This window comes from Raphanus sativus, chromosome 1, assembly GCF_000801105.2.
Source record: "Raphanus sativus cultivar WK10039 chromosome 1, ASM80110v3, whole genome shotgun sequence".
NCBI lineage: Eukaryota > Viridiplantae > Streptophyta > Magnoliopsida > Brassicales > Brassicaceae > Raphanus > Raphanus sativus.
The window spans coordinates 13,221,439-13,363,982 of record NC_079511.1 but is presented as its reverse complement, the minus strand read 5'-3'; the positions used below and the strand labels follow the sequence as shown (position 1 = coordinate 13,363,982).

At 34.6% G+C, this 142,544-nt stretch overlaps 16 protein-coding genes, 3 non-coding genes and 1 pseudogene across 23 annotated transcripts; 8 read left to right on the top strand and 12 right to left on the bottom strand.

Moving 5' to 3' along the window:
* Positions 1–4,187: 4,187 nt before the first annotated feature.
* Positions 4,188–6,991, bottom strand: LOC108861341 (uncharacterized). The gene is made up of 6 exons (XM_018635219.2): positions 6,822–6,991; positions 6,246–6,432; positions 5,333–5,863; positions 4,768–5,185; positions 4,608–4,689; positions 4,188–4,524 (listed from the first exon to the last, which is right to left on the bottom strand). The coding sequence occupies exons 1-6, from the start codon at positions 6,849–6,851 to the stop codon at positions 4,315–4,317; spliced, it is 1,458 nt and encodes a 485-aa protein (XP_018490721.2). The 5' UTR covers positions 6,852–6,991; the 3' UTR covers positions 4,188–4,314.
* Positions 6,992–21,636: 14,645 nt separating this feature from the next.
* Positions 21,637–24,068, bottom strand: LOC108858476 (putative hydrolase C777.06c). The gene is made up of 10 exons (XM_056989689.1): positions 23,667–24,068; positions 23,381–23,519; positions 23,046–23,173; positions 22,801–22,948; positions 22,608–22,713; positions 22,459–22,517; positions 22,326–22,361; positions 22,142–22,251; positions 22,007–22,067; positions 21,637–21,914 (listed from the first exon to the last, which is right to left on the bottom strand). The coding sequence occupies exons 1-9, from the start codon at positions 23,843–23,845 to the stop codon at positions 22,052–22,054; spliced, it is 921 nt and encodes a 306-aa protein (XP_056845669.1). The 5' UTR covers positions 23,846–24,068; the 3' UTR covers positions 21,637–21,914; positions 22,007–22,051.
* Positions 24,069–24,493: 425 nt separating this feature from the next.
* On the bottom strand, positions 24,494–24,578 carry LOC130497895 (small nucleolar RNA snoR114). Its single transcript, XR_008936931.1, has one exon. It is a non-coding gene; the product is annotated as a small nucleolar RNA snoR114 (small nucleolar RNA).
* Positions 24,579–24,582: 4 nt separating this feature from the next.
* Positions 24,583–24,653, bottom strand: TRNAG-GCC (transfer RNA glycine (anticodon GCC)). Its single transcript has one exon. It is a non-coding gene; the product is annotated as a tRNA-Gly (tRNA).
* Positions 24,654–24,799: 146 nt separating this feature from the next.
* On the top strand, positions 24,800–27,826 carry LOC108826033 (pentatricopeptide repeat-containing protein At1g09900). Its single transcript, XM_018599441.2, has one exon. It carries the CDS (start codon positions 24,875–24,877, stop codon positions 27,266–27,268), a length of 2,394 nt encoding a protein of 797 aa, XP_018454943.2. The 5' UTR covers positions 24,800–24,874; the 3' UTR covers positions 27,269–27,826.
* A 16,613-nt stretch (positions 27,827–44,439) lies between these two features.
* LOC108851990 (J domain-containing protein required for chloroplast accumulation response 1) lies at positions 44,440–46,340 on the top strand. Its single transcript, XM_018625476.2, has 5 exons — positions 44,440–44,985; positions 45,090–45,621; positions 45,696–45,785; positions 45,868–46,047; positions 46,121–46,340. The coding sequence occupies exons 1-5, from the start codon at positions 44,516–44,518 to the stop codon at positions 46,163–46,165; spliced, it is 1,317 nt and encodes a 438-aa protein (XP_018480978.2). The 5' UTR covers positions 44,440–44,515; the 3' UTR covers positions 46,166–46,340.
* A 1,834-nt stretch (positions 46,341–48,174) lies between these two features.
* LOC108846986 (CBL-interacting serine/threonine-protein kinase 23) lies at positions 48,175–51,415 on the bottom strand. 2 transcript variants are annotated; one of them, XM_018620478.2, is made up of 15 exons: positions 50,783–51,415; positions 50,645–50,707; positions 50,478–50,549; positions 50,284–50,391; positions 50,106–50,186; positions 49,923–49,976; positions 49,699–49,824; positions 49,506–49,595; positions 49,266–49,385; positions 49,048–49,173; positions 48,850–48,966; positions 48,708–48,764; positions 48,543–48,617; positions 48,349–48,427; positions 48,175–48,273 (listed from the first exon to the last, which is right to left on the bottom strand). In XM_018620478.2, exons 1-15 carry the CDS (start codon positions 51,101–51,103, stop codon positions 48,236–48,238), a joined length of 1,527 nt encoding a protein of 508 aa, XP_018475980.2. In that variant the 5' UTR covers positions 51,104–51,415; the 3' UTR covers positions 48,175–48,235. The 2 variants fall into 2 exon arrangements, with proteins under 2 accessions (XP_018475980.2, XP_018476705.2); XM_018621203.2 differs by having other exon boundaries at positions 48,175–48,267.
* A 9,585-nt stretch (positions 51,416–61,000) lies between these two features.
* On the top strand, positions 61,001–63,070 carry LOC108845897 (uncharacterized). The gene is made up of 3 exons (XM_018619101.2): positions 61,001–61,882; positions 62,015–62,236; positions 62,411–63,070. The coding sequence occupies exons 1-3, from the start codon at positions 61,001–61,003 to the stop codon at positions 63,068–63,070; spliced, it is 1,764 nt and encodes a 587-aa protein (XP_018474603.2).
* Positions 63,071–70,696: 7,626 nt separating this feature from the next.
* On the top strand, positions 70,697–71,502 carry LOC130500814 (zinc finger A20 and AN1 domain-containing stress-associated protein 4-like; annotated as a pseudogene).
* Positions 71,503–78,947: 7,445 nt separating this feature from the next.
* LOC130497932 (small nucleolar RNA R71) lies at positions 78,948–79,055 on the bottom strand. The gene has a single exon (XR_008936977.1). It is a non-coding gene; the product is annotated as a small nucleolar RNA R71 (small nucleolar RNA).
* Positions 79,056–88,340: 9,285 nt separating this feature from the next.
* On the bottom strand, positions 88,341–88,968 carry LOC108856146 (uncharacterized). Its single transcript, XM_018629888.2, has one exon. It carries the CDS (start codon positions 88,904–88,906, stop codon positions 88,610–88,612), a length of 297 nt encoding a protein of 98 aa, XP_018485390.1. The 5' UTR covers positions 88,907–88,968; the 3' UTR covers positions 88,341–88,609.
* A 10,280-nt stretch (positions 88,969–99,248) lies between these two features.
* On the top strand, positions 99,249–99,731 carry LOC108856556 (uncharacterized). Its single transcript, XM_018630391.2, has one exon. It carries the CDS (start codon positions 99,347–99,349, stop codon positions 99,581–99,583), a length of 237 nt encoding a protein of 78 aa, XP_018485893.1. The 5' UTR covers positions 99,249–99,346; the 3' UTR covers positions 99,584–99,731.
* A 1,876-nt stretch (positions 99,732–101,607) lies between these two features.
* On the top strand, positions 101,608–105,559 carry LOC108860247 (uncharacterized). Its single transcript, XM_018634175.2, has 13 exons — positions 101,608–101,985; positions 102,079–102,195; positions 102,272–102,336; positions 102,424–102,529; positions 102,626–102,697; positions 102,785–102,844; positions 102,946–103,078; positions 103,164–103,348; positions 103,525–103,709; positions 103,863–103,990; positions 104,092–104,354; positions 104,497–104,740; positions 104,835–105,559. Exons 1-13 carry the CDS (start codon positions 101,737–101,739, stop codon positions 105,425–105,427), a joined length of 2,400 nt encoding a protein of 799 aa, XP_018489677.1. The 5' UTR covers positions 101,608–101,736; the 3' UTR covers positions 105,428–105,559.
* Positions 105,560–106,628: 1,069 nt separating this feature from the next.
* LOC108857996 (elongation factor 1-delta 1) lies at positions 106,629–108,164 on the bottom strand. Of its 2 annotated transcripts, none has more exons than XM_018631995.2 (6): positions 108,029–108,164; positions 107,747–107,854; positions 107,527–107,643; positions 107,330–107,423; positions 107,113–107,236; positions 106,629–107,027 (listed from the first exon to the last, which is right to left on the bottom strand). In XM_018631995.2, the coding sequence occupies exons 2-6, from the start codon at positions 107,827–107,829 to the stop codon at positions 106,750–106,752; spliced, it is 696 nt and encodes a 231-aa protein (XP_018487497.1). In that variant the 5' UTR covers positions 107,830–107,854; positions 108,029–108,164; the 3' UTR covers positions 106,629–106,749. The 2 variants fall into 2 exon arrangements, with proteins under 2 accessions (XP_018487497.1, XP_056841787.1); XM_056985807.1 differs by having other exon boundaries at positions 107,956–108,062.
* A 772-nt stretch (positions 108,165–108,936) lies between these two features.
* LOC108862916 (elongation factor 1-delta 1) lies at positions 108,937–110,603 on the bottom strand. Its single transcript, XM_018637220.2, has 7 exons — positions 110,461–110,603; positions 110,134–110,243; positions 109,928–110,044; positions 109,759–109,852; positions 109,558–109,678; positions 109,180–109,455; positions 108,937–109,085 (listed from the first exon to the last, which is right to left on the bottom strand). Coding segments are annotated over exons 2-7 (693 nt in total). The 5' UTR covers positions 110,217–110,243; positions 110,461–110,603; the 3' UTR covers positions 108,937–109,083.
* Positions 110,604–119,265: 8,662 nt separating this feature from the next.
* Positions 119,266–122,889, top strand: LOC108840117 (transcription factor TCP24). 3 transcript variants are annotated; one of them, XM_018612944.2, is made up of 4 exons: positions 119,266–119,302; positions 119,494–119,667; positions 120,175–121,426; positions 122,701–122,889. In XM_018612944.2, the coding sequence occupies exon 3, from the start codon at positions 120,398–120,400 to the stop codon at positions 121,394–121,396; it is 999 nt and encodes a 332-aa protein (XP_018468446.1). In that variant the 5' UTR covers positions 119,266–119,302; positions 119,494–119,667; positions 120,175–120,397; the 3' UTR covers positions 121,397–121,426; positions 122,701–122,889. The 3 variants fall into 3 exon arrangements, with proteins under 3 accessions (XP_018468446.1, XP_018468453.1, XP_056841781.1); XM_018612951.2 differs by lacking the exons at positions 119,266–119,302; positions 122,701–122,889 and adding an exon at positions 121,681–121,948 and having other exon boundaries at positions 119,314–119,667; XM_056985801.1 differs by lacking the exon at positions 119,266–119,302 and having other exon boundaries at positions 119,315–119,667.
* Positions 122,890–123,082: 193 nt separating this feature from the next.
* On the bottom strand, positions 123,083–125,081 carry LOC108814145 (F-box protein At1g30200). The gene is made up of 2 exons (XM_018586651.2): positions 123,753–125,081; positions 123,083–123,446 (listed from the first exon to the last, which is right to left on the bottom strand). Exon 1 carries the CDS (start codon positions 124,906–124,908, stop codon positions 123,781–123,783), a length of 1,128 nt encoding a protein of 375 aa, XP_018442153.2. The 5' UTR covers positions 124,909–125,081; the 3' UTR covers positions 123,083–123,446; positions 123,753–123,780.
* Positions 125,082–129,117: 4,036 nt separating this feature from the next.
* On the bottom strand, positions 129,118–130,308 carry LOC130496985 (uncharacterized). The gene is made up of 3 exons (XM_056989758.1): positions 129,901–130,308; positions 129,780–129,786; positions 129,118–129,698 (listed from the first exon to the last, which is right to left on the bottom strand). The coding sequence occupies exons 1-3, from the start codon at positions 130,306–130,308 to the stop codon at positions 129,118–129,120; spliced, it is 996 nt and encodes a 331-aa protein (XP_056845738.1).
* Positions 130,309–130,346: 38 nt separating this feature from the next.
* Positions 130,347–135,175, bottom strand: LOC130496983 (uncharacterized). Its single transcript, XM_056989755.1, has 11 exons — positions 135,132–135,175; positions 134,956–135,042; positions 134,715–134,773; positions 134,546–134,623; positions 134,336–134,413; positions 134,063–134,242; positions 133,533–133,974; positions 132,498–133,429; positions 131,822–132,371; positions 130,929–131,584; positions 130,347–130,852 (listed from the first exon to the last, which is right to left on the bottom strand). Exons 1-11 carry the CDS (start codon positions 135,173–135,175, stop codon positions 130,347–130,349), a joined length of 3,612 nt encoding a protein of 1,203 aa, XP_056845735.1.
* Positions 135,176–138,542: 3,367 nt separating this feature from the next.
* Positions 138,543–139,145, top strand: LOC130496981 (F-box protein At2g35280-like). Its single transcript, XM_056989750.1, has one exon. It carries the CDS (start codon positions 138,543–138,545, stop codon positions 139,143–139,145), a length of 603 nt encoding a protein of 200 aa, XP_056845730.1.
* Positions 139,146–142,544: the final 3,399 nt, after the last annotated feature.

Here is a 142,544-nt window from a genome sequence, read left to right as displayed (position 1 = left end):
GTGTCTAGTCTCCGCCACTTTGAACTTGAAAGAAGGCCAAGCTTTAGGTCTGTTGATGGCGTTAACCAACATCCTCCATTCAAGAACAAAGTAGACTTTGAGGCACTTGTGGGAGATCATGCTTTCGATCGCCCAAACCAAACTAAGGAAGTACGCCTCTTCCTTGGACGTTACACCCGAAAAGGATCTGCGCCCATGGAGCAAGGTCGTGCCTCCTGCATCAGTGAATACCCAAGCAACCCCCACTTCCATCTTCTTCTTAGACCATCTTGTGCCAATATTGCATTTGACATGCTCAGTCGATGGAGCTCTCCAAATAACCGGAAGCAGAGGAGTCGTCCGCGAAGTATTATCCAGGTCTTGGTGCTCCATCTCTTGAGCAAGAAACCACAAATTGGCTTCATCAAATGCTTTAGAACATGTCTGTTCCCCATCATAAGTAAACCTTTCAAACAATAAAGAGTTTCTGTTTTTCCATAAATACCACAGAATCCAGGGGAAACACTTCGTCGTCCATCGCATCTCCATATCTGTTCGCCATCTTTCAAATAAGTAGCTCATATTGACGAAAATAGATGATTCATCAAAACCTCCATACGGGTGTGGAAAACCTGACTGTGCCCACACTTGTCGAGCCAACGTACATGTAAATAATACATGATTGATAGACTCTCCATCCATACCACAGGTTTGACACACCATATCACATTTCATACCTCTAGTACGCAGAGCATCAAGCACAGGTAAAGCTCCTGAGAGGGCTTTCCAGAGAAACACCTTTAATTTTGACGGAGCTTGGAGGCGCCAAACCTGAGCTTTCAGTGGGTTCAGCGATGGTCTTGCGGTATGAAAGGTTAACAGCTCCTTTTTGTTGACAGAAAAAGCAAGCTCATAACCTGTTTTAACTGTATACACCCCACTGCGAGTATGCTGCCAAACCCATGAATCACGGGCCGAGACAGTTGGTTGATTCCTCATTAGAATTTGAACATCACTGGGAGCAAAAAGGTCTTGCAGCTTTTGTGTATCCCACATTCTCTTAGTGAAGTCAATCAAGTCAGAGACCTTCAAATTCACATCAAAATATCGCTGACGTCTGAGTGGTGGTCTACATGTGCCTTCCTCATCTTCCAGCCAGGGTTCAGACCAGACGCTAATGCATCTACCATCACCTACCGAATATTTCAGCCCTTTGAGAAGGAGTTCTCTGCCAAATAATATTCTTTTCCAAGCGTAAGAGGCCCTGGTGCCCAATTGAACATCCAGGAATCTCTCCTCGCCAAAATATTTTCCTTTCAGCACTCGAGACATCAGGCAATCTTCACAATGTATCAGCCTCCAAGCCTGTTTAGCGAGAAGAGCTTGGTTAAAGCACTCCAGTTCTTTAAAGCCCATACCTCCATCTTCTTTAGATAAGCACAGCTTCTCCCAGCATAGCCAATGAATTTTTCGTTTATACTCTACACCGTCCCACCAGAATCGAGCCATCTCAGTACTCAGAGCAGAGATAACGGTTTTAGGGAGCCTATAGACCGACATTGGTAGGACTGGGAGGGCTGCTGCAACAGCTTTGAGGAGCACTTCTTTACCTCCTTGCGAGAGGTTTTTTGCATGCCAGCCAGAGATTTTCCGATTAATTCGCTCCTTGAGGTAGGAGAAGATCTTTACCTTAGAACCCTTCATAATCTCAGGGAGTCCTAGGTATCTTTCCATTCCTCCTTCTGTCTCAATCCCCAGGAGCCGTTTCACCCTATTTTTCTCGGCTTCTGGAACTCTTTTACCAAAGAAGATGGAAGATTTTGACGGATTAAGCCGCTGCCCGGTCACTGCTTCATATCTTCGAAGATTACTAAGCAAACTTTGTGCATTAGCTTGACAAGCAAACAAGCAGTCATCCGCGAAAAGAAGTTGATTCACCAAGGGGCCATTGTCTCCAAACTTAATGCCAGAGATTGTTGCATCACTCTCCGCCTTTGACATCAAATGAGTTAGCCCCTCAGAGCATAGTACAAACAGAGCCGGTGACAAAGGATCACCTTGGCGCAATCCACGTTGAGGTATGATGGCACCATGTGGCTGATCATTAATTAAGACCGAGTACGTCACAGAAGAGACACACTTCATAACCCAGTTAACCCACTTCAAGTCGAAACCAAGAGCACACATCAATGATCTTAGGTATCCCCATTCCACCCGGTCATACGCCTTGGACATATCTGTCTTGACCACCATCTTATCAGAGTTATCATCATGGAGGTCACCCAATGAATGAAACATCTCGTGGGCAATAGTGATGTTGTCTGTCATAAGCCTCTCCGATACAAATGCCGCTTGAGTAGGGGAGATGATCAATTGCAGCACTGGGACCAGTCGCTTTGCCATGATCTTGGCTATGATTTTGTAGGTGACAGAGTAAAGACTAATTGGACGAAGATCAGAGATAGATTCCGGATCTGGGATCTACTAATATGTGTGTATCTAATCTATTAAAATAAAAATACAAATATAAAATATCCATTGAGTCTAATAATTATTTATAATGGCATGTCACTGAAGTTATTAATTAATTTATCCTTTATAATATTTTGTCTTCTATGTTTAATTTATGCATTTCCAAAATCTAACTTTAACTAAAAATATGGCAATAATAATTAATAAACCTAACATATAGTATTTATTATTATTTTTTCCTATTTTACATGTGTATGGTTAGAAATAATTAATAAACCTAGCTTTAAATAGTTAATGAACAATATTATTTTAAACTTATGTAATTATATTTTTATATTTATTAGTAATAACTAAAAAATAAAAGTCACACAAAAGAATCATTTATATATAAATATATTATGTTACATATATTTTCATATAAATAATACCCCAATGTTATGATAAATGTTGAAAATATAAAATACATAGCACCATATATTTTAAATAATATATACAACTATTTTATTATACATTATCATAAAATTTTGATCCATAAAAATTTTAAAATACATTTGTGCACATATACATGTCATATTCTAAAAACTATGGATGATACAATTGATGGTTTACAAGACAAAATAAAATTACTCAATATAAAATAAAAACTATTGTGATTAGAAATGTCATACTAAACAATTACTTAATCGGATAAATTTTAAAAATATATATTATCACTTATACAAATAAATACTTATTACAAGTTTAGATCACATTCTTACCTATTTTAGCTGATTAAAATTTTCAAAAAAATCTATATTTTTTTGAAAATCTTGCTAACCAAGTTTAAATCCATATATTTAGTATCTTTATAATCTTTAGTATAACACTAGTATTTAGAAAATTAACCAATAATAAATTAAAATTAAATATTATACTCATAAATAAATTAAGTTGACATGTACAATCAGCCAAAGTGGTTATTTTATACACCTTCTTTGTTTTTAAAACTATGGATACAACTATACAAATATAATATTCTTTGGAATAAGTTGTCTATAATATTTTTATTTTCTTAAAAATGTTATAACTAATGTATTTATTTTTAATACCATAATAACTTATATTTATCTATTTTCTTACTTTTAATTCGAAAATTTTATTTTTAGATATTTTATAAATAAATCTAATTATACAAATTTTGGATTTTCTTATATGATGTCCAATAAATATCAGTTATATAATTTACTTTATAACGCAAAAAAATTATTCGATGTAGTTAAACACATTGTCATTTTTCAAAATGTTATATTAGTACAAACATTACAACTCATGTATAATCTTTAGTACAAAGAAAATGACACCTGTTTGGTCAAAATCTAGTTGGATAGTTTATAATTGTAACCACTATGCTAATTCATAGTTGGTGATGTGATATATTGTTTACTATAAACACATCTACAACTATTTTCAAACGGATCATCTTATCTGCAACACAGAACAGAATTATGATGAATGATCTAATGTAAGTATGTCGGACATTTCCCGAGCCCCAATAGATCATGATGACATGACACGATGTAATAACATTGATCATTGGGTTAACAAGACCATAAGTACTCATGGACTTTCAAAAGGCCCATGAGTTAAATCCCAAATATATCAATGTATAGAAAGGCCACTAGCCCAATGCTATTCGGCCTACATAGTTTTGTGTATCAGATCTGGTTTAATTTGTTTGTAGCTGAAGGCAATAGCAATCCCTAACGTAAGACACAATCTTTCCATTATCTTTTGAAACCTATGAAACACAAATGCATTATATATCACACAAAGGGATTCTGAGAATCCAATCCTGGTTTACTCAAATAGAGACAAAAAGCATGCTCACGAGAGCCAACTACAACATATCTTGTAACCTGAAGCCGGTATTTGACCCGTTTCCCTGATATATTCAACTTCAGCTGCTGCCTTCTCGGCGTCACGGGCCTTTCTAGCTTCTGCAGCAGCACGTTTCTCTTCTGACCTTTGCTTAGCCATTGCTATTTTCTTCACTATCTTTGCTTCAGCTTCAGCTTTCATCTGCTCCACTTTAGCCTACCAACATAAAAATGCTTTTAGCAGTGACTCTAGTGTGAGTGATCAAGAGAATAAGATTTATCTGAAAACGTCTCACATACCTCAATACGTCGCATCTCTGCTTCAAGTTTGGCTTTCTCCTGACTCTCCCACGCTTGGATTCTGATCTCCTCACGCTTATACCTAAAAATTGAGTTTCAAGAAGAAGTGAACAACACGTTTTAGGTGACGTTTCTTCACCGATAAGAGTGCTAAACAAACCTTGCGTTATGTTTTGATTTCTCTGCTTCTTCCCAAGCAGCCGCTCGTTTATCAAACTCAATCCTCTGTGTCTCCTCTGCATCTACATTGTTATTGTTGTCCTCCTCTTCCTCTTTACTCGCCCAGGCGGCGATGTTGGTCTTCCCAAGCTGAACACCGAGAGCTACAATCTCTCTTCTCGTCTTCGCTTTCATTTCCTCTTCGGATAAGTCTCTTCTTGTGTTCTTAGACGGGTCTCCTGACACAGAAGACTCTTCTTGTTTGCATCCTCTAGGAGTATTAGGCAGAGAAGAAGTAGGGCTGCGAAGAGGAGTCGTTGCATCAACTGGTGTGACAGATCTTGATGGTTCTTGACTCGGTACTGGCGTCATTTCAGTCCCCATATCTCTCATACATACAGACCGAATCACAGGACCAGCTTCACACGTTTAAAACACTTGTCAAAATCAGTCACACCACCAACAATCTAACAAAAACGTGACTAGTTTCGACCACTTCTGTGGGGGCCACGATACCCCGCATAATTCAAAAAAAAAATAGCAAAAACTAGCTAAAATCTTATTACCTGTTGTATCCACATGATCATTGCTTTGTGTAGATTGATCGATCAACAAGTTTCCACCATACCCTTTAGTTTGAATTGGATGTGGTGCTTGCGAGGATTGGCACGGATCCATCCTAGTTTTACTATGCTCGTAGCCTGTATTATCAGGCACAACTCTCACGGGCATTCGGTTCCCTTGACAGTTCTTCCTCATCACCATGTTCTGTCTGCTCAATATCCACTTCTCAGCATCACTCCATTTGGACGGCACTTGTCTCGAAGGGTATGATGCTCTCGAGGCATGGCTCTGATTTGAACGCTCAACACGAACACCACCGTGGAACTCGAAGCTTGAAGAGCTAGCGTTACTGTCATAATCAAGATTCTCATCTTCTTGTGGTCTTAGAGAGATAGTCAAGTCACACTTTTTAAGTTGCTGAGTTCGTGGTTGATCGGTTTCTCTCGTATCACCTTGATTGCTGTTTTCGGTTAAGTCCAGAGCTGGTGCATTTGGTGGTTTAGCTACTCCTATATCAGTAGTTGAGGCCGTCACTAGAGTCAGAACACAACAAGAACAGAGCAATGACACAAACTTTAGTCAAGTGTTCTTCATGACCAAAACAGGCAAGAAGCAGAGTATCTACATAAACTCTAGCCAAGTAAAGACTTAAAATTGTAAGAGAGAGCATAAAGATGAAATAAGAACAGAGCAAAAAGACAAGCTTTAGCCAGGAAAAGAGCAAAAACAGAGCAAAAAGACAAGCTTTAGCCAGGAACAGAGCAAAAACAGAGCAAAAAGACAAGCTTTAGCCAGGAACAGAGGAAAAAGACAAGCTTTAGCCAGGAACAGAGTAAAAACAGAGACTTTGGGGTTTCTAAGACTTAGAAAAGGATTAAATTATCAAACTGAGATATGGAAGATGAGAGAACAAACCATGATCATCGTCGTCTGAGTCAGACTTAGAAGCTAGCAAGCTGTTCTTGGAGAATTCTGTGTCATCTGAAACCTGAAGACGAACAGGAGATGTTCTTGATGAGTTATTGCTGGATCCTTCTTTCTTCTTGTTATTGTGTGGACCCATTAGCTTCATTCTCAGCTTCGTTGGTGAGATCATGCTCTTCTGCAAGATGTATAAAAACTAAGTTTTATTGAAAATTGTCTTGATTTCTTGAATTTGAATTCGAATAATTTAAAGGAGAAACAAATTAACTTTACTATTCTGATAAAATCAAAAACTATTTCACTTAATATAGAAGAAAACGGATGAAAGTTTCTGAAATTTAGCAGTATTGGAAAACAAAAACACACAGAGATTTCAAAAGAAAAAGCTCATTGTAAGATAATGGATGCTTAACTCCTAATGTATTTTCAGTGGAAGAAAAAAAACATAAAGAAAGAGTGTAATATTGACAACAGCAAAACAGAGAAGTACAAAAAAAAGAAGATTGAAAACCAGAGAAGTGTTGTACTTGAGAAAGAGAGAAAGGTATGAGTTAATTATTAATTTACCTGCACCTTCTCTATCCTCTCGTACTCCATTGCCAATGCCAAGTCCAAATCTTCTCTCTATCTCTCTATCTCTTTTATATTGTTATACTACTATGTATGAAGCTGAAGACAAGACAAGCCTTCTTCTCACTCTAGTCCATCTCTCCTCTCAAGTATTGATCATCAGAAGAAGAAGAAGAGAGACAAATGAGTCTTTTACTAGCTTATATTTATTATTTTTAATGATTTTTGATTTTCTTGTATTTAATATTGGGAATTGTTTTGTTGTATTTTTGTTAGAAAAAAACAAAGGAAGTGAGCAAAGGCGACTGTGCACGCTGGTCCACATTTTTCATTTCCTCATCATACACCGTTCTGATCTTGACACGTCACCTAACTCGTCTTTGTATCTTTAATTACAGAATTTTTTTTGAGTACTTTTGTTCTCTTCTCTTCCACGAATACTTTTTTTTTGTTTCTATCAAATTAAATCTCGAAAATGACTTCAAATATATTTTCTTATATTTGATATCTTTTTTTTTTGCTTTAGAAATGTGCATATAGAGATATAAAGTAGTGGATATATGACAAAACTAGTATATAACAAAGTTTCTTCTGTGAGTAAGAAAGATAAGTAAATGGTTTCGATTTTTAGGTGCAATTTTCTCATTGTAATGATATATCTTTTTTTTTGTTTCAAAAAAAATGATATATCTTTTTTTAATTTGGTTTTGAGATGCAGATATGGGCATATAGCAAAAGGAGAAAACTTTGAGATACTACATGACAAAAAGAAAAAAATTACTGATATGTGAAAAGCCTAGGAGTAGATTAGTGAAAGTGGATTATTATTTACATCTGTCCATCTCGTCACTAGCCAATAGCCATAATGAACGTAATCATTTCTTTTTCACTGTGAACTTTGTTATTTTGGGGTCACTGACTCACTAGCTGTGAACTTAATAATTAAAAATACAGAACCCCTAAAATTTGAAGAAAGAACAAATTATTTGTATATATCTGGGTAAGTAGCCGGAAAAAGCTTAGCATTCCATCTAAAATGTGGTTAATGAACAAATTACAGAACTTTGTATTGACTATTGAGCACTCCAACGCTGGAAACTCAAAATTAACATGTTTAATGAACAAAATCTATTGTATATATATTTAATATATATATATATATAGATTTAATTGCTTTTTAATCCAAAAAATGAACAAAAGATTATTTTATAGATTCTAAAATTGGAACCAGTGTTTTATTTTTCTTTTTTATTAATATATTATTGAGTACTTTAAACTTTTGGAATGAAGATCCTTATATATTCTATGTGTACTATTATTGTGATAACTAGTTTAGGAGTAATGACAGTAGATGATATATCTTTTATTGAGTTAGTAATTATGATAGTGACAAAAAGTATCACAGCGAGCTATTATGATCTCTCTGTTTTTTGTTTTATATTTTGTTTTTGGTTTAAAAGGAAACCGAATAAGTGTTGTGTGTAGATTCGCAGTGCAATGTAAATGATACAAGATCAGTACTGAAACGTAAACAAATCGAACTGACACTTACTCCACTTTAGGGCATTACGTTTCTCTGTCACTTTGACCGTTGACCACCTCCCTTCTTATTCTTTTTCATGAACTTATGTATTTAATAGTACTATTGCTGATATATATATATATATATATATTTTCATCATGGAAGTTTTGATCTAATGGATAATATTCCAATTATTATGTAACCAGAACCGATATATTCCGTTGACCACCTCTGTCTCACTACATTTAACTTTAGGTTAAATATTCATTGGTATATGAAACTTTACCATGAAATAAAAACAATTAAATGTTATTTTATACTCCTACCAAGGAATGGAAGAGGATATTTTGCCCTACCGAACAAGACCATCTCTAATGTATTTGGTTATATATTTTTTAAATATAGAATCTGTCTAACCAAGATTTGTGGTTTGGTGGTTATTTATTTAAAGGTAAAAGTTTAATACAGTGAAGCTTCTAGGGTTTGAGTTCCAGCCATTAGAAAATTAAAATTTAGATATGTGGCAACACATGATTAGTCTAAATTATACTTTTATGAGGTCTAGATATCCTGTATAGTTCAAAAAAGGTAAAATTAATAATGAATTGAAAATGCTCTAATATAGTTTTTGTGGTAAAATACTAATATAGCTTTATCGGCTCGTAAAATTCAAAACATACGAATGATATAAACAATGGCGAGCGTGTACGTATTGTGAGGCTCAAGCTCAGCTAGATTCCTATAGACTAATCTTGTTTTCCTCATAAAGAGTTCTATTTTAAAATAGTATTTCCTTGATGTCGTGCTTTTTACACCGATATACATACGAGAGTGATTACTTTATTTTCTAAATGTTTTTTTTATTTCAATATGTTTTTTCAGAAAATATGGTTGAAATTCGTTTATGGCGAAATGGTTTCAAACCATTTTTTGGTAAGTTTATGAGCAAAGACATTCATCGGAATAATCGAATATTTGAAAAACACTGTAAAATAGTGTATTTATATGTCAAAAAAATCGTTCGAATAAAAAATGTTGATCTAAAATTATTAAATTGGAAAGTTTATAAAATTAACTATTTAACTATATTTAAAAATTAGTAAATATTTCACATAAAAATATGAAGTGAGAGTCTTCTTATTTATATGAAAAATTAATAAAAGGGTTATAAATGTAATGAATATGCTGTGGTATGATAGTGAAAAGATATACCTAATTAAATATATATATATTAAATCAAACCAAGTTTGATCTGAGATTCAGGTTTGGAATTGGGATTGAATTTAATATTTGGTCTAGTTTATTGACCAAATTAAAATCAGTGATCGAAAGAATCATTTATATCTTTTCATTAATAGCAAAGTAACATTTTTCTGACTTTCACATTTACGGGTCCAAATTAATCATGTTATCTTTCTTGTTATTGTTTTGGAAGAAGCTTATATAATTTAAGTCTCCATATTGTAAAGAAGATATGCAAAAAAAGATTCATACGAACATGAACTTCGAAACAACAAAAGATTTTCCCATTATGAATAAGATTTTTTTTGATATTGTAGGTGAGAGTACAACACAAAAATTAGATTCGACAAGTTATGTTCTTTGGTAATAGAAGACAGAAATATATGTTGTTGTATCATGGGATTTTGGAACGCCATGCAACCGTCATACTATAGAGAATTTACAGAATTAAGGAAGAGGAATACTTGGGTTCACCCCTATAGTGAACCTTTAGTTTCATCCAACCAATAAGATTTTGTTATTTCATATTCAGTATCTTTTAAAAAAAGAAACAAAATATTGTCAAGTTTTATTATGTTTTTAAAATAAAAATAAATAGAAAATAATAGTAGTCGTAATTTTTTTCTATATTTAAAATACCGTCATCAAAACACTAAACCCTAAACTCTAAACCCTAAATCATAAACCTTAAATCCATGGTAAACCCTTGGATAAATCTTAAATCTTTGAATTTTTTTCTAAAAATATTTTTAACTCAATCAGCAAAACACTAAACCCTAAACCCTAAATACTAAACCATAAACCCTTGGGTAAATCATAAACCCTTGGATAAATTCTAAACCGTAGGATTTCGAATTTATCCAAGCATTTTGGATTTACCAAGGGTTTAGGGTTTACCAAGGGGTTTAGGGTTTACCCAGGGGTTTAGGGTTTGTGGATTTAGGGTTTAGTATTTGACTGACGGTATTAAAAATATATTTTTCTAAAACGTATTTTGTTTGCAATTAATATTAATTTTATTAATTTTTATTTTTTAGTTTAAAAATATTAATATAATTTGACAATATTTTGTTTCCTTTTTTAAAAGATACTGAATATGAAATAACGAAATCCTATTGGTTGGGTGAACTTAAAGGTTCACTCTAGGGGTGAACCCAAGAATTTCTCATTAAGGAAAGAGTATCTCGCCTCTACAAATTTGTTATTTCCATATTATTGTATTGTATTCATATTATTTATCAATTTATTTATGTAAATGCTTTACAGTTATTTAGTTCTCCCTATTGTAAAATTTTCATTCCTACAATCTTAATCATGTAAACCGCATATATTTCTATCTTTCATCACCGAAGAATATAACATGTCGAATTTATTTCTGTAATGCACTCTCACCTGAGACATAAAAAAATACTAAAAATATTTAAATGGGAGCATATTTGATATTGTTCATTGTATGAATTTCATGAGATGAAGGGGAGGTGGCTTTCAAAATTTGTATTCTTGATATTGCAGATGTCTTTAGATGTCCACTTTAGGTTTTCAAATGCTTTTGTTTTCATATTTGCTTTCTTTTGTGTTAGTTTTATTTATTTTAGTCAAGTGATCATACAAACCAAAATTTAAAACTAATAAAATTTATTTACTAAGAGTGATATCAAAATACAAAAAAATTGTAAATAATAGTTTTATATAATTTAATTTTTATAAAAATATAAATAAAATGCAGAAGATGATGATTTAGAATATAACTAACAAGATTTTAGAAAACTATAAAAAATTATGTTCAATCTATTCATTTCATGATAATTATCATTTAATTGCTTCAAATAAAGGACTTCGTGTACCAAAAATTAGGAAAATAAATTGATATTAACTAACATTATATATGAAACAAATAAAATATTGTATAATAATAATCTCAAACAAGGCATATAAATAATAGTGTTTTAGAGTTATGTAATATATTATATCAACATTAAATATCAGTTATAATAATTTTTAACTAAGTTTTGATATATATAAAGTAGATTTCACATGGGTTTATATTTTTAACCGAGATGATTATTCTCTTTATGTTATGCTTCTATGTAAAACACTATCTCATATTATATTGTATAGAAAGTATTAGAGCATTTAAATAAACCAGAAATACATAGCAAAGTTATGGTAAAAGTTATGAATATTTTTTGTAAATGCATTTTATGAAAAAATATAGTTTATTTAAATAAATTTAAAAATGAAATGTATACAAACTGTAAAAGATTATATGTGTTAATGTTGTCGAATAAGGCATATGAGCAACAATAATATAAAGTTTAGTATATTATATTAAAAATGTAATTACTATAATTAATAGTTTTGTCTTATAAATCTAATATAGATATTTATGAAAATGTGAAAATATTAGCATATAAATATATAAATATGTAAAAATGAAAATCCACCCATGTGCACGAATCAAACTTTAGTGAATAAACTAAAATTTGATTATTTTGTTTTGTCGGTCTAAAGTATATTATTAACTACGGGATTAAGATGTGTAACACGATTACTCATGTCATGTGAGTGTGCCATAGTAGATCTAGTGTCCTATAATCAACTATTTAGTGTTTTTTTTCAATTCTTTTTCTTTCCACAATGTAAATTTTGTTTTCAAATGTGATGTTAATATGAAATTCAAATTTAAAATATAACAAGACAGAAAGTCCGAAACAAGTATTCTCCAACCGATTCTACTTAATTACCACAGTTCGTTTATTTTTTTCACCTTCATTTCTTATTGTTGTTTACTGTTTTCAACATCATCATATCAAATGTTTTCTTTGGTTGTTATAAATAAAAATGTACAGTCGATGATTTGGATGGTTGCTATTCTTGTTTCTCATGTGTTAAATATAAAGTAGAAACGTACACGTAAATGCAAACACAACATGTATTTTTATCGAATCATAACTTCTTTTTTTGGGTCAAATAATCGTAACTTTATAACATATTAACATGATTTTGTGATTGATTCATGACATGGTTCTTGCCTCTGGCTGTTAGTAAACGTGAGCTATATTGTCGAATTGTCGTTGATCCATGTATGAATTTCATAGAAATGATATTGGTTGGACTCTTGTTGAAAGATATTTGACCGCATTTAACTTTATTTTCTATAGTGAAATGAACATCTGGATCTGCTTTTGCCATACATATAATTAACATTGATGTGATTGTGATGTACATACTGGTCGCTGATTTGTTTCATTTTCTCAATTGAATAATACAGGTAGCCATTTTTTGGTCTACGAAAAGATCTGTACTAACCAAAAGAATGTTCAACAAATATATATACAAACGGCCATGCAATATTCATAAATGGGCTTGTTGAAATGGTGCATCAATTTGAATTTAGTGGTCGGTGTATGAAATAAGTCAAAAAAGCTACCTTTGTACATTTCATGGCACATACTTTTTGACAATTTTCATTTCACATTGCTATTACCAACTTAATCAATAAATGTGAATTTAGTTTAATTTTTTTATATCATTTGCAAATGTTCAAAACCACGAGTTTGACTTAAATTTAGAAATGGAGACACAAAACATATCTCCCAGTGGGTCCATATAGTAACTACCCAAAAGATTTTGCCAAGCTTAATTAAAATAGATATACTATTGTCTTGCATTGAGTTATTTTTGGAACCTAAAACGGAGAGAGAGAAGCAGAAAAAAGCTCCGACCTTTCTCTACAAAAGAAAAAAGCTCCGCCGCGATCTCCGTCACCGGCTGACGGGGTGGGCTACCGTAGCCACCGTCGGCCAGGTCTTCCGTTCGCCTTCTCTAGTTTTTTTTTAGCTTAGTAGTAATATCGGCTCGGGTTTTTCCGACTTTTGACTCCGGCGACTCGATTATCCTATGGTGGTCGTCCGGCTCTGCTTCTGGCGTCATCGCTTCTTCTCTGGTGCTGACGGCCGGCTCTCGATGGTTCCCTAGTATCCTCACAGACCCGCTTTCAGGTTGAGCTCTCTAATCTCTTCGATGAGTTTCTCCGGTGAAAGAGGTAGTGTTGATGAAGATGGATGCGGATTCGCCGCATGCCAAAGTTGTGGTCCGGTGAAGCGCCGTTTTGATAACGGTGGTCTTTAGCCGGATTGATTGCTGGGAGGATCCTATATCTTCAATATTTGTCATTGAAGGTGGGTTCTCGCCGGCGTGTTGACGGAGATGGGGTTCTCCAATTGGATCCAGTGGATGACGGGAACAGGTGACCGGAAGTCTTCACCGGCGTTTTCTCGGGTTTGAGGTGAAGTCGCAGACGCGTGTCTTGTTTGGCGGTGATGACGGACACGTGGGAGACTGAGCTTCGATCTCGGACACGTGTTGGAGGTGGCGCCGATTCGGTTTAGTTGGGCTTATCGGCCCATTTGTTTTTTTTTTCTTTGCCTGTTCGGCTTTGTGTATTTGGGCCTATGAACTTAGTCTATACCGGTTTGGGCTTGCTCAGTTTTGGACTTGCCTTTGTTTATTAAAATTTTCCAGATGGCAAAAAAAAAAGTTATTTTTGGAACCTAGATTAGCTTTCTTTAGTGGATATCTGTAAGAAACCTTTAGATGGACACATAACTTTATAAGGACGAAGAAGATATTTCAGTATGCTGTGATATGCATTTTATTTGCTTTCTCTGGGTCTCAAATGAAAATAAATTGAAAAATCAAACGGTTTTGTTTCAAACACTTTCTCTATATCTAACAGTCTGGAATCTTGTGTACTTTTTCTAAGAAGTGGAATAATAATAATTATTTCTTGAGTTTCTCATATAGTTCTTGATTGATAATGTAATAACAAAAATTTATAAACTAAATCTTTATTAAGAGCTTTTCTCCATATACTGTCATTTTTGTTTCCTCTGGTATTGATTCTAATACTTTTTCTTGGGTTCCCTCTTTGTGGCAAATTTCTAAATTCACCAACTAATAGTATTGTATTATTCTATATTTGATATCTTAAAAAAACAAAATTATAATAATTTGTCAAGTTATATTATGTTTTTTAGAAAAAAATAAAAATAAATAATAATCAGTAGTAGTTGGAAAAAAAATGTAAAATATTTTTAATACCATCAGAAAAATATTAAATTATAAACCCTGAATCCTAAACAATAAATCTTACCCTTGGATAAATTATAAACTCTATAGTTTAAGATTTATCTAAGGATTTAGTGTTGATGATTAAGGGTTTAACATTTTTTTTAAAAATTAGTGTTTAGTGTTTTTAAGATTTAGTGTTCAGTGTTTATAATCAATACAAAAAACTGTTGTTTAGCATCATTTATTTTGTATTTTTGCATTAGTTATAAATGATGTAAAATAATTTTGCATCACTTATATAAATGACTCTGAAAGTGGTGATGCAAATAATTCATATCAATTTTGTTAGTAACTGATGTAAAAATATTTAATATTTACATCAACAATTATAAGTGATGTTAATATATATCAATTACAATAATTGATATTAACATTTACATCATTAACAAAAAACGATATTAGTGTTAGTATCAGTCAAATAACTGACTTTAATAATTAATTTATACCACTTTTTATAACTGAATTAAAATCAGTATCAATTTTTTAAATTGATTTTAATAATTTTATCATTTACAGTTATTAACTAAATTATTATTACGTTGATTTTTGTTTTGTTAATATCTACACAAAATTAATTTTAAATTTATATCCGTAAATAAATAAATTAAAATAGTTATTTTTCTTTCCATTGATGTTACAGTTAAAAGATAAGAAATTTACAAAAACAAGAAAAAGAAAGAAAACAATAAAAAAATAGATAAACGTAATTAGCCGTAAGAGTTCTTCGATCAAGCCTCTTCTTCTTCTTCTTCCCATTCTCTATATCTTCTGCTCTTGGTGGTAGTGTTTTAAACAAATAATTGCTTCTACAAATAAAACCAGCATCATCATCATCATCACTCATATAAGAAAATACCGATTCATAGACCAAATCAATCTAATGAAAAATTTGCATCAGATTGTTACTATTGACTAACCTTAACCAATGGTGTGCACTAAGGTAAAATACAATAGCCTTCACGAATATTCCAAGAATATCATTTGAGATCTGCAGATTCACTCTTGCTTAAACTGTGTTAAAAATATTTGTCAAAGAATTGTGTGTGTGGAAGAGAAAGACTATGAAAAAAGATGTAAAGATTGTTGCTTTTATTCAGTTGATTTCTTATTAGAAAATGAACGTGAACTAGTGGATGAGATAAAATAGAAGATTTTACTATATTTTTGGTAACAAACATATATATTTTACAAAAAGAAAACATTATAACTTTAATGTTTTACAATCTTCTTTACAAAACAAATTAATGCAGTAAAATATAAAATAACTACTAACATTAATTAATTTAGTTTACAAAAAAAAACATTAATTAATTAGGTCGAAAATTTAGAATATTAGTTGTAAAAAATTAGGATAAAAATTCCTCTTAATTAATTATATATTTTAGTAAGTATAAAAATATTTATAAAATATAGATTTTCAGATTCTTTTTGTAGTGAGTATAAATGTCGTTATAATTTTAATATTCAAAATATCAATTTATCTACCTTACTTTTTAAATCAATTCAACATTATTTATCAAAGCACTAAAAATTGTGTATAAGAGTAAATATACAAAACATATTGATATTTAACTTGGAAAAAGAATATTTGTCAAAAAAAAATCTACCAACACTAATGAATTACAGTACGTACACATATTAGTATCTAGTGAAAGGTTAGTATCATTTATATCATTGATGTTAAATTTGCAACATTTATTAAAATGACTAGGTGATAATCCGCGCCCTGCGCGGGGTGAAATTATTTTAAAAGATGATATGATTTTATGGAAAGAAAGAATGAATTTTATAAAGTAAAATAAAAATCACACGAATATTTTTATTTATTTGTTAACTTGTGGTTTCGTTTAATTGTTTTTTCGATCATATAACATAAAATTGAATGAAAAAGTATAAACAAAAACTAATAAAAGAAATTATGATATGAAGATAATATAAGTCCAAACTTGTGTTCATTGAAAATTCTAAATATAAGTAAAAACGAAACACAGGAAATACAAAAATAAAACCATGAATTAAAAATATAAAAAATTATCAGGCTGATCAGTAAGTTCTAAAAAAGTCAGCAAGTTCTAAAAAAGTCGGTAAAAAAACAAAAAAAAAAACAAAAATAGTTAGTACATTTTACCAAAACAAAAATGAGGAGTACAAACTTAGGAATAATTAAACAGAACTTCGTTCTTAGGTTTTTCGAACAACAGCTCTATGTAACTCGGTGATCTCCATAATTTTTTTTTTAATTTTGCTTGGTATAGCAGTTTTGTTTGAGGCTGTTAGTGATGCTGTATAAATGAGTTTGGTTTGATATATATATAGTCATCAAACATAGGGAGATTAGGCGCAAAGATTTGAGTTTGAAACGATTGTTGTGTCGCCAATTCAATAATTTTAAATTTTCCAAAATTTACGCTTATAATATTTGGCAAAATTTTGGAAAGTATTATATTATTGTTCCAGAAATTAGGAAACAAAATTCACTACGGTATTTGACCATAGATCAAGTATATTGAATAACATATCAACAATAACTACTTCTGTGTCATCATTTATATTTATTCCTTACGTAAAAAATCTTGGAGTTTCCGTTTTGAAAGATCTACACAATCAGTCAAATATATATTGGAGCTCGTAATTCACATTTTTATATTATACTGTTGTTGCCAAATTCACGTTTTTATATTACGTAAAAAGTCAAACCATATACCAATTGAAATTGATTTATATTATAACTTGGTATATATTTTCAGTTGATATATGATTTGGCTTTGGTTTGATATTATAATATCATATTTATAATAAGTAATAACAATAAATCTAACTTTTTACCAAAAAACAATAAATCTAACACACATAATTTTATATATGGAAAAACAAAGTCAACACGTAAATGATGAATTTGGAAATGGTTTAATATAAACTACGTGGAAATGTTATATATGGGAAAACAAAGTCAACACGTAAATGATTGATTGAAAAATTAATCATCTTTAATGATTGTAACAATGATTCATGTGTTATAACAAAATTTGGACTGATTTGACAATGGCAAAAAGATGTAATTATTCTAGTATTGAAAAGGTTTTCTCAAGATAAGAATGAGAGTGAATGTGAAAATGCCACATAGGAAATGACATTGTGTAAATAACACATCAAGTTAAGGTTGTTTCCTTTTAGTGCTTCTAAAACAATACATAAGGGATAAGCAAATACTAATAAAAAATTATGATGTAAAAGAGAACAAAAACGTAGATATATAAGTCTAAATTTATTTTCATTTAAAATAATAGATATAAGATAAAACGAAACATATGAAATAAAGTAATAAATCCAAGCATAAAAAATATAAGAAAACATAATACTAAAGCACTACTTTATTTCATATGTTTAGTATGTTTCGTTTTATCTTATATTTATAACTAAACCAGTCTTGATAGCACCTCCCTCATGGACGTCTTTAATTCTGTTGCCGATTCGAAACCGTTTAGGACAACTTTCTAATGGCACTATTCAAGACTGGTTTATATCAAGGAGGATTTAAGAGCTAAGAGAATGTGGTGAGGTGATAGGTGGTGAGCACTGCTTGTTATATAGTAGAAGAATCTGATTAGGATTTAGGAATAATGAATAATCGAATTAATTACTTTCAAATCAGAAAATTAAATAAAGGACATAAATTGCGCCTCCATTCTGATCGAAAGTTTCCATAAATTATATTTTACTAATGTCATTCGATTGATCACTTTGAAAACAAATCAATCAGTCATAATTTAATTGATATATTTGCCATATTTAAGGTAATCCAAACCCGAAAAACCAAACCGAATCCGATCCGAAAAAGTAGCACTGAACCCGAACCAAAATTGATTAAATATCCGAACGGGTTCAAAATTTTGGTATTTAAAGAACCGAAACCGAATCCGATCCGAACCGAAATATTTTGGGTATCCGAAATAAATTTATATACTTAAATATATACATTATTTTTATATATAATGTATATTAAAATATTAAAAATATATAAGATACCTTTAAGTTTTCCAAAATACTCGAAAAATATATGCAAATAGTCAAAAGTAAATGTTTAAAATAGCTAAAGTATACTGAAAACACCAAAATAGTTAAATATCTATTGATTCTTTATCCAAATATTCAAAGAAAACCAATTTATATGTTAAATTAAGGTATTTTGACATATATGTTATGAAAATTTATATGTAATATATTATCTTTCTTATAGATTTTGAAAATTTAAAGTACATAATGAATTTTGAAAATTTAAAAACATTTTAAATGGGTTATCCGAACCCGAACCGAACCCGCAAAGATCCGAACCGAATCTGAACCGAAATTTAGAAATATCCGAATGGGGAACCCCAAAAACCCGAAACCCGAATGGACTGAACCGAAACCCGAATGGGTACCCGAACGCCCAGTCCTACTTAAATGTTTGATCATATCATAAAAATTAATTTCTAAACTAATGTATCAAATTTTCATTATTCTTATGTGTATGACATAGAGGTCCGTTGCAGATACAAACTTGTTTTGTAATATGAATGTTCGTTATAAGAAAATAATGTATATGTCATAATATGACCATTTATATGTATATATTTGTTTTGTAATATGATTCTCTTACTAAATAAACATTATATGTACGAAATAGAATGCATAATGGAAAAGTATACATACATTAGATGATTAAATTGCCAAGCTTTGATACACCATCATTTTCCATTTAGTATATCGTTTGAGTTTTTTTTTTGTTTTCCCAAGTATATCGTTTGAGTTTATAATGATCATGTTAACATAGTTTATAATTTAACTATGTTTTATATATTAGCCGATAGATCAATCGTGGACCATTTAGACACTCTTCGACTTTCGATTGGCATGAGCAGATTATCGTTTGATTATAATTCTATATGTCTTATTATCGTTTTCACTTATAACGGAGAAGAAGGTACGATGTACGAGATATACATGAGCTCATATTGTTTTTTTAGGATATCTATGAATAAATGATGCAAGACATATGGTATATATCAGTGTGATATGGTGAATGTCACTTTTTGTAATTCTTCTAGTTAATAAAGAGTTCTTTAATATATGATGTGAGAGGATTTGTGGAGCTGACACGTAGGAAATTGCACACCTGTAAATAATACATGAAGTAAAGGTTAGTTCTTTACAATGCTCCTAAAATAATATATAGAAGATGTGGATTACTAATCACGCATCAATATCATTCCGCAAAAAAGCAACAAAATAATACGCCTTCCTATAATTGAAATGAAGGAATCAAATTTTAACATAATTAAAAAAGTAAAATACATTGATCCTGAATTTATGTGTATTGCCGTAATTGATAAAGTTTCAATAAATTATGATCAACAAAAATACTCTGAAAATGGAAGATTGGTCCGATTTAATCGTAGAGTAATCAATTAAGGTTTTAATTACGATATATTTAGAATCATTTGAATAATCAATAATGGCATTTTTTAAGATATGATTATGGTTGTATCATAAAAATAAAAAAAAAATATAAAAATTACGATAAACATAAAATATACAAACAAATATATAAATATATGTTTTCACGAAACGATGGATAAAATATAAATAAAGTATAAAATATGACAACTACCACTATTATAAGTATGAACATTATATTAACAATAAATATATAAATATATATGTTCTTGGAACAAAAATATATATATGTTCTTTTGTTGGAACAAAAAAAAAAAAAATTTTAGTATGAGCAACGAACCAGAATATGCTTTTATGTTAGTATAACCATAATCTTATAAAATATATATTTTATGTTAGTATAATCATAATTTCTTAAAAGGGTCAAGACCAAATAACAAACGTTACAATATTATATATATACATCACGTAAAGCACATCATGTATAATATTGGATATTAATAACATTTATTCCCTACTCAATATAACATATGTCCATTAGAATGGCATGAGAAGTAAATACTCTAGGCAAAAATGGGCTTTTGAAAAAATGGTGTGAGGTTAAATGTGGAGATGCCACATAGGAAATTGCACACATGTAATAAACACATAAACAAAAGATTAATTTGATTAGTGGTCTCCTCAAATAATAGTAAGGGGATGTTACTTCTGTATCATTTCTGTAAGTGATGTTAATACAAATTAAAAAATGCATCAATCATTTAGTGGATGTAAACTTATTTTTTAAATCATTTTTCAAAAAACGATGTTAACTAATATAGATTTGCATCAAGTTCATTGAATCGATGCCAAAAAAAGTTAATAACCGCATCGTTTGTTATGACTGATGTTAAAACAAAAATTTTGTATCATTTGCTAATAAGTAATTCCAAATAATATCATTTATTTTTCTGATTCTATTTAAGTGATGTATTCTGATCTTTTTTTGTAGTGAATTTAGGGTTTATGATTTATCTAAAAGATCATGATTCACCGAATGGTTTATGATTTAGTGTTTAAAATATAGGGTTTAATGTTGCTATTTTTTTTTGGCAAATACTACTATTTTTAAAAAAAACATAATATAATTTGAACAATTCTTATAGTTTTGTTTTTTTTCTAAAAGATACCAAATATGAAATAATACAATGGTATTGGTTGGTGAACCTATAAACTTTTTATAAAGGATGAACCTAAGAAAAACTCTCGAAGAAACCTTAGGGTAAAAATAGCTATGAGTGAACATGTATTTTGTTGTTTTGTTTATAGCTCAGGATGAGAATGATCCGTGACTAGAAATGATTTTCCTCTTTCCATCACTATAAATATAAAAGAATTTAACTATAGGAAACCAAGCCTTATTATATTAGTGGAGAATGATTTTCTATTATAAATTTGACTGATGTAGTAATCAGTGTTCACCAAAATTAGTAGTTTTAAGATGACCTGCTTTTTCTTTCTTTTGTTATTATTTTAACAATTATATCAGGGAAAAATGCAAAAAGGTAATACAGCAAGGGTTAAATCCTAAACTATAACTTAGCAAAGATACAAAGATCCAAACTTCAGATGAAAAGGTTAAAACAACAAAAAAAAAAGATCTTTTAATCATCTTGAAGAAAACCGTTTCTCATTTTCGTCTTCTCTCTTTGGATCTTAAGGTAAGAAGACCCATACAACTACACAAGCTTCCTCATCTTCTGGTTTAGATACTCAGCCTAACGAGATTTAATGAACCAGAGGTGCAAATTCAACATATGGAAATAATCTTAGTTTTCTAAACAAGAAGGCCAAGTAATGTTTTTGTTACCTCTCCATAGGTCAATAGGGACTCTCAAGCCATCATGCGCAAGTTTTACTGAGATCCCTTCCTTAACAAAACCAAACATTTCAACAAATAAATAAGAATACACCTCTCTTTCCGTCTTCTGATATAATTTTCTACCTTTTATACCATTCATCAAGAAACTCATTGTCCTTGTGGTGATCAAACTCGTGAGTCATTCCGATTAAAAGAGCCCTTTTTGGACTCAGTCTTTTGATTGTCTCCAGAGTCTACAGAAAGCAAAAGTAAGCACACATCAACCATAAAAAGAAAAAAAAAAAACACATCTTCAAATTAAGCTAACCTGCGGGAAACATAAGTGGGTGTTGTGGGATCCTGTCTGTAGTCACGAATAAAATAAAGAATGTGAAGATCATCAGCATATAGCGGACAGAAAAGAATTCCAACTTCCATTGAATAAAGATGATCTGTGTTACCTTATATAGTGTATCCAAGATAAGAAGATCCAATTGTCCACCCCCAGATTTTGATATAACTGTATAATCCACCAAAGACAAACAGAGTCTGGGTTATTTTCTTTTGAGAATATCAATAACACACTAAGCACTTTGTTACACAGACTTACCATACTCAGTGCTTGGGGGAAAGCGTGATACATCAGATATATACGCTACTCTAGATTTTTCTCCAAAAAGGAAACCAAGACAGACATAGTCTTCTCCATGCATCACCTACGGCATAAACAAGATCTAAGTCTCCGGATAAATCAAGCAGGGAGACGTAAATCACTATTTCTACAGAGGGTTTGAGAAACTCACGGGAAGTGGCGTGAATGATAAGTCTGAAGCTACAAATGGCTTATCACAATCTTCTTCGATTATTCTCCAGTCCAGCTGTGTTACCCGCCTAACTTCTTGGCCTTCTTTAAGTTTCTTCTGAACCAGATACGGGAACTTCACAGCAAGGCTGTTTTTTTTTTAAAAAAAAAGAAGCATGTAACTACGGCTTCAAAGTCTAGAAAGATGAAAAAGAAAATAACAAAGATCATGAGGGATGTTATTACCTGTCCATAGCATATTGGCTTACAAAAATTGGAGTAGGATCTATATCGTTGGTAGGACTAAATGGTTGCACAGAACGTATATCATCCAAACCAAGTACTGCATCAGCATGTTCATGTGTCAAAATTATCTGCAAATCATGCAAAAAAAAAAAAAGGTCCTTACATGCACTTTAGAATTGCAACTCAAAGATTTAAAAATTTGCCTCATGTTAGCTTGCTTCCTTTTTTTTTTTTTTTTTTTTTTTTTTTTTAGCTTTCTTCATACATTATCTCAGGCATGCTAATACATCTTTCAGAAAAAAAAGGAGAAACACAATTATTCATACACGACTTACAGAATCAACTTGAGGAATGTTGTGAAGAGTGAACCAACGAAGTACTTGTTCTCTGAATGTCTTTCCAACGTCGATTTGAATGTATTTATGCTTGCCATCGCTTTGGCAATAATAATCAATTAGAAGTGAAGTGTTTCCCCTGCCCAAAAAAAACAAGATAATAACTCTTGCAATGAAAAAGACAATCCCAGCAATTGAAGCAAAATTCTGAGCTGGATTCACGGACATGCAAGAAGCAAAATAAAACCTAAGATTAGCTGCTCCACACTCGAATGTATGTATGTACCTGTAATTAGGGTTTCTCTCTGGAGGGATCGAAAAAGACTGGGAGCAGACGTAGCAGGGAGAATCTGATTTCTGGATCAAACACATTGCGTTAGGGACCGCGCTCGAACACCCCGTTCCCAGGAATATCAGAGCCGATCCGTCTCCACCGTTCGCAGTCGGAATCGAACCGTTCATCATCGGAGTATGTTTCCTGTGAGAGAATATGGAATGTTCCAGCGAAGGAAAGGACACGATATATTAAAGAGGTATACAGAAGAAGAAGAAGGGTGTCGTCGACTACGCGCAAAGGGGGTGAGAGGACATCAAATATATTTACTACAGTTCTAACGGTTACGTTTGTCACGTGTCGCAGTCTTGACGGCTCTGAATGTAACTCCCGCTGGTTGTGGCAATTGGGAGGATCGCTGATTCTTTTTTTTTTATAGCACTCTACTTTAATGTGAGTTTACAAAGCATGATACAATTCGTGAGTAATAAACATGAGGATCGCTGATTCTTCTTTTTCGTTCAACAACAAGGATGTTATATTTGTTTTCAAATATAACTTTAACGAACTTCTTGTTAGATACCTTTTCCATATGGCAATTTAATTATTTTTGACCAAAAAGAGAGCTCAGGATTATGGCAATTTCATCTCAAGATGCTAATACTTTTTTCATACAGATCTTAACAAAAAGTTTCTCATTTAAAAAGTTTTTTTTCTAAATAAAAATTTATTGTATGATTTGCAAACACATTCGGATTTTAAGGCTTTTTATTTCTGTTGTCTACCTAATAAATTGATACTTTTCGGAAAAAATTATAACTTATTTTTGACCGAAAAGAGAGCTCAGAGTATGGCGATTTCATCTGAAGATCAGATGTTTGCGATGGACCCAACAATCGCTGAACCAAGTTTTCTTCACAGCTCAGAATGCACCAGCCGGAAATCGAACCCGGGTCTGTACCGTGGCAGGGTACTATTCTACCACTAGACCACTGGTGCTACGTTGTTCAATTTGAACACATATCGTAATTAAACATTCTGTTTTTATTTTCCAAACTCCTCTCCGTGATCTCTCTCTCACCCCATTGAAGTTTCAAGTTCCAACTTTTCAAAATCGCATTTCTTTCCGTTACTTTGCTCTGTGAAGAACACTACGGATTTGAGTGAAAGCTATATTCGTGAAGAACACAACCCGTTTCCTTTTCTTTTTGTTCTAATTGATGTTGAATTCAAGGCTTACTCGCCTTCTTCGTCGACCCTTAATCCGATTCTCACCTTCTCCAATCTCTAACGCATCTATCTCCACTTCTCCTTCCTCGGGATTCTCTCATCGCGAAGATGACCACCTTCCAGAAGAATTCACGCAATTGGGTTCCGGAAAGTCACCTCCTTTCAACGTCAGTGACACCGAATCCGGAGAAATTCGAAACCCTAGCTTCGACGAGATAGATGAATTAACAGAAGAAGAAGACGACAATGAAGAAAGTCTCGACGACGACGACGATGATGATTTATCCGTTCTGGAATCTTTCGGGAATATCCCCCAATCGAGACGAGACGTCAACAGTAGATTCGACGCCGCCGAGGAAGAAGAAGACGAATCTCGCCATCCTTTGGTCAGAGAGACAAACCGACTGATCGGTCTCAGATCATCCTGGAACCCCAAGCACGAAGGCGAGATGAGGAATCTCCTGAGGAGCCTCAAACCTTCCCAAGTCTGCGCAGTTCTACGCTCGCAAGACGACGAGCGCGTCGCTCTCAAGTTCTTCTACTGGGCGGATCGTCAGTGGCGGTACCGCCACCACCCCGTCGTGTATTACTCCCTGCTCGAGGTTCTCAGCAGGACCAAGCTATGTCAGGGCGCGAGGAGAGTTCTTGTCCTGATGAAACGCAGAGGTGTGCGTCGAACACCTAAAGCGTTTTCGCTTGTGATGGTGTCGTATAGCAGAGCGGGTCGGGTGAGAGAGGCATTGAAGGTGTTGACTCTTATGCAGAGAGCTGGTGTTGAGCCTGACTTGTTGGTTTGCAACACTGCTGTTGATGTTTTTGTTAGGGGGGATAGGTTGGAGAAGGCTTTACGGTTTGTGGAACGTATGCAGGTTATTGGGATAGCGCCGGATGTGGTGAGTTATAACTGTTTGATCAGAGGGTATTGTGACTTGCGTCGAGTCGAGGAAGCTGTTGAGATGCTTGAGGGAATGCCTTGTGTGCCGGATAAAGTTAGTTACTATACCGTAATGGGTTTTTTTTGCAAAGAGAAGCGGATTGTTGAAGTGAGAGAGTTGATGGAGAAGATGGGGAAAGAGCATGGTTTGGTGGTGGATCAAGTCACTTACAATAATCTTATTCACATGCTCACAAAGCATGGTCATGCGGATGAGGCTCTTTTGTTTCTAAAAGAGGCTGAGGGAAAAGGGTTTCGGATTGATAAAGTGTGTTATAGTGCTATAGTTCATGGATTGTGCAAAGAAGGAAGGATGTCTGAGGCAAAAGATCTCATTAATGAAATGCTGTCAAAGGGACACTGCCCTCCTGATGTAGTAACTTATACCACAGTTGTTGATGGCTTCTGTCGTTTGGGTGAGGTGGACAAAGCCGAGAAGCTGCTTCAGGTTATGCACACACATGGATACAAACCAAATACTGTGTCGTACACGGCTCTGTTAAATGGGATGTGCAGAGCGGGGAAATCGTCTGAGGCGAGAGAAATGATGAACATGAGTGAAGAGCAGTGGTGGAGTCCGAATGCTATTACGTATAGTGTACTTATGCATGGGTTTCGTAGGGAAGGGAAATTGAATGAGGCATGTGATGTTGTTAGAGAGATGGTGCTAAAAGGTTTTTTCCCAGGCCCAGTTGAGATTAACTTACTGCTCCAGAGTCTTTGCCGGGATGGGAGAACACACGAGGCCAGAAAATTCATGGAGGAGTGTCTGAACAAAGGGTGTGCTATTAATGTCGTGAATTTCACTACGGTGATTCATGGTTTTTGTCAGAACGATGAGGTAGACGCTGCTCTCTCACTGCTTGATGACATGTACCTGATCAACAAACACGCAGATGTCTTCACGTATACCACTTTAGTCGATGCATTGGGGAAAAAAGGTAGAATAGATGAAGCAACGGAACTTATGAAGAAGATGCTTCATAAAGGCATAGATCCTACCCCTGTCACATACAGGACTGTCATCCATCGATACTGCCTTTTGGGAAAGGTTGATGATCTCGTGGCTATACTGGAGAAGATGCTGCAGCGGCAGAAATGCAGGACAGTCTATAATCAAGTCATTGAGAAGCTTTGTGGTTTGGGAAAGCTCGAGGAGGCAGACAAATTTTTGGGTAAAGTTCTGAGGACAGCTTCGACATCTGATGCTAAGACATGTTATGTACTTATGGAAGGGTATCTTAAGAAAGGTGTACCTCTATCAGCATATAAAGTGGCTTGTCGGATGTTTAACCGTGATCTGATACCTGATGTTAAGATGTGTGAGAAGCTTAGCAAGAGACTTGTTCTGGAAGGAAAAGTTGAGGAGGCAGATCAGCTAATGTTACGTTTGGTTGAGCGTGGTCGTATTTCACCCCTGCCCTCCTCAAAACAGTCTATGGTATCATAAACATCTTTTTGGATTTACTTTCATTATCATAAGTTCATAACAAACCACAAACTTCTTGGTAGAGTGTTTGAGAGGTATCAAAGGAAGAGAGATTGATGGAATAGTAATTAGAACACTATAATGTGAGATACGCACAAGTAAATGCAAAGAAACATCTGTGGCCTAAATCATACTGCTCTCTGATTTGGATTTTACTTAAATGCAAAGAAACATCTGTGGCCTAAATCATACTGCTCTCTATTTATTGATCACTTTGATGATTCTGAGTAGTGAGTTCATTACAGACTGTAACACCAAGAGTTTCTGTACATTTACGATGCTCACTTTCTCTGAAGGCTATAACATCAATTATTGAGAAGAAAAAGTAAAATCTTTTGCAAAAGACAGGACTCAGTGGTTAGAAATATAATAGATGAAAAGTTGAGGCTTATTCTTGATGGTGTATATCTTTTGCACATCGCTGTATCATTAATGATATGCATTATTTTTTTTTTGTATTTGGATACAGTGAAGTTGTTAAGAAAAGGATATAGTAAAGTTGTTTGGTTGCTTGTTTCACTAGAGCTCTGTTATTGTATATTTGTATTATTCTTTTTTGTTTAGTTTGCTTTGGTGTGAAACCTGGTGATGTTGAAGGTACTTATCAGACATCATTTTCGTGATAATGCCCGTCTCTAGGCTGATTCTGATAGTAAGCCGAAGTAGAGACTGTTGCTGAAAAAGCAAAGTTGAAGAGATGGCACCTTTTTGAATGAGTGTTTTTGTTTTAGATTGTTATGAACAAAAGGTCATGTCTGCTCTGCTTGTCCAATTAACGTCTTAAGCTATTCCCATTTCGTTGTGTTGCTGTTTGTTTTTTTCCATGTGAAGGCAGAGAGAACCTTTACGCAAACTCTTTTAACTCTGCATTCTCTGTTACCAAACATAATCCCATACACATTCATGCCCAAAAGGAAAGTTTTTACTTTCAAGAATCTCTGGTGAAAAATGTGTTTGGAAAATAGTGTTTTTGGTGATGTGATTTGCTGTTTTGTTGGTAGTGCTTAAATGGGTATGTCCCGGACCTCCCGCTTTATGACAACGATCATAACTGTTGTTGTCTTTACGTGGAAGACTTCTTTAGTAGATTCTACCTTGGTTGTAAACAATTCTTTACACAGCATTTGGAGGGAACGATATTCTCGTCGTCATGGTGACCAACCACAGCACGAGAACAATCTAATCAAGTTTCCGCATCAGATTATTAACAGTGCAAGGACTTGGCCGGAGGTACCTTGAAGAGGCTCTAGTTGGATGGTTTGGGACGCGGGACCAAACATGAAGCTTAACAGATTCTATAGATTATTAGGTTCTTTCATTTGATTATAGAAATCAAAACCAGAAGCATCTGATGTAACAATTTTTTTTTTGTTTAAATAAATTTTACATTCATTTGAAAAAGAGAAAAGAGACTACTTGTGGTGCCGACTCAGCAAGAACTATTTTTTTTTAACCTTATCATAGTATATCATTTCAAACAAGGAAATAGAACAAGATACATTGTTCAAATACGTAAAGAAAGATTCAAAATCTTCCAAGACATAACTCCACATCCGGAGAGACAAAGCTCTAACATTCGGAAACTAAACATATAGATTTTGAGAACAACATAACTAACATGGAAATGAATCTCAAAACCGTTAGAGATCTTTGATAATGATTAATTTTTCAACCCTAATATCAAAGTAGTATAAAATATGTCAATTCAATCCTGTTTTTTAAGCAGTGAGAATGAATTTCAAGTGATTAATCTAAATGCAATCAGTGTAGTAATATAAGAAACAAACAAATAAGAACAAAACAAGGTAAATAACTAAAACTTTCAATAAATTACAGAAATATGATTCATGGGTCATATTTAATCTATGATAGCAATTTATCAGTGAAAACGTTTCTTTTAGTCTAAATCACAACTAGATCTTGACCCGCGCTTTGGAAGCGCGGAATATTTTATGATGAAAAATTTCACTAATAACTTAATAAATATTTTGGTAATTTTTAAAAGTGTGTATTTAAAATATTTTTGCATTTAAATCAGCGTTTTTAAATTCAACCCGATTGTGATTATACCGGTTAATTCGGAGATCTGACAATTCAATTTAGGTTTTTAAAATATTCATATTAAAAAAATTACTAAAACCCGAGATTAACCGATTGAACTGTTGGATGACCGATATGTAATCTAATTTGATTTAAATTGTAATAATTTCATAATTTGTAATCTTATACTCCAAATTTTAAAGTTTATTATTTTACAATTTATGAAATTATGACGTTTCTACAAAATTTTAAAAAGAAAATGATAGATATAACATAACTAAGATTAATTATTGTATTGTTTGGAAACATTGATAGTAGTATAAAAAATATATTGTTTGGAAGCATTGATAGTAGTATAAAGAAATAAATATATTGTTTGGAAACGTAGATAGTAGTATAAAGAAAGAAACATTAATGATTTAATGTAAGTTTAACTATAAAGTATATAAAGTATAAAGGTGTATTTAATTTAAAAACTTACAAAATAAATGTTAGGTCCAATAGAATGTTTCTGTTTTAATAAGATAGATGATAGATAAGTTCTTTCCTTTTTTTTTATCAACCGATAAACATAAATTTGCATTGATCAAATACATTTAAATCAAGTTTAACAACTATCTACCAATCCTAACATTAACTGATCAAGCTAGAGAAAAATAGACCAGTTTTTGCTAGAAACTGAGTCATTGAAAAATAAACCATCCAACCATCCAACTATAGAAACATTCTGTCTTTTCTGTTCTTTTTCTTTTTATTGCTAGAAAGTCAAAAACTTAGTCATTGAAAAATAAACCATCCAACCATCCAAAACTATAGCAACATTCTGTCTTTTCTGTTCTTTTTCTTTTTATTGGTAGAAAGTCAAAAATTTTGACAAACAATATGGCCTAACTAATTAGTTGTGGATCCGTTAGAGATAGAACTTTTCGTTCTCTTTACATTACTATTCAATGTACATTGTTTGTTCTGTGGTTAATTAGCTTACAGTTACAACTTTACAGCAAAAAATAGTTTGAGAAACTAGACGGCTTTGATTGAACCATGATCCAGTAAGTTCTTTGTCATTTTATGGATTGAGAAATACCCTCAAAGAGTTAAGCTTTGGCAAATGGGTTAAGTGTAAAGGACTTTATGGCTTAAGAATAGGAAGTTAAAATCTTTAGCCTTAGAAGCCAAAAATCTTTAGTTTATTCATAAACAACCTTGTGGTATCCTTCTTTACTTCCCTAGATCATGCAGCCACATTATTTGAGTCACCCGCTGCTAATCCATGCCATTAGATATTGATGGATTATGTTCCTTTAGCACTCTTCTTAAACATGAACATTTTTATAATATTTCCTTCTTTTCTTCCATACGTTGCAAAAGCTGTGTTTTATATTTCATCTTATGGTTCTTCAGTGGCATTACTGAAGTCACTCTGTAATAAAAACACCAAAAACCATTTAGGTCGTTATATCCTTTAGCAACTAAAATATCTTCCTTATTATTTTTGTTTCTCACCATCTCTGCAAATGCAGATACTGCAGGTGTTTTTTGTGAGATTTAGGTTAAGTTTAAATGTATACTGTTTTTGTCGGCTTATATGGTTACAATCACTTACCTCGTTGGCTTATTACTTTGTCATGGGATGTACTACGCGTCTTCAAGAGAAAATACTTTGGTTATGGCCATACATTCTTTGTGCTTGACCTAGACTGTGCCTTGAGGATTTTGTGTTTGGTATTATTCAAACGCACTTATGCTTTTGTTTGCTGATTTTTTTTTATATTTATATTTATACAATCGCTTATCTCGAGGCTTATTACTTTGCGTTAGTAGTTGAACATATTACGCTGTAATTTGTAAAGGTAAGGCACATTGGTTATGGCCATCAATTCTTTGTGCTTGTCGTAGAATTTTTCATTTTAACTTGACGAGTATCTGGATCGAATCCCAACTAATCTTCTAAGTGCAATAATGTCGACGGTCAGTCTGGCCTTGGGTTTCCTAAAATAGGTCTAAGACATGGCTGAATCTTCGTATGGTCAAGCAAAATGACAACTTAGTTACTAACATGACTGAATCTTCGTATGGTCAAGCAAAAAAAAACATGACTGAAACCCAAGATTGATGGGTTTACGCCTTGCCTGAAATTTTCCTCTTACCACCAAACTATCACCACTCGCTTGGTTTTGACCAAGAGTTTTGTCTTTAAAGATGTTCTGTTTGGTATGATCCATTGCCATTTGTATATAGCTTTTTCGGTAGGCTTCAAGCAATGGATCATACCACACATGCTTTCGTGATGAATTCAAAATTTTCATAAGCTACCTTAGCTAAGGTTATCTATTATATGAGGTGTAATATAAAAATTCAAACTCAGGTTCAAATTAATCATGTGTTAAGTAAGATAGTTCGCAAACTAATATAATAAAAAATAAAATAATAATAATATACAGTTTTAAAATATAGAGTAATTAAAAAGATAATTGATACTATATTTAACTTATAAAAATCAAACTAAAACAAAAGATTATAAATCATTTAAATATATTTATATATATAAACTTTAATTCTGAAAAGACCAAACTCATAAATTAGTTTATGTTCATTAAAATTTGTCCATATAAATTATAATGTAACTTAAACTTGGACATAAAACTCATTTATTAAATGGACCTCAAAAAGTGTCGATAAGAAATGAGTTAAGTTGAGCAGCAAGCTCGTGAGCTAACATCTCATTTTAACACTTCTAATTTTGAAAAAAAAAACAAAACTCATGAATTTGTTTATGTTCATTAAATTGTGCTCATATAAAATGTAACTAAACTTAAGCTCGGACATGAAACTCATTTAATTTATTAAATGAGCCTGAAAAGTGTCTATGTTCATAAGAAATTGAGGTGAGTTGAGCAAGCGTGTGAGCTAATATCCCACTTTGACACCTGTAGTTCTGAGGATTTGTTTCATTATATGCTATAACGTTTTGTTGGTCTTGGTTTAATTCGTTGCAATTGAGAAGGTCCGACTGTACTATGAAAAGAAAAAGGAAATATCCTGGGAAAGGTAGGATTTAATGGCTAGGAACAGAACAGATATCTTATACATCGCTACATCATTAAAGGTATCCATTATTTTCTGTATTTTCTGTACACGGAAGTCTTTTTTTTTCTGTATACAGAAGTTGATAGGTTGCTTGTTGCATTAGATCTCCGTTGTTGTATTTTGCTGATTTGGTTTGATGTATTGACGCATAATTAAGCCCATCACTAATTCAAATTTTTTTGTGTGAACCTGGTGATGTTAAATGTAATATCTCGTGATAATGGCTTCATCTTTGGCTGATTCTGATAGTAAGCCAAAGTTGAAAACTGTTGCTGAGAAAGTAAAAGTAAAGTGGACATCTTCCTCAACTACTATTTGTGTCCCAAGTTTTTTATATTCTTCAAACAAAAGATCATGTCCAATTAAACGGTTTTCAGCTGTTGCCTTTTATTGGAACTTAGTAACTTACTATTGCTGTTTGTTTTTCCATGTAAAGGCTAAGAGAGAACTTATGATGCTCATTTCTCTTACGTTGCATACTCTGTTAATTACCATATAGTTCCATACACAATCATACTATAAAAGTGTTACTTTCAAGAATATCTTGTGAACAAATTTTCTCAATTTTTTTTTGGAAAAAAATATGTTGGTGATGTGATTTGTTGTTTTGTTTGTAATGCTTAAATGGTATCGACCCGGTTTATGAAAGCGATTAGATTTGTTCTTGTCTTTTAGTGGGGAATTTGTATACAGGGTTCTACCTTGGATTTATGATATTTGCGTCAACATTTAGCAGTAAATGCTACTGGAGCTTCAAGGGGTAAGAGGTTACTTGTGGACAAACACCGACAGAGAGAGAACTGTTCAATCTATCTACATTACTGTACAATATACAGTGTTTTCTGTGGTCAGTTGAGACTATACAGATAAGAATGGTTTGTTGAAACTCGACGACGACTCTGATTGAACCATCATTTTAGTAAGTTATTTTGCATCTATATATTGATAGTATACCCTTAAAAGAATTAGCTATGGTAAATAGGCTAAGTGGGAAGAATTAACCTTTATATAGTCTTTTTTTTTTAACATTTAACCTTTAAACAATAAAATCATGCACTTAAAAAACTTTAGTCTTGGATTGGAAGCCTTAGTCAAACAAAAGTTAAAAAGATCCCTCTTCTTACTTTACTCATAAACAACATTGGTGAATTCTTTACTGCTCTATGAATTGTGCAGCCACATTGTTGGAGTCACCCACTACGACAATCAATGCCATTGAACTTATGTGTTGTGTCTCCTTAAGCACTCTTCTGTCAAAACACAAACACACAATTTCTTTCGTTTCTTCGATTCTTTGCAAATTAATGCTATGTTTTGCATGATATAAGATTTGCATTTCAGACTATCGTTTCATTGGAGAAGGACTGTGTTCGTCAACGAGGCTCGTCATGTGAATGAATCGGCCTAATTAAGAAGAGAGGCTGTCAAAGAAAGCGAAATCGGCTTTGAAAAAAGAAGAAAGAAGTCGGTTATTTATAATATAAATAGAGAGAGGAACTTAGGTAGAAAAATGATATTTACAAACACATATAAGTCGCCACAAGAACTAGGATTTGCATAGCTTTACCAAATTTATTGTCTTTAAGCGATTATTGCATTATTCTTTTTGTAATCAGTGGTTAATTTTTCAATATAACGTCTTTTAATTATTTTGATAAAAAAACGTCTTTTAATTATTAATTCAGTATTAAATTTGTGTTTTCATCTTGGACACGCCAAATTCAGATTCAAATGTGTTATCAATCTGCAACCCAAAATATTTTCATTCTTTGTTTTTGCTCACCCATCTCTCCAAATGTTATGTTTTTGTGTGATCTAGGTTTGTCTGCTTATGTTTTTTTATTTTTTGAACACCAAATCTGCTTATGGTTACAATCACTTACTTCATTGGCTTATTACTTTGTCTTGGGATATACGAATTATGCGTCTTCGTGAGAAAGCACATTGGTTACATCCGTTCTTTGTGCTTGACCTAGACCGTGGATTTGAGGGTTTTGTGTTTGGTATTAATACAGTGGCCCACTTAATGCTTTTGTTTGCTGAATCACCTCCATGTTCTGTTACTTTTGTGTCTACCATTTTGTACTAAGATAATTGTCTATGTACGGTCATATTTTTGTGTAATACTCCGTATTAAATAAAATAAACATATGAGGTTATATAAACTCTGGTTTGGGTTCTGTTTGGTTCATAGAAATTTAGAATGCACACTCCTAGAGTCCTAGTCAATAGTAAATACATAATTTCTTTATATACAAACAGTTACTAATCTTTTTTATTAGAGCCAGTAGTGACCGGCCTTCAAATTTGCAGACAGCTTGCAACTAATTATGTCGAATTAGCTTAAAATTAATGAATTTCCTTGATTTTTTTGTTATCAATGAACATTCTGTAGTTTATCTATTTTGTTTGTTTTTAATTTTTAGAAATGATCTAAAGCTCGAATCTTAAGGGGAGCATATCTTATAACAATGATTGTTTTGTATATGATTTTATTGTATTGTATTCAAATATTGTTTAACTAAGATAAAGTTGTCCCCTTTCATGACCACATGATCTGCATTTTACCTGTAATGTTCCTATACCGATTATACCATGGTCTGAATCTGATGGATCTTCTGAACTAAATCAAGGCTTGTTCCAACTTTTAATAATTTATTGGTTATTTAGGAATTAGGACTATAAATTGATGTACATACTTTTGTATAAACTCTATAATAAACAGTGGCGGAGCTGAGTTGATTTTGTAATAGGGGCAAGAACGATTTAATCTCCACAAGTAGTGGAACATAACAACAAAACATTACCAATTTACTAGATATTAACTAAACATTCAGCCAAATAATCTAAAACCTACAAATAAACCGGGGGCACATGACCTCTGATAATTGATGATTTCCCTCAACAAAAAGAAAACGAAAATTAGCAATCGTGTTCCAACAGTTTCATTTCCCAGTCCCAAAATAGAAAATAGTCCACATAGACTATTTTTTCTTTCTTATTAGTTATTGAAGTCAATAGTAATAATAGAAACTAGTGTCTCCATTGAAGTCTGTAGATTGAGATTGAGCTTAAGCTATGTTTAAACAATCTCCAATGTTCTCTTATTTTGAGAGAAAACATAAAAGTTAAGAGATATTACAGTATAACTCAATTTTATCACAGATTTTTTTTTTTTTTTAAATAGATTGAACCATTGGAGATGGTCTTAATAGAATAACCTAATAACTGAAACACCAAAAAAATTGCTTAAATATGAAATAAACTAAACCTTGACACCTTATATAAAACGATGATTAAATGATCTGTACGGTCGGGGACATCAGTTAAAGAAAAAGAAACTAACAATCGTTCTTAATTATCAATTAGTAATAATCATAACTATGTGTTGGAAAGTAAGAAGGGTATGGGTTTTTGGTAGGGAAGAAAGTTCATTGACATCAAATTATAGCATGCAGTCCCCTCCAAAGGGTATATGTCATTCACGCACCCACTTCTCTTCAGTATCATGTTAATAATACATAAAGTTTTGTAAATAATCCTTTCCATAGCATATTAGGAATAAGAAGTATGTGTTATCAATTAACTAAACGGCTTACTACCTTCACTTGTCAAGAATAAATATGTGATTTAGTCATCATAGTTTAAATTACTAACCATATTTTCACTATAAAAGATTTATAGACAAACCATATTGCTAATATGATATTGGTCATTAGTTAGACATGTCACATTGTCTAAGATTGTTGTATAAGAATTGGATTTTTGTCACAGTTGGTTTTCAAATTTTTTAGTTATACACAAATATATTCTAGCTATTATTAATTCTTTATTATAATATACAGATTCAGGAATGCAGTTTACAAAAAAGAAATATATATATAGATTCAAGACGTAGAACAATCTTCTCTTCCAGTTGTACATCTGTATGCATATTGTTACATTATACATGTATATTAATCTATAAACACTGAACGTAAGTGAATCAAGAATATTTCAGTCTTTGTGAGAAGTTTGGCAATACAACAAACGAAACACATGATACTGGATTCATAAATATCATAGTAAGATATTTTATGAGGTAGGGTACAAATTAATATTTTATAATGTAAAATATTGAAAACACTTTAAGCTTAACATAAGAGATTTGTTTTTGGTTTTACACCCCACTAGGACCACTATCCCCCAAAAATAACTGACGATCTAAAATTATGAATTAAACATTTTGAAGAATAAAATAAAGAGAAAAACAATTATACAGCTAACACAAAAGGGCAACCATTAAATCATGTCTTTCAGAGTAGGGACTCCCAAGTGGCAACTATGTTAACTGATGACCAAAAATCCAAAATTAAAATCATTTTACGTTCATGATTTACAGATTTTCTCCTACTTAGAACAACCCCCATTGCATGATATAATCTAGCAATGATTCTAATCAATAACAAATAGAATTAAAAAAAAGTGGTTTGAACAAAAAAAAAAGTGGAAAGATGATTAAAGAAAATGTTTGAGAGAAGAAGATAAGAACTTTTTTTTTTTGAAAAAGAGAAGAAGACAAGAACTTTCATTTAAGATACTCAAAAAAATTAAGATACTCTTACAAATGCGTCAATTTGTGACGAAATTAACTAGTAACGAAATTAAAATTTAACTAGTAACGAAATTATACTAAATTATTAATATTTTGTTCATGAGATATTTTGGTGGGTTTCTCTTGGATGAACATGCTCTTATTATCTAGCATATTACTTGTACATGCAAAAAGAAAACAACAAAGTTTCAAAAAAAAAATGAAAACAACAACGTATAAGTGTATTTGTATACTTTTTTGGCTAAAATTTGAAGTGTATTTATATACTTATAACTTATAGCAAAAGAAATCATCTCAGATTCATTTCAGTAAAACCTTCTTGGAATATTCCAAACTAAAACTATTTTCCCTTTACCACCAGATGCAGTAAACTAAGGGATTAGAACATAAGTTGGTCTTGTAAACTATCTCAGTGTTGATAAAGGTTGGTCCCGATCAATCATATGGGATTAGGGTGTCCAAACCCATCCTTATAAAACAAATTATCTAATTATATATGTGTACATATTAACCTTTTTCCCTTGCTCAAAATCATCCAACGATATGAAAGTATTTTTTGTCATGTGTACTAATTAATTAGCCTAAAAACTGGATTTTTTCAAATTAAAATTTACAAGATTCATAATTTATTCAATACATTTATTAATTTTTTTTTCCTTATTCTTTCTATCGAAAAAAAACCAAAATCGTAATAGCTTAATCTCTAACTTCCGGCAAGCGTGACGGCCAGCAGCGGAGGCGCCTTTCTTCCTCTGCTTATATTCTTCATTCTCCTGCTCTGTTTCCGACATATGGATGTATTTGGGATAGGGTTTCGAACCGGTGAGTGTTCTGTGCGGTTGAATGTCTTTATTGGCGACGGTGCTGCTACCTCTAGCTTCATGGTGAGGTTATCGAAGCGGCTTCATGGTGAGGTTATCGAAGCGGAGACTCGTGGAGAAGTTGGCTTTTGGGTTGGGAGACTATCAATTTTCATTCTTCGATTGTCTCTGGTTTTTTCTCCGTCGATATTGAGTAACTTCGGAATGGTTCTTTGGTTTGGAGGTGTATCTTGTTGAAGTAAGCTTGAGTAAAGCTTGAGTGAGAAGTTATCCTAATCTATTTAATTTGAGGAGATAAATGTTGTAAAAGATTTAGGAGTTATCTAAATCTTCGAGTACTAATAAGATTAGGATAACTTAGACATATAAATAGAGATATCATGAGATGATATATGTGTGCGAGTTATATGAGTTTGTGATTGAGGTTTTGAGTGATTTTCCTCAATTGAGTTTAATAAGAGAGTTTCTTGTTTGCGAGTTTACAAAGCTGAGTTCGAGCTTGTGTGTTTTATTATCGTGTTCTTGAGACCAGATTAAAACAATATTTGGTATCAGAGCTTGCGATGGGAGACCTAGTTGTTGCATCAATGAAACCGAAGGAAGGTGGATCTTCTATCAAGTGTCCCATGCTGAGTTCAACTAATTATACAGTGTGGGCCATGAGAATGAAGATTTTACTAAAGGTACATGAGGTCTGGGATTGTATTGAAACAGAGGTGGCTGATGGGAAGAAAAACAATATGGCGATGGCACTACTGTTTCAGGCTATACCAGAGGCGCTTATACTTCAAGTCGGTGAGTTGGATACGGCAAAGAAAGTTTGGGATGCGGTTAAGACAAGACATGTAGGAGCAGAACGTGTGAGAGAAGCTAGGTTACAAACCTTGATGTCTGATTTTGACCGACTCTCAATGAAAGAAACAGAGAAGATTGATGATTTCGTTGGGAAACTTTCAGAGATATCTTCTAAGGCTGCTGCACTCGGAGAAGTAATAGAGGAACCAAAACTTGTTAAGAAGTTTCTCAAAAGTGTTCCACGGAAGAAATACATTACTATCGTGGCTGCACTTGAGCAAGTTTTGGATCTCAAAACAACGAGCTTTGAGGATATTATAGGTCGGCTGAAGGCATATGAGGAGCGAATTTGTGATGATGAAGAGCCGCAAGAAGATCAAAGCAAGTTGTTGTTCACCAATAATGAGTCACAGCCTTACCGAAACTACAACAACAGCAATTATAACAACAACTACAGAGGCAGAGGTCGTGGAGGACGCTATATGAATAGAGGCCGTGGACGTGGTAGAAACGGTGAAGCAAGAGATGCCTCAAGGATAACCTGTTTTCGCTGTGATAAAGTCGGACACTTTGCGCAAGATTGTCCAGACAGATTGCTTAAATTACAGGAGACACAAGAAGATGAAAACAAGAGTACACAGGGGGCAGATGAGCTTATGATGCACGAGATTGTGTACTTGAACGAAGGAAAGATAGTGCCAAGCGATTACGATGGAGATAAAGAAGAAGATAGCACTTGGTACCTTGACAATGGAGCCTCAAATCATATGAGTGGTGATAAGAGATTTTTCTCGATGATTGATGACTCTATTACAGGAAAGGTTCGCTTCGGCGATGACTCCAGGATTGATATCAGAGGAAAAGGAACTATAGAGTTCACTGATAGGAATGGAGAAACGAGAAGAATAACAGAGGTGTACTATATACCAAGGAGTAACATCATCAGTCTAGGGCAAGCCACAGAGTCTGGATGCGATGTGAGGATGAAGGGAGAACATCTGGTTATGCACGATCGTGATGGCAAGCTAATTGCAAGAGCAGTCAGATCTAAAAACAGATTATACAAGGTACGAATGGGCTTGAAAGAGACAATGTGCTACTTATCTACGAAGGTAAGCGACTCTAGTCGCTGGCATGGAAGGCTTGGACATATAAATTACGAGACAATGAAGTCTATGATAGCACGAGAGCAGGTTATTGGAGTTCCACACTTTGAAGTCGAGAAAAAAATCTGCGGTTCTTGCTTACTTGGGAAACAAGCAAGGCTTACATTCCCACAAGCAACCTCTTATAGAGCATCAAGAGTGTTGGAACTTGTTCATGGAGACTTGTGTGGGCCTATAACGCCCAAGACGAGCGGAGGAAATAGATATATTCTGGTGCTAATAGATGATCATTCGCGATACATGTGGACGGCTTTGCTAAAAGAGAAAAGCGAGGCGTTTAGTAAGTTCAAGAACTTCAAGAAGTTGGTAGAGCAGGAGACAAAAATGCACATTCAGACTTTCAGGTCAGACAGGGGAGGAGAATTCACCTCACATGAATTCAACACCTTCTGTAACGAGGCAGGAATCAAAAGACATCTTACTGCTCCGTATAGCCCACAACAAAATGGTGTTGTTGAGAGGCGAAACAGAACACTGTTAGAGATGACCAGAAGCATTATGAAACATATGTCGGTTCCAAACTACTTATGGGGAGAGGCGATCAGGCATTCTACTTATCTCATTAACCGGTGTGCAACAAGAGTGGTGAAAGATCGTACACCATACGAAGTCTATCAAGGGAGAAAGCCAAACATTAGCCATCTCAGGATCTTTGGGTGTATCGGATATGCGAAGATTGATGGTAAACTGCTAAGAAAGCTTGACGACAGATCACGTGTATTGGTCCATCTCGGAACAGAACCAGGATCGAAGGCTTACAGGATGTTTGACCCACAAACACAGAAGGTGGTGGTGAGCAGAGACGTCATCTTTGACGAATCCAAAGGTTGGAACTGGGGCTCAAGACAGGATGATCAAAACAGAGCAGGAGACTTTAAGGTTGTTATTGGAGTTTTTGGCAATCATGGGTTAGGAGAAGCAGAGTCTGAAACAGTTGTTCCGAAACAAGAAGTGTGTGATGAGAACGTGCTGGAAGGTGATCATGAGACAGAAAGCGAAGGTGATTCAAACAACTCAAGTGATGATGAATCACCAATGGCTGAACCAACTCTACGACGATCTGAAAGAGTTTCTACTAAGCCGAAATATCTAGATGACTATGTACTGCTCTCAGAAGAAGAAGGAGAACTGCTACTTATGTTTTTAAACGACGAACCGCGTACGTTTGAGGAAGCCAGACGATACAAGGAATGGCTACAAGCATGTGAGGACGAGATTGAGTCTATTACACGACTTGATTCGTGGAGTCTTGTTGATCTTCCTCCCGGTGCAAAACCTATTGGTTTGAAATGGGTTTTTAAGATCAAAAGGAACTCTGACGGCAGCATTAACAAATATAAATCTCGTCTCGTCGCTAAGGGATACGTTCAACGCTATGGAGTAGATTATGAGGAAGTCTTCGCGCCAGTGGCTCGAATAGAGACAATACGACTGCTTATCAACCTTGCAGCAACCAATGGCTGGGAGATACATCATCTGGACGTCAAGACTGCTTTCCTCCACGGTGAGTTAAAAGAAACCGTGTACGTTACTCAGCCAGAAGGTTTCGAAGTTAAAGGAAGCGAGCATAAGGTCTACAAGTTAAAGAAGGCCTTATATGGCTTAAAGCAAGCTCCTAGGGCGTGGAATGATAAGCTTAACAAGATCTTGCTTGGGTTTGGCTTCATGAGATGCTTGAAGGAGCCCTCTGTTTACAGGAGAGAAACGAGTGATGGACTTCTAGTCATTGCAGTCTATGTAGACGACCTCTTTGTGACAGGAGCAAGTATGAAGAGTATAACCGAGTTCAAACACGAGATGGCTTCGACGTTTGAAATGAGTGATCTAGGAAGACTGAGTTACTATCTAGGGATCGAAGTGCTGCAACATGATGACGGTATAACCTTGTGTCAAAAGAGGTATGCTCTGAAGATACTAGAAGAAGCTGGCTTGAAGGACTGCAATCCTGTGCATATACCGATGGACTCTGGTCTTAAGCTTGAGAAGTCTGAGAAGGAGAAGGATATTGATGCAACAGGATACAGGAAGATCATCGGCTGCTTAAGGTATTTGTTGCATACGAGACCTGATCTCTCCTATTGTGTGGGTGTGTTGTCAAGATATATGCAGAACCCGAAAGAGTCACATGGGAATGCAATGAAGCAGTGTTTGAGGTATCTTAAGGGAACCACGTCGTATGGGCTGACATTTGAGAAGAACGCAGAGAAAGCAACAAGACTGATAGGCTATAGTGACAGTAGCCACAACGTTGATCCAGACGATGGAAGAAGCACGACTGGTCACATATTTTACTTTGGAAACTCACCAATTACTTGGTGTTCTCAGAAGCAGGATACAGTGGCCCTCTCATCGTGTGAAGCTGAGTTCATGGCAGGTACTGAGGCAGCGAGACAAGCTATATGGCTTCAAGACCTGTTGTACGAGATAGTTGGAGCTGCAACGGCCAAGACAGTCATAAGGATCGACAATCGCTCTGCAATTGCTCTCACGAAGAATCCGGTGTTTCACGGTCGCAGTAAGCACATACACACCAGATTTCACTTCATAAGAGAATGTGTCGAGAAGGGTTTATTGGAAGTCGAGCACGTGCCTGGAACTGAGCAGAAAGCAGACATTTTAACAAAGGCGCTTCCTCGGATCAAGTACAAGGAGATGCGTGAATTGATTGGTGTCCATGATGTGGATAAGAAAGACTTCAAGCTTAGGAGGGACATTGTTGAAGTAAGCTTGAGTAAAGCTTGAGTGAGAAGTTATCCTAATCTATTTAATTTGAGGAGATAAATGTTGTAAAAGATTTAGGAGTTATCTAAATCTTCGAGTACTAATAAGATTAGGATAACTTAGACATATAAATAGAGATATCATGAGATGATATATGTGTGCGAGTTATATGAGTTTGTGATTGAGGTTTTGAGTGATTTTCCTCAATTGAGTTTAATAAGAGAGTTTCTTGTTTGCGAGTTTACAAAGCTGAGTTCGAGCTTGTGTGTTTTATTATCGTGTTCTTGAGACCAGATTAAAACAATATATCTCAGCTGTTACTGAGCCGGAAAATTATTCTTTTGGGGTGTTGGTTCTTCAGTCCGTTCCAGTGTCAAAGCAGACCTATCCTTTCTTTCTGATGGTTATGTGAGCTCCGGTGGTCATATTTAGGCTCCATAGGCGTTTCGTGAGCTTCAGTGTGCAATAGTGTTGGCGCTTGGTCTGTTCAGTTAAGTTTCGTATGAGTGTGGCCTGTTGTTATATCCGCTTATTCAACGGATTTCGGTGGTCGTATATGGCTGTCGTAGACTGCTTGCCTCACTACTTCACCTTGAACTTCTCAATATGGCAGTATTTCAGTTTCAACCGAGTGTTAAGGCGTCGACTTTAGCTTGGTTTCGAGTCACTCTGCTCTACTTGTAAAAACTCTCCACTGTTTGACATGGGTTTGGGGTTCTTTCATACTCAGTCATTGACTTCCTTGGATGTCTCAAATGTGGAGGCAGTCATGGCAAACATTTTTTTTCTTCGTATCTCAGTGTCGTAAAGCTTTTGATCTTTTGTAGTAGTGTGTTGACTCTCTGTGTAGGTTTAGAGATATATTGATATGGTTGTGTCGGCAAATTTAACTCGCTTTCTGTATTGCCCGGGGCGGATAGTCTCGCGTTGTTCTTTTTGGTAAGGGTTACTATACTTTTACTTTATTTATATTGATCATCTAGTGCTTCATCGACATACAGGGTTATAGATTACGATGAATTCATCAGAAGATAGAAACTCGCAAAATCCGAGAATTCGAAGTAATGAGGAATACTCCCTCTGTTTCTTATTGTAAATAGTTTTCGGAAAACTTTCTTGTTTCAAATTGTAAGTAGTTTACATATTTATGTAACTTTTATATTTATTAGATACAGTGTAGTCAATCAAATAATGCATGTTTTTTATAATTGGTTGAACTTATTAATAAAATATTATTTTTTAAAAAAACAACAACTTCTTAATATTAATTTTTTTATTCTAAACTAATTATATTGTGAAACGGAGAGATTATTAAGTTTCGAACCACTCCTTAACTTTTCAAATCGTTTGTTTTGCATAGTACTGTATAACTATGCATTAAATCACTCTCCTTTACATATTTACAGACACCATTTAAATCATAATGTATGCATAGTTATGAATTATGATTGAGAACAGTGTTATTGTTGTTGATGTCACAAAAAAAAACAGTGTTATTGTCGAACTAATGAGAAAACGGTATTAAACTCTTGAACAAAAGGAGAAACAGTGATTATCTAACATACCTATATAAAATAGAATTAGTCATATAAAATACCTTTTTGGTAAAATAGTCATATAAAATGGTAAAATAGTCATATAAAATACTTTGTTTGGGATCAACCATAAAATATTAAATATATTATCCTTATATATTCACGGATTTCCCTAAATTTTATCAAATTTAAATTTAGCTCGTATATATCATAATAAAGTAGAATAAGAGTTGAAAACAGATAAATTCACTTTTTCAAAAAAAAAAAACACAGATAAATTTCACACATGAAAATAAATAAATAAATAAATAAATAAATAAATAAAATCTTTTTTTTCGTTGAGTATACTATATATATGTACGTTAGTGTACATTCACAACACATTCCTTTACTTTTCTTTTAAGAATTTTAAGTAACCGGAGAAGAAGAAAAAAGATCTCAGCGGCGAAATGGACGAGTCATTGCGTATGAAGATGGGTTTGAACGTTGATCCATTCTTCTCCATTGCTCGGAGATCCATGGACGCTCGAAAGCCTCGGATCAACGCTGAAGACTTCGCAGACGTTTTCGGTGGACCGCCGCGCAGCGTCCTCACTAGGAAACTCTCCTGCGACTTTTCCCGCTCCCACTCTTTCTACGACGAGATTTTCCGACCAGCTGGTATGTTTTCCGGTGGCACCCTTCCCTCATCTAAATCTCACGGCAGAAACTTACCGGCGTTTAGGATCCCGTCCGGTGGAGATGGATTTTACGGCGGCGTGTTCGATGGGAAGGCAAAGGAGGGATCTAAGAAGCAGAGACCGGTACCGAAACCGAGGTCGACGCTCACTTTGGAGGAGGTCAGTCCTCATTATCCGCCACCGGCGGCGAGGACTTCCGGCGAAGATTCCGGAATATCTTCTTTTACTTCTAGACTCAGGTGAGTTGAGATTTACTATTATACCCTCAATATTATTTAAAGCAGAAGCCAATTTCTAAGGTTAATTTCGTAATTGACATGCTCTGTTTTTTTTTTCTTTGTAGACCGTTGAACGTCCCGTCGAGAAGTAATAAGCGGGAAGAAATGAAGAAACAGAGTTTCCCGGTGTTTCCGACATCATCTTCCGACAACGATAACACACCGGAAAAATCCGATTTTTACTACCAAAAACCACACTTCGGCGGGTCTCGGAGATCCTCGCCGGAAACCATGAGCTTGGATCCGAATTCCTTCAGGAAGATGGATGATTTCGGACCGAGCTCTCCGGCATCTTCCCCTGTTTCTTCTTTAGATGAAGCAGAGGAAAAACAGAGAACCACCAGAGACTGTAAAGTAGAACAAGAAGAAGAAGAAGATGAAGATGAGATGAGCTCTTACGTGATTGAAATCAACTCAGACCGGTTTGATCGTTACAGAGGCGGAGGAAGTGTAGGAAGAGGGAACTCGGATTCGAACGACATGGATGAAGCAATAGCATGGGCTAGAGAGAGGTCTCAACGTCCAGAAACAAAGCAAACACGAGAAGACTTTATTGATTCAACAAGGAGCGAAGAAGAAGCCAAATCAGAAGAAGAGGTTTGTGTAATTTAAAATTTATCATTTCATAATGAAAAAAAAAGAATCTGATGTGACAGTCAAATGAATTGCAGATGGAGATGGAGATGAAAGATGAAGAGATAAGAATCTGGTTAACTGGAAAAGAAACCAACATTAGACTCCTCCTCTCAACTTTACACCATGTAAGTTTAGAATTGGTTTTACTTTGTCTCAGACCAGGTAAACCGGATACTGATTCTGACCAAAACGCGATTTTTTATTCAGGTTCTATGGTCAAATAGCAACTGGCAAGCGATACCTTTGGCAAATCTTCGAGATAGGTCACAAGTAAAGAAAGCTTACCAAAAAGCTCGGCTTTGTTTACATCCAGATAAACTTCAACAGAGAGGAGGAACTTCACCCCTTCAGAAGTCTGTCGCCAGCAGAGTATTCTCTATTCTTCAGGTACTTAAACCGAAATTGATTCAACCTGTAAGCTTTGGTTCATGTTCTGGTTCTGACATTTTGGAAATTGTAGGAAGCATGGGCTGTGTACTTAACAAATGAAGGACTCTCAAGCTAAACCGGAAGTCGCATTTTCTGGTTTGTAGTAAACCAGAAGTGTTCAAAACCGTTTATAATGTCAAAGGAAGAATAAGAAGATGAAAAAGATAGGAGAATTTGTTTCTTTTAATGATTGTGAAAGTTGTGAACATTCCCATGTGGTGCATTTGTGTCTACCATCGTCAATGTTCTTAGAGTTGTTCTTATATACAACAAAATGTTCGGAAACTATATTAAAGAACAAATTAATGCGCGAAAACGAATAGAACCTGGATAAGAAAAAAAAGAACAAATGATGTTATTTTTGTTTTTTAATATTCTTTCAATTTTATTTTAATTGTCGTTTAGATTTATGCACACATATTAAAAAAATATTTAATTTTATATATTTTTAAAATAAAAAATATCACTATCTATTGAAAAAAGATCATTATTTATTGAAAATATACAAAATTAAATATTTTCTTAATTTGTGTGCATAAATCTAGATAATGTTAATGTTATTAATAAATTTTGGGCAAAAGACAATCATGAAAGTATTTTGCCACAACCAATTGAAAAATAAACTAGATAATGAAAGTCAATCATGAAAGTTATCTTATGTCGAATTTATACAAAACTTTTGTTTTCAATATTCACAATATTCTTCTTGTTTTTCATTTGTTCGTTAGGATTTGATATAGGATACACACGCTAAAAACCATTAGTTATGTTACCATCTAATCTTAGAGGCGCATCCCAGCCTATTGCCAGATTGTCTAGTGTCTAGTGACTACAGTAGAGAGCTATACTAACTAGTTTTTTTTATAAGTCTTCTTCATAAGTGTTTTGGTATAAATCTTAATCGTTCAATATAGTTGATCTTGAAATCTATGTAAAACTTTAGTTTCCTTAAGATTATATGCATGTTTGAATGTGTCTAGGTAGCGTGGATACATTAATCGGTATTACTTATTCAATAACTTATAGTCTCTCCGTTTCATTTTAATTGTCGTTCTAGTTTATACACATATTAAAAAATATGTGATTTTGTATATTTTCAAAACAAAAACACAATTACTTATATATCTAACAATGTTTTAATCAATAAAAAATAAACTAAAGAATTTTATTAATAGATTTTACATTAAAATTATAACACACTTATTTTGAAACAAATTTTTTTTTGTACAACGACAACTAGACTAAAATATAGGGAGTATAGTAGTTTGCATATCCTCAGACTGAATAACAAAGACTTTTTTTCCCTTATTCTTCTTCTTGCTTTCATGTTTTTTTTTTTTGATAAAGCTTTCATGTTTTTATTTCCTAGTTTGCATTGTATTACTTTCTAATATTGTTTCTTTTGGTATCTGCTTGGTAGATGGTGGTTTTTGTGTATTTTGCGTCGTATATTCTTACCGCGAAGAATAACATTTTTGTGAAAGGTATTAATCTGTCGCAAGATCGTATTTGATTTTTTTTTTTAACAGCAAGATCGTATTTGATATATGCGGTGAAGTAAAAAAGTTAGGGAATGTCTATAACACTCCGAGTCTCATTGAAGCAAAATCATAGTTATGTGAAAAGTTCGAGGTTATATTTCGTTTCAGATAATTTATATGGTAGTCGGATAAATTTGGATTAGGTAATATGTTAACTATAATCTTAATCGAACAACATTCTAAACTTGGATTAGGTAATTTGGGGACCAGTCCAACACGCTAGCAATAAAATGCATTTATTCCGAAACTGATAAAAGTATATTAGTTAGGTTCTATTGTTTATAATATGTAAATATTGTATACTTAGTGGGCCTTGTGGGTCATCAAGATGTGATCTACTTGTACAGTGATTGGCTCGTAGGCAGTTTCAGACAAAAGTATATGCTATTAACAACATTCCATGGAATCAAACAAAGAAATGATTTAATCAGAATCCTCCCCACCCACCCTAAATATAATATAGAGTTTCAAACTTTCATCTTTGGTCCACTTTTTCATACTTCCTTTTGTATAACTTCAAAACCACTCGCAAAACCCATAGCAATTTATAACGAACAAAATCTTATATTAAAATCAAACACAAACTGTTTCACAATTGTCTGGTATCAAGAAGCAGCCACGGCACCATTAGTACCACCTGAAACTAAAAGAAACAGGATTTGTGCTGTTGTTTCATCTACTTTGGAGGCTTTATGTTAATGAAGATAGATGCGCTTACCTTCGGTTCCTTCCTCTTTCTCTTCGTCGATTGTTTTCCAAACAATGTCTTTAAGACCCGTGGTAAGGTTCTTGTAAAACTAAAACAATACAAAGAAAAGGAAGCAAAATAAGCAGAAGATTACCAACTAGTTCAGAACCAAACCCACGAGATTAAGAACATAAGATGCAACTCAAGCCTTGCAATATGCATACCTTGTGGAACTCCAAGGTGTCACCCCCTGATTTTCGCATTTCAACCATATAAAGCGATGGAGCAACTTGAAAAACCTGAACATAGATGTCAAATTCACTTTAAAAATCAAGTTTCGGACATCATACAAAAGGGTGATCAAATCACTGGTCACTAAGAAAACGAACCTCAGTTGTGACTGCTAACTGGCCCTTGCGCCCTGACTTTTCTCCTATAAGCTTCATCTGGATGAGTTCAGAAATAGTATAAGGGTACAATCACAAGTACCTAATGAAATAAATACAATTTAGCACGTCGGTGAATCTAAACCTTGTAGTTATTTTTCTTGACATCAAAGCCCATAGGTGCTGCTGCTGCCTCAATTTTGGTGACTATGTCATTAGCCGGACATTTGGAAGTAAATTGAGTTTTTCGTTTAACAAGCCCCTGAAAACCAAAAGATGCTAATCACTAAGAATGACAACTTCCACAATAAAAACAAAGGCTTTAATTAGTAGAAATCTGTACCGTTTGCTTTTCGAAAAGCGAACCGAGATTGAGACCCTGTGATGTTGAGATGAGCTCAAAAGCATTCATAGTTACTGGTGTTTTAGGTCCTTCTGCTCGCCTCTCCACAACGAGGTTCTTAGACTCCTATTGACCAACGAAAACAAGCTAATCAATCATCCAAAGTTAATTAAAAAATAAATTTGATAACTCAAATAAGAACATAAGCCTTTACTTACCCCTAGATCATCAAAAATAGCATCAACATCATCAAGGCTGACGTTGGCATTTTCGAATTTGGGTGCTTTATACCCTTTTTTAAACCATTCATTTTCAATGACTTCAGCAAATGTAATCCTCTGTCCAATATACAAATAAAATCAGTCTCTTCTAACTCAAACCAATAGAAACTCTCGCCTCTTCTAACGGCATGGAACAAAAGAAACCTCTTCAACAACAGAGGAGTCAGAAAGATATACCGTTGCTGGATTGGGATCGAGAATCCTTTTGATTAGCTTCTTAGCACTTGCAGAGAACCAGGGAGGACAGGTAAATTCGGCTTTGAATATCTGTAATCATGAAGACACAAGACTCTTATAGCTTTACTCTACTTGAAACCTTTTCACCATAGCATGCGAAATGAATCCGAAGGAAAAAAGCAAAGCGTAGCACCTTTTTATATAAGGACGTTAAGTTGGAATCTTCAAAAGGTAAATAGCCAGCCATTAAGACAAAGAGAATGACACCACAAGACCACAAATCAGCCTTTGCTCCATCGTAACCTTTGTTGTTGATTACCTATAGAGAGAGACAAAAAAAATAGATAGCTATAAAGACCAGGAAAGAATCAGACGTCAAGCTTCAGGACACCTGAGTGTGTGTCAATAAATATTTACCTCCGGAGCAACATAATTGGGTGTTCCACATGTTGTATGAAGTAAACCATCCTCCTAAAGAAGACGAGTCACAAAAATCAACTTTTGATGATTATAGAAAACTTTATCCTTAAGAGAGACCATAGTAGCTGTAATATCATGCTATGGCATGTAACGTCAAAATAACACATGATAGATGCTCACCCGGACTTGCTGAGGAAGAGCACTCAATCCAAAATCAGACACTTTCAGAGTACCACTTGCATCCAAGAGCAAATTCTCTGGCTGGAACCAGAAGATGCGACTTGGTTTTAACAAATTGAACCACAACTCTTGATTGATTCAGTCACAAGATCAAAAGAAATTAAGATTGGTAGGTAACCTTAAGGTCTCTGTGATAAACTCCTCTGCTATGACAATAGTCAACAGCATTAATAAGCTGCTGAAAGTATTTCCTGGCCTCATCTTCCTTCAACCTCCCATTACTTGACTATTTTACATATGAAAAATTTCATAAGAGTTAAATCGTTAACTCATTTCCAAACCATCTTGCAATGAAAGTGAGAGAAAGCTTACAATTTTATCGAAAAGCTCTCCACCAGTGACGAACTCCAAAACAAAGTAGATCTTAGTTTTGCTAGCCATCACCTGCAACAAGTAGAAGAAAGAATCAATAACTACCAAAACAACACATAGAATAATACACATAATTAATGTATAAAGAAGGGAGTAAGAGGAAAAACCTCATACATACGGATGACATTGGGATGCTTGATTAGTTTCATTGTCGAAATCTCACGCTTGATCTAAACAACAGAAACAGATAGAAGCAAAGTCAAAACATGTTTCAGTAAGGAAGAGATGGAAGAGAGGAGTTGTACCTGAGAGATCATTTTGGTTTTGGAGACTTTCTCTTTATCAATGACTTTAATGGCAAAGCTCTCACCGTTGTCAACGTTCCTAGCGAACTTGACCTTAGCGAAGGTTCCTTCCCCTAGAGTTTTCCCGAGCTCGTACTTACCCACTCGCGTCCCTCCTGAAGAAGAAGACCCAGAAGGTGTCGATCTAGAAGGAGTTGACCGCGAAGACGTTGTTGTTCGAGAAGCCATCGTCTCTCTCTCTCTGCCTATTACCTCTTTGTAGATTGGTTCGTCTGATGCTGTAGATATAGAGATCTTTCTCAGGATCGCTTCTTCTTGCATGGCTGCCACACCTGAGATTTCGCAACGCTCATCTTTGAATTGGATCTGCAGAAGAAAGAAGAAAAACCCTAAAGTAGACCGGAGACCGGTTGAATCCCCAGAAATTGAATTTCAATTCTCGTGTGCGGAGGAGAATATTCAATTCGGACGACCCATCATCAAATACGAACAAGTTTCAAAGTTATCGAATTTGAAGTGAATTTAAAAGGAAAGAGTTTCCAACAAAACCGCAGATTCGGCTGCAAGAAAAAGCGCGAGCGCCAGAGCGAGAGCGAGAGCGAGAGAGACAGAAGGGAAAAGAGGGGGCTTTTCTGATTCGAGGGAGGAAGGATTTTATATTAAAATCCAGAAATATTTTTAAATATTTTATAACCATATTAAACAGATCTCAATATTGATTTATTCAAAATCTAAATTGGTACCGCAAAATCTATAAAATTCTTTGTCATAATGTATGGGGAAATTGGAGTACATAAATATAACAACCAAAGAAATCAGGTTTATGACCATTACAATTTATTGGTTATGATATTATATGTACTAGATTTTGACCCGCGCTTTTGAAGCGTGTAATATTTTACGATGAAAAATTTCACTAATAATTTAACAAATATTTTGGTTATTTTTAAAAGTGTGTATTTAAAATATTTTTGCATTTAAATCAGTATTTTAAAATTCAACCCGATTGTGATTATACCGGTTAATCCGGAGATCTGACAATTCAATTTATGTTTTTAAAATATTCATATTAAAAAATCACTAAAACCTGAGACTAACCGATTGAACTGATGGATGACCGAAATGTAATCTAATTGGATTTAAATTGTAATAGTTTCATAATTTGTAATCTTATAATCGAAATTTTAAAGTTCACTATTTTGCAATTTATGAAATTATGACGTTTCTACAAAATTTTAAAGAGAAAATGATAGATATAAAATAACTAAGATTAATTATTGTATTATTTGGAAACATTGATAGTAATATAAAAAATATATTGTTTGGAAACATTGATAGTAGTATAAAGAATTAAGTATATTGTTTGGAAACATGGATAGTAGTATAAAGAAAGAAATATTAGTGACTTAATGTATGTTTAACTATAAAGTATAAAAGTGTATTTAATTTAAAAACTTACAAAATAAATGTTAGGTCCAACAGAATGTCTTTGTTTTAATAAGATAGATTTCTGTATTAATTGTTTTTCTACCCTTCACACCACGCGCACCATCATTTCTTCTTCTCTTTTATGCAGTTTTGTTAAACCCGGACCGGACCGGCGGTCGGACCGGGTTCAACCGCGAACCGGACACCTATCCGGGTTGGTTTAATGTCAAAACCCAACTAAAGTTGAACCGGTTAAAAACCCATGTTGAACCGCTAAAAATCCGGGAACCGAGTGACCCAACGAACCGACGAAACCCTGGTTCGTATAAAAATCAAAATTTTGTTAATAAAATAATTATTTTTTTCTCCCTTTTTAACATATATACTATTTTGTTTGTCACAAATTGCAACCAAAATAGAGTTTTGTAACTAATGTGTATATAATTTTTATAGGTGATGAAGATTTAGAAGGACAAAGATTTAGAGAATAAACTTTAAATGTTTTTTTTCCTATTGACTTTAGATTTGAACTATTGTTTTTTTAATTATTTTTATCATATTTCAATTTGTTATTTTTGAAAGTTTTCTAAACATTATGACTATTTTTTGAAAAAAATATATATAATATTTATAAAATAATAAATTCAGTTTAATCTAATCGACTCCGGTCGAACCAGGTCGAATCACAATGACCCGTGACCCAAATAATTTCCGGTTCGCTCGCCGGTCCGGTTTTAAAAACACTGCTTTTATGTTTATGGTTTTGTCTATTCCTTCTCTGATCATTTCAATTTCTTTCTCTTTAATCATCTCTGCTTTTAACATCACCACAATCACCATTGACAATTATTTCATTTTTCTATACAATCGGATCTTCCACCATTTTTATGGATTATATGATTCTTCACCACCACCATGGTTACCCCTGTTTTCTCTTCCACCACTGTCGATACTCGTGATCTCTTTATTTTTTTTCCACCGTGCCTTTTGAATTAGTAGTTGTAGTGGACATATAAGTGTATCTAAACAACCCAATATGTCTGTGTGTTATCTCAAATCGAAACCCCTGTATATTTTTCAAATCTGATTAAAAAGGGCAAAACGACGATACAAGTACTTTCTGAAAAGTTAGTAAAAGTTCAATCTCATATACTATACGAGAGCAATAAATAGTATAGTCACACGAGTATTGATGATGTCTCTTGTAGTGCATAAGGCCAGAATATAATTATCATATTTTGGACGTTCAAATTACCATAATATTCTAAATGAAATATAGTATAACTAACATATTGCCATATTATTTTAAATGAAATATATCATCCGTTGTATATTCCATACTATTTTAAATTACAGTATAGTATGATACATTTCTTTTTATCTTCTTTTGCAATTTGTATCTCCTTCTCTACTTTCTGGTTCTTTTTACTCACTATTTTATCAGTTACACTGTTTTGTCATTCAACATCGTCGCCACTCATCATCTCTCTCTATATAAGGAAATATTAGAAAATTTTATATATACAAAATTTGTGGATGTGTCAAGTATTGCATACCATAATATGTATATCATAGTCACGTAATGAATAAAAGTTTGGGTTTAGGTTTTAGGATTATGGTTTGGGTTTAGGGTATATGGTATATGGTTTAAGTTTAGAGTTTGGATTTAGGATATATGGTTTGGGTTTAGGGTTTAGAGTTTGGGTTTACGGTTTAGAGTTTTGGTTTGGGTTTGGGTTTAGGGTTTAGAGTTTGGGTTTGGGTTTGGGTTTAGAGTTTAGGGTTTAGAGTTCGGATTTGGGTTTGGGTTTAGAGTTTGGGTTTGGGTTTGTGTTTGGGTTTAGAGTTTAAGGTTTAGAGTTTGAGTTTGGGTTTAGAGTTTGGGTTTGAGTTTAGGGTTTAGGGTTTGGGTTTAGGGTTTAGAGTTTTAGTTTGGGTTTGGGTTTAGGGTTTAGAGTTTGGATTTAGAATTTAGGTTTAGAGTTCGGGTTTGGGTTTGGGTTTAGAGTTTGGGTTTGGGTTTGTGTTTAGAGTTTAGGGTTTAGAGTTTGAGTTTGGGTTTAGAGTTTGGGTTTGAGTTTAGGGTTTAGAGTTTAGGGTTTATAATTTGTGTAATTGTCATAAATTTAACTTTTATAATATAGTTTTACTTACTAATACACTTCACAACATTTATATAAAAGTGAGAGACTATTCTATGTATTTGTATAGTACAACGCAATTTATTATATAGATATCACATTCCATCTGTTTCCACACGCGCACACGCTTAAAGGGTGATTTTCGTCAATTTTGGACGAAACCTGTTACTTCAATGGATTCATACTGTATTATGGCTATATTCTTTATTTTGTTGCTTCTTATGAATATCCCGCAAATTCTCCCTAATGTATGAGACGGTTACAAGAAAAACAATTCTTTGTGTTACAAAAAAAAAGGTATGAGACGGTTGTAGATTTGCCCGACATGAACCTCTTAGATTAAAACCGGATTCCAGTGAGCGTTCGTGGTCGAGGACAGCGTTTCAAAATAATCATATAAACCGCTATAAATCGTTTCAAACCGCTACGAACCTCTTAAAATCTAAAACTGGTTCCAGCTATCGTTTGCGTTTGCGGACGGTTACGGCTGGTTGCGGGTGGATAAAAAAATATAAAATTATTTATTCTAAATATTTTAAAATTTAAAATGGAAATATTGTAAATAAAAACATGTACACATTTTATATATTAATTTAAATTCACAAACAATATCATAATTTTTTTTATAAAAACTTTAAACTAGCTATTCATTAGAATTTTTTAAAATTAATATACATACATATATAAAGATATACACATATATAAAACAAAAAAAATATTATTTTAAAAGTTTTAATATAAATCTTCAAAAATATATTAAAACTATAACTTTAAAATAATTTAAAAAAGTTAAATAAATAAACATAATATTAGTAATCATATTATATTAATAATTATTATATTTTATCACAATAGTATGTTTTTATATTTTTATAATATTATAATATGTTTATATTACTAATTTATTATTAAATCGTTACAATATCTCATAATCAAACAGTCACAAATATCCCGTAAACGCAACAATTTTCAAACTTTATGTCAGTCATATAAAATACTATATCTACTTTATTAAAACAGAAGTACACATATAAAAATACCCTTAGTTTTCAAATCTAATTACATTTTCATGCCACTGAGAATTAAATTAAATTTCCTATTTTAATACTTGTCTTTTTCAGTTAAATTAATGTCTTTTCCTTAAATAAATTTGAGTTAAATGTAATTAATCTGAATGTCCTATTTTAATGCTTGTCTTTTTTAATTAGATTAATCTGTGTTCCTTAAATAATTTTTAGTCAAATGTAATTAAATCAACTTAAAAATACATCTATATTCAAAAAATTATTGAAACAAATATTAAAAAACTATTAAAACAACATAAACTATGTAATTGGGTTTTAAAAGTTAGCTTCCACGTTTTTGGTGTTATAATATGTATACATTACCATATATAAAAAAATAATGATTACTATGACTTACGAATAAAGTATTTTGCATATATATTAGGCTGATTCAATTGTGTTTTAAATTTCCTAATTATAATCTTTTGGAATATTATCATCATTTTTTATAATATAGAATATTCCAGTGATATCAGCTTTATGTTTTGAAAATAAAATTAATTTTATTGCCATGATTTTGTTAAAATAGACGGATCAAATTATATCCCGTCCAGTTGGCTTTTTACAATATTTGTAACTCATTTTTAGATTGATTCAAACTTATAATATACTAATAATACATTTCAATCATACATTTAAATATGAAAAATGTCAATGTAATTTTGATTCAGCACGGTATATTAATATATTTGTATATCCAATCTTTTTGTATAGTTACATAACTACTCCAACATACATCTAATAAAGAATGTATAATACGATACAATAGCAAAATATATGATATACATAAATCATTAAATAAATACCCGTGCGATCGCACGGGTCAAGCTCTAGTAATGCTTGAAAGCGCAATCATCCGCATCCACAAAATTCCGCACCCGCAACCGCAACCGCTGCGTTTGAACCAGTCATACCCTACATAAAAGTAAATTCAAATAAAAACAGTACAAAAAATTTCAATAAATTTTTTAACTAAAATAATAGAAACACTAATATATATATTCTATAATTTAAAAAAATTACAGTATAAATTTTAAATATAATTTTAAATTTACTATAATATTATGATTTTTTAATAATTTTATAATTATATAAAATATAAATATTTTTAATTTATTATTTAACAGCTAATGTATGTGACAATTAATAACAATAATTTCTAACCAATGTACCGTACAATTATTTTTAAATGATAAAAATTGCAATCATACGCATTCGCAAACATCCCCAATTGCACTAGTAAGGCCTTTTATCCATCTTTGTTTTGTCTAAGCATTTAATAAATGAAAAAGATAAGGAAAATTACTTAAACTACCACTTTCTTAATACATATTTAAATTTTTATCTTAACCACATTTACCTTTTTTAAAGATAAATAGACACTTATAACTCTAGAATTAATTAATATAGATATAGGGTTTGGATTTGGATTTGAGAGTGAGCTTTAAAGGGTGGGGTTTAAAATTTTAATAAATATATAAATATATACTTAACAATAATATATATATATATAGTTTCAAAAAAAATTGAAAAAATAAAAAATATTCAAAAAGAAAATTTATTTAAAAATTTGAATTTGAAAAAGTATAATAACTATAATTTTCTAAAAAGTTAGTTTAATTATTTATTTTAATATTATTTATATTTAAATATGTATAAAGTAAGTGTATAAATTCTTTTCCTCATTAGTTAAACCTCTAACTTAGGTATTTTTTGAAAATGTCCAAGTTGAGTAGATAAACATGAATAATGGTCAAACGAAAGGTAAAAGTGAAAATTTCCAAAAGATAAAAATATTTTTAAATGAGAAAATTTATTAGGATAACCATTTTAGTTTATGTTCACCAATAGAACCCCAAAAATGATCAAAAGATGTTTTATTAAATGATAAATATATACGTAAATATCTAAGGTTAACAAATCTAAAATTAGAGTTTAGAATCAAGGGGTGGAGTTTATGAGGTAGAATTTAAAATTTTTAAAATAAATAAGTAAATATAAATTTGAAATGATTTTTTTAAAAATAAATAATTTTGAAAAATAAATTTAAAATTATAAAAAATCAAATTTGGAAACACGTAATTATAAACTATAGCAAAAGAACACAAGGAGTGGATGTTCTTTTGATTCTTTAATGAAACATATTTTGTTCATTTTCTTCTCTAAGAATTCTTTTGGTGACAAAAAATACATATTTGAGAAAATAACTCTTTTTAAATTTGGACTTTACATAAAAGGAAAAATGTTAAGATTATACACTGTCTTCAACAATTTTTAAAATACAACAACAATAAAAATTCAAGATGAATGCAAAGAAGAAAAATATTTTTATTTGTTCAACAATTCTTTTTGTTTTCTGAATTCATGTTCTGTTTTTTGTTTTTTTTCTCCTTGTTCTTCAGATTATATGTCAATGGAAAAAGTTCAAAATTTATTTATAGTAAAATATTTACTGAGCTTATTTAATTAATAACCCCAATTGTATAAATTAATAAATTAAATCGATGGTTTAAAATTAAATAATTATTAAAATTAAAAATTTATATTAGTTTCGAAAATTATATTAATGTATTAGTAAATAATATTAAAATCATTTATTTTAATTGATATGAAACTAACATCATTTACAAAACTGATGTAAATCTTAATATCATTTCTTTGAATTGATACATATTAATATCACTTATCACAACTGATGTAAATATTTGGCATTTTTGCATCAATTTTCAATAAAATGATGTTAATTATTTGCATCACCACTTTCAGAGTCATTTAAATAAGTGATGCAAAATTATATTGTATCATTTATAACTAATGCAAATATTAAAAATAACTGATGCTAAACCATCTTTTTTTTGTAGTGAGGATTTTAAAATTCTTTGTATTTTCAATTGATTTCAAATCATTTCCTATGGATTCCTATCAACAAATAGATGAATTCAAAATCCAAGGTTTACTGCAGAGATTTTAGAATCTATTAACTTAAACTATCTTAAATTTTTAAAATTTAATAGATTATAAAACATTAATAATTGATTTGAAATCAGTGATTGAATAACATCGGACTCCGTGAATCCAAACATATAGTATAAATCTATGTAGTATTTATAAATCTAAATAAAATATATAGATTTTCAATTTTTTTTTGATTAATGTTTACAAATCAGGAGATTATCTTTCATATTTGAATCTTTGTATTTTCAACAAAGAAATTCATGCAAATCCATTCAAATCCATTATAAAATCAAATCTATTAATAAATTCATATGATTGAATAACATTTGATTTGAATTAAAATTTATAAATAATTAAATCAATAATACATGATTTCAATATAGATTTTAAAATCATGAAACCAATAACACTAGATTTAATCTGGATTTCCAAATCCATTAAAATATAATCAATAATCCCCGCTAAAACTTACAAAACGTAACAGAATCTTACATTAAATCTAGCATAATTAATTGAAAAAACGTCCAGTTGAGCTTTTGATGATGAGGAAAAGCCGTTCGCAGTATCAAAGAGCTACGAGCCCTCCCTATTCAAGACTAATAATGATTCCCAAAAGGGGCAAATGTCTCACAAGTTCTTGATTTTAAATTCAAAGACATATTTTATTTTAATAGGTTTAATCTACATGATAAGTGATAACATGATCACATTACATGCATCAACTGTACATGATAATGCTTCAGAAATTCTTGATTTTAAATTCGAAGACATTTTTGTAACATCCCGGACCCGGCCCAAAATAAAACCCGAGAACTGCAGGCCCAAGAGAGTGAAACCCTACCCCAAAACTCTCCCATTTCTTATAAAAGGGGCAGCACTCCTAGGGTTTCACCACAAGAGAGACAACAAGCGAAGCCCTGCCCGACTAGAACCTCGCCGCCGCCTCCCATCGTCGACGACCAGCCGCCGCCGCCGGTCACCGCCGTCCGCTCGCCAGCCGCCGATCGTCCCGCTCGCAGTCCGAGCCGTCGATCCCGAGCCCCCAGTCGTCGCCTCCTTGATTCCTTCTCTTGTAACCTTCTCAGATCTGAACCTCAAGGTAATCTAGATCCCTAACTTTCTAAGTCATTGGGTACGACAAGATCTGAACCTAAATCCCATCTCCTTTCTTATGAATCCTTTGGATCAGATCCGGAGAGGTGACCATCTCTTTTCCCACTTCCTAGAACCAGATCTACCACTTCAAGAGACTAAGGTGAGGACTTGGTTGTGAACTTGTCTCATGTTGAGTAGATGGTCATGTCATAGTCATGTGTTAATCGGATCTGAATCATGTGTGTGTGGTGTTGCGGTTGTGGTAGCCTAGATGGCTTGTGATGTGTGTTATGTGTTGATGAGTTGAAGCACCTAGATCTATTAGGGTGCTGTAAATGAAAATGAGAAGTGTTAAGTGTGATCACGAATATGAGTCTATGTGTTAAAGTATATGAAAGTGAAAGTGAAAGTGAATGATAAAGTGAAAGAGGATGAGAAAAGTGAAAGGGTTTGAGTAAAGTGAAAGTGGTTAAGAATGAGAATAAGTTGAGAATGTGAAAGAGGAATGTCAATGAATTTGCTTGTAGTCCTGTTTGGACCACCGAGAACGGGTGGGCGTCTAGAGTCTAAGAGGTGTTGTGACCTGTGGGACAGTAGCCTAACACGAGGTACCCACGGGATGTGATGTGATGTGACCCGTGGGACAGTAGCCTAACACGAGGTACCCACGGGAAGTAATGTGGATTGCCTACCGCGAGATGCGGGATATAAGAAGATGTGGCGCCTAGGATCGAGTCGAGTCAATGTCGAGTCGTGGCATAATTATGACTATTACGACCGGGTGGCGGACAGTGCCGATGGGCCAACGAGCTGCAACTCGGATAGTCATTTAGGAAGCTGAGGGGGGGACGGTTACCCGAGAGAAGGGCGCCCCTTTCAGGATAGGCTGGAACGGGTAGAGAGACCCGTAAACGGCTATAGGTCCTTACGTCTAGGTTGATTGAATGTGTAGGTTGCTGTGTGGTTTAGTGCTTATTAACTTGTGACTGTGTTGACTGTTATTGGGCTTGAGTGGGTTCGTGGGATCCTAGAGCCTGCCCTCACTGAGTATTCTGTACTCACCCCTCCTTCATTTCAGGTACGGCTGGGAGGGAGCAGAAGTAGGAGTCCGTATCGTGCCAGTTGTTTTCAAGTTTCTATTGCTTTTCGAACTATTTCCATTTGAGCTTTATTTTCGTCTTTGGATAATCTATCCTTGAGTTAAGTTTCGGTTTTTATGTAAGACTATCTTGAATTTAATAAAAGAGTTTTTGAACGATTTGGAGAAGGGTTCGGTTTATAAATGATCCTCGGGACAGGGATGTTACAATTGGTATCAGAGCGGGGGTTAAACCCACCGGTGCTGTCCCGGGTGGGTATGTGAAGCGTCTTTAAGAAAGTTTGGGTTGCAAATGTTTTCAAACGTTGTGAAAGGATTTTTTTTTAAAGTTGTTGCAGAAAAGTAAAGGCACCACTCGGACCGAAACTCCTAGCTTGCCCGGTAAGCAAACCGATTCAATCAAAGCTTGATCTAATACCCGCTTCATTGTCGCAGGATGCCTCCTAAGAGAGCCGCACCAGTAGTTGGAACTGCCCAGCGAGTCGCACGTCGGGCCACTCGATCCGCGTTCCAGGCCTCCAGCGAGGCGGAAAGCCAGAATGGTGGCGCACCCGCAAATGGGAACCCCGCAGGTGGACCGAATGTGGTGAACGCAGCGATCCTGGAGGAGCTGCGAAGGTACCGGGAAGCCTACGGGGGACAGCTCCCCAACGGTGAAGCTGCAGCAGGGGCTGGAGCCGTCCCGATACCACCCGCGGTGGACCAGAATCCGTTACTACCTCCACCGCCCCCACCAGCGGCTCCTGCGGTGGTACCTGCTCAAGGACCTACGTATTGGGACATGATGAGACATATGCGAAACATGCAGATGGAGTTCTTCAGTGGGAAGGCGGATGCCATTCTTGCTGACAACTGGCGACGACAACTGGAGAGAAACTTTGAGTCGGCTCGGTGCCCACCAGAGTTCCGCAGGGACCTAGCAGTCCACCACCTCAAGGATGATGCCCTGGTTTGGTGGGAAGGAGTGGTCGAAAGCTCCCACGGGATACGCATGACATATGATGACTTCTTGGAGGAGTTCAATGGGAAGTACTTCCCTTTGGAAGCCATGGATCAGATGGAAAGCAAGTTTCAGGACATTCGTCAAGGGTCGAGGAATGTGAGAGAGTATGGGGATGAGTTCCACAAGCTCCGAAGATTTGCTGGGCACTACCTGAACGATCGGGAGCTGGTCCGTCGGTTCCTGAAGGGTATGCGGATTGAGCTCAGGAACAGCTGTAATGTGCGGGATTACCGCAACGTCCATGAACTGATCGAAAAGGCTGCGGAACAGGAGGCAGGGTTGGAAGAAGAACGGAAACAACACCAAGCCGCCCCGGCAAGGACCCCATGCAGGAGGTGCGGGCGCCAGCCAATGAGGCCGCCCCGGCAAGGACCCCATGCAGGAGGTGCGGGCGATTACACCCCGGGGAATGCCGGATGGGGGTGTGTTTCAACTGCGCTCAACTAGGACACATCTCGAGAGATTGTCCGAATAAAAGACAGGGACGTCCGGGAGCGGGTCCTTGAGTGCGATGTCACCGTTGTGGGCAAGAAGGACATGTCGTCAGAGACTGCCGGGCACAGCTGGGAGGAAACGCGGGAGGGGTGCAGCCACAACAGCAGAGAGAGCAGGCTGGGAGACCCCGAGCTTACGCGGCTGAAGGCCGTGAAGGGCCTGAACCGATCGCGGGTAAGTTCTACTCACTAAAGATATCTTGTCCTTGCTTGCAAATGGTCTGTTGGTCGGATTGCTTAGCATTAGTATCGTGTAGGATCTGTCGCGGTCGGAGGAGTGGCGGCGTTCACTCTTTTCGATACCGGGGCCACCCATAGTTTTGTGAGCCCTAACCTTACTCGCGAATAGACTTTTACGGGGAGCTATAACACCAAGGTCGCGGGGGTCGAAACTGCGGGAAAAGAGAGGATAACGACTAACTGGAAGTATGAAGAGGTGTCGGTGGTCCTCGCAGGCATAAACCTACCCGCGAACCTGCTGGAATTGGAGCTCGGACGATACGAAGTGATTTTGGGGATGGACTGGCTAGCCCAGCATGGGGCCATAGTTGATTGTGCCAAGACATGTGTGCGGATTCCGCTAGACGGGAGGCAGATCGTGTATCGAGGGATGAAGACCAGGACTGGAGTGTCAGTTATCTCGATGGTACAAGCCGAGGAGGCAATCCGGAGGGGTAGTGAGGCCTTTCTGGCCACCATAGAAATGGTGGAAGAGACGGAGGCGCCAGATCTAGGAAATATTTCCGTGGCGGCGGAGTATGCAGACGTGTTCGAACCATTGCGGGGACCCCCACCCCACCGGAGTAATGCTTTCACGATCGAACTAGAACCTGGAACCGCTCCGGTATCCAAGGCACCCTACCGACTGGCGCCCGCAGAAATGGCGGAGCTCAAGAAGCAATTGGAAGAGTTAGTAGAGAAAGGATGGGAGCCTACGACTTTGCATAGATTACCGAGGATTGAACAAGGTGACCGTCAAGAACAAGTATCCCCTTCCCCGCATAGATAAACTTTTGGACCAGCTAGGAGGAGCCACTTGGTTCTCAAAGATTGACCTCGCGTCGGGGTACCACTAAATTCCCATCCATGAGGAGGATGTTAGGAAGACGGCTTTCCGTACCCGGTACGGGCATTATGAATTCGTGGTAATGCCTTTCGGCCTAACCAATGCCCCAGCAGCCTTCATGGGATTAATGAATGCTATCTTCAGAGAGTATCTGGACCACTGCGTAATCGTCTTCATCGACGACATTTTGATCTACTCTAAAAGCCGAGAGGAACACGAGCAACATCTGAGAACGGTGCTGGACAAGTTGAGGGAACACCAGTTGTATGCCAAACTCAGTAAGTGCAGTTTTTGGCAACGGAAGATCGGATTTTTGGGGCATGTGATTTCGGAGGCCGGCGTAGAGGTGGACCCCGAGAAAATAGAAGCAATCGTGAAATGGCCCACACCCGGTACTGCCACCGACATCCGGAGTTTTCTCGGATTAGCAGGATACTATCGAAAGTTCGTTGAAGGGTTCGCGGCAACGGCTAAACCGCTCACCCGCCTTACGGGTAAGGAGGCTAAGTTCATGTGGTCGGAAGCGTGCGAAGAGGGGTTCAAACGACTGAAGGACGCTCTGACCCAAGCCCCGGTATTGGTACTACCGAGACCAGGAGTACCCTACACCGTGTACACCGATGCGTCAGGTATGGGGTTGGGATGTGTACTCATGCAAGAAGGACGGGTGATCGCCTATGCATCCAGACAGCTACGGAAACACGAGATTAATTACCAGACCCATGACCTCGAATTGGCAGCAGTAGTGTTTGCCCTCAAGATCTGGCGATCCTACCTGTATGGAGAGAAAGTACAAGTGTATACGGACCATAAGAGCCTGAAATATGTCTTCACCCAGGGAGACCTGAACTTGCGGCAGCGCAGGTGGATGGAGTTATTAGCGGATTATGACCTGAGCATCGATTACCATCCCGGGAAAGCTAACCTAGTGGCGGATGCCTTGAGCCGAAGGAAAGCAGATGTGTCAGGAGCAAAGGAAACTCAAGATCTAGTTGCGGCCCTAGCGAACTTACGCCTCTGTGCGACGACGGTGGACGAAGACGGGGCGGGATTGGAGGCAGTGGAGCAAGCCGACTTGCTCAGTCGCATTAAGAAGGCTCAAGAATCAGACAACACTCTGCAAGGAATGGTGGACAAAGAAGTGGTAGGATACCGGGTAACCGGTAATGGAAGCGTTCTGTTTAGGGGACGGGTGTGCGTACCAAGTGGGGGAGACCTGAGGACCGAAGTGTTGACACAGGCTCACCAGTCGCGATTCTCGATTCATCCCGGAAAGACGAAGATGTATCAGGACCTGAAACAGTATTATCATTGGGAAGGGATAAAGAAAGACGTGAGCGATTGGATATCCCGGTGTCAGACCTGCCAGCGAGTCAAGGCGGAACGGGGAGTTCCCGGGGGACTACTACAGGGATTACCCCTACCACAGTGGAAATGGGATATGGTGACGATGGACTTTGTTACGGGATTACCGAGGACCTCCGGAAACAAAGACGCAGTGTGGGTTATAGTCGACCGCCTGACCAGATCAGCGCATTTCCTACCAATCAAAACCACGGATAAGACAGAGGATCTGGTGCGGGAGTACTTGAACACAATCGTGAGGTTGCACGGGGTACCGGTGAGTATAGTGTCCGACAGAGACCCCAAGTTTACCTCCAACTTCTGGCAGGCCTTCCAAAAGGCATTGGGGACCAAAGTCCACCTGAGTACCGCATATCACCCCCAAACAGACGGACAGTCCGAGCGAACCATCAGGACATTAGAGGACCTACTCCGGTCATGTGTCCTGGATTGGGGAGGAAGGTGGGGCGAACATCTACCCCTGGTTGAATTTTCCTACAATAACAGCTACCACGCAAGTATTGAAATGTCCCCCTACGAGGCATTATACGGTCGACCATGTCGTACCCCTTTGTGTTGGACCGAGGTGGGGGAGGAGCGTGCTATGACACCTGAAATGGTCAGGGAAACGGTGGAACAAGTGGAACTACTCAAGGAAAAGTTGAAGGAAGCGCATAACCGACAGATGAGTTACGCGGACAAGCGGAGGAAGGATTTAGAATTTGCAGTGGGAGATGAGGTGTACCTAAAGATGAGGATTTTCCGAGGGAGCGACCCAAACCGGAAGTTGAAAAAGTTGAGGCCTAGGTATATGGGCCCATACGTGATTACAGAGAAGATTGGTGCGGTTGCATACCGGTTGGGATTACCTCTGGAACTCTCAGATTTCCACGACGTGTTTCACGTGTCGGTACTGCGAAGAGTAGTACGAGAACCTGAACTGATCCTATCTCAACAACCTGAGGACGCGCAAAAGAACCTCACCCTGATCAGCAAGCCCGTAAAAATTGTAGAAGAGAAGGAAGTAAACCATCGGGGGAGGAAGACGAGAATGGTGCTAGTCCGTTGGGAGAGGGACGGAATCTATGAAGATGTGTGGGAACCTGAATCGCAACTACGGAATAGTCACCCCGGAATGTTTGAGGACCGGGAAAGAAATTGGGAGGAAACCCAGAATTCGGGGACGAATTCATCCCAAGTGGGTGAGAGTTGTAACATCCCGGGCCCGGCCCAAAATGAAACCCGAGAACTGCAGGCCCAAGAGAGTGAAACCCTACCCCAAAGCTCTCCCATTTCTTATAAAAGGAGCAGCACTCCTAGGGTTTCACCACAAGAGAGACAACAAGCGAAGCCCTGCCCGACTAGAACCTCGCTGCCGCCTCCCATCGTCGACGACCAGCCGCCGCCGCCGGTCACCGCCGTCCGCTCGCCAGCCGCCGATCGTCCCGCTCGCAGTCCGAGCCGTCGATCCCGAGCCCCCAGTCGTCGCCTCCTTGATTCCTTCTCTTGTAACCTTCTCAGATCTGAACCTCAAGGTAATCTGGATCCCTAACTTTCTAAGTCATTGGGTATGACAAGATCTGAACCTAAATCCCATCTCCTTTCTTATGAATCCTTTGGATCAGATCCGGAGAGGTGACCATCTCTTTTCCCACTTCCTAGAACCAGATCTACCACTTCAAGAGACTAAGGTGAGGACTTGGTTGTGAACTTGTCTCATGTTGAGTAGATGGTCATGTCATAGTCATGTGTTAATCGGATCTGAATCATGTGTGTGTGGTGTTGCGGTTGTGGTAGCCTAGATGGCTTGTGATGTGTGTTATGTGTTGATGAGTTGAAGCACATAGATCTATTAGGGTGCTGTAAATGAAAATGAGAAGTGTTAAGTGTGATCACGAATATGAGACTATGTGTTAAAGTATATGAAAGTGAAAGTGAAAGTGAATGATAAAGTGAAAGAGGATGAGAAAAGTGAAAGGGTTTGAGTAAAGTGAAAGTGGTTAAGAATGAGAATAAGTTGAGAATGTGAAAGAGGAATGTCAATGAATTTGCTTGTAGTCCTGTTTGGACCACCGAGAACGGGTGGGCGTCTAGAGTCTAAGAGGTGTTGTGACTTGTGGGACAGTAGCCTAACACGAGGTACCCACGGGATGTGATGTGACCCGTGGGACAGTAGCCTAACACGAGGTACCCACGGGAAGATAATGTGGATTGCCTACCGCGAGATGCGGGATATAAGAAGATGTGGCGCCTAGGATCGAGTCGAGTCAATGCCGAGTCGTGGTATAATTATGACTATTACGACCGGGTGGCGGACAGTGCCGATGGGCCAACGAGCTGCAACTCGGATAGTCATTTAGGAAGCTGAGGGGGGGACGGTTACCCGAGAGAAGGGCGCCCCTTTCAGGATAGGCTGGAACGGGTAGAGAGACCCGTAAACGGCTATAGGTCCTTACGTCTAGGTTGATTGAATGTGTAAGTTGCTGTGTGGTTTAGTGCTTATTAACTTGTGACTGTGTTGACTGTTATTGGGCTTGAGTGGGTTCGTGGGTTCCTAGAACCTGCCCTCACTGAGTATTCTGTACTCACCCCTCATTCATTTCAGGTACGGCTGGGAGAGAGCAGGGGTAGGAGTCAGTATGGTGCCAGTTGTTTTCAAGTTTCTATTGCTTTTCGAACTATTTCCATTTGAGCTTTATTTTCGTCTTTGGATAATCTATCCTTGAGTTAAGTTTCGGTTTTTATGTAAGACTATCTTGAATTTAATAAAAGAATTTTTGAACGATTTGGAGAAGGGTTCGGTTTATAAATGATCCTCGGGACAGGGATGTTACAATTTTCTTTAGAGAATAAGAAGACATATTGTAATAGGTTTTAATCTAGATGATAAGTGATAACATGATAATGTTAATACAAAACTACAAATAATTCGGTCACATGTATCGACGGTACATGATAATCTCTCACAAGTTTTTAATTTTAAATTTGAAAACATATTTAATAGGTTCAAATCTAGATGATAAGTGGTAACATGATAATGTTAATACAAATTACAAATCATTAGGCTACGTGCATGAAGTGTACATGTTTAAAGTGCTCTGTCCAGATTTTTATAATTCGATATGAAATTATGAATAGAAAATTTGCAGTTAGTTCTTAAATTAGATAGTACGATTGGATTCATTATGTACAATATTATGGCAAACGTAAATTTGATATGCGATAACTAAAGACTGCAAATTCAGATTTCAAAGTAGAAAATAAGTAATAAGATTACGTTTCATTCAATCTATAAAATATTACTGAGAACTGCATCATAGGATAGTAGTCCATTTAGAAAATGCTATAAGTTTATAGTTGCCAATATAATCTGAATTAGATCATGACCTGCTCGACCGAGCGGGAGTCAATTTTCTTTTTTTATCTTTGTTTTACTAAATGTTATATATGATCGCAATGTGTATTAATATAAAATTTTGATAAATAACAATGTGTACTAATATGTTTAAATAAGCAATGTGTTTAATTACTAAATCTGATTTTTAAATTTTATGATAACGTAAAGTAAATTTTTTATATTATTTAAAATATATAGTGCTATATATTTTGAATTTTCAACATTTATCATACAAAACTTACATTGGGGTATTATTTATATGAAAATATGTGTAACATAATATATTATATATTATATAAATATATGCACATCCGCACGGGTTTTATCTTTAAAATATATTCTATATTGTTTAGTTTTATGTAGTATCGAATTTGTATAATTCAATTTTGTGTTTAAAGAACAATATCAAAACTGTCTTTCGTATGTAAAAATAACACTTTGCAAGCGCGAGTTGTGTTTTTTTATTGTAACACAAAATTTTATATAAAACTTATGTTTTTTGTACATTACGAAATTTAAACTTTTAAAATAATTATTACGTAATTTCAAAGTGAATTTTATCTCTAAAGTCTAATATATTTTGTGTGTAATGGTTCAAAGCATTTTCGATATATATTATATTTCAGTTTGGTTTGTTTTTAGTATTATTGTATAAGTATAATACTATACAATATTACTATTTTCTATACAATATATGAAGCTATGTGTTATTTGTTTTAGAAAGTAGATTAGGCCCAACGTAGTTATAAAAATAGTTATATCTTTATGTATATGTCTATGACTTATCTACCTAATGTTATTAGTACTAATAAAATTAATATGGCCAATGAAAGTATAATGATCAATTTAAAATAAATTGTATAGGGTAATTATAGTACAATTAATATTTTTAGTCTTAGTATATATCTTATCTAAATCGACATGTAATAAATGTAAAAATCATATATGGAATATAGACAAAAAGAATTGATGTATTTAAGGAAATACATCAATGCAAAGTTAGACTATGGTACGTATTATATATAAAGAATGAGACATTTAATTTAAATATATGAGGTCTACCTTTAAAAATCCATCTAGAAAAAGTTGTAGTTTTCCTGTTTTAATAAGATAGATTTTGTATTCATTGTTTTAATGTCTTAGAAATCAAAACCATCCAAAAATATATTCATCGAGAAGACTATTTCTTTTGTTTCTTTTTCAAAAAAAAAAACAAAAGAAATAAATAACTTTTTTACTATTAACTTAAATGGTCTGGAATTGGAGCAAAGAGCAAAAAAAACATTGGGAGAAGCAGAAAAATGAATGGAGTTTTTTTCACGAAGAAGAAATAGGTTTATTATAATAAAAGAACAAAATCATTAGGGGGTGGGGAGACAACGAATAATTAAATCTTGAGCATTAGTTTGGGTTGAGTTGAGCGTTCACCCTGATAAAAAATAATCGAGATAGAAATGTAGATTCATGAACTTGCCACGTTTTCTTGGATGGAATTGACTTCGAAATTTATAATCCATGATGATATATACTTTTATCTTCTTCTTTTTTTTTTTTTATAAAAAGCTTAGCTTGGTACTTGATAAAAATGAATTTATTATTAGAAAGGGTATATTCTCAGCCGGTCACTATTAAAAGTTTGACAATGAAGACCAAAATAATACCCGACCCACGAGTCCGTGTTTTAAATTGTGATTGACCGCAAATAGAAAACTAAATCAACGGAAACTACAAGTTTAAACAAACAACCAACAATCATGTCCTAGTGTACGTTCGACCCAATGAAAACTTTGCACATAGTTGTGTTGACTTAGTTAAAACGACTACTAATGTATTTTTTTCTGGTAACATGACTACTAATGTATTTGTTAGTACTAATTTATGAAGATCCGCACGATCCCAATGTGAAGCAGTACAGTTGCAGGAGAAAAGTAGAAGAAAACCAATGCAGATAGAACTGCAAATATTACTCATTCACCTAATAAATTGCAGAACTAAAATAAAATAATAAAATATTATTGTATTGCATGCAGGAATGTTTATTTAAAAAAACGCAGATCAAATCTAAAATGCAGATCAAATAAAACAAATACAGATTAAACAGATTAAGTTAATTTATCGATTTAGTGTATTTAACCAAATCTTTAAAAAAAAATTATAATTAAATATCTAAAAAGTACAAATTGTTATCAATTATTTTTTTATTTTAATAAATACAATGAAAATTTAAAAATTATGTAAAAGGAAAATATAATTACAGCAATAAAAATCGTAAAATAAAAAGAAACTCTGAAACTCTGGATATATATATTTCATTTAGCAAAACCGTTTCTTAGAAAATTTCAATTTACTATTAAAACCTAAACTAATACATTGTCTTGATTTTTTGACAAAGACACAATTCTACATTGTCTTGTGTGTGTAAGTATCCAAAAGATTTGGTCTTAGATACCTCAGTTCAATAAACTTAAAGAAGAAGGTGCAGACCATTAACATAAATCAAAAGAAAGTATGAATTATCACAAAGCATACATCCAAATCAATAGAATTGGATTCAAATACAAATGAAAAATTTCTACTGAAGTATTTAAACCAAATTTTTAAATACTTCAAACACAAAGACAGCTTATAACAATTAACATGTCGGCTTCCTGTAAAACGTTCCCCTTTTGTTTCTTTTTTCTTTTTTCTTTTTGTAAATTATTGGATTTTTTCAAGATTTTTGGTGTTGTATTTGGCTTGTAAAGTTCTCTTAAGAATTTCTTATATCAGTTTCAGATGAAAAAAACAATTAAAATGTTGAGCAATTGCACTTGATATACACAGTAAAAACATTATTTAGGTGATCGGTTACGTACTGTTTGACTTTTCTCATATCCCAAAAGTAATCTTATACAAATCTGACTCACGTTCTACGTTAATCCTATGCTGCCTAGCTGTCCCACTATCTCTCCCTCTCTGTGTATTTCCTCCATATCCCTCTCTTGTGTCTTATTGATTTTTTCTTTAAATTGATTTTTGTTATGTCTCGAACTTTCTCTATAGCGGAAAAACATCGATGTCAGACGCCGGAAGGCCACCGTCTCTGTGCTAACAACTGCGGCTTCCTCGGCAGCTCCGCCACCATGAATCTATGTTCCAACTGCTACGGCGATCTCTACCTTAAAAAACAGCAAGCTCCCATGAAATCCACTCCGTCGCCGGAGATCGTTTCCGTGACTCCGGCACCGGAGCAGCAGCAGAAATGGCAGAATCGGTGCCCGTCGTGCAGGAAACGGGTCGGGTTGATCGGGTTCAAGTGGTGCGGGACGACTTTTGGCGGGGCTCACAGGTAGCCGGAGATTCACGAATGCACGTTCGATTTCAAATCGACCGGTCGCGAAGAGATCGCCAAGGCAAACCCACTCGTCAAAGCGGCGAAGCTTCAGAAAATTTGATCGGAGCTGTTCGATGCGTTGACTTAAGCTATACAGTTGCGATGATATTTGCTTTCTATGATGATGATGATGATGATGATGATGGTGACTGGTGAGCTGCTACAGTAAATACGGCTACAGTATATTACAAGAGGCGTCAAACGGCGGGGAAATGGCGACGGGTCACTTACGTAATTTCGCTTATCCTCCTATGTCCAACTAGCCAATTAATTTATTTTCTGCATGGTTACCTAAATATCTTTATTTTCTTGTATATTCAGCTAAATAGCTCTAAAATATTTTTAAATCATAATGGTTTTTGAAAAAAAAAAAGCTTTCCAACAAATCAAATGGACATAGAGGAGAGTAAAGATTGTTTTCCAATTACATATGCTTGTTGGTTTTTTTTTCTTTTTTAAACACAATGCTTGTTGCGTTTAATCGTCTGATTATATTGTACAATGTTACTTCGTTATGATTTAGAACACAAAATCGTCGATGTGGCAAATGTAAATCGAGGACCTTGCCATGTTTTATAAAGTTTGGCTTTGTAAAATTTATAATTGGAAGGAATAAATTAGTCAGGTTTGCTAGGATTAACACTTTAACCTTTATAAAAGAGTATAGTTTTGTGTTTGTAAATAAAATGACTTTCTTATCAAGAAACGTAGATTCCACGCCAGTAATTGATAAATTTGACCTCGAAAACAAAATTGTACCGACCCACGATTCCTGTTTTTATTACAATGACCACAAAAGAAACCTAAATTAGCGGAAACTCTGTACGTTAATCTCAAACAATCATGTTTGAGTGTATGTTCAATGAAAACTTCGCAGATTACTGTTTTTCTTATTTAAAATAATTGTAGCGTCCCAGATCATATATATAATATATTGACAAAGTAAAAGTTGTGATCTTACTGATGACTGATGAGTATAATATTTGTAGCGTCTCAGATTATATACCATGCATGCTTTAAACCAAATGAATATTCTGAGAAAATGTAAGCAGGGCCTCAAGAAAACCATGGGCCTTTGGGCAAATAATTTTTGATATTCTCTTTACATATATTTATGAAAAAAAAAAGTTTCGGCTCCGGAGCCCACGCCCCGTTTAACTATTTTAGTGATATAAAGGTGATGATTGGTTCGGCTGTGGTTTTAAAAATTTAGCTGTACAAATTTAGCTGTAGAGACTTTTGCTGTAATTAAATTTATTGTAGCTGTAAGTTATAGACTGTAGACATTTTAAAATAAAATATGTGAAATATTTAATGTATATATAAAATAATTAATTTTTATCAATTAAAGAATTTATATTAATTTTTTTTATAAATTATCAAAGTTTACTATTATTTAAAATGTGATATGTAAATAATAACAATTTTATTTAAAATATTTCAATCAATTTAAAAACACCCAAATTTATATTAAACATTTAAAGATGATTTAATTATGATTATCTAATTTACTTTATATTATAGATATTTTTTTCATTTTATAGATTCTACAGTCTATAAAAGAGAGTTTTAGGTTTTATACTTAAAACACATAAGAAAAAAAATTGCTTTAACTTTTTTTGTTGTAGCCTTAAAAATAAAGCTAAAGTACGATTGGTAAAAAAATATAGAAACTTGATCTAGACTTTAACTACTAAAATTAAAGCTATAGCATGATTGGTAAAATTTAGTGATTTAAAAATAAATAAAGCTAAAGTAAGGAGATAAAGTCCAACCAATCACCCACTTTCTGGCCTATAATATTAACTGCTGCATTACTTGTGGAAATTGTGATCCAGACTAGTGGAGTGATGTGGAAGCTCACCGTGGCCTAATGATCAAGGTTTAAAGGTTTTTATATTCAGGTTTGGGGTAAATTCTAGGTGATGCAATTTCTACACCAGAAGTGGAGGTCTGGGTTTCAATTTCCGGAGAAGGCGAATTATGCAGAGTATTAGAGACAAGTCTTACAAGTGATCTTCAGCATGGCGTAAAAATACCGTCAGGAGGGGATTTCATAGGGCGGCTCAGTGTGATGCAGTCAGACATGAATTCTCATAAGACAGGTAGAGTGATCGGGTGTAATATCGTCTATGTAATGTTTCTCATAGTTTCTAATAGCATAATAAACCCGACAAAGAAAAGACTAGTGGAGTGCTTCATGCCATTAATGTAATCAAATCTCTTCTAATTACAAGGCATTTCCATTTATTTGTTTTATTAAAAATGTCACTCCCACCACCTGAGAAATTAGGTTTTTCACCAATAATCAGCCAATACTAAAGTACCATAACACAATAGGTGTAAACTGTAAAGTAAAATTTTTTTTTTGGATTGTAAAGTAAAATATTAACCACCCAATGACTGTAATTAGTCCAAGTGAGGCAGTGAAATAAAACCTGAATATTTTCTGACCACGGGAGGCTTAGGTTTTACACCAGAGTCAACATGCTTGATTAACCAAATTAAGAGCCCGTTTACCAAATGAACAGATATTGCTAATTCATTGACTTACCGAAACTTTTACAAGTTCACAAAAAAAATTATGTTCGAGTGTATGCTGGAACCAGCTGAAACTTTGGACATGATCGTTTTTTCTTATTTAAAATGATCTGTAGTGTCTCAGATCGTACTAATTTCTCTTAACCAAAAATGTGCATACACCATCTCAATAGATTTTGATCAGCACTTTCAAAGGTTTTCCTTTCAAAATTCTATTTAAGAGTTTTTAGTAATTAAACCCCCTAATTAAAGATGAATCGTAAATAAAACCATCAACTAAAAATCTTATGAAATAAACCCTCAACTTTAGTTTCGTAAGTAAATGTTACCCTCCGTCTAAAAAAACATGACGAAGGGTGACATATGTTAACGGTTTATAAGTTGAGGTTTATATTGTTAAAAACTTAGTTGAGAGGTTTTTCTCCGATTAAAAATAGTTGAGGGGTTTTATTACTAAACTTCATTAAATATTTTTGAACCTTTTCTATTTATTATGCATTATTTAAAATTGATTTATGAGACTTTAAAACTAATTTATAAATCCTTATACATTACTCTATCAATTTTATAACCGATTTATAAATCTTAATACGTATTTAATACTTTTACAAATAATTAATACGATTTCATAATAATTTTAAAAGCTTTTACAAATTCTACTACTTATACATCCTTATACATTACTCTATCAATTTTATAATTGATTTATAAAGCTTCATATATATTTAAATACTTTTCAAATAATTAAATATGATTTCATAATGGTTTTATAAGCTTGAACAATTTCTGTTGCTTGTTAAGATAAAATATTTTATTATTATTCATTATCATACCACAGAAACATGAAGTAATACTACAAAAACATAAAGTAATACAATAAATCAGTGTTAATATATCAAAGATATTGTTTTATTCATCAATAAAACAAAAATACAACTTACTGGCTTATAAATGAAGAAGAATAGGAATAATCATGCATGCATTGTGTTTTAGGATATGAGGAAAGTATGAACCAAAGGTCGGAAATCGTGAAAATAGGAAAACTATACTAGTGTTCCACTCTAATTAAGAAAATTGTTTTTATGTTAACAAGTAGCCGAAATTGTAAATGTTTCTAAAATCATTATGAAACCGTATTAATTATTTGTAAAAATATTAAAATATGTATGACACTTTATAACTCGGTTAGAAAATTGATAAAGTAATGTACTAGGATTTATAAATTAGTTTTAAAAGCTCCTAAATCAATTTTAAATAATGCCATAATAAATAAAAAATGTTTAAAATATTTAACAAAGTTTAGTAATAAAACCCCTCAACTATTTTTGAATCGGAGAAAAACCCCTCAACTAAGTTTTCAACAATATAAACCCTCAACTTATAAACCGTTAATATATCTCACCCTCCGTCACGATTTTTTAGACGGAGGACAACATTCACTAACAGAACTAAAGTTGAAGGTTTATTTCATAAGATTTTTAGTTGGGGATTTTATTTACGATTCATCTTTAGTTGAGGGATTCAATTACTAAAAACCCTCTATTTAAATGAGACAAACATTTGTAAAATCTAACTTTATCATAGATTTTATATTTTATAATACACTTATAATTGTGCTGATCGTTTATGCTTTTTCTTCATTTTTTATGTCTAGAAGTACTAATCTATTTTGAGAAGGATTTAAAAAGTGGTACATTTATAATTAATAAACTTATTTAAGAAGTGTTAATATAATTTTAAAGTTATTTTATTTACAATTTTAACTTACGATAAAATATTATATTTACAAATTTAATACATGTTTATGTTTTCATTATACATATTTTAATGTTTCATGAAACTACAATTTATATTAAAATTTGAATCTAATAATGAAACTAAAAAATATAAAATGCAATGTGTTTGAGAATAGCTTATATTATATTTTATAAATACACTATAGATTGCTAGGATGAATATCATATCTAAACTCTAACAAATGGCCAAATATATTAAAATTTGGGACCCTTTCAAAAATAACCTACAAATTCAATTCAACCCCAAAACAATTTATATATTTTGTCACTACTATTCACCTTTGAAAGTTCCAATCTCTCCTTATGTCTTTCAGTTATTTATAAAATTGCCATTTTTTTATTTCTAAAATGCTAAAAATCCTATTACACTCTAAACATTTATTCTTATTTACAACAATGTCATTGTCAACAATTTGAGCTCTTTAAACCTGTAGAATTTTTTCAACCACTCTATTTATGTTTCTAAACAAAAAAAATCTTCATTTCCTCTCATTCCCTCTTTATTTTCATCTAAAAACTTCCATAACTTTCATTTTCATAAGCACAACTTCATATTTTCGAGTGTATTATGTTGTGGGTCATCAAAGTCGCTTCTTTTTTTTCTCATATTTGGAGCTCGGACGGTGGAAAGGGTGGAAAAAAGATTTACACAGAAAAATAACTATTTGCATGGTTTTTGTCATTTTTCAGATCTGTATCACGATAGTAGAATATTTTGTATGTCTACACATAAGTATAGACTTACATTGCAGTCTACAAGTCAATGCACATGCTGGTTTTGCAATTGACCAAAATAACTTTTTTTCAAAGAAGACTTCCCTCGAAATCTACTTCTTTATTTTTCATAATAAAAACAAAAAAATAGGTAGACGTACTAAGTGGTCTACGAAAAATAGGTTAGTTTTGCATTTTACCGAATTTTTGACTTTTCAAAGTAGATTCATCGACAGTTTACACAAAAGATCAGTTTTGCATTTGACTCAAACTTTGAATGCATTGAATATGTTAGTTTTGTATTTGACTAAAAATGTTAAAAATTGACCAAAAAGAAAAAAAAGTGTAGACTTCCTATTCATTCTACTAATCTCAGAAAAAAGTAGATTGCATATGAAGTCTATTATTTTATTCTAGTCAAATGCAAAACTAATCCATCGGATTTGTGTCTAGACTTCATCTGGCTTCTACATACTTGTGGACTTTCTTCTCAGTATATTTGTAAAAAGTAAAATTTGGTCAATTGAAAAAACTAACATGTTTCCAAAAATAAAATAAAAAATGTAGACTTTATATGAAGTCTACTTTTAAAAGTCAAATCCGGGGTGAATACTAGTCAATTGCAAAAACTAATATTTTAAATTGTAAACTGAAAAGAAAGTCTATTGATGTCTTGCATATTTGCATTGTTTTAACCATTCATTCATAAGCATTTTCATCATATAGAATAGGATTTAGACATGTTTAGGTTGCATTTTGCATGCATAAGTCTCTATTAGGTACTGGAGTGCCAAGTGAGGTTATTGGAGACATTTGGATGCACTTGGAGCTCAAAAGATGTGAAAAGGAGGATGATTGGACGAGAGGAGCCTGGAGCGACCTGCAGAGGTCGCTGTGAGACCTCGCTCCAGCCGGAGCGACCTTGACGACCAAAGCTGGAGCGACCACTCTTAGTCGCTCGGCTTTACACGTCTCGAAGACGAAGAAAATGCCTCCGGAACGACTCCTCGCAGCGACCACCCAAGGTCGCTCCCGAAGCCCAGAGCGACCTCTCGGAGCGACTGGCCGAGGTCGCTCCGCGTTATCAGTGCACGATTTTTATTATTTTCAAGGACCTTTTTGCAATTTATTGTGCACGTTTTTGCACTGAAAAACCTAATGTTTAAGTATGCTTTGTAGCCACCATTGGCAGATTATCTTGGATCTATTGGAAGAACACAAAACTCTCAAGAAAAGTTCATCTCTTTTGGATTTTGATTTGTTATGTTCTTGTGTTTCTGTTGATTTCTTATCTATTTCTCTACATGATTAATCTGAAATCCACCATGGGTTTAAGAGGAATCATGGAGATTAGTGAGTAATCACCTTTTGAATTCATGGGTTAGGGAGATTAAGGGTGATTAGGCTAGTTCTAGGATGTTTTAGTGTAGATCATTCTTGTTCCTTGCTAGTAGAGTATTCATAATGCATCTTTTGAGTTAGCTACTTAAAAGTTGATCATTAGGCTTTTCCCACCCAAAAGGTGTTTGATGAAATGTCTGAGACAACTCTCCTAAGCTTTTAGTGTACTTTGCCAAAGACATTTGTTGTTAAAGATGCTAAGATAGCTATTAGACTTGTTCTTAATGATTGCTTTCATATTATTCAACCAAAGACATTTGATGTTTGAGATGTGTTAGCAAATGAGCATTCATCTAGACATAGAGCTTGCTTAGAATTGTGTTTAGGCTTAAGGTTGAAAGTTTGATTGATCATTTGCATTTCTTAGTTCGAAACTTGATCACCCAAGATCAAATTCCCTACACCCATGAGTTCTCTTTTCCATTAGTTAAGAAAGTATAATTCTTTTATTGCATTCAATCATTAGTAGTAATTTAAAATCATTCAAATCTCTGGTTGCACTTAGATTAAATAGGCACTTGCATTCTCATTGCTTTAAATCCCTTAGAATTGGTTCGACAACTTACTTCCACTTTACTATCATTTGACTTAGGAGCCTCAAAACTCTTAACATCAAATTGGCGCCGTTGCCAAATTTCTGAGTAGATTTAAACATTGAGCTTGTTTGAGACTAAGTCATTTTTATTTTCGCTGGTTACTGATTCTTTTTCTTCACCTACTTTTGATTTACAGGTGTATGCACTTGAGGAGCAAGGGTCCAACAAACCAAGTTCCAAGAGCAGAAGACATCAGAGCTTTAGAGAGAGAGTGTGCTAGAAAGAGAAGATAAGAAGAGCAGCTAGCTCACACACATGGGTTGAACATTGACATGGCTGACCCACAACCACCAGCTCGCCCTATTGGTGCTTATGACCGCCCGACCAACATCGGTCAACTGTTAGGAATCAAAACACCAGCTGTGGCAACAAACAACTTTGAGATCAAGTCAGGATTGCTGAACCAGATTGAGAACAACAAGTTTCATGGCCTGGCTGCAGAGAACCCATTCGACCACTTGGACAGCTTTGATAGATAGTGTGGCCTATCCAAAACCAATGGTGTATCAGAGGATGCTTTCAAGCTCAAGCTTTTCCCTTTCTCTTTGGGGGACAAGGCACGTCAGTGGGAGAAGTCTCTGCTAAGCAGCTCCATCACCACTTGGGATGACTGCAAGAATGCTTTCTTAGAAAAGTTCTTCTCTACTTCTAAGACAGCTGACTACAGGAATAAGATATATGGTTTCAAACAGAAGAACTTGGAAGGATTCAGTGAAGTATGGGAGAGGTTCAATGGCTACCTAGCTCAGTGTCCACACCATGGTTTCAACAAGGGAAGTTTGCTCAGTACATTTTATAGAGGTGCTCTCCCTGAGTACAGAGCCAGATTGGATACTGCAAGCAATGGGAACTTCTTGGACATAACTGAGAGAGAAGCAGCGCAGCTGGTTGACAACATGGTTAAGAGTGATGCAGTCTACAGTGGAGATCATGACAGAGCCAATAGGACAGATGACAAGCAAACAAGAAGGGATTTGAAAGCTCTACAGGATAAGATTGACATCCTCATTGCTAATAAAGCTACTCAAGAGCAGGTTCACTTTGTTGGTAACCCACAGCAAGAGACACCACCTACTGTCAATGAAGTTGAAAGTTTGGAAGGCCAAGAGGAACTGTGCTTCATTAATAGTAAAGGTAGCTGGTACAAAAAGAAGCCCAACTTTAAGTACAACAACTACCAGCAGAAATCATATCCCAACAACCAACAGAGTGGTTATCAGCCTAGAAACAACCAGCAAGGCAGCTATCAGTCTCAACAAAACCCTTCAATTGGTTCCTCTGCTCCTCAAGAGAGCAACACTGATGCCTTACTGAAGCAAATCTTAGAGTCTCAGACTAGAAGTGAGAAGCATGTAGGTTATGAGTTGAAGAACCTTCACTCCAAGATTGATGGGAGCTACACTGATCTGAACAACAAATTATCATACCTTGCTTCTACAGTCAAGACTTTAGAGAATCAGTTTGCTTCTATGGCTTCCACCTCCAAGCAGCCAATGGGAACTCTACCAGGGAAACCAGACCAGAATCCCACAAAGTACTGCAATGTTACCCTCTCTACTATTTCTTCAGAGATTGAGCTGAATGAGCACAAGAAAGAGGTAGATGAGATTGAAAAATTGGTGTTTGGAACTGATATTGGACAGGTTGAGCAACAGATTGTGACAACAAGTGGGGCAAAGATTGTGGAGAAAGTATACAAGCTGGTTGCAGCTAAGGTTGTGAAGAGAGATGGACACAAGGTTGAGATGGTCACGCAGGAGGACACCACTGAGGTTGAGCAGTCACTTTATGATAAACTGCCATTTCCACAGAGGGTCCTCACCAAAGCTCAGAAGAAGGTCATCTCCAAGTTCAGGAAAGATCTTAGTGATGTTGGGGTAAAGCTTCCAGAGATCTCGGGTATGCGAGAGGCTCGTGTACAAATGATGCTCATCAAGGACATTCTAACTCACAAAGATAAGGTAGCAGAGCTTCTGAACTTCTCTACTCTGCAACTTGACCCACAAGTCCCACCAAAGTCTCTCTCTAAACAAGAGCACCAGGGGATGTTTACCTTGTCTTGCTCCCTTGGTAAGCTCACTTTTGATGATGCTCTTGTTGATTCTGGTGCAAGTGTGAATGTGATCTCTATAGAGATGGTAAAGACTCTAGGGATTGAGAGCATGGAGCCAACCAGATCTTTACTACAGTTTGGGGATTCTTCTTCTACAACCCCAATTGGTCTCATCAAGGATTTTCCTATGAAGATTGGAGCATGCACCATCCCTGTTGACCTCACTGTCCTAAAGATGGCAACTGCAAAGAGGTTCCCACTCATCCTTGGCACTCCATTTCTCACAACTGTAGGAGCTTGCATAGACTTTGATAACAAGAAGGTCACACTCCTCAAAGTGAACAAAGCTGTCTCATATCCTCTCCAGCCCCTAGAGATGAAGTCTGTGTATTGTGGAACAATCACTTGTGAAGCATCATTCATTGAGAAACCAAAGGCTGAAGTGATGTATGTTGAGAAAGAAACTCTTGCTGGAGAGTCCTCTACAGAGATGTGTGATGAGCACTTGGAAAGTGCTAAAAAGGAGGAGGTGAGTAGAGCTGCAAAGGCTACTCATGTCAAGAAGAAGATGATGAAAGAACCTCACCCTCCACCTCTTGATACACTGCCACACACTCTCACTCTTCACCCAATGAAGCTTAAGGATGGAGCTATTGAGTACAAGATCAGATGTAAAGGAAAGACTACATCATTCTCAAGTGCAAGGGCCATCATCACTCATGAGCTCCAAGATGATCCAATCAAGCTTCAAAAGCTCCTCTCTCAGGTCCTGAAAATCACTCTTAATAGTGGGAAGGACCCCCTTCTCCACTCTCTATTTGAGGTACCACTCCACTACCTTACCCTTGTATATACCAGTTTTTCTCTGCATTTTAGTTTTCTTTTGGGTTTCTATCTCTCACTCACACAGAGACTGTGTGATTCAAGTGTGGGGGAGGTACCAAGTATTTGATCATGTTTGCTTTGATGATTTTGAGTCTCATACATTACATTTTACATTCTTATTTGCATAGAAAAACCAAAAAAAAATTTGAAAAACACAAAAAGAATCATTTAGTTGCATCATTTGCATTTTTATGATTGAGTCTAGAAGCATATATGTTGCATTCATGCATTAGGGGGATTTCTACCTTGTAAAGAGCTCATGTTAAGTACTGAATTTGTTGACCTTTGTAATCATGACAAGTAGCTTGAGCACCCTTTGGAAAGCTTGTAAACTTCGCGCCTTGAATGCTCCTCTTGAAACTCATTTGACTGTTGATACTCTCTCTTTGAAGCAAGATCCTGTTTTAATGTCTCTTGCATATGGTCCCTTGTGTACTCAGTCATGGATATACACAATTGAGTTGTCCCATCCTTTTTACCAATCTTCATGACAAACTCAAGTGGTACTCCACTCCCAAAACCCATACTTCCTTTTTAAACCATCATTATTTGTTGAGTGAGTCCTCTTTGGAAAGCTTTACATGTGCATAATGTTGAGAGTATTGGGAACGACAATGCTTAGTCTTCATTCCTGCTAGATTAGCCACTCTATTGTCTAGCTATAGGAAAGGGGTGAGTGTTGTGATTGTGATTTGGGAATATGAAAGGTTTGACTCTTTGTGCTTAAATGATTAGTCTTTTTGGGATAAGTGGAGAAGTATCTAGCTCTTATTGTGAAAAGTCTTGGCCCCCAAATATAAAAAAAGAAAAAAGAAAAAAAAAAGAGAAAAGAAAAAAAAAGAATAAAAAGGGGGCTAGCAAAGTTGTTAGGAGCTGAGATTTGTTTTAAAATTGTGAAAATCCCTTATTGATTTCAAAAAGAAAGAGTCTGATGTGAAAAATGTTCTTGGGATCTTTGGTGAGAGATGTGAGTTGGGTTTGACATTGAGGAATAATTGAATATCTTGTGTGTTTGGGAAAGGGTAGAACAATGGAGATTGAGCATTGTATGTATGAGTTGATCCCTTTCTTAGATATATTATGTATAATGTCAAAGCTACTTTGTTTTGAGAGTAAACCACCTTAAAAGATCATTTTAAACCTCTGATTTCACTTTCATTAAAGCCTTTGTCTTACCAAACGAAATGACTTGGACCAGTTGACCATTTGTGAGATGTCTATTGAGTTTGCTTCCTGAATGTTAGAGAGATGTGGACTTGTAGGAATGCATGATGAATGTAGAGATCAAAGGAGGTGTGATAGGCCTAGAGAAGTTAGAGATGGATAAATCTTTGCTCTTGCTATTTGGTATGATTATGCAAGGTTGTTAGGTTGAGAACTAAGAAGAGTTTCTTTTGATTGTGAGTCCCCATCTTCAAACCTCTTCTCCTTGGTTCTTGAAAGTTTACTTGTGGACAAGTAAAGGACTAGTGTGGGGGAGTTGATGTCTTGCATATTTGCATTGTTTTAACCATTCATTCATAAGCATTTTCATCATATAGAATAAGATTTAGACATGTTTAGGTTGCATTTTGCATGCATAAGTCTCTATTAGGTACTGGAGTGCCAAGTGAGGTTATTGGAGACATTTGGATGCACTTGGAGCTCAACAGATGTGAAAAGGAGGATGATTGGACGAGAGGAGCCTGGAGCGACCTGCAGAGGTCGCTGTGAGACCTCGCTCCAGCCGGAGCGACCTTGACGACCAAAGCTGGAGCGACCACTCCAAGTCGCTCGGCTTTACACGGCTCGAAGACGAAGAAAATGCCTCCGGAGCGACCCCTCGCAGCGACCACCCGAGGTCGCTCCCGAAGCCCAGAGCGACCTCTCGGAGCGACTGGCCGAGGTCGCTCCGCGTTATCAGTGCACAATTTTTATTATTTTCAAGGATCTTTTTGCAATTTATTGTGCACGTTTTTGCACTGAAAAACCTAATGTTTAAGTATGCTTTGTAGCCACCATTGGCAGATTATGTTGGATCTATTGGAAGAACACAAAACTCTCAAGAAAAGTTCATCTCTTTTGGATTTTGATTTGTTATGTTCTTGTGTTTCTGTTGATTTCTTATCTATTTCTCTACATGATTAATCTGAAATTCACCATGAGTTTAAGAGGAATCATGGAGATTAGTGAGTAATCACCTTTTGAATTCATGGGTTAGGGAGATTAAGGGTGATTAGGCTAGTTCTAGGATGTTTTAGTGTAAATCATTCTTGTTCCTTGCTAGTAGAGTATTCATAATGCATCTTTTGAGTTAGCTACTTAAAAGTTGATCATTAGGCTTTTCCCACCCAAAAGGTGTTTGATGAAATGTCTGAGACAACTCTCCTAAGCTTTTAGTGTACTTTGCCAAAGACATTTGTTGTTAAAGATGCTAAGATAGCTATTAGACTTGTTCTTAATGATTGCTTTCATATTATTCAACCAAAGACATTTGATGTTTGAGATGTGTTAGCAAATGAGCATTCATCTAGACATAGAGCTTGCTTAGAATTGTGTTTAGGCTTAAGGTTGATAGTTTGATTGATCATTTGCATTTCTTAGTTCGAAACTTGATCACCCAAGATCAAATTCCCTACACCCATGAGTTCTCTTTTCCATTAGTTAAGAAAGTATAATTCTTTTATTGCATTCAATCATTAGTAGTAATTTAAAATCATTCAAATCTCTGGTTGCACTTAGATTAAATAGGCACTTGCATTCTCATTGCTTTAAATCCCTTAGAATTGGTTCGACAACTTACTTCCACTTTACTATCATTTGACTTAGGAGCCTCAAAACTCTTAACATCATCTACACTTATAAAACCACTATATTTTTCTAAATATAGATAATAACCCGTGAATTTTGCAATTGCAAAAACTAACCCAAACAGTAGACCTACATGACAGTCTACTAGCGTAAACTGATAAGAAAAACTATTTTTGTTGACGGAAAAGGAACTCTACATTCGAAAGTCAATAAAAATGAAATTATGTATTATTCATAATGTATTTTCAAGACTTTATTGTTTGAAAGTGTGAGTTAGTTAATCCTAATAGTCTTGAACTATTTTGGAGAGATAATCTTTTATAATTATGAAACTATCAACTTTTTGGTTTGAGTATGTAGTTAGATAATAATTGTAGACGTCTTTTTAAGTCTACGTTTATAATTTTATCAAACATGAAATTTTTGATTGCTACTTTTGAAATTGTATTATTTTTGCTGGTAATGGTTCAATTACATGTTGTATACATAGAATGGGTGGTGAAAAGCTCTTTGTGGGAGTTTGTGGTCGATAATCGGAAAAAAGAGAATGTTCCTTGTGTATGATGGTTTTACACATAGTGAACTTCTTGAAATGACACACGAACACCATGATCTGGACAAGAAAACCGAGATGCTGGAGCTAACATATTACTTACCAGACGAAGTTTTAGAGCAAATGGGTCTGGATACTCCTTTGTGTATCAAACCAGTACCAAATAGAACCTGGAGATGAAGACGATTTTGATGTGTCTGATGGTGGTGCTAGTACTTTTGATGATGAAGATACTGACGAAGGGTTGGATGAAGATTGGAATGTTGTTGATGATGCTCAAGCAACTGCTGATGTTGTTGTTGATTCTGACGATGTTGTAAACTACAGTGATTACGGGAACTTATGTTGAATTTGTAGAACTTTAGTCAGTGTTGAACTTATGGATTGTAACTCCGATGGCATGTTGTATGGTGTAAGGATGAAAAGCCACAACGAACATGTCTCCGAAACATTATAAATTGACTAAATCCATCTGTGGATAAACCAAGATAAATATTTCAAATATTTCTAGTGAATCTGGGTAGATCTTATTGAAATGTTTTCACGCTCTTACATCTGAAGGATGAATGACTTTCCATCCTTTTAGACATGTTCTACATGTCATCTCATCACCCCAGCAGTCTTTTCATATTGATATAATCTGTTTAACATGTCTGTAATTGGTAAGTACCACATTCATTGGTACGGTGCCTTATTACTCCCACGTTCTTGCAGTTTGAATTTTGGCTTCTTGCAGAAGCGATATTCTTCTAGCTTCTCATCTTCTCTCCAGTAGATCATGCAATTGTCGATGTTAAATCTATCATCTCCAAAGTCAACCCAAGACTATAAACCAATTTCTCAATCTCATAATAAGATTTAGTTGACATGTTGTCTTCTCACAAATATTCTTTAAACAACTCAGCCAATAGATCCATATAATTATCATGTAAATTATGATCAGTTTCAATATTCGTCATCATAGCTGCTAGAGACAATTTAGAGAGACATTCTCTATAACTAATGCACATTGATTGATTTGTAACATCTAACATTTCATAAAACTTTTTTTCCATCCAAATTACGCTCTTCAACATTTCTAGTTTCATTAGCTATTTTTGAACTAGTTTCTAAAAATGCATTTGTAACCATGTCGTGAATCCTATCATGATCTACTATATGCTCATCATTTTCATTATGCAAATGAATTGATTCTCCAATATTACCAACATCCTTAAAGTTAATACTACTAGCTTTATTCCCACCATAACCATCTTCATGTTGAAACAATATATAGTAATTTGGTGTAAAATCTTTATTTACTAAAAGGTTGTATACATTTTCACTACCGCAATTTTTGTATTCTTACACTTTAGACAATGACATAACATCTTATTGTTTTTCTGCATAAGCGGTGTAGAAATAGCTTGGAACATGAATATCTCCACCCCAATTGGAAAATTCCTCTATTACTCTCACGTTGTAATTTTTGTGTGTATACATCCAACTCTGTATGTCATATATATTGCCAACCCTTGACAATTTTTTTGTTATTTCATGTTCTTATGTTTTTTCCATGTGTCGTTCAATATGAAAAGTGTCATATTTATAGGAAATTTTGTCAAACGTAGGTAAGAATTTAACAACAGATTTATAACAAAATTGTTTACAACTCTTTTACATTTCTTTTAAAATGATCTTTGGAGGAAATAAATTAGGTCTACCCCACTAAAAATATGTTTTCACAAACCACTTCACTTTTACTCGTATCTTCGTCGGTAAACATATGTAAAGTTGATCAGCGTAAACTACTACTTCTTTTACAACGGCTTTAAAACAAACATTATTTTTTCTCGTAAATTTTCACAAAATTACATGTGTGTTTACGATGAACTGTTTCACTCGTAAATTTACTTTGACTTTACAACGAAACTATTTTTCATGTAAAAGCCTTGTTAACTCGTCATTATTTTATGATGACCATATTTCCTAGTAAATAATTCTTAATAAATCATATGTTATTTTTAATTGGATATTTTGATTTTTAGTTAAGTATGGATATCCAAATATGGGTCTAGATTTTTTAATATGTTAAATTTTAGTTTTATTAATAATTATAGTTGATATACTGATATCTATATATTAAGATAGCTTTATAACTTTATATCTAATTTCATAATTATATATATAATAAATTTTGGATAAATATTTATTTTATTTATTAATTTTAGAATTTTAGAAATTGTCATTAAAATTAAGTATCTAAATCCAAATCTGGATACTAAAATCACGGATCCGGAGATATCCAAAAATTTTCAGATCGGATCCCATTCCTATAAAAAACCAAAGTCCATCTTGTGATTTTCATGTTATTCGAGCTCAGTATCAGATATATAAGTATACTAGATCATGACCCGCTCGACCGAGCGGGAGTTAATTTTTTTTTATCTTTGTTTGTACTAAATATTATAAATGATTGCAATGTGTATTAATATAACATTTTGATAAATAACAATGTGTACTAATGTATTTAAATAAGCAATGTGTTTTAATTACTAAATTTGATTTTTAAATTTTATGATAACGTAAAGTAGATTTTTTTATATATTATTTAAAATATATAGTGCTATATATTTTGTATTTTCAACATTTATCATACAAAATTTATATTGGAGTATTATTTATAAGAAAATATGTGTATCATAATATATTTATATATTATATAAACATATCTACGATTTTTCGTAAAAGGCCATGCGCACCCGCACGGATTTTATTTTTAAAATGTATTCTATATTGTTTAGTTTTATGTAGTATCGAGTTTGTATAATTCAATTTTGTGTTTAAAGAACAATATCAAAACTGTCTTTCGTATATAAAAATAACACTTTGCAGCGAGTTGTGTCTTTTTATTGTAACACAAAATTTGATATAAAACTTATGTTTTTTATGTACATTACGAAGTTTAATTTTTAAAAATAATTATTATATAACTTCAAAGTAAATTTTATCTCTGAGGTCAAATATATTTTGTGTGTAATGGTTCAAAGCATTTTGTCGATATATATTATATTTCAGTTTGGTTTGTTTTAGTATTATTGTATATGTATATACTATACAATACTACTATATTCTATACAATATATAAAGCTATGTGTTATTTGTTTTAGAAAGTAGATTAGGCCCAACGTAGTTAAAGAATAGTCATATCTTTATGTATGTGTCTATGAATTATCTAATTAATGTTATTCGTACAAATAAAATCAATATGGCCAATGAAAGCATACTGATCGATTTAAAATGAATTGTATAGGGTAATTCTAGTACGATTCATATTTTTAGTATTCTTTATTCGTACAAATAAATCTATTTTATTTAAATCGACATGTAATAAATATGAACCATATATGGAATATGGACAAACAGAGGAATTGTATTTAAGGAAATATATCAATGCAAAGTTAGACTATGGTACGTATTATATATAAGAAATAAGACATTTAATTTAAATATATGAGGTCCACTTTTAAAATCCACCTAGAAGAATTGTAATGTTTCTGATTTAATAAGATAGATTTAAGATATACTTAACACACACACGAACTTTATTCCTCTAGGAGAAATGTATAGATCATTATAAGTCTCTCGTGTAGGATAGGAACAAACCATTTTCTCAGGTTCTTGCCTTAAACACCATCAATACCTTGAATTTGGGGTAGTCTTGATTTTTATATAGACTTTTCATCAAGTAAATTATACAATGTACTGAAATTACTGATTCTGGGCACCACTTTCATTAAACAACACACTGAAAACGACGTTGAACAAAGTCCCTTCCACATATCGATTACACGATTATACAGAATCGGGTCAACCTGATTCGGATGCTGATCTGGGTTTGACAAACCCGTTAAGGAAAAAACACTCCGATCATCCGAATCACCGGAGCTTACCGGGAAATCAAATTCTAGAGGCACACACACACACACGTCAGAGTCTGACGACAACAAAAGCATACAAACATACACATCTAAAAGGCTCATGATACGATGAAATTTATTCAGTTCTTGAAAACCGAAAAAGAGCTTCTATTTTCCGTCACCGGAAAACTAGTCGAACCCGCACGTGACGAAGCTGAAGCCGAAACAGAAGAGGAGGAGGAAGAAGAAGGACAAGGTGAAGTAAACGGTGAGATTTTGGAAGTCAAAGAAGAAGAAAATATGGAATGATCGGTCCCAACTTCTCTTTCTTCCTCCTTGATCGTGTCGAGAACCTTCGCCGTTCTTCGCCGCATCACCGTGACAAACTGCGGTGGCGCAACCTCCGTTATGAATCTCGCTAGTCGTGAGCTCGCCATAATGGTTGCAGAAGAGTTTTGTGAATTGGAAAATGAAAGAGATAGGTGATGAGTGAATAGATGGACCGAGTTTGAGAGGGGTTTTTATAGTAAGGACAATGTCTCGCTTTGTTTTCTTGACTTTGTAAAATAAAATTATTTTTAGTGAATTTTTTTAACAATTATTTCCTATGGTGGATACTCGTCGGAGACTTGGATAAATGATATGTATTTTTTCGTATTGTCACTGAATTGTTAAACAACACAACCTCCCTTAATTCGTGAGTTGTCTTACCGATAAATTAAGTTTACGTGCTGCTTAACTATAGGCTCTAACCGGTGATGTTTTGGAGGAAAAACGTCATGTTGATAAGATTATTCGTAGTCTATTTTAATGTTTCTAGAATGAACTAATCAGAGCTAGTAAGCTATTAATGATATACAATAGAATGAGTTACTCGTGTATAGTCATTTTCACACAAAAAAATGATGTGTGAAGTGCTTTATAAAAACTGATTACCAAAAAACAAGTAGATATTCCGGGGGCATTCGAGGGAGGAGAAAGGAAGACGACAATGGATAAATTAATTTAATTTATTTGGATATGTATTACATTTTAAATTTTAAGAACATTTTATAATTTGAGTAGATTCTACAAAGTTAATTGTTAATATATTCAAAGTGATTAAAAGAAATTTCAAGATGTTTTGTTGATAATATAGTCAGTGGTGTTCTCAAACAATATATTTCTACTAGTTTTGTGTGTATTTTCCTATCAAATTTTTTGTGTAGTGTCCTCACTTAATAATTTTAGAATTACGGATAAAAAGGAGAAATTAAAGAGGAAAAGAGATAACAAATAAAACTTTTTAATATCTAATTTATAACCAAAAACAAAAGGTGTTTAGTATAACTGAAAATATTCGAGCCAAGATACATACAAGATCCACTAGATAATCAGTCACTTATCTTTCCATTGTTATTTTGAAAGATTAATCCAGATGTGTATGGTCAGAGTTTTCAAATCCAGCTTTCACATCTCTCCAGAGCGAGCTCACTTCAAAGTATACTGGTAGAATAGAAATTGGCAACACCAAGAAAATCTCTTCAACTCGATATGAAAGAACCTCAATTTCCTGATGCAGTGAGAACGTATAACCCAACCTTTTTGAAGACATTGTTAAATCCTGATGCAAGTGAGAATTATAAGCCGACCTTTTGAAAACTTTGTTAAATCCTGATGCAGTGATGAGAACGTAGAGTGGGACATTTATGTTTACTTTCGTATATACTTGGGAGACTATCTTACCACATAAGGAAAGTTAAATTACGTCAAATTTGTGATGCATATTATTAGCATATATCCCCATGCAATGATGCAAAAGATGATATAAACACATACTGATCTGCTTTTTTTTTCCTTTTTGTCAATATACGGATCCATATCAAATTAGATATTGGAAGATGTATCAATATGGAAATGTAATAAGGTATGGTGGGTCATTTTATACACCACGTGTAATTAACACCCTATAGATATGAGGACCACGCCATATCTATCTGATATATGCTTGAGCTTAATTTTATTTTGACTTTCAATGCTTCAACCTAATTTATTATACAAATGTATTTTTGAGGCCCTATCTCTCTATACGGCAACGAATGCTAAGAACCGCCACTGTGATTGACGGAGCTCTCTCATGTTTGCCTTCAGAGACACGGCAAAATCCACCGCCAAAAAATAGAGTTCTAAAGTTTTTTTACCATCAATGTTTCGAGACAAAGGTTTTGCGGAAAACACCAAAATTCTTCTTTTTATTTTCTAAATTTGGAGGGTCCCTTGACCACAAAGTACAATTCCGAGAACGAAACAGCATTAAAAGCGTAAAAAGAACAAATCTTGGAATCTAGCAATCGGCCTAATTTTGTTACATAATTAAGCCGTATGCATGACGAACATAACAATGAATCGCAGCACTTTTCTTTCTACATACTGAGTACATTATTTTTGGTATATATATATATATATATATATATATATATATATATATATATATGTACTAATGTACACATCTCTAGTGAAAACCTGAATAGGCTAGATTATCATTTGACTTACATTAATTAACATCGTCTCTTTAAACATGATCACAAAAGATATATTGTACGACACTCCAATGATATTTATCTTTTTATCTATACTATTAAAACAGAAACATTCTGAAAAAATCTACTTAAACAAAGTTATTGCACCTATTTAATTTTAAGTTAGCCTATTATATAGAAGTGGAACCAATTATAATAACACACCTTATTATAACAACAATTTAAAACCTACAACATTTTAACAACCCACGTTTTCCGGTGATAATTATAACAACAACTATTATCCTATTACAATTAGCAATCCACATTTATTTTAATCAAACTAATGTACAAGATATCGTGACTTTCTAAACATATGATTTAAACTATATAATATTTCATATGTTAGTTTCTCTGTACCAATATCCTTTAATATTCCATTATGCATTTGATATAAACGAGATAAAATGTTTCAATACGGAGGATTCAAATTTTATCCGAAACCGAAACTATAAATGAAAACCTAAAATCTAAAAAAAACTGTAATACCAAAAATATATTTAAAATATCCAAATATACCTAATATACACAAAATAATTCGGATACTTTGGATACCCAATCGGGTTTCGAATAGGATCCAGATTCGAACATAGACCTATGAGAACAAAACTATAGAATAAGTTCTTTGCTCGGAACATGGATCTAAACTGAACTTGTGTTTTTCAGGTCGGTTTTAGTTTTGTCTTTTGGAATCCGGTAGAATCTCATATTTAAGAGAGTTATATAAAAGTATACATATAAAATCTCAAATAAATTAATTCAAAATTATATAGTTTTAAACAAAAATTCTTTTTCAACATAATACGTTTTTGAAACAAAATAATGTACAACATTCTAAACTATTAATTTATTTCGAATTTTATAATAAAAAATCCGCACTTTTGAAGCGCGGGTCAAAATCTAGTTATTAGTTAAAAGTATAACATTGAATTTAACAGTATAGACACTCTCAAAGCAAAAGAATTCTGATGGAACATGTAGAGGAGGATTTTTATTCAGAGCTCGAATCAACTAATACATGTATTGGTAGCCTTATAGGATTGTTCTTTGACTTTGCACCACCGATTTAGGTTTATATATGATCCATTCCAATTTTTTTTCTGTTCAACTTAATATTAGGAGTGGTAACCAGGGCTTCTAGTTCTGGTGGTAAAGAGCTCACGACTGTGAGTTCTGTCATTTGAGTTCGAATCCCGGCCACTAAAAAATTTACATGCAGCAATGCCAGCGCCCGAGATCAAAGACTATTCACGGTGACCCACATGGTGACAAGCGCAAGTTAGGTCTTTAGTCGCTTAAATCTCTAATCTGAACCACCTCGGTGAGGTGAAGACACTTTGTTATCAGAAAAATATTATGGGTGGACGCGAATCAAATATTTTATGGATATCCCATTTTTTATCTACTTTGCTTCAGAAAAATATGAATATCTGATTTTCCGTATATCCAGAAAATTTATAGATATTTGTAAATATTTACTGATGTCTCACCCCTTTTGTTCAACAAAAATAAATTTAGAAAAAGCCGTACAATTTTATCTTCAAAAATATCTTTAACATAATATAAATAAAGATTAGTGAAAATATATGTTTCATGATTTTTAAAAATTAAAAATGCTCTTATAAAACATAAAATTTGAGAAAATACAGTTTTTATAAAGAACATATATTCCTTTATTAATTTAATACTTTCATAAGTAATTTTATAAACAAAATTAATAAATTTATATGTTAAAGTAATAGTAGAATAATACATTTAAATTTCTGTTATCTAATTGTATGTATACATATATATGTATAAAAGTCGGAGCAGATCAAATATTTGACTCTGAAATATTTAGTATTTGTGATTTGTTTTTTTAACAGATATTGATTTTTTTTTTCTTTGAAAACTTACGGATACCTAAATTGTTTGGATCAAATAGAAACGAATAATGAATCGAATCAAAGTTAACAGATAAAATGTCCAATCCTAGTTAATATCTTTATGCTGACAAAGTGAAAAAAAATTGTTTTTAAACTTATTTTCAGTATAGGAGCTCAAACACATGATATATAATTTATATCTTAGGATAGCTCTAAATTTTATTTTTTATCACAACTATAGCACACAATGTTAAAATAGCCAAACTATGTTCTATTAAAGAGGAAAAGGACATTTTATTCATATAGGGTTCTAGACATTAGGGGAGAGTGGGGTTCTATATATAATTAAGATTTAAAAGTTAAAATAATAATTTTAAAAATGTTTTCAAAGCGAATCTTTTAATTTTAAAATATTGTTTTTAAATTTATAAAAATATGAAAGAAAAGTAAAATTTGGAATCGAATAAAGTGTTTTTCCAAAATAAATAAAAATTATTTTTTATTTAATTAAATATTTATTTATATTGATACATCCAATGTATTTAAACCCAACTCGGATGCTGAACCAGATTCCTCTAAGCCATCGGGTCACTAGATCGACCATAGTTGAAACGTGGATTAATAGATTAATAAATTGTTATATAAAACATATATATAAACATAATGCTATTACATTACAAGAAAGCATATATACCAAAACACACATAATACAATGACAGATAAGCTTGCACGTGGTACCAAGAGATTTCCTTCTGCTTTGCTTATGTTGGTTCATTGATTCCAGCATAGTTATACGAGTCAGTAACTGTTACTAGATAATAGTAATTGTTGTTGTCATAAAACAAAGATAGATAGCATCACTTATAAAGTGTCAAAAATAGCTTACTCCACTTTGAATCCTTTATATTAAATTTACACTAAATATGTGATTTTACATCAGTTAAAATAGATGATGGTAATAGTAACTTCATTACCATCACTTGAAATAAAATTGACACAAGTCAATATTAATTTATATCACTTATAGATAACCAACGCAAATGTATAAATTTGCGTCAATTACATAACTGAAATATTTGATTAGCATCGATTTAACTACAAAAGAAGGTGTTGTTAATAAAAAATTGCAGATAAAAAATGGGAAATCGTCCAAAAATAAACTAAACTTTTAAAGAATTGCCAAAAGAAACCTGTACATTTGTCTGGCCAATAAAACCCTGAACTTTTATCGACTTATTTAGATTATTAAGAAACTTACGATTGACTGACCAAATTAGCATACCGTTAAACGAGAGTTAAGACAGCGTTAATTGTTGGCGTTAAGTGAAACGATGTCGTTTCATTTTACACGATTTGAAAATAAAAAATGGTACACACCGGGGTTCGAACCCAGATTATTTGGATCAAATAGCAAGGTATTTTACCACTGAACTTTTATCGACTTATTTAGATTATTAAGAAACTTACGATTGACTGACCAAATTAGCATACCGTTAAACGAGAGTTAAGACAGCGTTAATTGTTGGCGTTAAGTGAAACGATGTCGTTTTATTTTACACGATTTGAAAATAAAAATTGGTACACACCGGGGTTCGAACCCAGATTATTTGGATCAAATAGCAAGGTATTTTACCACTGGTCTAGTGGCTCATTCAATGTAGGAATAAACACGTTTAGTTTTATTTGGTATTGATTTTCAATATAAAAAATTCTTAAAAAATTTAAAAGGTCTTTAAAATTTCAAAAATTTGAAAAATAAAGATTTTTTTTATAAAATTAATTTTGAAACTGAAATTAAATATAAAATTTTATTTTTCCTTTAAAAATCAAAAATCTTCCAAAATTTTCATTTTTAAAAACAAATTCAAAAAAAAAGTTCATTTTAGGATTAAAAATTTTGAAAATAAATAAAAAAGAAACTAAAATAGCAAAAAATATTATAAAAATAAATTCGAATCTATAAAAAAAAATATTTTTTTATTTTTTTTCAAAATGCCCAAAAATAAAATTTTCATTTTTCAAATTATTAAAAGAAAAATTGAAAAAATAAAATAATTCGAAAACAAAATTCAAAAAAGTGATAAAAATTTTCAAATCTGAAAACATAGAATCAGAAACTATAAAAAAATAATTTATTATTATTATTATTTTCTGATTATATGTTTTCAGATTTAAACGAATTTATAACTTTTTGGAATTTTTTTCGATTTTTTTCGATTTTTTAAAATTTTTTTTATAATCCGAAAAATGAAAATTTTCTTTTTTGGAATTAATTTTTCAGTTTTTAGGAATTTTAAAAATCTTTTTAAGTTTTTAGATAATTTTTTTATATTCAATCAATACCAAATATAATTAAATGTGTTAGTAATTTCCTTGATTGAGCCACTAGCCCAGTGGTAAAGTACCTTGTCATTTGATTCAAATAACCCGGGTTCGAACCCAGTGGTCGACTTGATTTTATTTTAAAAATCATCAAAAATGACGTCGTTTCATCTCATTTCAAAATGACGTCGTTTCACTTAACACCAACATTTAACGATGTCCAGGTTTCTTTTGGCAATTCCTGAAAAGTTCAGTGTTTTTTTTGCCGATTTCCCGATAAAAAATTTACAGCTAAAAATACTGTCTTGTATTCTCTGCCGAATTGAAAAGTAAAATTTAGCAAAATGTTTCTCTTGACAAAACCCACTGTGAGCAGTTACAATTAAGTTTAGATTCTCTCTTTCTCTATCCCTCTCTCCCTCACTCTCTCTAACTTCAATCTGATTATTTTGGTTCTTGGTTAAAGGGTGGGCGTGAGCAGAGGCGGTGGTCGTGAGCAGAGGCGGTGATAAGTGAGCAGCATTCGGCAGGTCGTGAGCAGAGGGTGTTTAGATTAGGTTTCTACCATTTTATGGTTTAGATTAGGTCACTTTTAATTTAGTTGTGTAAATGATTTAATTTAAATTATAAATAAAATTTGATTTATTTTTATCTATTTAAAATTTTTTCTTTTTAAAATAGCCATAAATTTGTTTCGACTTATTTGCCACGAAATACAATTTTACAGTCATTTATAAAATCTGATATTAAGTTTAGGATCATTTATATATATATATATATATATATATATATATATCAATTAAAATAGTTGATATAAGTATTTAATATCAATTATTACAACTGAAAAAATATTAATATCATTTATTCTGAATGACAGATATTTTAGCATCTATGATATATATTCACATCAGTTGTGATAAATGATGAAAGTAATTGCATTATTCGTTATAGGATGTGATTGGTTGGGTTGTCGAAGGTGATTTTAGTTTTAATTTTTACCTACAACCCTTAAAATCACCAATAATGCTTTATATTGGTTTTTAAAGCTACATAAAAAATAGAAAAATGGTTGTAACAACCTTATTTTTTAAAACTCCATTTTTTGTTATAGAAAATATATTGTTGTAACGATAAATTTTAAAGTTACATCACTTAAATCTAAATCAAAAAATTCTATAACCTAAATCTTACGGTAAATTTTCAACAGTTACAGCGGAATCAATCATCCCATAGTTGTTATAAAGTATTAGAGTTATCATTTTCGGAGCCACTTAAATTGTTGATGTAAATTCATTTGTGTCAATCAGAAAAATGATATTAACAAAATCTATAAATGATACACTAAGTCTTGTTTCTTGTAGTGTTAACCCTTGAAAAATATAAGTTGATATCATGTTTTATTTACAAAGTATAATGTAATATTTAACTTTTTGTTTTAATTTCAATTTTCATCCACCATAAAGTAATTGTATAATCTTATATATTAAAACAGAATTCATGACTTCTTTCATGTGTGTGATTTCTTTAATTTGGATCATCCTTTAATTTTTATGAAATGTATTTTATTAAGACTAATAATATATAGAATCTTTTAACTACTTTAATCATAATATCTTTTGATATCTTTTCATTTTAAATATAAATATATATTTTAAAAATTCTAACAAATCTTTTAAAATCATAATCAATCACTGTAAGAGAAAATCATTATATCGAGTTAAATATGATAAATTATTTTTTTTTTCTTAAGTATTTATGTTCAAAATATAATATGTTGGTAAACCGGGTTAACATTAAAAAAACTATATAATACACGTATAAAAGTTAACATGTGTTTCATTAAATCTAATAATATGATATTTTCATCATGATATTTATTAATTTTCAATATAAATATTTATTTTAACAAATCTGTTGAAAAATATTTTAACAATGTCATAATTTTCAAAACGTTTATGTAAATATTTCAACTAATTTTGTAATTAGCAATGAACTATTATTATACATTAATATATATTCAGTTATTATTTATAAAATGAAAAATAAAAAATAATCTTATTTTATTCTATTTATTAGAATAATTCATGTTAAAATAAAATTATTATATTGAACTAAATATGATTAATTTATGTTAAGTTGATAAATTAATAATTTTATTTTCATAAATATAAATATTTATGCTAAAAATATAATACGATGAGATAACGACTTAACATTTTAAACTATATAATACATGTATAAAAACTGACATATCTTAGACTTTTGTATATATAATAATATATTATCTAAAATGAATAAATGTAAGAAAATATTACTAATAGAAAATTCAGAGTTGAAGGTTGGCATGTAAAAATGAGCATAAATTTTATACAAAAGAATTTTGAATATGTTGTTTAATACATATATTAGTTTATTCTATAAAGAAATGCAAATACAATAAGATAAATGTATAATAAGAAACGACAAATACATGTGACAGTTTTAAACAATTGATTAATTATAACATGTAAACTATAAATTTATTGTATTTGAAATAGTTATATAAACATTTAAATATATGATTACCGTTAAAAATACAACTAATGATCTAAAATTAATATATAAGTATATAAAACTGAAAACAAACACACGCACGCTTGCGCGGATCAAAACCTAGTTGTCATTAATTCTTTAGTGAATTCTATTTTGGTCATTTTCCTTCTTATGTGTTTTTTGTTCAAAAGAAAACTTATGGTCTTTTGAGAAGTTTGCCGTATAATTTATCTTAAGCTGACTAGACTACTAGCTTCTGGTTTTGGTTTATTAGGAAGTACAAGTTCACTATCTAGGGACTATATTAGTTCTAATATTTCGCAAATGCTAATAAAATGTTAGTGTGTAGTTAAGGACCGCGCTAACTATCTGAGTAGCTGATATATCATATATGCTTGAGCTTAGTTTTATTTTGGTTTACAAAATTTCTATCTTTATCAGTATATATGTATCTGGATACTGGATATACACGTATTTGTGACCTTATCTCAATGCTGAAGAGGATACCATAAGCCGCCAGTGTTATAGACGGACCATTCTCACATTTGACGTCAGAGACACGGCAGAGTCCACAGGTAAACGAAAGGTACAGTTTAAAACCTTTTTGCCATCAATTTTTGCCGGAATCGAGATAAAGATTTTGCAGAAAACACCAAAGTTCTTTTAATTTCTTTCCTATAACTGGAGGGTCCCTTGCTCACAAGATAAGATTCTGAAAATGAAACAGCATTAAAGGCGTAAAAAGGGCGAACCTTGTATTGTAGCCATCGGTCTCTTGTTTAACTTTATTTGGTTTCTTTGATAATTATGTATACCGTAAGCATGACCCAACACGATCACTATTTGGCTTTTGGGTTTTGGAAGAAGGAAGAAGAAAGAGGTTAGCTGATAGTTTTGAAAAGTCTTTGATGCATGTATGAAAACATGCATTAAATTCATAAAGTTTCTACTGATATCTACACTCTTGTCCTTATAGCTTCGGACGTCGATTCGATTTTAAGCAAATGCATTCTTTATCCACTCATCTCAAGTGAATAGAACAAGTTGTAAATAGATCTGACGGAGTTTCATTGTAAATTCAAGGGACTAGCTAAAACTTAAAAAATTTGAGTATATATATCTACTCAAAGCCTTTAATGTCATAAAAAATAGAACAAGTTGTCACTAAAAAAAATAGTCCCACTTTGTTCACGTAATTAACAAACAAATTTACCGATCTTTAAAGAAGTAAAGAATTCTGTAGAAGATTTATCAAGTATGTAATGATGATTTATTGCCCACCCATGTTTTCAGTTTTGACGTCATTTACAAAGTAAAACTATTAAAACGTCAATTAATGTAGTAAAACTATATTTTTGTTTTTAAACTAGTATGTGGAATATTTCATTTTACTATTCCGCTATTAACACTACTCTCTAATCAAATAATACAAGTTCCCACAAGAATAGTTGAGGACAATCTTGTCTATGCAACTCCTATATAAACACACAGAAAACCATCTTCAAATTCACCATTTCAACACACAAAAACAAACACCTTCACTCCTCTTAAGTTCTAACTCTTTAGTTCAGAGCAAGGAACGCAAAACCCTTCCATAAAAATGGTTGACCAGAAGAATCTCGGACCTCAACCTATGACTCCATTCTCCGCATTGACCCCGCACCGTGCCATAGCCTCACGACCGCGCCGCCTCATCTCTGCCACAACCCTCGAGATGATACTTGAGGAAGAGACAGCACCAGAGGAAAATCGTTCTAGCGCTGACACTGCGATGGATTCTCTTGTGGTATTTCCGGCAACCTCTTTTCTATTGTACGGAAGCTGCAAGTGCCCTTGATGTTTAATTTTCACCACAAAGCTATTGAAGAATGGTGTTTTTCAGTTCTCTTGTAATATTTCAGTTATATATGGAAGTCTGGTGTCAATCATGTGTTGATGCTTTGTTTATGTAAATGTTATATCAAAATTTTTCCGCTTCTATATAATCACTGAATTAATCATGTCAAAAGTTTATTAAAACTACAGTATGTTCTTCTTGGTTTCACAACCAAAAGAAGTATCTTGGCTGTGCCTTAATTAAGACTGTTTCTGATTACAAAACTTGAAATTTTTTATCGGTTGAATGCTTATTTTATTCACAAGGAAAAAATTGGAATGTATTAAGATTCTTCTTCCGTTCTCTGTTTCACATAGCTTTGATTAGGGATAGATATTCATATAGCCGTTCGGGTTTGAATTCGAATCTATTAGAATTTTAGATTTTTGGAATTAAAGACTTCAAATCTTTACGGGTTTGTTTTGAATATTTGGATGGCGAATCAATATATATTTCAAGTATTTTGGTGATTTGATTATTGTTTAACTATTATAAAAATTAATTTTTACTGTTTATATGTGTGTATATATATAAAGTATTTTGAACATCTTATATTTGGATATTTTGGATATTAAATCTAAATATAATTAATGTATTCAAGTATATAAATCTGATATATTCTGATATCTGAAATATTTTGGTTCAAAACTGGTTCTTATTCTCTAAATATCAAAGATCCAAACCAAATTGTGCCCACAAAAATTTGAACCGAATCCAAATTTACTAATATTTGAATAGAGCTGAAATTTTTAACCATAAATAAATGAAATCCGAATAAACCTGAACAAAAACCGAACGGGGTATCTCGTCCACTACAAAAGAGTTTGGATAAGTGTTTTGAAATACGACCCGGATCCGCGGTTGAACCGGTAAACACGGTGACTCAATATAAATTCGGTTTGGGTTTTGTGAAAAACCCAAAAATTTAAAAATCCGCAAAAATCCATCAAAACATGAAATCATGTACCAGCTGAACCACTGGTTGAACCAATAAATAATTTTTATATTTTTTAAAGTTTTTAATTATATTTTTAGATTATGTTTTATATTATAAATTTCCAATTAAAAAGTTAGGTTTCTTTCAGTTTTTCTTTTACCATCTTCTCTTCCTATGCCGATCTTTACCAATTTTGTATCTCTCTTTTTGATTTTTTGTTTATTACTAATCCCTACTAGTGGGTTTTACGTGTTCAAAGTTCTAAATTTTACAATGTTTTCTATTCTTTGCCGATTCACGAATGATTATTCACACGGAGCTGAAATTTTTATCCATAAATTTAATTCTTGATTTTTCTAGATATAATAACTCTTAGCTAGTCACAATTTTTTAAAATACTCTAAACTATTTTTTGACATTTTATACATCAAATGAAAATAAAAATATAAAAGTGAAGTTAAGTATTTTCTAAATGTTTTTAAGCATAAGATATATACATATCCAAACTATTCCCTTTGTTCTTAATTAGTTGAAGTTTTAGAAAGAAAAATTTGTTTCAAGTTAAATGAAGTTTTGAGATTTTTAAGGTAAAACTAATAAAATACTATTGATTTATTATGGCTTTTTGTGTTCCCTCTATGAGTAGCATTACTTTTTTTTCTCTAATCAAGTGTTTTGAATATAAATAATATTTTTTTAATCTGTGTGTTTTGTACTAAAACATCATCTAATTAGGAACATAAGGAGTGTTATTTTATGTTTTAAAAAATATTTAAAAATATTAAATTTATTTCAATATTTTTATTTTTAACTAATATATTATTATATAATAAAATTAATTCATTTATTAATTTGTATTTCATCCGCGATCGATCCAATAATCTAATGACTCGGTAAATCATCCGGTTCAGTGTCCGGATTGGTTTTCAAAACATTGGTTTGGACCTTTACTTCTAGTTAAATCTAGGGGTTTTTGTTTATCATTCTAACAGATCCTGGCCTTTCTTGCTATTTTATTGTAGTTTAGGGTTTTCTTCACATTTTGCCCTTAAGAAAAAACATTTATGCCGAAGTCTTCAAAATAAGCCTACCAATCTATAGCAAACTGAAGCCGCTTCAGTTGATAAACCCTAATCTCCATAAACCCTTTCTCAGTCTCCCGATCCTCACATCTTCAATGGCGTCGTTTGAGCGTTTCGACGACATGTGCGACATTAGACTAAAGCCTAAGATTCTCAGAAACCTGCTGTCCGAACATGTCCCCAACGAGAAGCAGCCTCTCGTCAACTTCCAATCACTCTCCAAGGTTGTCTCCACTATCTCCACCCACAACCTCTTATCCGAGGACCAGAAGCTTCAATCTAAGTCCAAATCAGCTGTTGATGAATGGGTTGAGAGGTTACTGGCTCTGGTTTCTTCAGACATGGTACCACATCTTGTCTTAAATCGTATTGAAAGAGAAAGTTTGAGACTTTGGTATTTAAAACGATGGATTTTGTTTTTTATTTAATTGATATAGGCAGATAAATCCTGGGTGGGTATCGTTTTGATGGGAGTGACTTGTCAAGAATGCAGCTCGGGGCGATTCTTTACTTCTTTCTCTGTTTGGTTCAACACTTTACTCTCACATGTTAAGGTATGTGTATGGCTTACTTGCTTGCTCTATGTTGAGGTTTGTTCAATCTTCTAATGTTTTTTTTTGTTTCAAGCAGAATCCAGAAAGTTCTAGAATTGTTCGAGTGGCTTCATGTACTTCAATCTCTGATCTCCTTACAAGGTCTGTAAGAAAAAGTTTTATAGTTTGATTAGAAACCTGTAATTGTTGACACTGAAAAGTTTAGGTTATGTTATGTAATGGTATCAGGCTGTCTAGATTTGCAAATACGAAGAAAGAAGCGGTTTCACACGCTGCTAAAGTTATCTTGCCAATCATTAAACTATTGGAAGAAGATTCTTCAGAAGCACTATGGGTGAGTGTGCCAAATGTTTAAGAAGGGAACTTGAGTTTCTCTTTCTAATATTGATTACTAGAATCCCTCAGTTTAAATTGTTTATTGGATGTGCAGGAAGCCATTCTCCATCTGCTGAGTACAATTGTTGTCTTGTTTCCTGCTGCCTTTCACAGTAGTTATGATCAGGTTGGGCTCTCTTCGCTTCTCTCAAATGTACTTTCTCTCTGGTGTTTTGGTATTAATGAGTTTGTTTGAAATGATATTCCTTTGCAGGTTGAAGCAGCTATTGCCTCTAAAATATTTTCTGCGAAAACCAGTTCTAGAATGTTAAAGGTATTCATCGTTTTATACACTTCTCTGATTCATTATTTTCCATCAACAAAGCAAGGAAGTAATAACAATGTCCACTTCTTTCTTTCTATGTCAACCTTTAGAAATGTGCCCACTTTCTAGCATTGCTCCCCAAAGCTAATAAAGGAGATACTGCCAGCTGGTCCTTGATGATGCAGAAGCTGTTGATATCTATAAACGTACATCTAAGTAACTTTTTTCAAGGTCTAGAAGAAGGTAATTCCTTAATTTCCTTTTTCTTTCTTTCTTTTGTTTGTTTGTTAGTGTTGTCTGATAGAACATGGTGTGGCATGTATTGCAGAAACAACAGGGGGAAAAGCAATGCAACGATTGGCTCCTCCTGGAAAAGACGCTCCTTTGCCCTTGGGAGGTCAAAATGGGAGTTTGGATGATGCAGCATGGAACTCTGAACAGTTGATTGTATCCAGAGTTTCTGCACTTATGTACTGCAGCTCAGTCATGCTAACTAGCTCCTACAAATGCAAGGTAGTGCGGTTTCTTCTTATTCTGGAGAGAGTGAGCTTTCTGCTTATGCGGTGTCCAAAGTTTGGATTGCTGCTCAGCTGACTCCTTACTGCTCTCTCTCTCTCTTGATGTGTGCTAGCTACTCTGTAACTCTATTTGCTTCTGAAAGATCCTAATATTCTTTCTTTCTTTTTCAGCTTAGCATTCCAGTTGCCTCGTTACTATCCCTCGTTAAGCGAGTGCTGGCTGTGAACGGCTCTCTACCAAGTGCCATGCTACCTTTCATGACAGGTATCCAACAAGAATTGGTTTGTGCAGAACTTCCCATTTTGCATTCTTTGGCTCTGGAACTCTTGCGTGCTACCATAAAGAGTATCCGTAGGTAAACCGCTCTCTCTAGTAGCTGAAGCTGTTATTTCTAGCTAATCTGGTTTGTTACATCTATTGGCCAAAACTATATATATATATATATATATATATAATGTTCTGTGCCTTAGGAACTAAACAAGATCCTTGTGATGATTCATTTTTGCAGCCAACTTTTACCATATGCTGCATCTGTTGTGAGACTTGTTAGTAGTTACTTCAAGAAATGTGTATTGCCAGAACTGAGGATAAAGCTATACACAATCACTAAAACCTTGCTCAAATCCATGGGTCTAGGTAAAGTCACAAGATCTTCCCTTTGCTTTGCATTTTCATTTCTCAGGTTGAGGTGATGAAAATAAAGATCACTTCTGCTAATAACATACTTCTTTGACCAGGAGTTGCAATGCAACTGGCAAATGAAGTTGTCTCTAATGCCTCTGTGGATCTAGACCCGAAAACCGTAGAAGGATCTGATGTCGTTTCCAGCACAAACAGAGCTGTTGTCAAGCCTGGCGGTAAAAAAAGAAAGCATTCAACAAATTCAGGAACCGAGGCAGAGAATGCTGCTATTGAAGTGGGAGTCCCTCACAATCACTCTATCAGCCCAATCTCATTGAAGATAGCAGCTCTGGAGGCACTAGAAACTCTTCTCACAACTGTAAGCTCTTTTAACTTATCTATCAAATCCGGTTTTTATTGGCAGTGTTTCAACTTAGTAGGAAAGTTGGACTCTATGGCGTAATTACTTGAATCTTCTACTCAATAGTCAGACCATGTATAACTTTTCTTTCTGGTTTCAGGGTGGTGCATTGGGATCGGATAGCTGGAGAGAAGGTGTCGACAAGCTTCTAATGATGACAGCGAGTAATGCTTGTCAAGGAAGATGGGCCAATGCTGAAACCTACCATTATTTACCTGATAAGTCCACTGGGGATCTGGTAGAGTTTCAGCTTGCAGCACTCCGAGCCTTTTTGTCATCCCTCGTCTCTCCATCACGAGCACGCCCTGCATTCTTAGCTGAAGGGCTTGAGCTTTTCCAAACAGGTAACTAAATATTGTTGGCATGAGTTAAAAAAAGTTAAAACCAAGCTTAAGAAACTGTAAATATTTGATGCATATATATATGGATTTTGTACAGGCAAGTCTCAGGGAGAGATGGAAGTTGCTGGATTCTGTGCTCACGCTCTCATGTCCCTTGAAGTTGTTATACATCCAAGGGCACTTCCACTCGACGGTCTCCCATCACTTAGGGACCAATTCCCGGAAAGCAATTCTCGCGTTGGTGATGATCTTCTATTCAAGGGATGGGCGGCAAACGTGGATGTTGTTCCCTCTAACAACGAGATTCAGAGGAACGTTGACTCGACTTTACCTCTCCAAGAGGCTAAAAGATTGAAACGTGGGAACGATATAGCTACTGTGGATTCTCTGAGTGGCCCAGGTCATACAAATATTGTTGGATCAGAGAATGTTCAAATAGCTGATGTTCCTGAATCACATAAGGAATCTCTAGGACATGTTTCAGAGAAAGATGACATGGCTCCGGAAGAAGTGTATCAAGAAGTAGTGAGCGAGACTCAAGAGGGAGAGGGTGTAGCGGTTAAGGATAGTCTCATGGAGGAAGCAGTAGTTGATAAGAAGCGAGAGTCATTGGATGAATCTGATGATGATTCTATTCCAAGTCTCAAGGCAGATGATTATCTCTCTTCTGATTCTGATATTGAATCTTAATGCAAGAGTTCACAAATCTCTTTTTCTTTCTTTTTTTCTAAGTTCAAAGTTTTGATCATGATTTTCTTTACTTTTGAAGATACTTTCATTGAATAGTTTCCCAACTTCAGAATTCAAATTTTCTTAGAGTTCCGTGTGTAATGAATTCCTCTGCTTGCAAGCTACCAAGCTCACCTCATCTTTACATAACTTTTCAACCTTTCTGTGGAGACATCTCTTTTCTTCTCACCATATCTCTCTTGTCTTATCTTTATTTTGAGTTACAATCTCTCTTCACTGGTTCATTTGAGATAACCTTTAAGAATTCTTGGTCTAAGCTTGAGATTTGACACCTTAAAACCATTTTTTGAAGCAGAATAGATTCCTGCTTTCAAAAGTTAGTCCATCTCTACACTCTCAGCCTCTCTTTCTTAAGAATAAGTCACCCTGTTGACTTAACTCTTATTCTATCTCAGATCATTAAAGGATATCCAGGGCTATGTGACCCTTCTTCTTGAAGAAAGTTGCTTACCACAAACACACCATCGACCCAATAGCCCGAGGAAGATGAAAAATAAAGGTGGTTCATTTAGAATAGGGGAACAGGCTCAAAGACATCAAACACCTTTAAGATCAGTTTTCTTTTTCTTTTGGAACACAAAGTTTGTTACTTCCTTGGGATATATATTTAAATAAATTGCTAAGTGGTAGTTATGCATTCTATAGAAGATTAGCATATACGCCCAATTATTCTGGAGTTTAAACATTAACGAATTCTTTATTTATTTATTTATTTATTTATTATCTTATTCGGATTATATATATATATATATATATATATATATATATATATATATTAAAGAGTATATGTTTAATTATAAATTTATTTTGATGAAACATTGGAAAGATAGATATACTTTTAATATAAATACTTTGAAAAAAATGAAATTGGAGAGAAAAAAGATCATCACTTGTTTATAAACAAATTGATGTTAAAACTAGTATAATTTCAGTTAATCAATTTATATAGATTTATACCAATTTAGACCAACTTAAATCAGTTTAAGATAATTTAAACCAATTTGAACTATTTAATTCAGATTATTAAAAACAAATTGTTTAGTTAGAGTGATTTACTGCCTAGGTGCCTCCTATATTGATTTTTTAGAACCTTGATTGCTAGTATAGTAACTTCAACTTGTATTTGAGATAAGATGGCAAGTTGAAACCTGAATTGTCGCTCTTCATGAAAAATAATGCAAAAGCAATAGTAGTCTACAAGAAACTTGGCAAAACTAAAATATAGAATAAGAACCAGACTCCATAAAACACAGAGACTTCTTTCAAATCTTGTTGAATGCAACAATGTCACAACTCTGGACGTACTCATTGATTGGCTCGACCGTCAGCTGCTCTTCTATCATGGTGTCAACAGACACAAGGTCGTCAACTATGGTGCACATGATCTGCAACTTCTTGATACCGTAACCAACCGGGACAAGCTTTGATGCTCCCCAGAATAGTCCTTCCATCTGAATGGATCTCACAGCTTCCTCTAGCTTCTTCATGTCAGTTTCATCATCCCAAGGCTTGATGTCAATCAAAACTGATGACTTCCCAGCTAATAAAGAAAAACATAAATCAATTAGAATGCAAGACATACCATCTTAAGTAAATCACAAGTATAAAGACAAAACCAAACTTACATTCCTTCTTCTTTGTAGATGCCTTGACAGAAACTGCTCTCTCTTCATCTGTCTTCTTTTCCTCTTCCATCTCCTCTCCGAAAAGGTCAACATCATCTTCTTCTTCTTCATTACTATCACCATCCTACAATTATGCACATATCTATGATCAATCTTTCTCATCTAAAAACTATAAAAAGACATTATAAGAAAAATAAATAAAAACAATATAGAGTACCTTAGAGTCAGCTGCATTGGGAGTAGAAACAGCCACTTCTGTGATTGAGGATGATCCCTCAACAATGACATCACTTCTTTCATCAGAGATACCACTATAAATAGAGAGACACAATTAGTTATAAGGAAATAAAATTATTAGAAGAATCCAAACAAAGAACATCTGATAAACAATAGAAAACAATGATAAGAGCTTACGAGGTCCGCAAGAGGGCAGCAATGTGGTTGTACCAGCGAGATGAGTTCACATACTGTGAAGATGGGGGATCTGAAAGACACACAAATATGGTGCGGTCATCTTTTGAAGCCTTGTACCTGTGTAAAAACATAGACAAATAGGAAACTAGTTGTTACTTTTATTGTTCGAAAAAGGTTAAGAGATTTATGATCTATTCATATTATAATGTAGACAACTTACCCTGTAAGGTAACTGCGAGTGAGAAGATAATCGTCAAGCTTCTTCAATCCAGCATCAGAATTAAGCTCGGGTTTAGCCGTCATTATTTCTGAAGCGCAAACCTTTTCACTGATATATAAAGCAGAAAAAAACATATCAACTATTAAAACCCTAACGATGCATTAGAAAGAACAAGTTACTAGGACATAACTGAAGGAAAGGAAGAATACCCTTTGATCTAGGGTTCCTAATCAATAAGGCCGATTTATCAAACTAAATAAACTGAAGAAAACAACAACAAACCTGAGATACAAGGTGTAATATCGATCGAGGTAATGAATGTTGTGTGTTATTTCTCTTCACCTCTAGGTATTTAATAATTTATACAAAAGTTCTAATACATGCAAAAAAAGGAAACTCTTGTACAACAAAATAAATTACAAATAGGAAAATATCTTATTAAAAGGCCAGGAAAAAACCAATGGTAGTCCCGTGGAGCTTGAGGAACATAAAAATCCAATACTACAAAATCTTGCTTCGATCTCTGGTAACCACCCGAACTACTTTAAATGGTAAGAAGACATGGATCCTGCGAACTAGTCGGTTGATCTTGGTCGTAGATTACCCACGGTTATAAATAAAAAGATAGGAATAGTTTTCATTGTGTTCTTTTTGGGATTTTTTTACTGGGGATCTTTCCTTTTGTTACGAAGAAATAGTTTTTAAAGAGATTAATCATGATGTCGTTGTCTGATCTTTTTTTTTTTACTTCTTTTTGAACGACATAGATTAAACTGATTGACTGACTGATAAATAACACAATGTGTAATCATGTGTTTAAACTAGGTTTTCATGTGTTTCTGCGGATACATAAGAAACAAAAACAATTTAGATTGCGAATTTATCTTTACTGACCGCGAAATCATTGTTGCAGATAAATCACCATTTTAAAGGTGCCATGACAAAAACTTAAAAACACTTCAAGCTACTACTCATAACTACTACGACTTAGATGCTCTGTTGAAGCTTTGAACAGTTAGCTTTGTTCAAATGTCTTTCTAACAGCATCATTTTGTTGTTGAAAAGTATTTATAAAACAATTTTGATGCATTACTATACCAAAATTCTATTTATTTATGGTGTGTATATGTATCTAGTTCAGCAAAATCAATAGTTTGACATTTGTTGGAAAGAAGAAACTTCAAGCAGGATAACGAAACTGTCTTCTTCATAAATATCAAAATTAAACAGGAGATAAGGCAAACCAAAGCAAAATCAAAAACACGAGTCCACAAGAAACTTGGAAACAATAATCAGATTGCATGAGCGCTTCCTTAAAGCAGAAAAAAAAGCCATCCTCCTGCATTAAAGATTCAACAATAAGTTAATACATCTTACCACCAGATAAAACATCAGCTTTCAAGGATTCGAGGTTAAGGATTCATGAAACTCACAGATTTTGTTGAAAGCAACAATGTCACAGCTCTGGACAAACTCATTGATTGGCTCGACGGTGAGCGTCTCTTCAATCATGGTGTCAACAGAGACGAGGTCGTCAACAATGGTGCACATGATCTGCAACTTCTTGATACCGTAACCAACCGGTACAAGCTTGGATGCTCCCCAGAATAAACCTTCCATCTGGACGGATCTCACAGCTTCCTCTAGTTTCTTCATGTCGGTCTCATCATCCCACGGCTTGATATCAATCAAAACTGATGACTTTCCAGCTAATTTAGAAAAATACAAAACCAATTAGAACCCAAGACGTTGTACCATCTTAAGTAACTAAATCACAAGTGTAAAAAAACAAAACCAAAACCAAAACTTACATTCCTTCTTCTTTGTGGATGCCTTTACAGAAGCAGCTCTCTCTTCAGCAGCCTTCTTCTCCTCCTCGGTCTCCTCTCCGAAAAGGTCAACATCATCATCATCCTCTTCATCCGCAGCATCCTACAGTTAACAAATTCACATCAGACTCACTGATTTACAATAACACAGGAGACATTATGAAACAGAACAGAGACCAGTACCTTGGAATCAGCTGCAGGGGGAGTAGCAATAGTCTCTTCCGCAACTGGGGCTGATCCCTCAACAATGACACCACTTCCCTCAGCAGAGACACCTCTGTAAATAAAGACACCAAAACATTACAAGAGTCCAAACAAAACAAAAAAGTAGGAAACAATGATAGGAACTTACGAGATCCTCAAGAGGGCATCGATGTGGTTGTACCAACGAGAAGCGTTCACAAACTGCGAGGTTGGTGGCTTTGCAAGAGCAGCAAAGACAGTGATATCATCCTTGGAAGCCTGGTACCTGTTAACACAAAAAGGAGACTTAAGTGTTACGATAAAGGTAGAGACTTTAGGATCTGATCTTATTCTTAGAGATGTTCACAGCATTACCCAGTGATGTAACTGCGAGTGAGAAGATGCTCATCGAGCTTCTTCAATCCAGCTTCAGTGTTAAGGTTGGGGAAGGCAGCCATTATTCTCCAAAAGCTCGAACCTTTTCACTGAATAAATACAAAGCAGATCAGAACAGATCAAAAAATACGAAACTTTATAGTATTAAGTAACATGAAACAGCGATTCAATAAGAAACAAGGTTATGCTTGATTGATACCATGAATACTATTACAACGTGACATATACTTTCAGATCGAGACAAAAAAACCTGACAAGTGTGGTAAGGACAACTGATATAACTAAGGATGAAAGAGATGAACAAACCTGAGTTACAAGGAGACTTGAAGATGAGCGACGGAGGCGAGGAGGAGTGGTTGTTGTGCTTATGGAGTTTATGTATCTAATCTCTAGGTTTTTTCTTGTAGTGGGCCTATTTTGGGCCTGTTTTGATTCATAGCCTTTTGAACTATTCGTTTTCTTATCTGCCCATTCTATATGTTTGTGCAACAAAGTGCTGGACATACAAATTCATGTGGTGGACACATACCAAATTTGGTTATTGTAAAGTTTAAACATATATGGATATTATATATAACTGAGAGATAAGAGGATGGGGTTTCTTGAACAAATTTGTGGCTCAAAGAAAAAAGGTTCTGCTTGTGGGGAAATATGGATTCAATATTGGGTCAACATATAGTCTGAGTCTCTAAATGTGGCCTATATGCCTCTCTGACATATGTGATATGTTATGACATACGTTGTGTTTTTTATTCCTTCAAAATATCATTGATAAGTTGAGTAATGCTATTCTAATTTTCAAAACAAAATAGTAGATGGACCCCACTGGATTGCATAGAATAAATTTGCACTCTCAAAAAGTATAGAAGCTTTGAATTTTGGTATCTTCATGATTTTAACTTCTCTTTAATTATTCAGCAGTACTACTCTTGAGGGATTTTTATACGATTTTCTCAATAGTCAATAGAACACCCACACATTGTCTTGTTTAATTATTGTCAACTGTTAAGAACCCTTAGAGCATCTTTATCAATATATTTAATGCATCTTAGAGTATTATAATAAAAAGAAATAATTGAATAAGTGATGAAAGATGTATATTTTGGATTCTACACAAGAAGCATTTTGGTTAGGTTTTCCCACTTATCATATTACTAATTATTATTAAACTTTATTTTTTACATTATTTTATTAAACTTTTACACCTAAGCTATATCTTTTTAGTTATACCATTAAAGATGCTCTAATGTCATGGTACGTTCCAAGTTATAGAAAATAATTTATTTAAATAAAATCTTGAGCTTTTTTAGCTGTTGAGCATGAGGCTGACAAAGGGACAAGTAGAAGTGTAAATGGAGATAACAAAGTTGTACCTGAATCTTGAGCAACTCCAATTGGTATTTTGCTCTCTTTGCATTAGAATAACAAAACAAATTCAAATACGGCCAAGTAAACTGCTACTGAGGTTTTAGAACCATTTAGGCATTATTTTTTATTTCATATTCTTAACTTGGAAAAACAAACCAATTAAATTTATATATTATACATTCGAAAATATTTTAAAGCTATGGAGATATATTACTTTAACAAAAAAATTAAAGATATGGAAATATATTAAGAGTAAAACATGTATTTTGGCAACAAAAAGGTGGAAATCGATGTGAAGTTCTGAATGTGCATCAATAAATGCCTTTGGACAGCGACACGTGCATCACAATCTCGAGCCCGTCGTTAGCTCTGATAACCACACCGAAACCCAAAATCACCCTCTTTTTGCATTGGTCTACTCTTCTAATTAGATTAACCCATTTTATAATGGAAGCCACAAAAATATTTATAGTTATAGTTTATCCACATCATTGAAGACATGTGAAATATATATATAAGAACGTAACGTTTCCCTAAATGGGAATGTATTTGATTAGTTAATCCAAAGCAGGTTTGTAACTTCGTACTTGTGTGAGATGTAACTATTTGTTGATGCCTTAACTTAAAAGCACATATACACAAAATAAAAATGAAATGATAAATGAATTTGTATTGATGAACAAAATTTATCCGATTAGAGCCACCAATAGTAGTGAAGGAAGAAACTTTAGTGTATAAATTCACTAGATATTTAAGCATCAATGTGCCACATGTAGCCCAAATTTAAAGATGAAGTCTTTCTCCTATGCATTTAAAAATGAAAGCGCACTAGTGTATATGAACTGATATGTGTGGAGCACCGTGTATGATCGGTAACTTTCCATATTGATTGTTCGGAGCTGACAAAGACATATACTGTCAACCCCACATATTGACCTGCGTTTTCATATCTTCAGACGAGCGCAAGCGACTTAAAAACTGTTTATTATTTATGTTTGTTCCATGGTTAAGTGAATCGAACTGACATTGTATGTTATAACTTATAACATGTTTGTTTATAATAATCTTTGTTCCAAGTGGATAAATATTCGTTAGTGTTAACTATATATATATATATATATATGTATATATATTTATGTAGCAAATATCGTGTAATTAACTACCCTTATTAGATTTCTTATAAACGCTTTACTTTTTAGGCTTAACAGATTATGAGATGCATTTGCCTTCTTTTTTTTTTGATCGAAGACAACTTGCATTAAGAACTAAAGAAACAGAGTAGTTGCTTACACAGCTGAAACAGAGTGATGAAAAGAGTACAAAGCTGACTTTGCTAAAGCATCGGCAGCAACATTATCTAAGCGGGGAATGAAATTAAAAGAGATAGATTCGAAGGATCTAGCCAAGACTCTGATATCATGGAGAACACCCTTCAAGACAACATCCTGAGCTTGAGAATTCAAGAGGAGAATGAGAGCCTTTGAGTCAGAGAAAACCTTTAAGCATCTGACGAAAGAAGTAGCCGCTGCATCCACTGCAGCTTTAACCGCCAAAGCCTCTGCCACAAGAGCAGAGGGAACATCGCGACGGTGAGAGGAAGAGTTTTCTGAGCACCTGCCGGTTGCATCACAGAGACGCCATCCCAGCCCGCATTGACCTGTAGATGAGTTCCACGCTGCATCCGAAAAAACAGACCATGTATAAGAGTTAGAACAGGGAACAACAGGAAGATGGACCACACGTTGTGGTAATATAGGCTTAGCGAGACAAGCTTGAGCAGCCTGCCACGCACGAGCATCTTGTATTGCCTTTAGCACAGTGCTTTCTTCTGAATAATACTTATTATCAAACACCAGCTTATTCCTATTTGTCCACAAGACCCATAGAAGCCAAGGGTACAATGGAGTACTGCCTAATCCCACCGGTGGTAGGGATATCAGTTTGCAACAGTGTTGTAGGAGGGCCGACACAGAGGTAATTCCTGTAATGGTTGGCTTGTGGAGGCATGGAGTCAGTTCCCAGACCCTTTCCGCAAAAGGACATTGCAGTAAGACATGAAGTTCTGTCTCACGTGCTCCACATCGCTTACATTCGGGAGAGACCGATATACCTCTGCTTTCGATCAAAGATCCTACCGGTAGAGCCTTACTATTAGCTTTCCAGAGAAAGTGTTGGATTTTGGGAGAGGTTTTAACGTTCCATATGCAGGATTTCCAGCTGAAGCTCTGATCAGATATGTTACCTGTGCAAAGTTTAGCGACAGCATAACCTGATTTAGTTGTGTATACTCCTGAGGCATTTAACAGCCACACTCTTTCATCATCCAGCTCAAAGAAACTCGGTATGAGTTTGCACATTGCACCCTCATATTGAGGTAATGTTTCTCGAATAGCTTTGACATTCCATTCTTTTGAAATAGGATCTATCAAACTGCTAACAGACCAGTTCTGGGTCTCTCTCGTTGGTGGGCCTATCGGGGCCAATGGCTTTTCCGTTGACAGCCACGCTTCCCTCCATAACTCTACCTTAACTCCCGAACCCAAAGCCCATCCAAGACCCTTCTGTAGTAAGTCCCGGCCAACCAAGATGCCACGCCAACCATGAGAAGCACGTTGAACCGGCTCTACTTCCAGAAAAAGACTTTTGTGACAGTACTTACCGAGTAAGATCTTTGCGAGCAGGCAATTAGGGGATTTGATGATTCTCCAGGAAATTTTTGCTAACATGGCATCATTAAACTGAGCAAGCTCTCGGAAACCAAGACCCCCCGCACTCTTAGGCACCGACAACTTCTCCCAAGACACCCAACACATCTTCCTTATTTCCGGGGAGAGATCCCACCAAAACCTTGTAAGGACAGATTGAAGCTGTTTGATCAATGATTGTGGGAGTTTAAAACAAGACATCGAGTAGACCGGCATTGCAGCCAGAACAGATTTCAGGAGCACTAGCTTCCCGGCCCCTGACAGAAACCGGGATGTCCAACTGTGAGCCTTTTGGCGCAAGCGATCAACTAGGGCCGCAAATATGTCTCTCTTACGTCTTCCAAAGTGTTCGGGAAGCCCGAGATACTTCCCAATTCCTCCTTCATTTTGGATTTGGAATTGTTCCCGAATCCTCCTTTTGGCTGGCCCCGGGGTTTTACCTGAGAAAGTGATTGACGATTTCTCGAGGTTGATGCATTGGCCAGATGCAGCCTCATAACTCTTGAGGATGTCTATCAGTTTAGCACAGCTACGGGAGTCGGTTCTACTGAAGAACATGGTGTCGTCCGCAAAGAGGAGGTGAGTAATGGCTGGACTGTTGCGGGATACTTTCACTCCCACGACCTCTCCTGATTCTTGTGCTTTCTTGCATAGCCCCGAAAGGACCTCAGTGCAGAGGATAAACAGATACGGTGAGAGGGGGTCTCCTTGTCGTATGCCCCTCGAGGGAACCACTCGACCCTGGGCAGCTCCGTTAACTAGGTAAGAGTATGAAACAGAAGTAACACAAGCCATTATCCAAGAGATCCAAGTCTCATGAAAACCAAACCGAGAAAGCACCTTCCGCAAGAACTCCCATTCGATGCGATCGTATGCTTTACTCATGTCGGTTTTAATGGCCATGCTACACCGAACCGTAGCACCTGACTGCTGCAGGTAATGGAGTATCTCATGGGTTATCAAGACATTATCTGAGATGGCTCGCCCCTTTACAAAGGCTGATTGATGTTCCGAGATAAGTGATGGCAAGAGAGGTTGGAGACGTCGGGTTAGGAGCTTCGCTATGATCTTGTAGTGGGTGTTGCAAAGCGCAATGGGTCGGTACTCTGAGATTTTCCTGGCACTCTTCGTCTTCGGAATCAGTCTCACATGGGTCTCGTTCTGTCTTTCATCCAGAGAACCTGTCTCGAAAAAAGCCTTAATATCTGAGCATATGTCCTCTCCTATAATGTCCCAAAAGGATTGGTAAAAACTCGCGGAGAAACCATCGGGGCCTGGAGCCTTATCCGGATGAATGGAGAATAGGGCTTCCTTGATCTCCATTGATGTGGGAGGGACAATCAATGTCTGATTCATCTCCGTGGTAATTAGCGGGGAGATCCCATCATTAACCACTGAAGAGGAGTCGGACATTTGAGCAGTAAAGATATGAGAATAAAAATTTGTGATGGTGTGTACGATTTCTTCCTCTTTATACACTGCTCTCCCTTCGATATCCTCAAGCACCGAGATCTTATTCACAGCTCGTCTTCCCCGAGTCGAAGCATGGAAAAAACCAGTGTTACGGTCACCACTATGGAGCCAAATAATTCTGCTTCGTTGCCTCCAAAACAGTTCCTCTTCCTTGTATGCCGCTTCTAGAGTAGCTGTGAGTCTTGAGATAGCTTCCTGATCCGGAACCAAACTAGAGAGAGCCGCCTCCAGGTCTGTCTGAGTCTGTCGGATAACTGCGTTGCTGTTTTCGTTCTGTGCTCGAGTCCACTGAATGATACCGTGTCTAACTCTTCCAATCTTGGACACAACAGAATCAAAAGGGTCCTCCTGCCACTGATCTGCCACCATTTGACGTATCTCCGGTTTATCTTTTAGGCGCCTGTCAAACCGAAATAACCCTTTTCTTTTCTTGCGGGAGACGTCAAAGTGTACTACAATGGGCCGGTGATCAGAGCCCTCAAAGCGGAGGTACTCACTGCGCCCTGCTGGAAACCGTTCAAACCACGCACAATTTGCCATGGCTCTGTCGAGACGAGATTGTATGAAATGAGTATATCTCGTACCCCTCCATGACAGATGGTTACCCGAATGTTTAAGGTCCCACAGCCCCATCTGAGCCACAAAGCTTCGGAAGGATAGGAACGATCCTTCCCATCTGGCCGGTCCTCCCACCTTTTCGGAATTATCGAGCAGGTCATTGAAGTCCCCGGTGATAAGCCAAGAATCATCCCTGCCTTGTCCTAATTCCATCAACTTCTGCCAGAACGCTGGTCGGTTTGTCGCTTGTGGAGCTCCATAGATAAAAGACACAAAGCAAGAACTTCCCTGCACCTCAATGAGAGTATCAATAATGTTCGGAGATGAGAAGAGAATGTTAACCTCAATGTCGTCTTTCCAGGATAAAGAAAGGCCTCCAGCTAGGCCGATCGGAGGGACTGTAAAGTGATTAGAGAGCTGGGATTTCCTGAAGAGTTTGAAGAGATCTTCATCTTGATGTTTAGTCTCCATCAGAAATAGAACCGCCGGGGAGATCCGTTTTTCGAACTCCCGAATACGCTGGACTGTCAAGGTGGTCCCAATACCCTGACAATTCCAGCTGATACACGCTAAGGAAGAGAGGATTGGGGTGGATGAAAATCCTTCCTCTGTTTTACCGTTGGAGGAACAATCTTTGGTGGCTTTGGAGTTCCACGGGAGACTCCTGATAATCCTCTTCCACCGGCTGTTATAGCATCCATCAGTAGCTTCCTTCGTGGTGGAGTTGGTGGTTTTGTTACTCTCCTCTTCTTCCCCGCAACGCTCTGAACTAGACTGCGGGAGCTTCTTTTACGACCTTGAGCTTTTTCTAGTTTCTTCTTTCCCTCTGCCTTTGAGAGGAGAGGTACATCAGTTTGATTTTCCAATTCCCAGTCGCCTGAGTCAGAGTCAGAGATGAGAGTTCCCAGCCTTAGAGAGACATGGATCCTATCTTCGCTGAGAGTTCTGATAGGGGAACGATCGCACGGCCCAAGTCTTCCTGCATCAAATACGTTTGAACTCGATGGACGAGTAATGATAGTGGAGTTAGGCACAGGGGGTTCAGGGAGCTCAAGATACTGCAGTTCAACATCCTGCAGGTTCCTTGAATCAGAGTTTGTCTCCCTCATGTCCACATTGCCTGTTCTCTTGGTTTGAACCGACAATCTCTCTTTAGCAGAGCGACGTTCTTCACTTAAACCTCCGTCTGAACGAGGGTCAGAAAGTCTTGAGGCCAAGCTATTTCTCCTTTCAGCAATTGCAGAATCTCTAGGCGGTGTTCGCTTTGAGTTGGAACTAGCCTCCTTGGAAGGTGAGTTGCGGGATCTTGCTGGTTCCGGTCGTGGAGACACACGACGATAAGAGTTATGAGCAGCAGAACCGCTCCCATGCTGTGGTCTACTTGGAGGAGAGCGTCTTCTGAACGAGTTATCAACTGATATAGGCTTAGTTCTATCATCGTACCGGCGACGATTCTCTTCGCAACCAGAGCTCCTGTCAGGGTCGTGACGTGATGACGCTTCGCGTGGCTCGGGGTGGTTGGCTCTAGCGTCTTGTGATCTATAGTTAGTCCACCGGGCTCCAGTATGGTGCGTTGCTTGGTTATTACGCTGGAACTTTCTGTCAGCTTGTCGTTTCCTCCCTTCCTCTATGCTCTCTAAAGTATTTTGTTGAGCAATATCCATCTGGCGCCTGTCTCCAGAGCGTCGAGTAGGGGGGTATGTGTCACAATCTCCATCCTCATGGGAGAGGGATTTGCAGAGAAAACAATGTTTCTCAAGGTGCTCATATTCGAGCGTTATCTCCACAATCTTCTTTGATGGTAGTTCAATGTCCATTTTTGTGATAAGGGGCTTTAAACCATCGACTTGAACTCGGAGTCGAGCTCTATCAACATCTCTAGCAACAATCGGACCCAGAGCTAGGCCAATAGCACTAATAGTGGTATCATTCCAGTAGTGGAGAGGAATGCCATGTATCCTGATCCAGAAAGTGATTCGGTCTGGAAAAACATCAGACACAACAGGTTCCCACCTTTGAAGTATCAACATCCAGCGTTTGAAATGGAAAGGCGCCTTAGAGAGGATGACTTGGAGGTCCTTCTCTGTCTCAAAGCTAAACTGGAAGAGATTAGGGCCTAAATCCCTTCCAGTAATCTTACCCACCACGTTCCAGTGCTGCAGAAAGAAGTCGACAAGCGCTCTAGTCTTCTGAATGTTAGGGTTTGTGACTCTACCTATGAGAGTAAGGTTGTTGCGCTCAACCAGTTCTGAAACATCTGCCTCAGGGATTCGAACCAGCGGCTTCCTTGGGGGTAAGCATTCATCGCGCCATTTACCCTTCTCTTGTCTTGAGTATCGGTGAGACATTCTGTTAGATAAGGTTTCACTGCTTCTCTTATTCAAACAGAAGCTTTACAGGGGAACCAGCACTTTTCAGGGAGACTACAATGAGGTAGTAAGAGTAGTAGGGAACAAGATCACCGTTTGTAGAGCTGAGCAACGGTTAGGGTCTGCAACACACCACAGAGAGTGGTAGCAAGCAGGGGAAGCAGAGGTTAGTACAGAGCAAGCCTCTTTGCCTGCGAGAAGAAGCTCGAGATTAGCACAGAGGGCTTCCATGGGTGTGCAACCATCTCCATAGTGGTAGAGAGCGCAGTTTTCCGGTGAGAATGGCCGGTGACGGCTGGCCCTCCGACTAGGTCGGGGGATGAACCCGTTGTGTAAAAACCAAGGCGGTTTATTATCCAACAGAAACTACTCAAAAAAGGAAGAGTTTTTTGAAAAAGCAGGAAAAGGTAGGTGAACAGACACCAAAAAGAATATACCTATATGCTTATTACTAGCTATTGTCTAATCAGATTTTATAACTACCCTATACCATTTTAGTATACATACTTCATATTCCGATTGTATGTGTAAACAATGAGTGACAGATTTGTAAAAATGAGAAACAAAGAAGGGTAAAAAGGAGAAAACAGCATAGGAAAATATACTAAATAGTCTGAACGGTGCACTTGTCTTCCCTTGTCCGAATGCTACTGTGGATATTTTTTTCTTTAACAGGTAATAATACTCTCTCTCTCTAGCGTCTCCCTCCAGTTTCCCATTTTTCGCTATTTTTCTTTCACTTTCTTGGCTGATATTCCTGGGAAAAAGAAGGAGAAAACATCTTAAACCAATTACCTCAAACACCCCTGAAACAAATATTTTGATGTTATATATGATACGACCCTTTTTGAATTGATAATGTTCAGATCTGTGGATCTTCAACACTCTATGCTTAAAATGATGAGATCTTAGCCTGAGAATATTATCAAAGAGAGAGATAATAAGCTCGTGACAAAATCCTGAAGAGAATACACTTTTTTTCATCCTCGCCGCCATTGTTGTTCTACAGTGAGCTTCGACAGCTGACACCTGTTATCCAAGTGAGTTTCTTTTGTTGGTGATTTTTGAGGCAAACTCGTTTTTTTGGGGCGGGGCTTACTTGCATTTATTTAAAATTTAATCTATGCTTTATTTAATGTTAATATGTCTGTGATTGTTTTGCAACTTTCGTTTATTAGGGCAAAGCTTCTAGCTTCAAGAACAAAAAATAATAGTCTTTGTTCTTCTTCAGCTAAAAAAGTCTCTTCTTGTTCTTCTGGGTATTTATTATTCTCTGCTAAAACTATTGACCAAAGCTCATAGTCTCTCTAAAGATATAGGTTGTTTTTTTTTAAAACAACAATAATAATCTAGGGTTTCTGAAAAGGCTCTTGAGCTATGAAGAAGCTATATGCTATGAACATGGATATTAGACTTTCAGATCTACATATAGTATTAAATTAAAATTTGCTGAATTTTTATCTTTAAAAAATATATAAATATTCTCAATATTTTCTGTAGCAGTGACTTTAATTATCTTCTTCCTCTTATCTTTTTTACTGATTCAGCAAAGTCATCACTGCAACATACTCAGGCTTTTTTGGTCTATCATCATAGCTCTGCAACTATTTCGCTTCAGACACAAAAGAAAGAGAGAGTGTGTGTGGTGAATAGCTTAATTAGGGCTTTAGCTAGAGTCCATTGTCTCTCTCACCGGCTACTATATCTTCTTCTCCGGTGGATCCTCTGAGCTTTGAGCTACACCGGAAAAAGCATGAGAGTAGCGTTTCAATGGAAGTCGACGACGACATTGATGCACACCAACAACAAGAACAACAGCAACAAACAAGCAGAAAGCTACAGAGAATCTCCTCAGACAACAACGACAAAACCGTGATGAGAGACTGGAACAATCCGTCTTCACGAATCATTAGGGTTTCTCGAGCATCCGGCGGCAAAGACCGACACAGCAAAGTCTTGACCTCGAAAGGGCTCAGAGACAGGAGGATACGTCTCTCCGTCTCAACAGCGATCCAGTTCTACGATCTCCAAGACCGTCTTGGCTTCGACCAGCCGAGCAAAGCCGTCGAATGGCTCATCAACGCGGCTGCTGACTCCATCTCCGAGCTACCTCCGATCATCAACACGAGTTTCGACCAGGCGCTCTCGCTCTCTAAATCGGCTTGCAGCAGCGGCACTTCCGAGAGCTCGATGCTGTCTTTGTCGAGGACGGAGAGTCGCGGGAAGGCGAGGGAGAGGGCTAGAGAGAGAACAGCCAAAGACAAAGACAAAGACTTGCAAAATGCTCCTGATCAAAGCTCTTTCACTCAGCTTCTCACCGGCGGTTTTGACGAACCGAACCGGAATTGGATCGGTGGTTCTTCTTCTGATTGTTTTAACCCGGTTCAGCTCTTACCCAGCCCATCCTCCTCCTCCTCTCTACATCATCATTACAACAACAGTAACCATCGTCAAGAGACGTCGTTGAACCATCATTTCTCGTTTGTACCGGATTACAACTTTGGAATCTCCTCTTCTGATTCTCCCGGAGCAGCCGCCGTTAACGGAGGCTGCTACACTAGTAGGGGGACCCTTCAGTCCAATTCACACTCTCTCTTTCTCAACAACAACAACAACAACGTTAATCAAAGACCGATATCTTTCATGGCTACACCTCCTCCTCTTGACCACCATAACCACCAGCTTCCAGCAGCTTTTGACGGCCGGTTATATCTCTATTACGGTGAAGGAAACCGGAGCTCCGACGATAAAGGAAAGGATGGGAGATAGTACAGAAAAAGCTTCATTAATTCCATCTTGGTTAGTACTTCTTTCTATCTATTTTAGATAATTATTGATTTAATTAGTATTAGTACCATGTTGTTCGCCTTGCCATACATATAGGTTTCTTGATTTCGTAAAAGAAAGATGGTTTATTGGGGCGTGGGTGGCATTGAGTCTTATCTTTAGTTATTTTTTAAAATATATTTAATTATTTCCATAACATTTTGTGTCTCGAAGTAATGACTTTTAAGATTGATAATAGAATGGCATGTGGATGAATTTGAAAACAGGGATTCATCGTCTGTGTTGTCTCCTCATATGTTCTATGTTGGGTTCCCTTCTTCCTCAGCATCACTTTGGTTCCACTTGTTGTACTTTCTTGCTTCACCACGTATTGTGACAACTAATTTTAATCAAATCGAATCCTATTTTACTGATTGTTGCTTTTCATGTATGTATTTATTTCATTCATACTATATCATGCACAAATAATTATTTTGAACGCATGCTCTTGGTTGAGTTAATAAGATATTAGTACTATTTCTGAGTTTAGGAATCTTTTACAGAAAAATATTTTAGGTTAGGAAATATGTAAGTGAGTTGAACTGTTTTTGGATAAAAAGTAGTTAGCTGACATTTAATATTGGTATGGAAGAATCAATTTTTTGTGATAGAGACTTTGTTAGTGAAAGAATCAAAGAAGCTTTTGTCCTTTATAAATATTTAATTCTAGACAAAAGATGGGAAGTTTGTGCCTGGTAAATTGCAGATTGTGAATTTTTTTTTTAATTTTGAACTTTGGCCTCCTGAAATGGCACCACATGCTGTGTGTCGGAATCTAACTCATCTCTTCATTGCTGTCCCATGATCTCTCCCCTTTTAATTCGGAGCCATCATACTCACGTTTTAGATCTCTTTTACAGTACATTTATACATTACATAAAACACATTTTAACTTTGAACATAATTAGCAAACTAATAGAGCTTAGTTTATTAATCTCTTCTTTAATTTGCTTACTTTTTGGTTTGAGATTATGAGCACTGAGCTAAAGAAGCTGCTTTATATACACAATAATATAAGACTTTCATCAGCATAGTACATGTTACAGAATTGTTATGCTGAACAAATGAGTTCCATAGACTCTTTTGTGTAAAGGCCGAAGATAATGTTTACACTCCAATGCTTATATATTACTTGCAGACTTCAATTGTTTTAGATTCATTAACAGCTTGATTGGTGCTTATATATCTTTACCTTCATCAAGATATATAGCTGATCTGTGAAATGTTTCTTGAAATTAAAAATGCAGCGGAAGGAATTGACGAAAGACGATGTATGTGCAGCCCGAAACTTATCTTTTGAACTTCCATCGCAATAATAAGCCTGAGTGGATGTAGGCTGCGAGGAATTTGTTGTTGTTTGATGAGAAAATGTGATAATGTAACGAAAATGTTTGTTTGTTTTTATTATCTCAAATATATGCATCTTTCTGTGTTTTCATTTTTTTGTCATGTAATTTGCCTAAAACTGGACCAATGTCCAAGGTTTGTCTAGTCATCCTCATTCTGTTGACTACATGGTGAGGAGCTTCTAGGTTACATTTTCCGGAAACAAGAGTGTTCTGGTTCAGTTTAGATATGATTGATGCGGTTCAAACGAGTGCATGGATCAAAACAGAGAGATGAGAAGCAAAAAAAAACATCGAAACATCATAATAAAGCTGAAAATAATTTATTACAAACTCTTATGTAACATAATTCCTTCCCATCCTAAAATGTCCTTTTAAAGCCTTTAAACAGAGACCACAAAACACATGTTCTTGCTCATTCACATCTTCTTTTACAAGCGGTATATGTACAATTGTCAATTGCGTACTTTGGGTTCACAAGAAACTCCTTAATCCTCCTGCATATCCCTGTAGATTTCGATTGGAAACTCCGTTGCCTCAAAAGCCAGAGAGTTGTTGCAATTTAGTACATTTTTTGTGATCTTTCTGTTTCTTCTCTTTTCTTTCCTTCATTCTCCAATATATGCGGTATTGCTTGATCTCTCTATCTGTAAAACGTCATTGATAAACAACGTTAACACTGTGCAATCACTTAATACAATTTTTTTTCTCAAATTTGACAACAAATGAACAACATTTTCAGTGAAATAGTAAGGACAAAGTTTATATGATGAGAGAAACCAAGTTCTTGCAGGTCATATATTGCAAGTAACACGATCACCAAAATAAAAACAATTTAATGAACATGAGCATATAAACAAAATATATAAACCAGACTAGTTCTTGTAACATAGATGATAAATCAAATCTATTTGCATTCAGATCATTGCTAATAATACCACAATGTATTATACCTGAAAACCGTCGTAGTGCCCCCCCAAATCAAAAAGAGTTCATCTCCAGACAATAAGTCCTCCTCTTGATCAACATCCTCGCCGCGGTCCCAAACGGTTCCTCAAATGCATCAGACAACCAAGAAGCGTCACAAACCTCCTTCTTCGACTCGCTCGGCCTAATAGCCACCAACGTCGCACCTTTCAGGACCGTACCATCAGGCAAATCCAGTTGCGGCGCATACCACAGCCTCATGTTCAACGCCGGCACGAGCGTCCGCTTCGAAGCCGAAGAAGCCGACAAAGGAGTCACTCTAAGCTCCTCGAGCTGCTCTCTGTTCATAGACAGCACGCCTTGCCCGTCGGCGTCGGAGAGAACAAGACGGTCCAGCGTCTTGTGCTCGGTTATGATCGGCTGGAGAAGGTAATGCCGAGCCGAGGCGGCGATCAAAGAGCTGATGGTCCAGACAACACGGAGCTTGAGTCCTCCGTTGGTGTAGAACGACTCGGGAATGTTACCATTGTCATCATCATCAGGAAGAGGACTGTCGAGATTCGTAGTCGTGGTCACGGAAGACGCGCCGAGTATCATGCAGTTATCAAGCGTGGATCCGAAGTCAGCTCTCCACTTGAGTAAGATACCGTCTTCGATCCCTAACTCCCCGGTCGGGAGTTCGATCCTCAGAAACCGAATCTCAGCGAAGTTTTTTAAAACCTGCGTCGGCGAGTGGTGAGTCACGCCGCTCTGATCAGCCTCGTCATCTAGAGACGAAGATGAGTGTCTCGGTCCTAGAAACTGCCCCAGGGCTTGGAACGGTTTGAAGATCGGAGCGAAGACGAGGCGGAACAAGGCGGAGAAGGAGCCGCCGGCGGCGGCGTCGGAGATCGACGCGGTGTTGAGGGAGAAGCGACGGTCGTCTTCGGCGGAGGAGGAGGAGGAGTCGTCGTCGGAGATGACGCAGTCTACGCGGACGAGGACGTTCTCGACGAGAGGGACGAGGGAGTGGAACCTGCGTGAGACGAGGCAGCAGCGGCCGAGATCTTTGACGTCGGCGACTTTATCGAAGATGAGGAGGAGGAGGGAGTCGGGGAGGAGGTCGAAGTGGTCGATGTCGTCTACGGGTTGAGGCTCCGGGTGGATCCGGGAGACGGGATCGGAGCGGAGAAGGTAAGACATATGGCTTTGTTTAGGAGAGATCTGAGGAGAAGAGAGGAGGAGACGACATGGAAGGGGATTAGATTTGGAAGGAAAGGAAAGAGGTGTTCTCGTGATTGTTTTGTCTTTTAGTGAGAGCAAAGACAGGGAGATAAGAGATAGATCTCACTTTGGTCCGTAAAGGACTCAAAATGTTGCATGGTTTGGTCTACAGATTAATTGTTGGTTAAGATAGGTAATTTAGTAAACGCTTCTCAATAATCAATTAGTTTCTCGATTATGTAGCTGTTTTACCAACTGGAAATTAATAAATCATAAATCAAAAACATACTACAACATTTTATCATAGTAATTAATATTTTTAAAATATTTTTGGGTATGTATTCGATAATTCTGTTCTGTACAATAATAATTTTGAAAGAACAGGTAGAACGAAAATAATCATTTTTACTTTTCAAGCTTCGGGAATTTGCATTTTATATCAGTTCGAAATGGTATTTTTGTTGGGAAATGAAATCGATATTTTACCTAGTTATATAATGTTCAGTTATTTATTGGAGTTAAAATGAGATATGGGTAGTGTACTACTGTTTTCCGGCCATGAGTGGAGTGGTACCACACGGTCTTCCTAAATATTAATGCACTAGGTAATAACATGCGCCTTGCGCAGGACGAAAGAACTTAACGAAATTATAATTTTAAATATATAAGTATTAGAAAGATAAAAAATCTTAGATACAAATATTACATATTATTTCATGTTAAAAGATTTAACGAAATTGTGGAATGTAAATAAAATAAGCTTTAAATCTTGTGTTATTTGTTTTGTGTGGCTGAAATATAGTTCGTGGAAATGAATCTATAAGAGTAACCAAAAACTTATATAAAATTAGTGAAATCCGCCACTGGAGGGTTTTCTAGTGTACTTCTAGTTTTGTTAATAATGATTCAAAAAAATAATGTAGTGAGAAAAATGTGTTGAAGCTGCTGTATGTTTAGGGTTTTAATGATGAAAACAAATCGTTCATTTTGGCCGTGAACATTCCCCTCTTGACACCCCATAACTCAGGTTTGAACCTTACCGATGACACATTTGATTGATTTTTCATCAAAAAAAAAAAGAATATAGCCTTTTTATTCTCCTAGAAACGGTCCCATTCACATTCACAAGGTGATTTGCCATTAGTTTGGTTTAGATGAGTATCATGTACTACTCCATTCATATCTCAAAATAATTGGTACAAATCATTAAAAACAAATTAATGCTTATCCTCTATTCATCAAAAAAATAATGAAAACAAATCGCCAAAATTATAGTAAATATTTACTAATTAATATTTCCAAACTTGCGGTACAATTTACTTTAAAACTTGCATTAACACATGTTGTAATAAGAACATACAGCTCTCAAATTACTCAAAATTTGGATCTCGAATTGTATATGGAAATGTGTTTCTCAGCAACTATAATTGAGGAAAATTACCTGATCGTTTTAAAAAATTAATTAATGAAGATTATGAATTGATTCCAAACTTGACTCCAAAATTTTAGATCTGATTGATATGTTTGTAAAATCAATCAATGAATTGATTACATATTTTGCATGGAAAAAAACATAATCAAAGATTATGCAATGTTTATGGAAATTAAATGCATTTTCCTAAATAAATGTCGATTTTAGTTTTTATTCTAACTGAGACTAATAATTTTGAGCATATATGTAGTTTCAAATATTGCATAGTTTTATGATTTGTCGAATCCAAAAATTAAATCATTCCAATAGTATTTTGTAGTAGATACATACCTCTTTCATTAGTTTTTCGTCTCACATCTAAAATGATTTATGCATAATTTTATCATGATCTTTGAAGTATTAAAATATTAATAAAATACTTGAAAACTTGCCTTAACACATGTTGTAATAAAAAATGCAGATCTCAAACTACGCAAAATTTAAATCTCAAAGTGTATATGGAAATTTGTTTCTCAACGACTATAATTGAGGAAACTTAGTTGATTGTTTTAAAAAATCAATTAGTGAAGATTATGAATTGATTACAAACTTGACTCCAAAATTTTAGATCTGATTGATACGTTGGTAAAAATAATCAATGAATATAATATATATTTTAGATAGGAAACAATTACCGTCTTTATTTCGGTCAAACATATTGAATTGCATACCAAATTTAGTTTGAAAGAAATTGAGATGGAGTAAAAAACACGTAGATCATGTATTATATACGAAGTTTTTATTATAACATATAGATTAATATATAAATTTTATAATATTAAAAAAATAAAATTGTAACTAATGACTTTTGTAAAAAAAGATTTTTACATAATATATTATATTTTTAAAAACTTACAATTAAATACTATACAATATTGTTGTACAATAGGAAACAAACTGAGGATTTGGTAAATCTTATTAAATTTAAAAATCAATCGGTGATGATCACATTTATATTCTTAATTTGATGTGATTGACAATTCAAATTTGGTCTTTGACATGTATTAATTTTTGAAACAATACCATAATTAACATAGATATATTATTAAGATCATGTATTAGGTGACCCAAGTAAATTGTGATTGATATTTCTTTTTTTAACAATGTGATGGACAATTCATATTTGATCTTTAGACACCTAAATTAAGCAAATCAATGACCTAATTAATGTTGGAATATTTTTTTCCGCTATTGCATTAACGTTGTAAAGACAATTTATATTTCCGTTTGCCAATAAAAAATCAAATAGTATATTGCATTAACAAATATGGCATTGACAAAACATAGTTATCGATTACTAAACATAGTTATTGATTGCAAAGGAGAAGCAATTGGCATTTAAAAATAATATTGGATCGTCTTATGAAAATTTTAATAAGTGATTTAAAAGTACAAAGATACCATTGATAGGGAAATAATATCATTTAAAATCATATTATAAACCCCTTGAATCAAAATATTACCATGCAACTCAATAAGCCACAATGACTCAGACATTTCTGTGAAGAAATAAATTTTGGTTTCTCTATAAAAACAATTATGGCAAAGGTGAAGTTTAAAAAATAATATTGGATCATTTTATGGCAGTTTAAAACAATGATTCAAAAGTACAAAGATATCATCGATAGGGAAATAATATAATTTAAAACCATATTATAAACCCCTTGTATATATATACTATGTTGCATCTCAATAAGTCACAATGACTCAAACATTGACAAAGAAATAAAATATGATTTTTATATAAAAACCGTTTCCAAAGAAATAAATTAGGTTTCTCTATAAAAATAATAATGGTTACGTTTTAATACATTGTCGTGTGAAAACTTATGATCATATTCGATTTCTATATAGTTTTATAATATATTCTGAAAGTACAATATGCCTCAATAATTTATTATGTCTAAAAGATATAGTAGACTAAGTAATAAATACTAGGTGACCGGCCCGCACCCTGTGCGGGCAATGTACAATTTCAAAATATGGTCAAAATACTGCTCGGGGTTGGAAGTAACGGATTATATATCATAAGACCACCTATTTTGGAATAAAGCATTAGGCTGAGTGCATATGATGGTAGTCAATATTTTAAAAGGAGGAGATGGAACAAAGTAACTTGGGCCTCAAGAGGTTGTTATTGTGTATATGTATAATTGCAATGTTCGGAAAAAATATTTTGTTTAGGCATCAATTTTTTATTTCGAAATCGATAATTAATAGTATATATTTAGAGATGACTACATATTTTACATTATCAGTAATTAGAATTGGATGGTATATATGCTATGATGAGTTTTTTAGCTGAAAATTTTTGTATGCATGAATTTTAGGCGTAAAATGTATGTAGACACATTAAAAGAGAAGATAATAAATTTGAAAATATTATCCATAAATTGTATAAAGTATTCAGTACAATTCTCGATAAAGAAAACAACTTCAAGGAGAGACCTGAAAAAAATCATTTTGTAAGAAATTGGACGGGTATTTTTGTATAATTTGAAAGATTTACAAATTTGTAAATTTTATCTTCTCCGGGCACAATATTAAATTAACATACCATGATCAAAATAGTGAGAACACTTTTTTCCGAGAATGAAATAGTATCGATCTTCGTAGTCATCACCACCCATCTGCCAATACAAAAAAAAAACAATTGTAACAATTTATATATTTTTAAAAAGATATTGGAAAAAACTGGTAACAATCACGTACCCTTCCTACGGAATATTTTGAAAAACTTGTTTGTAGACAACATTCAATGTTTTTCTCTCGGCCTTCCTTTCTTTACCAGTTATTAGGATTTTTAATCCAGATCTCGACTTAACTCTTGAAAGTGCAACGTAGAGCTGACCATGTGAGAACACTGGCCTAGGCAAAAACAAACCAACACTTTCTAGTGTTTGACCTTGACTTTTGTTGATGGTCATCGCGAAAGCCAGTGTAACGGGAAACTGTCTTCGACGCATCCTGAAGGGAAACTTTGTGTCAGGTGGACTGACATACATTCTAGGAATCCAGACTTTGTCTCCAGCAGTACTGTTTCCAGTTATAATTCTACCTTCTATAACATGTGGGAGCAACTGAGTAACAATTAGCCTAGTACCATTGCATAAGCCATCTACCAAATCCAAATTACGGAGACACATAATAGGAGCACCAACCTTCAGCTTCAAATTATGTCTAGGCATTCCTGCCACTCTAACACTGTTCAAAAACTCTGCTGGATAGGTAACATTTTCTTCTACATCAACATCGGATGGGATTATACTGTCAGAGCTAAGGTAAACCTTGTATTCACCTGAAAGCACGTGTAAATCCTTTACTCTAGAATAATGTAAAAAATTAGTCGAACATAAGAGTAAACAGAATCAAATGTTACCTGGCAACTGCGAAAGCATGTAATCATTTATTTTATCAACTTCATCATTTGTGGGTGTGAGAATGGCTCGATGTCTATACAAATCCTTATCTTCTGAGGTTTGAAAAGCTTGTCCATAAACCTCCTTTGCAATAGTTTGAATCGGATCTTCTCCAATATTTTTGATCAACAGATCAGAAGGGATGTCAATGTCAACCTGACCGTCGTTTGGCAAATTTATTTTTCCATCTCCAACATCCAAAATCCATTTTGAGAAGGATTGAAGGTCTTTTGCTGCATCATCAGTAAGCCCAGCGAGCAATCTCATGTTTTTTGTTAGCTTCAGAACTTTGCAGTGCTCCCAAAGATATGACGAATTAAGAGCTTGCAAAACAGTCTCTGCTCTACCACCTCCAGGTATGACCGGTAAAATCTGTCTGAAATCTCCACCGAAAACAACTACTTTACCTCCAAAAGGTTTGTCTTCAGAAGATCTTATAATATCACGCATAGAACGATCCAAAGTCTCGAAACAGTGTCTGCTCATCATAGGCGCCTCATCCCATACAATGAGCTTTGCTGCTTTAACTAATTCTGCACGATCTGATCCTGCTCCATTTTCTTGCAAGTAGTAAACTCGTCGGCATCTATCGGAATACCAAACCTGGAATGTGCGGTTCTACCTCCTTCCAACAATAATGCAGCAATTCCACTGGATGCGGTATTTAGAACAATCATACGTCTAGATCGGATTGCTGATGAGAGTGCTCTATATACGAAGGTTTTACCTGTGCCTCCATAACCATAAAGAAAGAACACTCCACCGCTATCATTTAAAACTGCATCCAAAATCTCGTTGTAAACCCCTCTTTGCTCATCTGTTATCATCGCCATAAGTCTTTCATTTTCCTTTAGCTGATCTTCCACAACATACTTAAGCTCATCATCTATAAGGCGATTGCCGTTGTAACAACCAAAATCATCTGGCTTTGGCATTAGGGGCCATTTCTGGAGGCTACGACCATTGCTAAGCAAATGATTTTCAATCTCGGTTAGAGCAATGTTTTTGATATGATCTATGGTCAAGATCAACTCTGAAAATTTGAAAAATTAATTACATAAGAGAGACCTGATTTAAAACATATTTCGTTTAATAAGAAAAAATCTCACCGGGATTTCCAGTTTCTCGTCGTTTCTTGTAGAGAATATCGTCGGTTAGATACTCCCAAGTAGCTTCCCACACAACGTGAGGCTGAGATAATGTTTTGGATACCAACATTCTCGAAAAAAACTTCCTCGCATACGTGCCAGAACTATTATCACTACAATCTTTGATAGCTTCTATGTATTCCTTGTCATCATCCATCAAACCCAAAGCATAGCAAGCATCTTCGTATGTAGAATATACAACACCATCAACTGTTCTTATATCCTCGTACGATTTCGGCCCTCTTACCCAATTTAGCATTACTCTTAAGAAATATAGCTCATCTTGTGCTGGATTAATATGTGCAATCCTCCCTATCGCAAAGCCTCGTTTACGTGGTACCCATTCTCTCATACTTGCTTTCCAAACAAATTTTGTTGGAAATTCGGCATATGTCAAATCTCTTGCCTCTGGATATTTTTGATTTGCTATGAACCACGCCAGAAACATGGATTGGTTGACAGATTTTTTCTTGAGGATACTCTCAATAGGTTCATCTTCATCAAAAAACACCAGCTCCTGATCAGGGAGATGAAATCCAAGTTTCTCTACAGAAGTAGTACGAAAATGTGTAGGAAAAGCAAGAACCCGCCACGATGACTCGCATGCAGTTATATATCTAATATAGAAATACGATAAACATAAATTAGAAACAACAATCGTAGACCTTAAAATGTAAAAGAAAGTAGTATTTAATTTTTAATAATGTAATAATTTAATTGTAAAAACAATGTTTTATTACTATTCTATACGATTGGCAACGTATTTGTCTAAGGATATACTTTAATAGATTATGCAGTTATTTTCGGTTCATGCACACATAGAAACTAAGTAACAAAATTAAATATAATAATACTTGCAGTCGTAATATGTTTTGATTTCGTCGATGACACCATCTTCATCTTCTTTATCCATTGCAGCTGAAGCATAATCAGGTCCCTTATGGATATATTTGAAAAGATACTTAACAGCACGCGTTTGGATGCACCACTCGACATTCATATGCGCGTGATATCTAAGCATGAGGTTTCTATTGTAAGGTACAACATATCCATTGTCTAATCTGATTCCATTTTTCTCAATGAACCTACCATCAATACGACGCATGTAAGCTGGAAATCCATTTGCGTCAATCGATGTCCTGATGTTCAGTCGTTTCGGAAACATCTTAGAGCATTTACCGTTAACCATACATACATTATCCTTCTTTGCTGGACCGCAAGGACCATGCATCATACAATCCCCAACGATTGCATACAGGTCTGGATCTACCGTCTTGTCAGGTATCTCAGCCGATATAATAGTGTCTATATGATCAGCTGTTGGAAATTTGGCTCCATTTTGCATGAATACGAGAATATGAGCGTGTGGCATTCCTCTTTTCTGAAACTCAATCGTGTACATTACTGACAAAACAGAAAAGAAAACAAGAACATACATTTTAACTGATGAAAATACTATCTAAAGTAGTTCCTTGAAAAACAAATAAAAAAAAATCGGCATTAATGTTACAAATTTGTTAGGAGATTTACCTGCAGAAACTGGGCCAAATAAGGAGCCGTCCTTGTTTGTCAAAAACTCAATAAGATTATCGAGTTTCATCTTGAAAACTCTACACAAAATTTCAGGTCTGTCTTCGGCGGTAAGGTTATATTTTTTCAGATACCTTGTAACTTCAGGCCATTTTGGATTGCACGTAAAAGTGATGAAAAGATCTGGAAATCCATAGTACTTGCACAAAGCCATGGCATCATAGTAATGCTGCTTCATATAACGTTTTCCTCCGGTGAAAGTTGCTGGAATGAAAATTCGGCTCCCTTGCTCAGCCATCTTAGCTCCGCCTTTTGCAGCTACCTTCTGGATTGCATCATAACTAACTGACCGGAGTTTTTTCTGATTCAGCCATAAGTAACGCAGTCTACTCGATTCTATCATTGTGTAGGCGTCCACAAGGAACTGATGAAACAATCTTCCGGATCTCGTAATCGTGGGTGCTTCCCCCTTCCTCTCTAAAATGCGAAATGCAAAGTATTCACGCATAGTTACATTTTTGCGTTTTCTCCCAGCCGTGTCTTCAAAACCAATTGGAATATTGAATCGAAAACCATCCTCTCCATATGGAAACAATAGTGGATACTGCAGAGGCAAATACGCCGGATGTAATTCACTTATCCTTTGCAACTTTCCACTTGTACTCTCTAGAACAATATCTCGGGGCTCCATATTTAAAACAAAATCTCCAGGTATCAAAGCAGCAACTTCATTTGCAGTGGGCAGATTATGGGTCCGTCCATCAGATTGCCGACTTTCAATCAACCTCATCCTATAACCTGTTGATCCTTCCACGTCGAACCTATCTCTTGCAGATCTAAAAGCCTTAACATGAGGATTATACTGATCTAACATATTCTGCAGAAGAAGAACAAGTGGTTCTCTTAGTTTCTTAGCGCTAGCTCCGTCCGACCTGTCCAGTATATTAAGAATCAAAAATAAGTTCAAAAATTGTAGACAAACTTTCAAATTCCTAAAATATAGTCATAATAAGTTCAGAAAGTCTACAAAATTACCCGGCATAAGCGTCAAGTCTATTTTTTATCTCATTTAAAGTATCAATGATATACAGCTGGGAGAATTTTGGAGCTTGTCCAGGCTCGGGAACTATATCACCAATACGATGATAGTTCTCACCGGACATTCGAAAAACAAATGGTCCACGACCATTGTTAATAGAATGATCTATCTTCCCCCCAAGTGATGTGAAAGAGAACATCATATTGTAAGCTCGGATAAACTCTCGATAATGTTTACTTAATTCGTCTCCTTTGCATAACAAATACATTAACTCCATTGGAGGATTCGCGAGGCGAGGAAGCACAACTTTTCCATGTTTACAACACATTGAGAAGACAGGTTTCTTGCTACGACGGCGTTTTCCAATTCTTTCACCATACCACATGTATGCTTGACAAAACCTACAATTCCAAACTGGATCCCCTTCGTCGTAATAACCTATATAAAAAATGCTCTCATTAGGATAAAAAATAACTAATAAATTGTTATTTATTATCAAGAGATTGTACAATTTTGAAGTCATCACCGTTTTTTTGTAACCCTATAGTAATAGATGAAGTAACGGTATGATTTTCTTGTTGTGGGATATGTTGTGGTGATGGGTTTATCAAAGACTCTCCACCAGGATAGCCACTGTAAGTCTGATTGTCGTCATATTCATCTTCATTTTCAGACTCACTCTCCATTTCATATCGATTATTATAAGCTGCGTGAAAAAGTAAATCACAACATATAAAATCGAATATCATCAATGAATATAAATAAATGTCTAAGTATATAGATGGAAAAGACTTTATACCTTCAGGATGGTCATGTACGATGAACCTTGGTGGACGAATGAATTCATTTGTTTTGTTTTGGTTTGGACACTGAGTAGCTGGAAAAGATTGATTTAAACATATAAACGAATGTAAGTATGTTAGAATTTCCTGATATTGGTAAACATCTACAACATTTAAATTGCTGGAGAATCATCATATTATTAGGATTAAAACAGAGTCAGTAATACCTTCAGGATTTGAATCTGTTTCAAACAATGGTGGAAGACCAGAACTCGATGGTCCTGTAATGTTCGAACCTGGCCTTGCTGTTTTTGGAAAAGTATAAGTTTAGTCGCACTTTAGATATAGTACCATACAATATATATGACTTCATTATTATATAAAACCCGTTGTTACCTTTCTTTTGTTTAGTTTTTGAATTCACCGATGGAGGTGATCCAATTATCTTACGTTTCCTGAAGCAAATGTTGGTACTCCCGATAATAGATTTTTGATTACGAATTGAAGCTAAAAGGTAACATTTTTTATTATAAGAAACTTTCTCTCAATCAGAGTACATTATTACTATTGTCTTTACTATTAATTTAAAATAATACTACTTCAAAAATAACTTATGTTATCGGCCGTGATTAGTTACCGGTTTCTATACTCGATGGGTCCATGTTGGTTACAGAGCCACTGCCATTTGAGAGATTTAGTGAAGTTTGGGTTGAAGTACAGGAACCTGCAGACGTAAGTACAATAACCTTTGAAAATAAGAAATGCAATATCGAGAAATGTTTGCATAAGTAGCACTGGAAAAGAAAGTATTACCGATATTTGGTACAACTGATGGCTTTGTTGGCTTGAAAATCCATGTCACTGTTTAATTTAACGTAGATCATGGTCAGAAATGTTTTGTTCTTTGGCAGATTAACAAAAATCAACGTCCGCAAAATCAAATCGAGAAGAGAGTAACCTCTATTTGTGGTAGTAAGGCCTATTGTTCTTTTGTTATTCAGTATTTCCTTTCTCGCTTTTCTAGCTTGCTGTGTTAATCCAGGTTTAGGCTCCGATGGCTGTGGATTAATGGGTCGAAACACTTGATTTGTAACATTATGAAAGGGGGTTCTAAAAGGATTGATTGTTGTTTCTGGTGAAACGTTTGTGATGGATGACTTTTGTGTTACATTCCTCCTTGGAGTATTCTCTTTGTCATTGATACCTATGTTATCAAAGTGTGGCAGCAAAAACAATCATTATTAAAAGTGTGTCACTTAAAAATGTCGACCAAATTCTTATGAAATATATTTGTTTTAGAGAATTTTATTTTCTTTGTATAAATTTTCAATACGAATCGGTTACATATACTCAGTTATATATACACGGTTGTACGAAATTATAATATATTCATAAAGATTTATATTTATTTTAAGGAAAACATACCAATTTTTTTAATCTTCGGTGGTTTCTTCCCACTGTCTGTTCCCAGTGGATTACTTCTCTTCATACGTCAGACTTTTTAGATATTGCTAGTGTCTTTTGTAAGAACAGGACTCTAGCTATAGAATTTTCCGAATGCAGTTAGAAAAAAGGTTTCAACAAACTTATATAGTTTGACAGAAAATGAAGACTATGGAATTCAGAAGACGACATATTTAATCAATATAATAAAGATAGATTGAAGACCATTAAGTTTTACCATCAATTGAAATATATGCAAAATCAATTGTTGCCAGTTCTAAAGTTGGTATTAATTTCTTACCGTGTTTATATTCCTTGCGTAGGTGAATACGATATTTTTCGGAAAACAGTTGATATTTCTTTTGATTGGACGAATCATCTGTTGTTAGCTGTGTACATTTATTGTAAATGATTATTTCTGTAAGTTTACCATATATAGAACCCCCATATTTTTTCACCTTAGATATAAAATTATTTTTGGGATCTAAATTGCAACTGATTGGGTTATTCTTTTGAAAAAATTTAAAGATTAAATGTAGTATGATCTCTCCCAAAGTGGTATAGTAGTTGTTTTATAACCCAATTATATTAAAACAATTTATTATTCATTGTTAAAAAACAAAAACGCACAAGGAAAATAATGGAAAACATAATGAAATTGTTTAAAATAATGCCAATAACAAATACTCCCTCTGTTTTTAAAGATGTATGTTTTTGAATTTTTTTTTTTCAAATAGATGTATTTTTCATATTTTCAATGTAATTTTTGTCAACTAATTATGAATATCTGTGAATATCAAAAACATTAATTGCATTTCTTGAAATTTTATTATATTAGAAATATAGGAAATATAAAATAACAAAAAACTATGCACTAATAATTAAATTTTAATATGTTTTATTAAAAAATGTGAAAATCTCAAAACATGTATTATTTAAAAACAGAGGGAGTAATTGCGTAAACGCTTGTACTTTCAAGTGCATAATGACTTCAACTTTCTTCCTTCATTTTGTATTAGCAATGATTCTTTTAATACTCACTCGTCATCGGAGTCATAATCATGAAATATGACAACATGTGGCTGCATAAATAAATAATTTGTTAGAAAATGTAACTATACTAAAAATAGTTTATATAAGAGTAAAAACAAAACTTACATGTGGATGAAAGAGTTCGATTATTTCTGCATTGTCAACAACTGAATCAACAACATATGCTGAATTTTGTTCTTTTTGACCATTAGATTCGATTGTCAGCATAAATAGAATTTTCCTCCCAATCAATTCAGTTAGAGATTGTGGTACAAAATGTGGATTTTCCTATAAAACATAAGTATTCATTTACGATGTAAAGTATCAAATAATATATTCTTTAATCCCCCTATTAAAAATTAAGCAAATACCTGAGGAGCCTCTTCGACCAACTGAAACGCAGGTCTTCTAATTAGCTTCTCCGCGATATTGTTGAAAAGCACAAACTTGGCTTCAACATTTGATTCATCGCTAACACGTACAACCAAGTGGTAACTAAAGATATAAAAGCTAATTAGTATATGAACTTATAACAAATTGAGAGTATACCAGTATGAAGATTTAAAACTATAAACTTACCAGTTAATACCATAGTCAAAATCCTTTCCACATCTTTTGCAATTGTATTGAGGATTCTGGTGAATATTTTGATTGACTCCCTCAATACCATTTGACAGTCTATCCATTTTTCTTGTGCAAATTTTGCAGGCCGTGTAATACCATGGTTTCTCCAAATCAATGGCCTCGATTTTAGCAACAACCATAAACTTTCCAGACTATGAACCAACATTGAAAGGCAAATCATATTAAAAAACAATTTCGTTAAGAATTATTTTTGCCTTATACAAAAATACATTTTGTCAATTTATCAAAAGGACGAAATATTTACCGAATTTGATTCAATCATTTCAGATATGGATTTCTTCACGGTTGTCACTGCCATTTCGCTGTATACAAAAAAGCAATATGAAAATTCATGGAGTTTATAAAACTTAATAACAGATAATAAATATAGTGGATATTATAACCTCTTTGTGCTCAATATGATCTACACAAGGGTCGAGCATATAAACTAATTTCATACTTATAAGAGCATATATGAAATAAATAAGTCAAGTAAATATTTTCTTTGAGCAACAAAATATTCTTATACATATGAGACTGGCGAGGAGTAATGGTGAAGTAATTCTGAAACATTTATTATACTTAATGGCATAAAATATATGCCTTCCTAAATTTATTTCTATCACAACCATTACTGCATTTCCTAAATTGACAGCTTAATTTAAATAAGCAAATTTATAAAAACATAAATATATTATGGTTACTATTATTGGTCTAATTGATGTTTTACTTTCTACATTTTTATTACTAACATAACTTATTTTGATGCTAACTATTGGTGCATGCCAAGAAAATCAACGACAATATCCTGTTATTAAATGACAATACAATACCACAGCCTTTTAGCCTAGAAGGTGTAGACCCTTCTGCATGTGGCGTCCCTTCTCCTTTTTAGCACGTACTTCTAGCATTCTTGGTAATAACAACTTGGTAACCATTTTTTTCCTTCCACGTAAACAGCATTCTTGGCACGTTCAATCAAATCATGTAAGAAATAAAATTATTCTTTATAACTATCCTACAACTTCCTACATTACTTTCACAACATTCTCATTATCAATTGTTTCTAAACAATACCTTAATTAAAAAATTATACTTCCCGAGAAGAAAGACACTACTTTGAAGATGGGAGAAGATGCATCGGTAAACAATTATGACATCATATCCATCGGTGATTCTGCGTCCTCAAATGACGATCACTCCAACTCAGATCGCACCAACTACTTCAGAAACATTTCCTTGTCATATTTTGCTGCCCAACCAACCGAAATGCTGTCTAAACACTTAGAGTTCAAGGAACTATGCTTTGAGAGTGGGAACCCTGAGGCACACTATATTGAGGGCATTCTTCAATTGTTCGTAAAGGAAGACGAGCAGGCAGGCCTATATCATTTACGCCAATCATCGGATGGAGGTTATATAGACGGTACGTATCTTTATGGTTTGTCACTGCTTGCTGTAGAACGATTTCATAAAGGTCAGAAGTATTTGGATAAACTGGGATGGAAGGAAAGTCGTTCAACCTCCGATCAATGCTGGGAAAGAGTCAAGAAATCTCTGACTGATATCCCGTACTTCATGAACCAAGGCTACTATATAGCTCGTGCCAACCTTGAGACACTCTGTGGTTGCCGCTCAAGGAAAAGACGTGGTCGAGTATGCAACCATGGTTACTACTATGAAAGGCTTAATCAATTTGTTGAGTTTGCTATGAGTAAAAACAACTAAAGATTCAAGTTTTCATCTGATATTATCTATAAACGCATGTAAAAGTACTTATGTTTTTACATGATTTTTATATATTTCGTTCAATTTTCTAAGTTGCTACTTTGTTTGTTTTATTTGAAGGTCGACACAATCTCCAAAATTCATATCATATTAATTGATAACAACTATTTTTCCTTTTGTACTTTGAATATAAAAGTTAATGCTTTTGTGCGGATTAATTGACTTTAGTCGCGATGGCAACCTAATTACTCGGGTTTCTAAAATGGAAGATAAAAATCTTTGGTAATAAATACAAAAGAAATAAAATTCATTTAAATTTCATACTATTACTTTCTGGTAAAGTACTTCACCTTCCAAAAACAAAACGGAGACCGTAAATGGTGTCAATCATATGGTAAGATTATATATTAACTTATCACAATGAAAACTTTATATTGATTGAATGTTAATAAATATGATTGACGTTAGCAGGCAATTTATTTGCAATCAAATCTTCTTAAAATATGATTATTAAGATCTCATGTAATAGGTAGAAAAGACATTTATTTTAAACACTCAAAATATTTCAAGTACATAATATAGAGGTCAAGTTATTCACCTTCTTTGTAAACGACAAATCAATAATCTTATAGATATTAGAGGAGGTGGAACCAAATATTACCGTAGCTGATTCTCTAATTATATACTTAGAAATCTCCAATTTTTTTCTAAAATAAAACAAATATTAACAATTATTCAATAAATTGTACAAATTAGGTCTTAATATAGTAGCAAACTTCAAATCTGGATATTTGGTGCCCATGATTTAGCTTTTGAATCCCAAACAAAGTTACAAACACCACCGTCAAATGCAGACTTCACATTTACTACCTGAGGTATTTGTTTGTTATTCTCCATCCAATACACAAACTTGGATTTATCTTGGTCTTCGTTGATTTCGAATGAAAATTGGTCTCTGTGTATAAATGTCATGATATTGTGATATCGATGTCTATGATGGAATTCAATATCTGTATGATTCTCTACTTTTTCGTAAACCTGCCAAATATAATACCACAGGTTATTCCCTAGAAGTACTTCAAACGTAAAAGGTCATGTAAATATTTTATGTGATAAATAAAAATCACTTACATAACAATACGAAGACTGTGAAGTTTGATCAAATGTGCATAGTTCCTAACAGAAAATAAAGCATAAATCCTTAAATTTTCAAAAGTAATGTTCAGCATTAATGTTTGGATCTCGAGAGAGAGAGCAAACCTGTGTAGAAATTGACCAACTATACTTGCCCGGCTGCATGTTAACTAAGAAACAAGTATTGCTACGTTTGATTAAGGATTTGCAATTTCTTGATTTATAGAGTTAGGTTTACACTAATGGGACCTTAGGGTTTTCAGATTTGAAGGCCCTATTGTATATTTAAGACCCAGTTCAAATTTACTTCGCATTAAGTAATTAGTAACATTGAAATGAATATTTTGAAGGGCCTCTTGTATATTTAAGACCCAGATCAAATTTACTTCGCATTAAGTGATAGTTTAAAATTGACAATCGGATTCTTATTGTTCCGTTTAAAATTGACCTTCATAAGTTGACCATCACATTAGACTAATTAATACAATCAAAGGACCTTGAAAAACATTCTAGTATCAACCCGTTAAAAACGATACAATATTCCAATTAGTTTTCGTATTGAAGAACAAATTTTTAGACGTTTTTTTGCATGCGACTTAATCTGGAAAATATTAATAACTCTTGAAAATTGTCCATACTGACATGTCAAAGTCTTTCACCATGTCTGCAGATAAAGTTCAAAAATTTCAAAAAGATCATCATTACAATACCTCGATTGAGAATTTGACAATACAATCACCTAGATTCTGGAAACTTGAGATAACAAAAATTGCTATGAAAGCTTTGTATTTATAGTTCGCATTATATTCTAATATCTCAGAATTTATTAACTTATGATTATGACAACATAATCAATTATCGATGGCTTCCTAAAGACAATTAAATCTTTCATTCGAATGCAACTAAAAATTTGATATGTTAAAAACGGAAACTTATAATTAACCAATTTCTATTTTATAGTATGTCTAGAAGATATATTCTAATCAATTATCAACTTCATAATATATCAAATTATTAAGTTTAATTGGCTTTAAAATCTTGAGAAATGTGAAAGTCTGCAGCAATGTGTCTAACTACTATATCTAACTATTCACGCTTATCTTTATCCTTTCTATGGGTAAGTCATGATTAAAATGATATATATTCTTCTAACTATAGAAATAACCTATACTAAACTCTACTGAAAACAGACTATCTAACAAGTAATATATGCAATAACAAACACAAACAATATAAAACGGAATAGGTTATTTATAAATAAGTACTTAAGTTTAATTTCCCACCATAAAGATGGGAAAACTGGTTTAACAAACCAGTAAATAAGTTCAGAAATATTTAAACATAATATTAAAACAACATAAAAAGTTTTTAAATTGGACAGATTGAGGAACCGCACAGATTAGTCAAACATATGTGGTTCACCCAACTTGTACCAATCAATTAACGGGACCTCCACATCAGCCACCTTGGCCGTAGCAAGCACAAGATCAGACTCCAACTTCTCCTTGAGTTCGGTGAATGCAGACTCATTGAAGAGTTCTTCAAAGAGTTCCAATTTCCCTGCAACCCTTTCGACCTCAAGCTCTGCATCATGTTTCTTCATGAGACCCTGTTGGAGTTGCTTGTACATGAACAGCTTGGCTCGGTAATGCTGAGTTGTCTCCAAACGCCCTTTCTTGAAAGCGTCTTCAACGCTTGAACCATAATCTTCCACCATTGGAGCCTTCATTTTGAGATCCTTGTTTCCTCCATGATATAAATCTTGATCTGCATGTTAGGTTTAAAGAGTACGGGTTAGAAAATAAAAAAGGAAGAAATGAAACAGCCAATAATAACCATTTGATTACTTTGCTAATCCAAAATTCAAAAAATACTATATAACAAATAAACCGGATGATGTTTTTCCAATTTTTCACCGATTCAAATAGCGATTATAATAACCCTAGCAAGATCAACATAGATAATCTAGAGAAGAAATCTGTATATCGTGGCTACAAAACCTATCTAAATTCCTTTCTCTTTGTGAATCGATCTACTTTTTCATATTGATTACCAACGATATATACATCCTATAATCGAAAATAAATACGAAATATAATGGTAGTATGAAATGATGGCTACAAAACCTAACGCAAACCACTATATTTAAAATCGATCTATCGTTTATCATAGACAGTAAACGAAACCCTAAAGAGAAAGAGAACTCACTTGAGTAATAGTTGGCGAGACAAAAGCTTACGAAGAGAAGAAATGATACAGTTTCTC

Bases quoted from the DNA above. Each gene is read 5' to 3' on its own strand.
- LOC108840117 (XM_018612944.2), top strand. From the start codon at position 120,398: ATGGAAGTCGACGACGACATTGATGCACACCAACAACAAGAACAACAG.
- LOC130496983 (XM_056989755.1), bottom strand. From the start codon at position 135,175: ATGGATTTTCAAGCCAACAAAGCCATCAGTTGTACCAAATATCG. The intron at 133,430-133,532 runs GTAATTTTGTAG...TATACTGGACAG, and splicing joins AGACTTGACGCTTATGCCGG to GTCGGACGGAGCTAGCGCTA. The intron at 132,372-132,497 runs GTAAATCTCCTA...CTGTTTTGTCAG, and splicing joins ATTTGGCCCAGTTTCTGCAG to TAATGTACACGATTGAGTTT.
- LOC130496981 (XM_056989750.1), top strand. From the start codon at position 138,543: ATGGGAGAAGATGCATCGGTAAACAATTATGACATCATATCCATCGGT.
- LOC108826033 (XM_018599441.2), top strand. From the start codon at position 24,875: ATGTTGAATTCAAGGCTTACTCGCCTTCTTCGTCGACCCTTAATCCGA.
- LOC108861341 (XM_018635219.2), bottom strand. From the start codon at position 6,851: ATGGAGTACGAGAGGATAGAGAAGGTGCAG. The intron at 6,433-6,821 runs GTAAATTAATAA...TACATCTTGCAG, and splicing joins AGAGGATAGAGAAGGTGCAG to AAGAGCATGATCTCACCAAC. The intron at 5,186-5,332 runs GTAATAAGATTT...AAACGTGTGAAG, and splicing joins TGATCATGTGGATACAACAG to CTGGTCCTGTGATTCGGTCT.
- LOC108846986 (XM_018620478.2), bottom strand. From the start codon at position 51,103: ATGCAAGAAGAAGCGATCCTGAGAAAGATCTCTATATCTACAGCATCA. The intron at 50,708-50,782 runs GTACAACTCCTC...TCTGTTGTTTAG, and splicing joins AAACCAAAATGATCTCTCAG to ATCAAGCGTGAGATTTCGAC. The intron at 49,825-49,922 runs GTAAATATTTAT...CTCTCTCTATAG, and splicing joins CCAATTATGTTGCTCCGGAG to GTAATCAACAACAAAGGTTA.
- LOC108857996 (XM_018631995.2), bottom strand. From the start codon at position 107,829: ATGACGGCTAAACCCGAGCTTAATTCTGATGCTGGATTGAAGAAGCTT. The intron at 107,644-107,746 runs GTAAGTTGTCTA...GTTTTTACACAG, and splicing joins ACTCGCAGTTACCTTACAGG to GTACAAGGCTTCAAAAGATG. The intron at 107,028-107,112 runs GTAAGTTTGGTT...TTTCTTTATTAG, and splicing joins ATCTACAAAGAAGAAGGAAT to CTGGGAAGTCATCAGTTTTG.
- LOC108858476 (XM_056989689.1), bottom strand. From the start codon at position 23,845: ATGATGAACGGTTCGATTCCGACTGCGAACGGTGGAGACGGATCGGCT. The intron at 22,714-22,800 runs GTGAGTTTCTCA...TTTATGCCGTAG, and splicing joins TATCATTCACGCCACTTCCC to GTGATGCATGGAGAAGACTA. The intron at 22,252-22,325 runs GTTAGCTTAATT...TGCTTTCTGTAG, and splicing joins CCCACTTATGTTTCCCGCAG to ACTCTGGAGACAATCAAAAG.
- LOC108851990 (XM_018625476.2), top strand. From the start codon at position 44,516: ATGGACGAGTCATTGCGTATGAAGATGGGTTTGAACGTTGATCCATTC. The intron at 44,986-45,089 runs GTGAGTTGAGAT...TTTTCTTTGTAG, and splicing joins TCTTTTACTTCTAGACTCAG to ACCGTTGAACGTCCCGTCGA. The intron at 45,786-45,867 runs GTAAGTTTAGAA...TTTTTTATTCAG, and splicing joins TCCTCTCAACTTTACACCAT to GTTCTATGGTCAAATAGCAA.
- LOC130496985 (XM_056989758.1), bottom strand. From the start codon at position 130,308: ATGATGAGCAGACACTGTTTCGAGACTTTGGATCGTTCTATGCGTGAT.
- LOC108860247 (XM_018634175.2), top strand. From the start codon at position 101,737: ATGGCGTCGTTTGAGCGTTTCGACGACATGTGCGACATTAGACTAAAG. The intron at 102,845-102,945 runs GTATTCATCGTT...GTCAACCTTTAG, and splicing joins CCAGTTCTAGAATGTTAAAG to AAATGTGCCCACTTTCTAGC. The intron at 103,349-103,524 runs GTAGTGCGGTTT...TTTCTTTTTCAG, and splicing joins CTAGCTCCTACAAATGCAAG to CTTAGCATTCCAGTTGCCTC.
- LOC108814145 (XM_018586651.2), bottom strand. From the start codon at position 124,908: ATGTCTTACCTTCTCCGCTCCGATCCCGTCTCCCGGATCCACCCGGAG.
- LOC108856556 (XM_018630391.2), top strand. From the start codon at position 99,347: ATGGTTGACCAGAAGAATCTCGGACCTCAACCTATGACTCCATTCTCC.
- LOC108845897 (XM_018619101.2), top strand. From the start codon at position 61,001: ATGCCTCCTAAGAGAGCCGCACCAGTAGTTGGAACTGCCCAGCGAGTC. The intron at 61,883-62,014 runs GCAAGGACCCCA...GCGCTCAACTAG, and splicing joins AACAACACCAAGCCGCCCCG to GACACATCTCGAGAGATTGT. The intron at 62,237-62,410 runs GTAAGTTCTACT...ACTCGCGAATAG, and splicing joins AGGGCCTGAACCGATCGCGG to ACTTTTACGGGGAGCTATAA.
- LOC108856146 (XM_018629888.2), bottom strand. From the start codon at position 88,906: ATGGCGAGCTCACGACTAGCGAGATTCATAACGGAGGTTGCGCCACCG.
- LOC108862916 (XM_018637220.2), bottom strand. From the start codon at position 110,216: ATGGCTGCCTTCCCCAACCTTAACACTGAAGCTGGATTGAAGAAGCTC. The intron at 109,853-109,927 runs GTAAGTTCCTAT...CTTTATTTACAG, and splicing joins GATGCCCTCTTGAGGATCTC to AGGTGTCTCTGCTGAGGGAA. The intron at 109,679-109,758 runs GTACTGGTCTCT...TGTTAACTGTAG, and splicing joins CCCCTGCAGCTGATTCCAAG to GATGCTGCGGATGAAGAGGA.